A 131,231-nucleotide genomic window follows, 5' to 3' on the forward strand; every position below is an offset into this window, starting at 1 on the left:
TGCAGTTCTGAGGAAAGTCATAGGAGATGAAAGCTTTTCGCAAAACCAACCAGCCAGAAGCCCAAAGCAGATATTTGTGCAGTCTTTTCCTGCATCTTCTATGGCTGCCAACTCTGGGTTGAGAAATACCTGGAGATTTAGGGGGTGGAGCCTAGACAGAGCAGGGTTTGGAGATGGGAGGGCTTTTTTTGTAGAAAAGCCCAGCAGGAACCTATTTGCATATTAGGCCACACCCCCTGCCATCAAGCCAGCCAGAACTGTGTTTTTTTGCATTCCTTCTCTAAAGAAAGCCCTGGACCTTATCATGGTACAGTGCAACAGAGTCTACCCCACAAAGCAGCCATTTCCAAGGAAACTTATCTCCCTGTAGCCTGGAGATCAGCTGTAAAAGCAGAAGCTCTTCAGGCCCCACTTGGAGGTTGGCAACCCTAGCACTGTCTTCTAAGGGCCACACTTTTTCTGCAGCAGGAACTCCTTCGCATATTAGGCCACACCTACCTGATGTAGTCAATCCTCCTGGAGCTTACAGTAAGCCCTGTCCTAAGAGCCCTGTAAGCTCTTGGAGGATTGGCTACATCAGGGGTATGTGGCCTAATATGCAAATTAATTCCTGCTACAAAAAAAGCCCTGGCCACACTAGATGTGACACCATCCTTGAAGCTGCTACCATTCTGAAGTTATTTAAAAATAACCTTATAAGGGCCTGATCCTGATTGGGCTGGTGGCACAGTGGACTGAGGCCCTGAGGTCTCCCCCCACCATCTTATCAAGTGCCTATATGCCTGTGCACACACACACACACACCACAGCTGTTTTGGTACTTGAAAAGGCACTGGGGAGGGGACAAGAGAGCTGTGGTGGTGGAAAAGTGCCACCAAGTCACAGATGATTTATGGCAACCCATCAAGGGATTTTCAAGGGAAGAGACTAACAAACTAGTGTTTCATTGCCTGCTTCTGCATAGCAACCCTGGACCTTCTTGTTGGTCTCCCATCCAAATATTCACCAGGGTCCAGGGCCAGCCCTAGACTGTCTGGTGCCCTAGACAAGGCTAACTTCTGGCATCCCCCACCCACCCACACACTAATAACATCACTGAGTCACATAGGGGTCAACCAACTTGGTGTCCCCAAAAGACTGGCGACCTAGACAATTGTCTAGTTTGCCTAGTGGCAGGGCCAACCCTGCTTAGCTTCTGAAATCCAACCAGACTGGGCTAGCCTGGGCCATCCAGGTCATGGCGAGACAGCTGTACTTGTGGCCAGCGTTCCCTTCCCTCTAAGCTGAGTTAGTGTGAGGTAGCTCAGTTTTTTAGCCTCTGGCTCACACCTTCTTGTCTTAGTTCAGGAAGGATGAACCCAGAGATCAAGCTAATTTATGCAGTAGCCAAATCGCTTGCTCACCACTCACAAAGTAGAATTTTTGCTCACAAGACTGGCCCTGAGAGATACAACTACTCTGTAGAAAGTAGCTGGAGAGTTGTCTGTTGGGGACCGCTGATATTATGCAAATCCCTGATTCATTTTGACACTCCTCTTCCAGGGCCATCTGTACAAATAAGTCCCATCAAATAGATGTGCCTTCAACAAAAACATCCCAATAATAAAGTTTAAAGCTAAAGAATACACTCCTAAATCACAAAGATCAAGGCAGCTGACATCCGAGCCAACCTAAAGTCAACACAATTAATCTGCCTTATAAACAATTACATCCTAGCTACTAAAAAAAAGCCTTGTCAGACAATGGTACTCTGAATGTAAGAAGCATGCATGAATGACACAAAGTGCATGAAATTGGGTGTGATGGAATTAAAATTAACAACTTGGGAAATTCTTAAAAAAAAAAAATTCCAAGGGAAAAAAGAATGAACATGCACGAACAACTGCCGGCTCAGCATGCCACACCTCTTGACACCGATTTCCCATATCCCACCACCTGCTCTTCTTCCCTTTGATGAAATTACTTAATCATCCTTTTCTAGTTGTTCCGTCCTGTCACTCAACTGCAATGCTGTAATCCCAAACTGAGCTGACTGGGAGAACCAGTCTCATAGCTCCTGTCAGGGCCGGTGCTAGGCTTTCTGGTGCCCTAGGCGAATCACCCACTAGCACCCCCCATTATTAAAAAATATAGGGAAATTGAAGAGCTTGAAACTTTTCACATTTTTAATTTACTGATTTTCAATTTTTTAAAAAAAGTGTTATAAAAAAATTGTGAGAATAAGTGCTTGCTGGCCATGTTAGGAAGGAGGGTGGAAGGATAGGACGAGGTGGGAGACCGAGTCACACATCGGGGAGAGGGGGGTGGCTTGGCTTTGTTGAGGGCAGCTTGGTGATGGGAGAAGACAAGGTGACAGTGGTCAGGAGCAAGGGTCATGCATCAGGGAGGGGGCGCCCAGTGGTGCCCTAGGCCAGGTGGCACCCTAGGTGACTGCCTACTCCCACACACCGGCCCTGGCTCCTGCAACCAGGCCAGTTGTAAGGTTTTGCCCAGATACTATCATAAGACTCCCTGAGTTATGCAGAAGAAGCTTTATTAATAGATCAAGTAGCAACCATTATCAGCATGCAGATTGCGAGACTGTGTCTTGCTAGACTAAAGTGGATGAGCAGTCCCCCAATAATATACCCTCTGAAATAATGGCTCTCCTTTTCCCCACACCCACCAAAGTCATTTGAATTAATTAATACAAAAATCTTTTTTCAGGCCACTATGTTCTCTCTTGCCAAGGTCACAGCCAGGGTTGCCAGGTCCAATTCAAGAAATATCTGGGGACTTTGGGGGTGCAGCCAGGAGACTTTGCGGGTGGAGCCAGGCGACATTGGGATGGAGCCAGGAACAAGGTTGTGACAAGCATAACTGAACTCCAAAGGGCAAGGCTTTTTTTGTAGCAGGAACTCCCTTGCATATTAGGCCACACATCCCTGATGTAGCCAATCCTTCTGGAGCTTACAGTAGGCCCTGTATTAAGAGCCCTGTAAGCTCTTGGAGGATTGGCTACATCAGGGGTGTGTGGCTTAATATGCAAAGGAGTTCCTGCCACAAAAAGAGCCCTGCCAAAGCAAGTTCTGGTCATCACATTTAAAGGGGCCACACACCCTTTAAATGCCTTGCCTCCATTGGAAATAATGAAGGATGGGGCACCTTCTTTTGGGGCTCATAGCATTGGACCCTCTAGTCCAATCTTGTTTAAATTTGGAGGGTCTTTTGAGGTGAGGTACCAAATGCTATTCGGAAAGCTTGGTGCCTCTAACTCAAAAAACAGCCCCCCTCCCCAGAGCCCCAGATATCCATGAATCAATTCTCCATTGGAATTGATCTCCAGGGGAAATAATGGAGTACCCAGCAGACATTTCCCACCCCCCCTTGCTTTCTGATGACCCTGAAGTGGGGGGAGGGTCTCCAAACTGAGAGATCCCCTGCCCCCGCCTAGGGATTGGCAAGCCCACGTATTCTTCGCAGTTCAAGTTGGGCCATATCAGCGTTTCCCAGAGACCTGATTAGAGTTGTATCTCTGCTTTCCTCTTCAACCTGCAGGCCTGGAACATTCCACTACATAGACAGGGTACCAAATGCTCCAGAAATACAATGGATGTTAGTATTCATGAATATAGGGTTGCCAAGTCCAATTCAAGAAATATCTGGGGACTTTGGGGGTGGAGCCAGGAGACTTTGGGGGTGGGGCCAGGAGACATGGGGCGGAGCCAGGAGCAAGGGTGTGACAAGCATAATTGAACTCGAAGGGAGTTCTGGCCATCACATTTAAAGGGACAGCACACCTTTTAAAATGCCTTCCTTCCATAGAAAATAATGAAGGATAGGGGCACCTTCTTTTGGGGCTCATAGAATTGGACCCCCTGGTCCAATCCTTTTGAAACTTGGGAGGTATTTTGGGGAGAGGCACTAGATGCTATACTGAAAATTTGGTGCCTCTATCTCAAAAAACAGCCCCCCCCCCCAGAGCTCCCAATACCCGCAGATCAATTCCCATCATTCCCTATGGGAATCGTTCATGGAGGTGCATAATGGCTGTGGGGGAGGGGCTTCCCCCGCTGGCCAGCTGGCTGGGGGAGGGGGGAAGCCTGTAAAACCGGGGGATCCCCTGCTGGGACCTGGGGATTGGGAAGCCTACATGAATATGTTTATAATGATGATGCTGTTAAAGGGGAGAGGTGCTGCTTTGTATCTTTCTTTTGTTGTTGTATCTTTTGACATCTACCTATGTAGCCTGTAGTGTCAATAGGGTATAAATACTGCTGATCTTTTATTGTTTGGGGCTACCGGCTGACTGCTCAATTAGAGCCTCAAACAACAGTCAAAGAGATCTCTTTCTTTTGTATTGGTGTACACTGTGAATTGTTTTCTTTTTTATGTTATTACACTGAGTATCTTAGTTTTTATAGTCATAATAAACAGAGGTTTTGGAAACAGCCTAGAATTATAGAATCATAGAGTTGGAAGGGACCTCCAGGGTCATCTAGTTCAACCCCCTGCACAATGCAGGAAACTCACAAATACCTCCCCCTGAATTAACAGGATCTTCATTGCTTTCAGACGTCTCTGTCTCTTTCTTTTTGCCCAGTGAGGCCTTGGCTCCCTGCTGGTTACTGCTGCATCCCCACAGTTCCGCACCCCCCCCCCGCAACATTCTATCAAAAGGACAGGATGTTTTTCTCCAGACTAGTTGGCAACCCTAGATCCTGTCCTTGAAGCACTGATTTGCCATTCTGAAGCCTTTTTTAAAAAAAAAAATCTGTGATGTTGTGGTTTCTGTTGAAAGACTTGTGATCTTCCTTTTAAAACAGGGCAATGTTTTTGATTGAAAACTACAATGCGGTGATGTCAGGGTGTTCTCTCCCCCTCCCCGTTTGAAGTGGTGAAACTCCCAACTCTATGTAAAATAGGGGAAGAGGAGAATGATGTAAGCTGCTTTATGTCCCCATAGGGAGAAAGGCAGGTACAAAATGAAGGAAATAAATACCTGCCAATCTTGCCCAGTGCTGCCCATTTGTAATTCCCCCAGGGCTGTGAGGTCAAAAACACCATCACCCCTGGACAATTAACCATTTCACTACTATGACTGTACACATGGCATGATGTTTCAAGGAGATCAGGGGAAGAAGGAATGTATGAAATATTTGATAAAGTTAAAAACATGAACTTCAAACACACTTGAAATCCAGCTGTCACATTTCCAACACTAACGATTTGTCAGCATAGTAGGACATGGTTATATATGGAAATTCCCGTAGGCTATGGAATGAAAATTTTTTATTGGTTTTCCAGAAAGAAAGAGGGTATAGGGAAAGGCAAACAGAAAAATAGAATTATAATTAGCAATACCATAATAATCCAATCTGCATGATAATGAGTCATTAACATAAACTATGTGTCAGAACTGGTAACTTTCCTATCTGCTGTTAGCCTAAGTGACTCCATATTGTAACCAAATACTAACCCATGCAACCTTGCTCCAGCAACTAACAAACATTTCTGTGCATTTCAAACAAACTGTGATCACTGAAGGGTGACAGATAGCCTCTGGTCAACATCTGCAGGTGGCTCTTTAAAGCCAGCTCTCTCAGCAGGACTCCATCCTCCCTTACTGATAACAGACCCTGGGAAACAGACCGTTGTCTCCAGCCGTGTGAAAGATCGTTTTATTGTTGTCACCAGAACCGCATAAAGTGTATCCAATGCTAACTTTCGATATCAGTGTTATCCTGTACCTTCAGCTCTGTAGTTCCCAATAAACGCCTATACTTTGCAACAAGTCCTGGGCCTCGTTTGGAGTTCTTCCAGTTCTGACACTATGTTTCACATATTATAATTCATTATACACCATATCTTCTTAAACTGTATGACATATTACATAAATTGTAAGTTTTCCTCTCAATTATCTATCTGTCATTATTAATTTCTATCTCTTGTATTTCTAATATGATATGCTATAAGAGCTAAGAATAAAAAATAAAAAAATAAAAGTTCACACCATTAAGTCTTAAGTATCTAGCCACACATATAACTTTTCCCAATATTTCTTTGCTTCTTCCTTAGATTTCCCAGCCAGCAACTGAGATAAGTATTCCATCTCCACCATTTCCAAGATTTTTCCCAATCAAATCTGGTCTTGTAGGAATTTCCTGAAGTTTCCATTTCTGTGCAAGCAAAATTCTAGCTGCTGTAATAGTATGAGCCAATATTATTGTCTCTTTTGTATATTCGTTACAATATATATTCAATAAAATAGTTCTGGTTTAAATTGGATCTGAGTCTTCAAAATTCTCTGTAGAAGTACATGCACCATCTTCCAATAGTCTTTCACATGTCCACCACATATGTCCACCACATATGATAAAATGTGGTTTTTATTTTTATACACATTTTATACATTTCCAACACTTGTTTGACAGAGTACATTTTAGAAAGTTTCTGGGGAGTTACATACCATCCATAAAACAATTTATACAGATTTTCTTTGAGGGCTACTGACCTAGTTAGTTTAATATTAGATTTCCATAACGTCTCCCATTCTTTTAGCATAATATTACGGCCCATGTTTTTAGCCCACTGGACCATACAGTCCTTTAGAATCTCATCTTGCATCTTCATCTGCAGTAGGTATGAATATAGATTCGAAATCAGTTTCTCTTGAGGACCTAAGAAGATTTTATCAAATGGATATTGGTCCATATTAAACCCTATTGTCTTGTCTTTGATGTATCTAGATTCTATTTGTGTTCTCATCCACCAGTTCATTTTAATGTCAATGCCCTCTAATTCTTCCTTAGACTTCAAATGATTATCTTTTTTCAATAGATCTTCATATTTATAGTTCTGGTTTGGTTTTATGAGATTAGGCAGTAAACACTTCCACCGGAGACACCCATCTTGGAATTTTCTAATAAATTCTCGATTTTAACCATATCCATGTATGGTACAGAGATTTCCAAAGCCAAATGTTTAAAATAAGAGTGTCCATCTAGTCTTTGATACCGTAAGTACGCATGCCAACCCAAGGTAAGATCATGTCCCTCTAGTAATAACTGCCTTCTATCATTCAATAGTGTCCAGTCTCTCACCCAAGTCAGCACTGAGGATCTATAATACAGTTGCCAGTCTGGAAGGCCCAGACCAGCTCTTGTTTTAGTGTCTTGTAGTGTTTTTAATTTAATTAAAGGCTTTTTCTTATGCCAAATGTACTCAGAGACCATTTTATTCAAGTCTTGAAAAAATACAGTAGTTAAAAGCACCAGGATAGTTTGAAATAAAAAAGCAGTCTTGGCAGAATATTCATTTTTATCAAAGCTATTCTTCCCATTAATGATATGTTCACTTCTTGCCATTTTTCTAAGCCCTTTTTAATCTCTTTAAGCAGTTTGTCATAGTTGTCTGTCTTTAAATCGCTACATTTATTTAAAATGCATATGCCCAAGTATTTCACTTTTTTCTCATAAGAAAATCCTGATTTTTGTTGGAAGAGATCAATTTGTGCCGTTGTCATATTTTTTGCCAAAAATTTTGTTTTAACATAGTTTATCTTCAAACCTGCCCAGGAATCAAATTGATTAATCCTATTTTCAGAAACTCAATTGAATCTAATGGTTGTTCAAAAATAAAGACCACATCATCCACAAAGGTCCTCAGTTTGTATTGTTCACCCTTAATTAATGCCCTTTTGATAGTTGGATCTTCTCTTATTTGATTATTCAGTATTTCTAGGCACAAGATGAAAAGAAGTGGTGATAGCAGACAGCCTTGTCTTGTACTTTTCTGGCTATTAATTGATTTTGTTAATTCGCCATTCACCATCACTTTTGCCATTTGGGAGGAATATATTGATTGTATTGTCCTCAAAAAGTTCTCACCACATTCCATACCTTTCAGTTGTATCATAAATTGCCAACTCACGTTGTCAAAAGCCTTCTCTGCATCCAGATTAGTGCCAATTGCTTCTCTGGATGATTCTCATAATACTCCATTAAATTACATATTAACATTATCTAACATTATCTTTCATGTGTCTTCTAGGAAGAAATCCTGCTTGGTCTTGATGTATGATGACCAACAAGACTTTCTTTAAGCATTGCACCAGTATTGAGGCAAAAGTTCTCATAAGCTATGAAGCAGCCACACCTAGGAATGTGATGGGTCCTGCCTAAGCAAGGAAAATGTGCTGACTCTGGTCCTCACCCCATCTTCTTCTGTACCATAATTTCTAATAGCTGTCACATTCCAGGATCTTGGAATTGAAATTTGCCTGGGCAGAATTCCAAAAATGTCACCACCAATGTTCCCTCTAAGCTGCAGAGTCTTGTGAGCAAAAGTTCAACTTTGTAAGCTACTAGCATTAAAATTGTGAGCTACTGTCATTAAAGTTGTGAGCTACTACAAAAATTATTGTGCTCTTGGGTCATCCTTCCTGAGCGAAGACAAAAATGTGTGAGCTAGAGGCTAAAAATCTGTGAGCTAGCTCACGCTAACTAAGCTTAGAGGGAACACTGGTCACCATGCCTGAGCTCTCTTCTCCCACCATTCGTCTGATTCTGCATTGCCTTTTCATATTAGTGTCCACTTAGTCTTGCGCAAGGTAGATTCCAGAAAGGCATTACCACCACATTGATGACGTATATTATATCAGAGAACAAACAAGTGGATCACCCCAAGAGGGTACTGCTGATGTTATTAGGTCCTGCAGTAGCCTTGTCTGAGTATATAAAGTGGGCACCTAGGTTTCTGTTGCAGAGTTCCTGGGGGTTTGGAGTGGGGGTTTTCCATTGCTGTTGAGGAGAAACTGTTTTAGGATGGGAGCTGTCTGTAAGTGAGACCTTCTGTCAGTTTTACCAGGAAATATGTGCTAAATTTATTCTCCCTCTGGTCAGGAAGTTTTCAGACTGTTCTGACTCTGAGCTTTTAAGGAAGCTTCTCATGGGCATTAACGTGCAGACTACAGCTTCTTGCGCAAGGTTTTTTGCTGCTGCCTGTAAAGTTCATAATGTAATATGTAATATACTTCAGTTTCTTAAAATTACTCATCTTACTTGTAACTATCTATTTTAATTTGTTTTATATCCCATTTAACTGATGGACCACTTTTAAAATTCTAAGCAGTGTGTATAATGATCTGTGCTGGTCATAAACCATAAGAAATAAATAGAGTAGAATAAATAGAAATAAAAAATTGCAACAATTAGAATCAAGTCCTTGTGGGCATATAGATCTTAAAGTCACTGTTCTCCTACCAAAACAGACTTCAAAAAGGGGAGAATCCAAGACAAAAGTGCTGAATTAGAACTCATCAAGAGATTAAACATTATCTCTCCCCCTGACTCGAACAGAGGTTTAGGTTTCCTCGCTCACTATAGTTGTTAGTAGGTCAACACACAAGATCTCCTTTTTAGAGATGTTGTGGGTAGGGTTGCCAATTTTCAGTCGGGGGCAGGGGATCCCCTGATTTGGAGGCCCTCCCCCCACTTCAGGATTAGCAAAAAGCAGGAGGGGGGGAAATGTCTGCGGGGCACTTCATTAAACCCTGTGGAGACCAGTTCCCATAGGGTATAATAGAGAATTGATCTGTGGGTATCTGGGGCTCAGAGGTGGGACTGTTTTTTGAGGTAAATGCACCAAATTTTCAGCATAGCATCTGGTGCCTCTCCTCAAAACAACTCCCAAGTTTTAAAAATATTGGACCAGGGGGTCCAATTCTATGAGCCCCCAAAGAAGGTGCCTCTATCCATTATTTCCAAATGGAGGGAAGGCATTTAAAAAGTGTGCAGTCCCTTTAAATATGATGGCTAGAACTGGCTTTGGAGTTCCATCATGCTTATCACAATCTTGTTCCTGCCCCCCGCCCCCCATACTTCTTGAGCTGGACTTGGCAACCCTAGCTTTAGGTCTACTTTTGTTGTATCATACTGTAATCCTTCACAGTTAATTTTCTTATGCTTCCTTTCACACTTTCCCCTGCTACAACCCCTCCTCTTTCTCCCTCTCCATTTTGGTTATAAAAATTCCTCATAAAAAGATTCTCCACACCATACGCATCTGATGAAGTGAGCTCTGAAATCAACTTGCTTCATCTCGAATATGCCCCATGACTGTTGTTTCAGCAAGACCCACTGAAATGCTGCAAAGTGGGGACTGGGCTTTCACACAGTGAACCTGGGTTTGATTATAGGGCTGCTAGAAACCTGGAAGGAACAAATGTCATGTCTGTTTAATAGAGCCATAAAGCTTCGACACTGGCAGCTGAAACTTTTCATGTGTGCACATATGGCCAAGTGAGGCATGTTAGTATGAAAAGGGTGGAGAGGACACATAATGCATGAGATCTCTGTTCAAAGGCAAAGGAAAGGTGGCAACATACCAGGAAGATAAGTCAGTGGAACTTTCTGGAGGGCAAGCAAGAGAACACTTGCGAGAAAGAGGATGCAGTTTCTCCTGGAAACTGAGAAATGCTGAGGTGTGCTGTTTCAGTGTGTCGCAAGATGCTTTTCCTTTGTGTTGCTAGAATGTTTTTCTAACAATAACCCTTCGCCTTTTGGGGCAAAATCTTCACCTGTGCCCTTGATTCCTCCCCCACACTTGATTCCCGTCATCTTACTCCCCCACCATGCATCCAGCAAGGGCAAGGGGGTGGGCAGAATTAGTCGCTCAGATAAAGGCCACTGTAGAACATTAAAAGGACTGATAAATGCACCCACACAACCTGGCACAGGCTTGGCAGTTCCACCCATCTGGTGGCAGGGGATTCCCCAGGGAAATTGTTTCTTTCTTCGCACACCTACAGAGTAAATACTGCATTCCAGATTCCCACAGCTATCTAACACAGTATTAATTTTTTTCCCTAATGGCAAACTAGAATGATGTTTATAATGTATGTTACATGTTAAAAAGTAAATTAGGTGGACGGGAGCACCTCTGAGAAAGACATGTCCTTAACTCAGACTTGCAAGCAATAGAACAATTAACAGACATTTATTGCCTCATCCTCTCATTCTGACATGTTACTGTTTTATTGGTTTCCCACACAAATGCTATCCAGACCAAAAGTGCTTTCAATTTGTTAATTTTGTTTTGCAGTTGGATTCTAAATTTGTACCACTTTGCATTCTTAAACATTGCCCACCAGCTACAGTGAGCAGGTGGGCTTAACCACTGCCCACCTGCTCACTGTTCCCCATTCCATGGTCTGATGAAGTCTGCATGCATATGAAAACTTACATTCTGAATAAGACTTTGTTGGTCTTAAAGGTGCTACTGGACTCCTCCTACTTTGTTCTACTGCTTCAGACCAACATGGCTGCCCACCTGGATCTAACAATCATTCCATCGCTGGCTACTGCCCCCTGCTCTGGCCTGATATTTGAAATTACCCCAGGCCTGATCCTTCACAGCATGGGGCCCCTTTACCTGTCCCAGAGGCACCTCTAAAAAAACTTGCTTTGGGGAGAGCCAGATTTGAGTCCGGTAGCACCTTCAAGACCAACAAGATTTCCAGGGTTGAAGCTTCCAAGAGCCAAGCTCCCTGAATCGTCAGGTATCTGACTCTGTAAAGTCTACACCCAGAATTCTCTAAGGGCTTCTGGATTCAAATTTTGCTGCTTGACCAGAGACCACCATGGCTGCCCATCTGCAACTCGTCTGGGGAGCAAAAGGGCCAGGGTTTCATTCTATTGATACTGGAGGTCAGGAAACATTTATTCTGTACGGTCAGATTTAAATATACCATGACAGAAACCTAGGGAGGGAGCATTGGCCCCTATCCTTTGAAGTCCTTGTGTGTTATATTTTTATCCAGCTGTTCCCTACAAGAAGCTCAAGGTGACTTTGATTATTCTTCTTGTGAGGGATGCCAGACTCCAGGTGGGGCTTGGGGATCCCCAGAATTACACTCATCCCCAGACTACAGAGATCAGTTATCCTGGAGAAAAATGGATGCTTTGGACTCAAAGGCATTGTAGCCCACTGAAGTCCCTGTCCTCCCCAGGCCCCATCCCCAAATCTCCAGGAATTTCCCCACCTGGATCTGGCAGCTACCCCCTCATCCATTGGCAGCCGTCAACTCATGTCTGAGAAAGGAAGCTTAAACCCTGAAACTCTTGTTGGTCTCTAAGGCAGGGATGTCAAGCATGCGGCCTGGGGTCATATCCAGCCCCCACAGGATTCCTATCAATCCCACAAGCAACTGGCTGTCATTTGCTTCCTTCTCTTGCTTCCTTTGCATCTCAGCTTGCTTTGCCAGGCTCTCTCAATCACACAGGAAACACAGAGAAAGACAGCTTGTTTTGCCAGGCTCTCTCAATCACATAGGAAACACAGAGCAAGAAAGTTTGCTTTGCCAGGCTCTCTCACACAGAAAATACAGAGCAAGAAAGCTTGCTTTGCCAGGCTCACTTAGTTACCTCTGTAATCTAAGGTGCTCCTGGATTCAAATAGAATTCTTCTCTCCTCCTGTTCTCACAATAACTCTGCATGTGAGCAGTGCCTGATCAAAAAGCTCAAAAGGTCAAGGTATTTTTGAATATAGAAGCAAGTTGTGGTTTGTTTGGTTTTTTTTTTTAAAGAACATTCTACAGGGCAGACCACAGCAGAAGACAGCTTGTCGAAACACACTCTTTTGTTTTGCTACTGACAGCTACAGTCGCCAACTTGTAAACTGGCTCTCCAGCTGCCCTTCTGTTTTGATTTGCACGCAATTGCCAGGTGATGTCATTTACCTCCTGCCATGAAAAACCTCACCTGCCCATTCCTTTGTAAAAGGGACAGAGCTTCCCCCCCCCCCCGGCCAGCTGGCAGCCCCATGGAGCACAGAGTTATATGATTGTTTTTATGAATACTGTTTCTTTCATCCACCTGGGTCCCAGGCAGGCGAAAGGGGCAGTGCAGTGCCTCTATTTTGCTCCGAAGACCAGTTGCTAACTGGTACTGGTCCATGGCCCAGGGGTTGGGGACCCCTACTCTATGGCATTGTACCCTGCTGAGATCTCTCCCTTCCCCAAACACCAGCCTCCCCAGGCTCCACCCATGGTCGGCCATGCCACTAGGCAAACAAGGTGATTGTCTAGGGTGACAGCCTTCTGGGGGTGCCAGCCTTCTGGGGGTCCCCATGTAAATCAGGGATGTTATCAGTGCAGGAGGGGGGTGTCAGAAGTTAGTCAGATAGTCTGGGGCTGTCCCTGTCTCAACCACCAAATCAGCAAGAATTTTGCAGCCCACAGCTGGCAACTCAGCTGTTCAACGGCACCTGGAAGTTGCTGTTGTTCAGACTGAACAAGAGCCAGCAACTGCAGGCACAGCCCTGAGCAGTGCAGCAGAGGAGCTGTGGGAAGAGAAAGGTAGGATCACAGGGGTGGTGCCACACTAGCTACCATGGAGTAAAGGCCTCCTCTGGTGTAGACTCAGGAGCAGGGCTATTTTTCTGGAAAAACAGGTGCAAGAACTCTCAAGAGGGAAATGAAGGAGAAACAATGTCGCTTTCCACACAAGTTGGCACTTCAGCAATCGTTTGCAAGTGGATTTTCCTGTTTCACACTGAAACATCCAGTTGCAAATTACTGTTAAAGTGAATTGAAAGTGCATTATCCAATGTGCGTGTGGCGGAACCGGCCCGATTCTGCCTTCAGACCCGGTCCCGTCAGCTCCCTATTGAGTCGCCAACTCCTGGAGGGAGCTATTTCTCCTCCTGCCCCTTGGGCTCGCTGCCACCACCTGCTCAGTCCCGGGGTTCAGATTGAGAGGAACAGGACTCCCAATCCCCCTCTCCAGCTGTGAGGCCAGGCCTCAAGGTCCTCTGCCACCCTGTACTTGGGTTTCACAGAGACCTCAGCACTTCTTTGGGGCACCCCTGGAGGATTGGCACCTTATCCAACTGCATGCCTTCCCCCCTTCACCTGGGGCCCCCTTCTTAACACAGCGTGGTCTAAAGCGGTCTGGGGATCTATGTGGTACAGAGATTGACTGCCAGCATTTAAACAGAAAAATATATTTATTTAAAAAGAGAACGAGATAGGAAAAGAAAAACAAAACAAAAACAGTTGCGTTTAAAAAGTTAGCCCAGCACAGCACAAGCACAGCACACAGCCTGACAAACAAAATGTGTTATAAACGCGTCCTGCTGGCCCTGATCTAAACTTGCCCTGTCTTGTGAATTACTTACTTAGTCTGCCTGCCTGGGCCCTCCCAGGCAGGAGCCTCCATTGCTCACCACATGCTCGCTCGAGCCCCAGTTCAAATCTGCCTTCTCTTCCTGCCTAACACATGCAAGGAACAACAGCACTTCCTGCCTCTCTAGGAGATTTTCCCCCTAGCGTTGTTGGTTTGGCTCTGGAAGGGAGGGGGGGAGTGAGAGGAAGGCTACAAAGCCTGCTGAGGGATTTACTGATCCCTGCCAATGAAGCACCAACACTCTAAGATGGTGTTTCTCCACACGTCCCCCTCCTTAAATTCTGAACCGGAGGGGTTGCCTCCTACAGAGGTGACCCCGTAGCAGAATCCAATCAAACAAGGAGAAACCCATTAACCAAAATATTATACAAACATTCAGGTATTTCTCCAATAATACACAAAGTCCAGCACCCTAGGTGCCCATGTCCCTTCTGGACAACAAGTCGCATTGCTGCATTCAGAAGGAATGTCCAGTCTAAGATGTACTCCTCCATCTCCCAGGACCACCTCTGGAGTTTGGTGCTCTCCCTTCGTTGCTGCTGTTGCTGGGGTGAGTGGTCCATCAACGGAGGAAATTCCTGGCCCCACATATGAGGTTGGAAACTGCCCAGTTCCCACACAGTTGCCTCTTCTTTATCCCTCATTGGTGGAATGTTCCCTCTGTCCACTCTGTCCTCCCAGAAAACCACCTCTGGGGCTCCAAACAATTGCTGTCCCAGCTTCTTTTTGTCTCCTTCCTTCCTACCTCTATGCAACACCATGGACCTCGCAGAGACTGGCTGTGGTACATTCACCTGCACCACTTTAACTGCCTTTCCCATTTTCTCCATAGCCCCCACACAGGTAGCATCGTCTAGATCATCCACAATCATATGGGGTCCCTCCCATTCCACTTTCCGTTCACCAGAATGAAGGGGCAGGAAATCCATCACCCTATCCCCTGTCTCAGCTTCTGAGAACTCCACTTTCTGGTCCCTTGCCACCTCACACAGTGTTTCCAGCCTAGGGTCACTTTGAACCTCAGACAGGAACATTTCTGGCTCCCCCAGACTTCCTATCATCTGTTCCTTCAAGCCACCCCTAGTCCCACTGTTTCCAGAACACCCAGCCAACGTTTGATCTGGGTTCTCCGCCCCCTCAGTTGGTTTTTCAGTGTCAGCCAACTGAGCTCCTTCCTGCCTGGAAGACTCCACAGCATCCTGCTGCCCTTGCGGAAATTGGCACCCCTCTTCCCATTGGGCACACCCTCCTGCAGGGCTTGAGACAGGCTGGTCCTCCCCCTCCCTGGTTGGTGGTGAGGTGGCTTCCCTAAAGTTGCCTTCCTCCCCCCACCTTCCCCTGAGGGTTTGGCTTGGGTTCTCAGTCCCCTCGGTTGGTTTTTCAGCACTACCAAACTGACCCCCTTCTTGCCTGGAAGGTCCCACAGCTTCCCAGGACTCCTGTCTGCCCTGCTTCAAGACGACCTGTTTTGAGAGCGTCTCGGACGATCCCACTTCCTGATCCACAGCTACTTGGTGAACCGGTTCCAACCTAAGGCCGCTCCGGACCCCCTTCTGGAACCGCTCCCGTCCCCCCAAGCCTTCTGAAACCAGAACCACACTGTGATTTAGGAGGCAGCCTTTTTCTCCAGCAATAGTACTGGCAGTGTCTTCTGGGTCATTGGTACTCTAGGAGCCTCAAGACTTAACCCTGTAGGAGGGGTGCAGCATAAGGTTGCTGACCTTCAGGTGGGGCTTAAAAGATCACCCAGAATTTCAGCTGATCTCCAGTTAAGATTAGTTCCTCTGAAGAAAATGGCTGCTTGGGACAGTGGGCATTATGGTATTCTACCCCACTGAGTTTCCTTCACTGACCAAACCCTGCCCTCCCCAAATCTTCAGGAATTTCCCAACCTGAAGTTGGCAACTGTATGGCCTGAGGCAGCAGCTGAATGTCCCAAAGCAAGCCCCATACTAGGAGGAGGAGAAGAAGAAGAAATTGGATTTATACCCTGCCCTTCACTCTGGATCTCAGAGTCTCAGAGCAGCTTATCATCTCCTTTATCTTCCTCCCCCACAACAGACAGTGGGTGGAACTGTGAGAACTCTTCCGGAAGCTGTCCTTTCAAGAACAGCTCTGCAAGAGCTATGGCTAACCCAAGGCCATTCCAGCAGCTGCAAGTGGAAGAGTGGAGAATCAGACCCAATTAAGAACATAAGAGAAGCCATGTTGGATCAGGCCAATGGCCCATCCAGTCCAACACTCTGTGTCACACAGTGGCCAAAAAAACCCAGGTGCCATCAGGAGGTCCATCAGTGGGGCCAGGACACTAGAAGCCCTCACACTGTTGCCCCTCCCAAGCACCAAGAATACAGAGCATCACTTGCCCTAGACAGAGAGTTCCAAGAATACGCTGTGGCTAATAGCCACTGATGGACCTCTGCTTCATATGTTTATCCAGTCCCCTCTTGAAGCTATCTATACTTGTAGCTGCCACCACCTCCTGCAGCAGTGAATTCCGTGCTTGTAGCTGCCACCACCTCCTGTGGCAGTGAATTCTGTGCTTGTAGCTGCCACAACCTCCTGTGGCATTGAATTCCATGCTTGTAGCCACCACCACCTCCTGTAGCAGTGAATTCCATGTGTTAACCACCCTTTGGGTGAAGAAGTACGGTACTTCCTTTTATCTGTTCTAACCAAACTGCTCAGCAATTTCATTGAGTGCCCACAAGTTCTCATATTGTGAGAAAGGGAGAAAAGTACTTCTTTCTCTACCTTCTTCCAGATAAGAGTCTGTGCACCTAACCACTGCACAAGACTCTCTCTCTCTCTCTTGAAGCGGGCCTGGAATCTGTGTGGAGGTGATGATTAGGCTTACCAGTAAGCCTTCACTGCGCCTGCTGGCACCTCAAATGCCAACAGGAAACAGGGGAGAGAAATTGGGAAGTGGGCTGACATTCTGAAGTGACTTCTGGTAAAACCAGTAAGTGATGTCACAGACACTTTTTAAAAATCCTAGAGCATCCAGCAATGTCAGGATGCTGGTGTGCCAGGCCCCGCCCCCTTATTGCTCATCCTGGTGATGATTGGAGTCTTGGCCTCCTAGCTGAAATGGGATTAGGCTTTCTGGTGGGAGACTTACTATGGGATGAGGGTACTTCCGGTATGGCCAGATGTGATGACATTGCATCAGCACAGCTCCAATCACCCCCTTTCCTGCCCTGCATTATTCCCATGCCCTCCAGCTGTTCATCTTACAAGTTGCAAGTTGCCTGTTGTATGTACCTGAAGCAATTAAATTAGCTCTGAAATTCCTGTTGTTTGTTCATCTGTGGCAAAGCGGCAGGAAGATGGATGGCCCAGTGGTGCAGTGGCCCTTGGCTCTGGGGGAATTTCCATTGTTCAGAGAGGTACTAACCCAAGAGCACCTTGTGAACTGAACAGGGACTGCAACCAGGACTTCCCCCCAATCTAACATTTTAACCACTGCACCACACTGAGAGTTGTCGCTTTCTGAGTCATCCCTGGCCTATTACTCTGCGCTGCCCTTCTGAAACTTTGCTTGCTCTTTTCCCCCTTACAAATTCCATTCTCTTCGCTCTCTGTGGTTGCTATTCTCTATGTTTATCTCTATGATGCAGAGAGTGGGCCGATAGAGGGTCCTCTGCAGTGAGATTCCTGTGGCCATCTTGTGCAGTGTCCAAATAAGCGGATGCAGGACTGGAGCCTGTGTGATGTGATCTCTTCCCAAGAGGTTCAGTGTGCTGATGATCAGCACAAAGTCAATCAATCAATCAATCAATCAACCTTTAATGGCATGTAAAAACAGGTTAAAAGAACAATGGGTTGAAAAACAGAAAATAGGTTAAAATACTGGACATCAGGATTAAAGTACATTTACATAAGATCACAGTTAAATGGGACAACAAAACTGTTCCTTGTCTTGATGAATCATTTTGGCCCAGTACAGAAATAAGGCAGTGTTTACAGTTATGTCAGGAGTAACATCCTTCAAAAGAAACTGGACCTTATCTGGATCAGCCAGACCCATCTTATTTAAAAGAATAGGATCCAAAAATCGACCACGAATACTTAGATAAAAAGGACAATACAGGAGAATATGTGAAATGGTTTCAATAGATCCAGACTTACATGGACATAGTCTGGCCGGGTAGGGTATGTTGTGATATTTACCATATAGAACTGCTGATGGCATAACATCAAATCTTGCCAATGAAAAGGCCCTACGCTGTTGAGGACTTTGCAAAGAATAGAGATAGGAAGCCATTTGGCCAACATCAAACGAAAACCCTAGACTCACGGGAGAACAAGTTTTATTAGCGGCGCTGTGGAGATTTTGTAATTCAATATCCAGAATTCTGACTTTAATCATACGAAATGCCTCTGTTTGTGAGAGCATGGATAATGACTCTAAAGATAAACCAACAGTGCTAATCTTTTTCTCGATGGAGTCTAGCCAAATAGAGTAACTAGATTCTGAGAGCATTTGAAAGATAAGACTGGAAGGATCGAAGTTATAGTGTATTCGCAACCAATATTTAACAGTTAAGAGCCATGCCCGGGGGCAGAGGGCGACACGGAAGATGGTGGACGCTTGAAGAGGCAGCTCCCGGCTCACAGTCCCTTCTCGCTCCTCCTGCTCCCATTCCCAACTATTTCTTTCACCTGGCATGGGCAAACGAACTGCAAGGAACACCAAGGCAGCCAAGAAAACTCCTGCGAAAGCCACACCGAAGCAGCAGGTACTAAACTTTCTTCCAACGAGCCCCGGGCCCTTACCTCACTCTGAAATGGCTTCCAGCTCTTCCCCAGGCCCTGCTCAGGAAGAGGGCTCTTTATTAACAACCCAGACATTTCAAGCGGCGATTTCACGCTTGGAGGACTCAATAGGGGCCACAATGGGGGAGAAGATCAGCAAAGCTATTACCCCTTTACAATTAGAACTAAAAAAAATTAATGAAACGCTTTCAGCAGTCACTCAAACTGCAGACTCAGCGCTGGAAATGGCTACGGTGGCCCATGAGGCTGTACAAGCCCTGCAAAGCTCAGACCTATGGCTCCATGAGAAGGTGCTTTACCTGGATAACAGATTAAGGGCTGCTAACCTGAAATTTAGAGGCCTGCCAGAACAGGTGGAAGAGAACCAGGAGGTAAAAACCTTCATTGCCTCATGGCTTGCTTCAGCCCTCCACCTCCAAGATGGAGTCGCCCCTCTTATTGATTCTGCCTACCGTCTGGGGGCATTACAGCCCAAGTCAAAAGACTTTTCAAGAGACATACTTGCCACGGTTCCAGACTCCAGGACCAGAACCCTGATTTTACAGAGAGCCCGATCTGAAGAGGGTCTACTCTACAAGGGCAAAAAGATCCTGGTTCTAGCTGACCTTTCACCGGAAACCTTGCAGCATAGGAAAGAAATGAAGCCGATTCTAAACTCACTATTTGAACACAAAATACGCTTCCGCTGGGCTTCTCCTATCCAGATACTGGTTGTTCATCAGGGCCTTCGGCTAACAGCTTCTGATTTCACCTCCGGCTGTGATCTTCTTAAACAACTAAACATTGACTCTCCTTCATCTCCTGACTCAAGTGGGGCTACCTCATCTCGTTCAACCAACCCACCGTTTTCTTCCAAGCCAAGAAGACGACGCTGACTTCTCCATGGACGTTCAGTTCACCTCCTGCTACTTCCATCTCCTGCTACTGATCAGTTGTATTTGCACTACCCACGCCATCTTGTTCTGGTTCAAGGGAGCGGGGTTTTTTTTTCTTTCCTCCTATTATGTCACATTGTTAAGGGAACAGCCGGGATGTTCCTCCTTTTTGCTCCCTCCATATTAGATTGTATATTTCTTATATACTGAGTAAAGTTGCATTGTTTCCTGGTTGGAAACAATGAACAGTTTAGTAAGATTTATGTTGTTAATATTGTTGATTTGTTTTTTCAAGGGGAAAAGGTACCTTTTACTGGTGTTTATCTATGGCCTTTTTCAGACGGTGCTTTTTGACCAGCACTGGTATGTTTTGGTATACTCTGGCCATGGACCTCGAACTCAGTGGATTCCTTTAGCGGTGTTTGGGTTTTCGGAAATTTTTACATTTATATTGAAATGTGGTTTGTGTTTGTTCAATTTGGTTCAGACAAATATGGTTGCTGTTGTGAACCTAGATTTTGGCAGTCAGGTCACTAATCCTGGTACTTCCACCCCAATGTTCTCTCTTTGTTTATTCTGTGTTGTGAGAACAAGGGAAACCTGGCCATTGTTACCTGTTTCTTCTACTTTTTCCCATCATTGTTATACAGAGCCCCAGTCCGGGTTTTACAGGCGTTATATGGATCTTAACAATGTTTTTTTTTACTTTAATGTATCTAAATTATGTCTGACTTAAAGTTAATTTCTCTCAACTGCAGAGGCCTTAACAACATTATTAAAGCCAAGCGGCTTTCTTCTGCCTTGACCAAACTACAACCTGATCTTCTTTTCCTACAAGAAACCCATATTAAGTCGGCAAGCTCCACCATACTTCGATCTAAGTGGTTCCATACACAGTATGTAGCTCCTGGTTCTTCTAAATCACGTGGAGTCGCCATCCTACTTTCAAAAAATACCCGGTTTGTTTTGTCGGCTCAAGAAGTCGATCCCCAAGGACGCTATATCTTCATAAAAGGTACACTCAATGACTCTCCTTTCACTCTGGTTTCTCTATATGCTCCTAATTCCTCACAAATTACCTTTATAAAAGACACGCTCTCTAAACTTGCCCTTTTTCAAGAAGGGGCAGTCATTATAGGGGGGGACTTCAACCAAATCATAGACCCCAAGTGGGACAGATCATTTAAGCCATACTCTCCCCCGACTTCTTTCCCAGCACCTATGCAATCTGTCCTTCATAATTTTAACCTATGTGATGTTTGGAGACTGCATAACCCGGGGGTTAAGGACTACACCTACTTTTCGGCATTACACAATACCTTTACAAGGATTGATTATTTTCTTATTTCCCCCTCCTTATTGAACCAAGTTTCTCACACCGACATTGGCCTCAGGACACTTTCCGACCACGCTTGGTTGGAGTGCACACTGCATATTGGTTCTCAGGACAGGCCTTCATTCAATTGGACATTAAATAAATCACTCCTTCTGAACCAAGAATTTTGTACACAATTAGAGCAAGAGATCAATCTTTATTTCAAAAACAATTTGGATTGTGGGGTTTCCAAAGAAATTGTGTGGGATGCAATGAAAGCAGTTCTGCGAGGCAAGGGTATCTCCCTGCATTCGGCCTACAAAAAAAGAAAATTAGAACTGAAACAACTTATTTTAGACAATATTAAACACTTGGAACAAAAACACAAGCAAACTTGCTCTAATAAAGTTTACCAAAAACTTGTTCTCGAAAGACAGAAACTAGACTTATTGGAAACATCCAATATTCGAAAAAATCTACTATTCATGAAACAAAAATACTGGTATAACCATCCCCGTTCGTTGAAGCTACTTTCATGGAAACTCAGGAAAGAGCTGGGTGAGAGACAGATTAAATGTCTTAGAGACAACTCTGGCAAATTACACTCATCAAATAAAAAAATCTTGGACATCTTCCATCAGTTTTTCCAACAGCTATATACCTCGTCCAACCCTCCTTCCCACCTAATAGACCACTTTTTTCAAAACCAGAAGATCCTTACCCAACTCTCCCACGAACACCAAGCCTTTTTAGATTCTCCGATTTCTTCTCTTGAAGTCGCTGACGCCATTAAGGCCTCCAAAATCAATAAAACCCCAGGTAGAGATGGGCTACCTTCAGAATTTTATAAAAAATTCAATCTTTCCCTGGTACCTCACCTTACCACTGTTTGCAATCTTGTTCTGGACTCCGGCTGTATGCCTCCCTCCTGGTCCCAGGCGAAAATAGTTATGATTCCCAAAAAAGACAAAGACCCATTAAATGTTAAATCTTACCGCCCCATTTCTTTATTAAATAATGATTATAAAATATTTACTTCCATTTTGACTGCTAGATTGAACACAATCATAGGGCTCTATATTCACACCAATCAATCAGGTTTTATTCCAAATCGCGATATCACGGACAATACTAGACAAACAATTAACTTAATTCAATATTGCACTTTTCAGCCTTACGACTCCTGCATTCTTGCCTTAGATATAGAGAAGGCCTTCGATAGTGTAGAACCTCTCTTCCTTAAAAAAGTCTTACATCACATGGGTTTCGGACCTAGGTTCAGAACGGTTATAGATTCTTTGTATTCCTGTCCATCCGCGTTTATACAAATCAATGGTCAACAGTCCCCTTCACTTGTCCTGGAAAGAGGGACTCGTCAAGGGTGCCCCCTATCACCACTGCTATTCACCATTGTCATAGAGCCCTTTGCAAATTTGATACGGCTTTCTTCAGAGATTTCTGGCATCTCTGTCCAAAATTCTACTTTTAAAATAAGTTTATTTGCCGACGATATAGTCTTATATATTACAAATCCACTACAGTCTATTAAAGCCATCTCCTCTCTCCTGTCTGATTATAGCAAACTTTCAGGCCTTACAGTTAACCACTCGAAATCAATTCTCTACCCGATTAAAATTTCCGATACTTCTAAAAAAGACATAGTTGCAAACTACCCCTTTCATTGGGTCTCTGTTTCCTGGTCCTATTTGGGGCTGAAAATCCCCTTAAATATAGCTGGCCTATTAAAAACTAACTACACGGCCACGGCTTCTGAGATTACTAACACGCTAAAGCAATGGGATAAGTTGCAACTATCCTGGATGGAAAGAATCCATGTAATTAAATCCTTTATTTTTCCCAAGTTTTTATATCTTTTTCGGGCTCTTCCTATTGAGATCTCTCAGCCTGTCTTAAAATCCTGGCAACAAATACTGACCTCCTTTATCTGGAAATATAAAAAGCCTAGAATCAAAGTTTCAACTTTATGTCGATCAAGGCAAAAAGGTGGCCTAGCAGTTCCTGACATTGCAAAGTACTACAAAGCTACTATTTTATCCCAGATGACCAAAATATTGTACCAACATCCCCCGCCGCCATGGACGCCCATAGAGGAAGCTCACTTTACCCCACTGAAATACTACGAACTACTATGGCTCAAGAAAAATGAACGCCCACCGTGGCAATTCATAAACCCATTCCTCAGGGCGCTCTTGTCAGTATGGGATTCGGAGCATCATTTTCTGGCTCCAGGACTCTCTACTATCTCATCTTTTATAGGACAAAAACATTTCCTCCCCGCCCAATTACCCTTTTCTTTCAAGGTCTGGAGAGACTCCTCAAAAGTTTTTTTCTTTAATCTTCTTTCATCCTCTAAACAACTTCTACCCAAAAATGACCTAGACCAAATTTTGACTAAGCCAGCACCTTGGTTTGAATACTTTCAAATCAGGCACTTTCTTCAGGACCCTAAAGTGATCTCTTCATTTTCTCGCCCTTCATCTGACTACGAACATCTGGTTCTCCATTTTCACGAAGAAAGAACACCTAAAAGTCTCATTTCACGGCTGTATCGAATCCTATTGTCTAAACTCGAAGCAACCTTACCCTCTTACACTACTCAATGGCATAAAGACTGTGGCATCATCCTTTCTCCCGACCAATGGGACTCTATATGGGCTAGTGATGCCCTACAATCTACTATTATAAATATATCTCAACAAAACTTTAAATTGATAGCACGTTGGTACCTCACTCCTAACCAGTTCTCCCATATGACCCAGTTAGGTTCTTCAGACTGCTGGAGAAACTGTGGGCTCAAAGCCTCTTACTTTCACTGCTGGTGGGACTGCCCCAAAATCAGACCATTCTGGACCTCAATTTGTGCCCATCTCTCCTCCCTAACTGGGGTCTTGATCCCAGATGACCCAACAAGGATACTTCTCAATCATTGGTCTGATACCCGTCTTTCATCTTCTAAAAAATCCTTGATAGTTAAACTCCTGACAGCTGCTAAAACCACGATTGCGCTGTCCTGGAAAAACTCATTGAATTTGACACTTGACAACTGGCTACTTAAAGTCTGGGAACACATTGTAATGGATAAAATTCAGGCAGCCATAGACCACAAAGACCCATACCAAGCCTACGCTAAATATCTGGCAACTTGGCTTCCCATTCTAGAAAAGCTCGACACCGACCCATTTTATGCTAACTCTTATTCTAAAAACAAAATGTATAAGGATTTCCTTTTGCTATAAAATTCTTTTAACAAGTTAATTTCAAGTTATTTAAAGTGTATTATATCCCCCCTTTTCCTTTCCCTGTTTTTATTTTATTTTTAAATACTGTATTATAATAATTATAATTACTAGTACTTTCAGTTTGTATTTTGTTTTTAATGTTGTTCTTGTTCTGTATTTTGTCTATTAAGCTTACGAGGTTATTTCTGTTAATCTTGACGGTAAACTCCTTGCGTTATGGATTGTAAGCTACTTTTATGCTTCAATAAAATGTTTAAATGGAAAAAAAAAAGAGCCATGCCCTAGTTTCAAGTGGGACCTGCCCCGATTCTAGGCATAGGGCTGCATAAGGCACACAACATGGCATTCCCAAAATTCCCATAAATGTGCCAGAGGCCATTGGTAGGTCCAAAGACAGAGATTCCCTCAAGCAAAAAGCTGCTCAGTGTTTCCAAAGGTACAGATGTCAGATGACCCATGCCAGTGTAAACAAGTAATCAGCTACCCTTACAGTCCTCCATGAATTAGATCAATCATAAATCCTGTTTTCCCCCTTGGGCTCCAACTGGGAATGCCTTCAGCCCTTAACACACTTATTTGAAACTCATCCTTTTGCTAAGGTTGCCAACCTCCAGGTTGGACCTGGAGATCTCCCAGAATTACAACCTATCTCTCAGTCTGGACTAAAGATATCAGTTCCCCCAGAGGGAATGGCTGCTTTGAATTCTATGGCATCGTACCCTGAAGTCCATCCTCAAAACCCATCCTCCCCAGCTCCACCCCAAATCTCCAGGAATTTTTCAACCTGGAGTTGGCAACCCTGCTGTGCTAGTGCTCCATGCCTGTGCATTATTTATATTGCCCCCTAAGAATTAAAGGTAGGCTTCATCTTACCCACTCGCGTAGTGCCAACCGTGGCAGAAAGCCACCTGGAAATTCACACACACTCCATCCTTCAATGTACAAATTCAAACAGGAAAAAGAAAGGGGTTTAAATATGAAGGGGGATCAACAGTGTCTGCAAGACACAACCAAAAGACTTGATGAACCCGGATAGCAAAGATACCAATGCAAATGGCTGTTTGATCAAGTGGCTGCTCAACTAAGATGCCTATGCCAGCCCTGAAGAAATTGATGACTCCCTGGTGGCTGGAATCTGTGTTGTTTCAGCTGATGCAAGTTGAGCTGAAAAGAAGGAGTTAACACTCAAGAACAGGGAGTCACCAGCTTTGGGCACCTGATCTGCTGGCAACATGGGGAGGCTGAGATGAACTCCTGAGGGGAGGTTATGCTTGATTTTTTAACACAGCTGACTAGTACAAGTCAGACAAATGCAGAGACCTGAACCAGTTCATTAGGAAACTCTGATGGGGAAGTACCATGGAGAGACACCAGCATACCTTGGGGTGAGGCTGTTGCTAGGTTTCAGGGATTCCAATGGGGCTACGGTTGCCAACCTCAAGGTGAGGCCTGGAGTTCTCCTGGAATTACAAATGTTTTTCAGAAGACAGAGATCAGTTCCCCAAGAGAAAATGACAGCTTTGGAGGGCAAACTCAATGTACTGTAGATTTTGGGTGCTATCCCTCTCCAGATTCCCCATGGGAGAAGCGCCAGCTCCAAATCTTCAGGAATTTCCCAGGCTGTAGTAGGCAACCATAGGTGAAGCCCACAGCCAGTCCTCTCCTATCAGCATCCCCTGCCCCCACCCCCTTGCTTGTGAGACTTCTTGCCACTTGCTAGGGCTGCCAACCTCCAGGTGGTAGTCCTGGAGAGAACCATGTAACAAAGGCTACACTAATACACAATTGCAATGTTTTCCAAATTGCTGATTATTTCTGATTATAACAACAGTGCTAAAAGCACACAAAATACACACTAATAATCAGTACACATAAATATTACCACACATTACAATACCACAATAACCAATTCCAATAATGTGCTGGGATTCCAACCATGAAACGCAAATACAAATTCCGTCAGAGTAATTAAATAGTCCACAATCACTATTACTGTTAATAGGTACTCCAAGTTATTAAATTATGAAGGACTGAAGGATGACACGCTTCCTAGGTAACTTACGCATGTTTTGGTGACGTCCTTCATCTGATCACAATCACTCATGAATCTGGAACCAGTGCTCAAATAATTAACAAATGCAACTAGTCCGCCTGTTACTTCAATGGCATACAGGTTCTCCTGCGTAGGTTACCTTGGAGGCGTGTCATCCTTCAGTCCTTCATAATTTCATACATGAACAGGATTTACAGCACCGTGGGAGTAACTTGGAGTACCCATTAACCGTAATAGTGACTGTGGACTCTTTAATTACTTGGATGGAGTTTGCATTTGCATTTCATGATTGAAATCCCAGCATGTTATTGGAATTGGTTGATGTGCTATCTCAGGATTCCACCATCTTCTTCTCCTAGGGGGAAGCCAGCCTCCAGGTGGGACCTGGGAATCAGCTAGAGTACAGCTCATTTCCAGACTACAAAAATCAGTCATCCTGGAGAAAATGAATGCTTTAGAGCAGGGGTCCTCAAACTACGGCCCGCGGGCCAGATGTGGCCCACTGAGGACGTTTATGCGGCCCGCCGGGTTATGGCAAAATCAGACCGGAAGTGACGTTCGACCTAAACTCGTGTTAGCAACGCACACTTCCGGCACTGGGCTGAGGCGGCGGAGACAGAGTGTGAGGTGATACCGAGGTGAGGTGAGTTCCCAGGCCGGGGTGTGTGGTGTGGGGAAGGGAGAGAGATGCAGAAGACGGAGAACTGACGGCCCGCGGCCTTGTACAGTAACGGCAGTCCGGCCCTCCAACAGTCTGAGGGACAGTGAACTGGCCCCCTATTTAAAAAGTTTGAGGACCCCTGCTTTAGAGGGTGGATTCTATGGCATTGCACCCCACTGATGTCCCTGCCCTCCCAGGCTCCATCCCCAAATCTCCAGAAGTTTCCCAACCTGGATCTGACAACTCTAACCCCCATCCCCTGCTGGTGGCCGGGGGTGGGGGGACCTTGCAACCTATTCTCCTACAAGTGTGGATCAGGCCTGAAAGATGATTACACTTGCAAGAACAATCACTTGGCAGGCAATCACTTTTAACAGTTTCATTTGGGGAAGCACCATTGCTCAGTGGTAAAGCTTCTGCTTTGCATTCAGAAGGTCCCAGGTTCAATCCTCAACATCTCCAGTTTAAAAGGACTAGGAAGTAGGTAATGTGAAAGACCTCAGCCTGAGAACAGCTGCCAGTAAGAGTAGACAATACTGAACTTCATGGACTGATGGTCTGATTCCATAGAAGGCAGCTCCATGTATTCAATGCTGGGTAGGAGTCTAAGCCTTTGAACTAGGTCAGAACTTCTCTCTTGGTCCAGTACAAGTTGTACTGTACAACACACTCACCTATCAGCTAAAGCTTTAATCACAGATTAAAATTGTGCCTGAGATTATTTACAGAGATCAGGTAAACCCACAGAGTTCTGTCATCTATTTCCTCTCTGTACCAGGTTTGCTGAAAAAGGAACTTAAAAGGGAAAAAAAGAACTTCTTCTGTAGCCAGACCTATTTTGGAGCTCAAGGTAAAACTTCTAGCAACAAGAGCCACAGGCAAAGGAAGCAGACAGTGTTCTGCTAAAAACTGATGTAAGTACATCTCTTAAATCTGGCTCTTTGGCTGCACTGTGATGGGTTTTGAACTTGTTTATTTACATCTAGGCCTTTTTGGCTCTGACATGTTAGCAATGATAGAGAAATGTCTGTGTTCCAGATGGCCACATTGATGGAAAAAATAATATATCAAAGTTGGCCTTCTTTTCTAATGATGGTAGTGATGGAAGGTAAATAGATGGGGAATAGGCATAGGGAATAGGAAGGAAAATAGATGGGAGGGAGGTAGAAAGAAAGAAAGCAACTTTAACATCGAATGCATTGTCCAAACTGCTGGCTGGCTTGGCTTGGTGAAGTGATTTAAAGAGACAAATGCCTTCTCCAAGCTGGCCAACAGGGCAGTGGGAGCTTCAAGAGTCACACAATATGTGTGAAAAAGCCACATGTGGCTCCTGAGCCACTGTTTGGCCACCCGTTATATATTAACCTTATCAATTATAATCCTTCATAAAAGACCTCAGTTTTGAGCATTTGGTGTTATGCATATGTATCTAAATATAAGCAGATTGCTTAATCAAGTAAAAGCTCCCCTAAAAATTATGAATCAGTTGGTTAGTGCTGGGATGGGAGACCTTCAGCAAGTCCAGGGTCAAGACAGGCAATGGCAGTCAAAACCCTGAAGTGTTGCTGTAAGTTGCCTGCGACTCAACAGCATTTTCACCACCCTATATTTGAACCTGGGCTTGGCTCCTGACTGTGGGTCAGTAATCAGAGGATAGCAGAATCCTGTGATTTACTTGCATGGTATTTGCAGAAATAATGGGGGATAGGATAGATATAATATTTCAGCATCCTCAATAGCCCAGAGTAGCTGGTACACAGCAGGCTGGAGCTTGTTGGAGCTTGGAAACTAAGCTAAGTAGGATCTGCCTCTGGGAGACCACCAAGGAAGTTCAGGGTTGCTACACAGAGGCAGGCAATGGCAAACCTCCTCTGTTCATCTCCTGCCTTGAAACCCCATGAAGGGTTGCCATAGGGGAGGGACGGTGGCTCAGTGGTAGAGCATCTGCTTGGTAAGCAGAAGGCCACAGGTTCAATCCCTGGTATCTCCAACTAAAAAGGGTTCAGGCAAATAGGCATGAAAAACCTCAGCTTGAGACTCTGGAGACCAATGCCAGTCTGAGTAGACAATACTGACTTTGATGGACTGAGGGTCTGATTCAGTATAAGGCAGCTTCATAAGTTGGTTTCAAATTTTTGGTCTACCTCCTTTCATCTCTCACAGTGTTCTTTCCAATGGATTAAATCACCCATTCAAGTTTGATGTGTACACACAGCCAAAATAGACCATATGGCCCAGAGGTGATCATAAGCCCTACATCTTCCACCTCATTTAAACAACAACAAAAACACCACCAGCAAGTAAAAATCTAGCATTCCCAGCTAGGTTCCAGCTCAATGAACTCTTTACCATGTTTATTTTCATGGTGCTTTTTATGCAAGGATACCAAGTTACAACAATTCTATACTTTAGTAATTCTCAGTTAATGGAAAGCTATAACGGCATGTGATAGGATGTGCCAGAACTGCTGTGTACTAATTTTTTATTTGCTGGGAGTTTTAACATGGGGAACATTAAAAATGTGACTGCCCTCTCCTGCAGTCTGAAGTAGTGCTGTCCATTCCCTCTCCTCATTCTGCAGCCTCAGGCAGGCAGGAAAATGAGGTGGTAGAATGGCAGCTGATACCACTTCCAAATGCAAGTGGAGGATCTTGGTAAATCACATTTCAGAACATGCTCCCTGCCAACAGAAAGCCAGTGCAGCAAATTTACCCCTTGTTTTATTTCTTTTTTTATTTTATTCAGCTTATATCCCACCCTCCCCAAAAAGCAGGTTCAGGGCAGGTTACATCAGAAGCCAAACAGTTAAAAGCAAATTACAATTTCACTATGGAACAACAAAAAATACAGACAAAACTTAAAACCAGATTTAAAACTAGGCTTAAGAAACTCTGCCTCAACGGTGATAATGACTGATCAGTTCAAAAGTCCATTCAGATCCTAGTAGCTGGAATGAAGGGGGAGAGGCCTAACAGCAGGTGCCGTCCAGTGATGTGCTGGTTTTCCATTCACATGGCCACTATGTACACAAAGGAGTGTTCAGAGCCAGAATCCTCTGCTTATAGCCAAAATAACCCAATCTGTTCTGCCTCAGCATTCTCCCACCAGTCTGCTGATGAGAACTGGTGACTGAAGGACTGGTTTAAGAAGGGAGGGGGGTCAAGAAAGCATAGAAGTTCCAACCTCCAAGTGGTGACTGGAGGACTCCCAGAGTTACAACTGGTCTCCAGATGGCAGTTCCTCGGGAGAAAATGGCGGCTTTGAAGGGTGGACTCTGTGGTGTTATACCCCACTAAAGTCCTTCTCCTTCCCAAGCCCCAATGTCCCCAGACTCTGTTAGAAGTGAAGGACTGGTCACTGTCCTGTCTCAGCCTCCAGATTACATAGCAAGAGAGTCAGATAGCTAGTCAGTCAGACCTTGCTTCTTTTTTGTATTTACTGTTCTGCCACTGTCCCTTTGAAGCAGATGTGGTAGAACTATAGGCAAGACCGGGGCAGTTCTGTTCAGTGGCCTGAATTTGTTTGGGTTTTTTCCCATAAGACATTGCAGGAGGCTTCTTCAAGCCTGAGAACACACCCTGCACCCTGCTCGAAAAAGATTTGTTTACATTTATGAGTTCCAGTCTCAAAGTCAAAGCATCTAGATATGAAGACCTGAGACTCCAAGCTCTTGAGAGGGAGGGTATTTTAACCGAGAGATGCGATGACTCTGGTCAGAGTCTTCTGGTCAGAAAAGGGAAGGGTCTGGGTGTCGTCGGGACCATCTGATTTCTTGATTGACAGTAAGTGCTTTTTTGTAGAAAAAGCCCAGCAGGTACTCATTGGCATATGACAGCATGTTTGTTTCACACAGGGCTTTTTTGGTAGAAAAACCTCAGCAGGAACTCATTTATAGATTGGCTACACCCCCTGATGTCAAGCCAGCCAGAACTGCATTCCTGTGCGTTCCTGCTAAAAAAAAAACACCATTGAGTTAATCTGGATTTTAAAGGCATTTAACACCAGTGTTTGAGATGCTTGCTAAGGGCCTTCTTCCAACACTGTGGTTAGGTTTTGACAGAGCACTAGAATGCATTCCTAAATAGATAAGTGCTCTATTTGTCTTTTCCCTTCTTTAAGATAAATACTGAAAGTGTTTCCTCCTTGAAAATTTGTCCAGTCTGGTTTTCTTTCAATAAATCATTAAACCACAATTTAAGAAAGATATAGACAAGTTGGAACATGTCCAGAGGAGGGCAACGAAGATGGTGAGGGGTCTGGAGACCAGGTCCTACGAGGAAAAGTTGAAGGAGCTGGGCATGTTTAGCCTGGAGAGGAGATGACTGAGAGGTGAGATGATCACCATTTTCAAGTACTTGAAGGGCTATCATATGGTGCAGAGTTGTTTTCTGTTGACCAGAATAAATGGGCTGAAATTAAATTAAAAGGGTTTTTGGCTAAATATTAGGAAGAACTTCCCAACAGTGGAACAGGCTTCCTCAGGAGGTGGTGGGCTCTCCTTCCTTGGAGGTTTTTAAACAGTGGCTAGATGGGTCATCTGACAGCAATGCTGATCTTGTGAATTAGGCAGATCATGAGGAGGACAAGAAAGGTTGTATCAGTGCTTAGTTCTCATGGCCCCTTCTTACATGCTCACTGTTCACCAGTTTAGGATCAGGCAGCAATTTTTCTCCAAACCGGTTTTGCCAGGGATCCTAGAGAGTTTTTTTTTTCTTTTGCCATCTTCTGCGCTTGGACCAGGGGTCATTGGAGGGGTGTATAGAGGGGAAGTATTTTTGAATTTCCTGCATTGTGCAGGGAATTGGACTAGATGACCTTGGAGATCCCTTCCAACACTATGATTCTATTATATAGCTTTAATGCACTTGGCTAAACTAATTCTGGGAGCTGGACTAACTGGGAGCTGGACAAAAATTCCCAAGATGATTTACCGCTAGGAATGCCCCTGCCCAGAGCAGTAACCCTAACCAAGCATCTGCTCTGGATTCTGGGTGCCTCATTTTCCATATGGCCATACAAGTCCTGCCTACCTTCCAGGGCCATGAAAATTGCTGCAGATATGCAGGGCTTTTTTTTTTAGCAGAAACGCACAGGAACGCAGTTCCAGTTGGCTTGGTGTCAGGGTATGTGGCCTAATATGCAAATGAATTCTTGCTGGGCCTTTTCTATACAACAAGCCCTATGCAAAACAATGGTGATATCAGGGGGTGTGGCCTAATATACAAATGAGTTCCTGCTGGGCTTTTTCTACAAAAAATGCTCTGCAGATATGAAAGGCTGTGGTATTTTGAAACAGTTCTATAAATGTTAAGTGTTCTTATTATCCGCCTGCATAGACCAGCCCTCCTCCAGCTGTTCTTATTATACAGCTGTTGTCTAGTGGGATGTGCTGGCCTGCAACTTACCATACTCTCCTCCTTCACCCCGGCCACAATGTCCTCGACCCCTTGACCTTCCAGATGCCTTACCCTAACCCAGATTCCTCCGCAGAGACCCTGCGGTCAGACCAGGAAAAGCAGCCGGGCTTTGCAACACTGGCTAGTGAAGCCTTGGGGCTTCAACTGTTGTTGGGGTTGGCAGTTCTTCTCCCTCCCTGTTGGGGAAGGCGTGGCGCCTGTCCAGGACTGGAGGTCTGGGGACGGGGGTGGGGATCTGGGTTCCAGTTGTCTGCTGCGGAAGAGCGCCCACATTCTGAGGCCTGCTTGTGTGTCTCGAGTGGAGTCACATGAGGCCATCGTTAGGCATGCGAGGGGGGGGGGGCAATCCAGAGAGAGAGAGGGTTGGTGGGACTCTTGGGCTTCTCTGTGGCCTGAATGGGGAAAGCAAAATAAACCAGAAGAAAAGTCGGTGGCACCTTCGTGAAATTTCCGGAGGCCAAGGCTGGCGGGGGAAAGGAGGGGAAAGTTATTGGCTGGGTTAGAGCGGCCAAGACGCCTCCCGAGTCCCTTGACCAGAAGCCTTGGGTCGTTTGGGTCTGGAATGGGACCGAAGCCGATTTCCGGAGCCGTTCTGTACCATGAAGTCGGTTGCAATCATTTGGGGTAAAGGGCGAGGGAGGCCAAGAAGGTTGTTGGCGACCCTCCTGGCACTCGGCGGGAGAGGGGCTTGGGGTCAGAAGGGGAGCCGGTTGACCGCAGGAAAAAAGTGTGGGGAAAGTGCCTGGTTTTCTGGATAATCACAGCAGGTTCTTCTGCTGGATGCTACCCCAAAAGTATATACTAGAAGACTGCGGGGAGGAGGGGGAGAGAGAGGAGGAGGAAATCACTGTGCACGTACTCAGACACACCTTGGCCTTTACTAAACCCTGGCCAGTTGCGGCAGGTGCCCGGACTAAATTGTGTTAACTCTTAGCACAACAACAAAACCCCCCAAACTGTGGAGGGCTTCTGCGGCGGACGAGACGCCCACCACCCCGGGGTCCTTTCCCTCCCTTGGCGCTGCCCTCTCGCTGGAGGCTGGGGAGCCTGGGCTGCGCGCGCGCGTGCGTCAGGGATGGCCGGGCGGCCTGTCTGGGGGCCCGGAGCGGCCCGCTCCCAGGGGCTCAACCCCCGCTGGGCGATCCCGTGGCCCCTCCTCCACTCGCCGCAGCGCTTTCGATTTCGCAGCTCCACGCGGTTAAAACCGGGGCTGGAAGAGGGAGTTTGTGCCACACACCGCCTGCCCGCAACAGCATCGAGGCAGGCAGAAGTTGCCCTCCTGGCCTCCTTAAAAGGGGGGGAACAGAGACCCCGCCCCCAGCCCATGAAGGGGTCAGGATGACGGTCAGCCGGCCCCGATCCCAGTTGATTTGGCTGAGGTGAGTGAGTGGCGCCGGAGAGGGAGGCGCGGCTGACTTTGGTTGGGGAGGAAAGGCGCGGGGGGAGGGAGGAATGTCATATCCGAGGGTTGCCTTCCCGGACTATTTATTCCGGATTAGTTACGCCTGGATGGATCCCCGTTTGACTTTTCGAGGTCTGGCCACTGGAATGTCCCATCAGCATGACCGGTGAGGCACGCGTGTTACAGTGACCTCGTGCACTTTCTGGCATGTCTGTTTACTTGCGCAATCCCAGAGAGAGTTACACCTTTCTAGATCCATTGCAGTCAAATGGATTTTCCAAGGCTGTTGTGTTCAGAATTGCCTGTTTGGGTAAGGTGTGTGTGTCAGTATGGCTTCTCCGTCTCCGGAGTTCTCGGTGCCTTTTGAAACCTGCTTTGCACAACCTCAAACGAGGTTTTGCCTGCACCACATCCTGTGTGCCATCTGAAGACTCTACCAAGAAGATGCGTCCAGAGACAACTTTTCCTCCCCACCACTATCCTTTTTGTAGCCAACATCCAACTGGGTGAGAACTTCTTGGGGGACTTGGAAAGGGGATGTAAGATCCTTCGGCTCATGGCTGGGCTGGAGAAAAAAGGGGGCTGCTCCATGTGTGCTGCTGCTTGTGATTTTTCTGTGGACCAACCTGACTACCTACATTCAGCACCAGAGGTGGAAGAGATGCCAAGTTGGCCTGGTACCAAGGGAGACTGTTGGTTTAGCCACCCAGCCAAGCTGTCTGGTGCCTTCTTGAGCACAGAAGTGCTGAAACCACTGCATGTTCACCGCAGTGATTAGCTCTTGTGGTTCCCTCTTACATGCCCAGGGAAATCCAGGCTGTTTGCCACTTTGGGGTCAGGTAGCATTTTTTCTCCAGGCCAGTTTGGCCAGGGACCCTGGAGAGGTGATTTTTTTTTTTTACATCTTCTGGGCATGGAGCAGGGGTCGCCAGAGGGCGTGAGGGGAGGTGCTTGTGAATTTCCTGCATTATACAGGGGGTTGGACAAGATGACCATGGAGGTCCTGTTCCAAATCTATGATTCTGTGTGGCATTACTAAACAAGCTTCAGGATGCCCTAAGTCAAGGATAGCCAAACTGCGTCTTGGGAGCTACATGTGACTCTTTCACACATATTGTGTGGCTCTTGAAGGCCTCACTACCTGGTTGGCCGGCTTGGAGAAGGCATTCCTCTCTTTAAATCACTTCTCCAAGCCAAGTCAGCCAGCAGTTTGGAGAATGCATTTAAAGTGCTTTCTTTCCACCTCTCCTTCCCCCTCCCCTCCCCTCCCCTCCCCTCCCCTCCCCTCCTTCCTTCCTTCCTTCCTTCCTTCCTTCCTTCCTTCCTTCCTTCCTTCCTTCCTTCCTTCCTTCCTTCCTTCCTTCCTTCCTTCCTTCTCTCAGATATCTGACATTCATATGCCTTTCAGCTCTCAAACATCTGACACTTATTCAATATGGCTTTTATGTTAAGCAAATTTGGCCACCCCTGAAGTCCTGCCCTGGACCCTGGGAGATTGTCCCCTCCAGCATGCCAGCTGCTAGCCTGGTTCTAGCACAGAGCTCCGATGAGCAGTAGTTCTCCAGAAATCTCCAGTGGACCTTCCCAGCTCTGACAACAGTCCTTGTCACTAGAAAGGTCTGCTGGTAGAACGAGGGCCTCAGCCCTCAGGCACTTCAAAAGCTGCTCTGTGGAAACTCCCTGATTTGGGTGGAAAAGTGGCCTAGAAATGTCCTGAATTAAATAAATAAATTCTGAGCTCCATCTTCTCTGCTCTCGCTGCAACCGTGTCCGCAAACAGCGTTACTTTTCTATACAAGGAAACAGGCCTCGGATTCAGCAGGAGCTCACGGGAGCACAGCTCTTGGACCTTTCTGAGGGTTTCCCCTCCTTCTCCCCACCTTGTCCATTGAATAGTAGGCGCAGCTGCATAACAATCCCTGGATGAGCTTCACCACCTATTTTTCTACAAAGTGACCCCTGCAAGAAATATAATGCGATGGAACAGGATAGACAACATAAATATTTCAGGAAGGCATACATACTGTATGGGCAGACTTCTGTTATGTGTGGTTACTCAGATGTAGCACCTGCTGAGTTCAGTGGCACTCTCTCCCATGAAAGTGTTCCTAACAGGACTTTTTAAAAGCAGGAATGCACAAGAACACAGTTCTGGCTGGGTTGGTGTCAGGGGTGTGTGGCCTAATACGTAAATGAGTCCTGCTGGGCTTTTTCTATTAAAAAAAAAAAAAGCATCCTGTTGCCTGTGATAGCAGCCTTACAGAGTATGATGAGAGATATTGGTAAGTTCTGGATTCTTCCAGAGTTTAACTTACTGCTCCACTTGAATTAAAAGTATTATTATTTAGCACCATGATGCTTAACCAAGGCCTCTGCCCCAAGGTGTTTAAGGAACCAGTGTGGTATAACTGTAGACAACAGAAGATATCTCAGTTCAAATCCCTACTCTGTCATGAAATTTGGGTGTACTTGGGACCAGTCGTGTGTTGGTTCTCTCTCTCTCTCTCTCTCTCTCTCTCTCTCTCTCTCTCTCTCTGATTTCCTCCTCCTCCCTCACAGAAGAGATGAGAGACAGGGAGGTGCAGGGAGAAGTTCCAACCATTCCACCTTAAGGTCCTTTTAAAACAGGTGGAATAGGTTTTTTTCTGTTTTGGTTGAGAATTTGCAAACAGTTTCCAAGTCCCAATAACTTGTGACTTTTGTGTGCTTCAATGTTGGTGATTCTATCTTCATCTATTAATTTTTTTCTAAGAAATGCTCAGATATAACCCAAGATGAAGGATCAGCATTCAGCTGTGTCTCAAATTCTGGATATATATTTTAGCATCCATTTATGTTTTTTTTAAGAAGTTCATAAATATACCAGACAGTACTATTCTTTGCGCTAACCCAGCTCTACGCATGCTACAGTTCGGCTGTAAAATAACTTTAGGTTTCAGTAGAAAGTAAGACAGTAGCAACCACATGCATATTTACATGGGATTAAGCTATGCTGAATAAAGTAGGATTTCTCTTACATCAGGAGGGTTGCATGTATTTCCCTTTCCCACAACACTGAAGAGGCAAGTTCCTGGGGATAAAAATACCAAGGTAGGGGGGCAGGCCCATAGCTACAGGGGGGCCCAGGGGGACAAGCCTCTCCATTTGCATGGCCCCTCCATTGAAGGGCCTACAAGCAGCTCCCACCAAGCTCCGTGCTGTCCTCTGTCCAAGAGAAGCCATGCCAGTCTCCAAACTCTCTGTCTCCAAGCCATCCCTGTCTCCAAACCAGCATGCAGACAGGGCAGAAGGCAACTCTTAGAGATTGCAAGAATCCTATGGTAACCAATGACATGTGCTTCTTAAAAGTTTGTGATGTCATTTTGTGCCCCATGGCTCCCCCACCTAAAATTTTATCATCTCCCCCCCCCCCATCTAAAATTTTCCGGCTATGGGTCTGGAGAGGGGGGAATGATTTCAGCATTTTGAGTGATTTGAGCATTTTATCATGTAGCGAGTGCGTCTCTTAGGTTGATTTCAGACATGACCCTTGACGCCCATCTCCCATTCTTGATGTGTGCATGTTAAGAACCAATTGGCAATCAAAATGTGTTTGTATGAGGTTTCTGGATCATCCAGTGGCCATGCAGATGTCAGCTTTTCCCCCCTGTGTAAAAATAAAGCAGCTTTTGGCCTTTCATCCGCAAGATATTTCTGTCAGTTCTCTTGACTGAGTGCACTTTTGAAAATGTTGGCCTTGTTGATCCTGGGTCATAAATTTTAATGACTGGTGTTTGGAGAGCCACAGATATCTTCCAGTTCTGTTTCTATGCTCGGGAAAGGAAATTGGTCTTTCACTGTTCCTGACACAGTATTAATAATTTCATAGGTCCTTGTTTTGCTCACTGTAGTTTCTAAAGTAAAAGAGCTCAGATCTCTTCGGCAGGAAATATGCTTTTCCATCTATCATACATAGTTTTTCAGATGAGGTGCCTGGAAGTGTGGACAACATTCTCAAGGGGGCTGTCCAAAAGATTTATACAATTCTGCTATTATTCTTGTTCTGTTCTTTTAATTCCTTGCTCTCATTTAGACACTGCCTTTCTTCCTACGAATTTGGGACAGAGATCCCATTTTCTTCCTCACGACTACCCTGAGAGAGAGGCTAGGCAAAGATAGAACAGTCAGCCCAAAGTCACCCCATTGTCACCTGAACAGGGAATTGAACCCAGGTCTACTACAGGCGAACTTGAGCAATCTAACCACCACACAAATTGTCCCTCGGACTCTTAATTCCAGAGGGGCATAGTTTAGGGTTGATAACCTTCAGGTGAGCCCTAGAGTTTTCTTGGAATTATTAGACTACACAGATTGGTTCCCAAAGATCAACCACAGAGGCTAGCATTAATGAAAATCTTAGAGTTGCTACAGAGTTTGGATGCATGCAGCAGGAGGAGGAGATTGGATTTATACCCTGCCCTTCACTGGGAGTCTCACAGCAGCTTACAATCTCCTTCCCTTCCTCTCCCCACAACAGACACCTGTGAGGTAGAGCTCTGACAGAGAACAGCTCTGACAGACTTATGACTGACCCAAGGTCACTCCAGCAGCTGCATGTGAAGGAGTGGGGAATCACTACACCAAACTTAGAACTTCCTTTTCTTCTGCGGTATACCACAGAGATGAGGTGAAACTCATTGACAGTTATCTGTAAAGGCAATGAAAGTTACTGCCAACTGGGGACTGATAGGAGGATGAGACTGCTGTTAGCCAGCATCCTGTTATGGGTGTTCCAGTTTCTCCTCAGCACTAGGGTTGCCAGGTTCAATTCAAGAAATATCTGGAGACTTTGGAGGTGGAGCCAGGAGACTTTGAGGGTGGATACAGGAGCAAGATTGTGACAAGCATAACTGAACTCCAAAGGGAGTTCTGGCCATCACATTTAAAGGGACTGCACACCTTTTAAATGCCTCCCCCCATTGGAAATAATGAAAGATAGGGGCACCTTCTTTTGGGGCTCATAGAATTGGACCCCCTGGTCCAATTGTTTTGAAACTTGGAAGGTGTTTTAAGGAGAGGCACTGGATGCCACATTGCAAATTTGGTGCCTACCTCAAAAAAACAGCCCCCCAGATACCCTCAGATCAGTTCTCCATTATACCCTATGTCAGTTCTCCTTAGGGAATAATAGAGTCCCAGCAAATATCCCCCCTCCCACTTTCTGATTACCCTGAAGTGGAGGGAGGGCCTTCAAACTGGGGGAGCCCACCTGGGGATTGGCAACCCTACTCAGCACTGAGAAAAACCTGAACTATTTTGAAAGAGATTTTAAGTTGAGTGATACAAGACTGTAAATTTAAATTTAAAATTTGTATTTTGGTGGAAGTGGCCTCCCAGGAAGGAGCAGAGTTGACCCTTGACCTGGACATGAGAAACACCCTTCCGTTCCCAAACTCCATCCTCCAAGAATTTCCAAAGTCAAAGTTGGCAACCCTAGGGTAGCAGTCTGTGGCAACAAAATTGAACCAGGCTAGTGCTGTTTTAAAGACTTTATTCCAGTGCAAACATCCATAGACTACTAGAGGTATCTTTGTCATGTTTATGATGATCTGCTTTCAATCTTATGAATTGAAATGTATTGGTTTTAATGTTTAAATGTCAAGTATTTAATTGTTTTATACTTAAATTGTTAAATTGTTAATTGTTGGAAGCCGCCCTGAGCCACTTGTGGGAAGGGCGGGATACAAATCCCGAATAAATAAATAAAAAATAAATAAATCCCTTTCCTAATCCTAGTTTACCATGATTTTGCCTTTCCTCCCTTATCATAGCACAGAATTGTCTGTGGCTTCCAGATCTCTTTCCTGAGCTGTCTGAGCTGACTTAGGCCCCATCAACATCCATGTGAACTTTGGGCCTCTCATTCAAGGGGTCTGCGTTAGGGATGGCCACAAACTGGGAAAATGAGATTAGGATTATGGTTTGTTGTGTGTCCCATTCGCAAACTACAGACTGTCTCGAATTTTTAGCTGCCTCATGAACTGATTCAGTTCATGAGGTTCGTGACTGGGTGGAAGACATCACGCCACTGTGCTAGAGATACCAAACTCACAGGGGATCTCTGGCTCACTCTCCTCTACCTGCTTTCAGAGTTTGGTGAGGATTGTATTTATGGGGTCTGAGTTACAGTCCCCCAAAGAAGGTGACACCAGGAAAGTGCTTTCTGTCAGTGCCTGTAAAACAGAGGCTAGATGGCCATCTGACAGCAATGCAGATTCTGTGAATTTAGGCTGATCTTGAGAAGGAGAGCAGGAAGAGTTGCATCAGTGCTTAGTTCTCATAGTCCTTTCTTACTCACTTAGGGAAATGCTGATCACCACTTTGGGGTCAGAAAGTAATTTTCTCCAGGCAATTTTGACCAGGGATCCTAGAGGGGTTTTTTTTTTCATCTTCTGGGCATGGAGCAGGTGCCACTGGGGGTGCGTGGGGGAGATATTTGTGAGTTTCCAGCACTGTGCAGGGGGTTGGACTAGATGATCTTGGAGGTCACTTCCAACTCTGCTTCTGTTCCCCAGGAAGCACTTCTTTGGGGGGCTGTAACGTGGACCCCATATATCCAATCCTCATCAAAAATGGAGGACAGGTAGAAAAGAGCCAGAGTTTCCCTGTGAGTTTAGTGTCTCTAACTTGCCCAGGATCCTTCTATACACTCCTGAACCCGCACCTGTCAAAATGACAACTGACATGCAGTCATTTTGACAGATCCAGGTGGGCAGCCATGTTGATCTGAAGCAATAGAACAAAGTTGGAGTCCAGTAGCACCATTAAGACCAACAATGTGAATAAAACTTTGTTGGTCTTAAACGTGCTACTGGACTCCAACTCCATTTTGACAGACGCAGATTCAGGAGGTTCAGAATCCATTCTATATGCAGGACCCATTCTATACACTCCTGAACCTGCACCTGTCAAAATGACTGGGGTTCAGGAGAGTATAGAATGGATTCTGTGCAAGGCAGCAAAACCAAACATGGAGAGCATATAGAGGAACATCTGGGGCAAGGGTGCTGTGAGTTTAGTTTCTCTATTTGCATAGGATCCATTCTATACACTCCTGAACCTGCTTCTGTCAAAATTACCATGTTCAGGAGGGTATTATTCAAGGGATCCTGTGCAATCTAGAGACATCAAAGTCACAGGGGACCTCTCCTGGATGCTCCTCTGCATGCACTCCAGTTTGTTGATTTGACTTTCTGTAAACGTTCTAATTGAACAGAGACAGTCTGCCGGGGAATGTCTCCACTCACAAACTGGCATGAACTTCCACGAACAACTTGGAAGTTTGTGGAAAGTTCATGCCAGATGACCTGCCACAAACTTGACTTGATGAAGTACAGACCACCCAAAATTCATCATGAACTCTAGTTTGTGAGCCAGTTCATTCTCATCTCTAGCCTGCATTGGCTAACAATAACTTTCACGAGCCGTTCTGTTGCCCAGCTGGCTCAGTGATTTCAGGCCCACCCGAAATCTTAAACTAAATATGTTCTGAGAACTGTTGTAAACCCTTAATTGCTTTTCCCCTCACCTCTGAATCTGCTCCACCTTGCAGATATCAATGAATATTAATGCTCCTTTTTTAAAACAAGAAAGAAAAAAAGCAAAGACTTAAGGTTCACATGCTACACAGTTTAGTAATATTGCATGGCCATCAAATGCAGCTTCAAAGATAAAAAGGTGTAATCATTCCAGTAATGAGTGAGGCCTTTGACTCAATAGCAACCACAGCCAGTGCAAATGGCTTGATAAGATGTGTACAAATGGACAAATTCCATTATCTGGATCGAAAAACAAGTCACTAAGCAGATTATGGTATTGTTTGACAATCTGACAGCCAGGTTTCAACCCCCAGGTTTTCATTTGTGTCTTATATCATTATGAACCTGGTTCAGTTGTACATATGTTATCTGCATTACCAGATTCAAGTACAAATATTGAACATAAAGCTGATTGGTTACAAGGATTGTGTGTCGGTGGCAGAACACACAAAAGGCATCTGTTCTGGTCACCTCCAGTTAAAAGGCTCTTGAGTAATGGGCAGTGGGAGAGACCTTTCTCTGTAGGAGGTTGCAGCCCCCAAGTGAACAACTTTATGACAGAGACCCAAACTTTTTTGAGACTGTGGACATGTTTGGAATTCTGACACAATGTGGTGGGCACAATTGCAAAATGGCTGCCACAGGAGGTCCTGACACAATGTCAGGAAGTAGGTTGCCAGCTCCCCTCTCTGGCCACCAGCAGGGGATGGGGAGGTTAGGGTTGCCATGTCCAGGATGGGAAACTCCTGGAGATTTGGGGATGTAGCCTGGGGAGGACAGGAACCTTGGTGGGGTACTCTGCCACAGAGTCCACCCTCCAAGGCATCCATTTTCTCCAAGGGAACTGATCTCTGTAGTCTCAAGATCAGCTGTAATTCTGGGGGATCCCCGGGTCCCACCTGGAGGCTGGCATCTCAATCAGGAAGTGAGGTTATGATTAACTGTAAGAGTCACTCTTCTACATCTCATGCAGAAGCTCCACTTCATAAGATAACTTTTTAAACAAACATATTGTTTGCAAGTACTTTCATGCATACGCACAGCCAACTTTCTAGCACACCGTGAGGATCCTTGTGCTGTGGTGACAGCTACTTCCAAAGTGGTTTTTATTATTAAAAAAAAAATCTGAACAGCAAATCTTCATCGGCCACCAGAAGCCCTGTTGGGAAAAGGGCCCAACTAGCCGCACCTACTTTCTAAAATGCCACACATGGTCTATTTTACACTGCAAATTCCCTTGGGAATGGGAACTTGCCTAATTTCCTGATATAATTCTGATACAAGGCTCTTAATTAAGTAGTAATTCTTAGCAATGATTATAAAGATTTCATGTTTGTGTAGTACTTTTAGCATTTGAAGGGCTTTCCATGCTTTTTCTTGTCAAAATTCGTATGATAGCCCAGTTACAACAACAACAACAACCTTTATTGGCATAACAGCATAGATGTGCACAATCAGCAAGGGAGAAAACATATATTACCCCAACATTTGAAACATTCCTCTCCTCTTAAAAGCACAGCACAGATATTTATCCACAGTCTCAATAATCTCAGGGTTATGAGAGGACAATAGGAAGAGAGTCTTACCACCATCAGATTGTCCCTCATAATTTCGAAGAAGAGGATCTAAGTACATGGCACGAATATCACAGTAAAATGTGCAATGCACATGTTCAGTACTTTCCACAACCACAATGAACATGTTCAGTACTTTCCACAACCACAAAACCTGTTGGAATATGGAAATTTCTTAAACCTCCCATACAGCACAGCAGAAGGAAGGACATTAAAGCGGGCTAACATGAAGGCTTTACGAAGGTTGGGGGAAGTCAAGCAAGAAAGATATGTTGCCAAGGTTCTACTGGAGGAGATCCCCCACCTCAAAGTGGAACATCTGCCAGAGGAAAGGCCTCTGAGTTCTTGCATTTCAATATCTACGAGCCATTTAATAAGAGCAAATGCAGTCCTCTCAGGGAGGGAGACATAAATCATCAAACTGAACCCAGTTATGGAGATTTTTTTTTTTCTATATTGAGTAACCATGCAGATAATTGGGGTTCAGATAGCATGCATGCAATGAGACTATTGGGGCTACTCCTAAAATGTAAACATAACCAGAATTTAAATGTACTTAATTATAATCCAGGCTTTTGTCTCTAGAGTCTTATAAGCATTACTCATCTAACTTGAATAAGGGGGTGGATCTTGTGGAAAAAAGAGGGTTCAATCTCTGAGTAGTAAAAATGTTTAAATGAATAGTTTTACCTGATGTCATGTCTAAAAAATTATATTTTAGGTTATTTGGTAATTATCCCACTAAGGAATAACATCCCTAAAGTGACCATGCAGGCCAAAAAACTCCCCACACAATACAGAATGCGACTAAGAAAACTGGGGAACTAGAAATCAACAATAAATAATAAATGTATTACTCCTCAAAATATTTATATAAAGAAGTACACAGTGGTTTTCTGTGTTAATGAAGGAAACCAGAGCATATTGGTGCCAGCTTTTGAGTGAAGGTTTTGGCAAAGTCCATAAGTGATAAGAAATTCATTGTTGTTTTAAAATCTTTTGAGGGATTTGCCATTCATTTACGATGAGATTTTTGTCCATTGTTAAAAGTCCCACATTTTGAGGTTTTTTAAATAAATCCTTTGAATGGAAGGGACTTCTACAAAAATCCATAACTATATTAATTAGGATTTTGCAGTGGCTAATAGAAGGGCAATTGGCTCTCCTCTGAACTGACCTGAGAAACTTTGTTAGTGTCCAAGTAAAACAGTCTGGGTGCAGAGAAATAAGACTATTCTTTTATTTCCTTGAAGTGGACCAGAAACCATCTCAAGTGTTTGTGGATTTTCAAGTGGAGGTTAGCCAAATACCCATCTCAACAAAGAAACATAATACTAGATGTGGAGGAGAAGGAAGATGAGAAAGAAGAAAAGGATGAGGCATTTTTCAGCTACCTCTCTGAGTATCCTCCATGCTCCCAGTAGGGGTCAGTCACCAGAGGTTGCTATGACTTCCAGGTAGAATACACACATACATGCACATTAAAAATACCAAAAAATAAGAGTCTGGTTTATACCATGCCCTTCACTCAGTGTGGCTTATAGTCTCCTTCCCTTCCTCTCTCCACAACAAACAGCCTGTCAGGTAGGTGGGGATGAGAGAGCTCTGAGAGAACTGTGACCAGCCCAAGGTCACCCAGCTGGCTGCATTTGGAGGAGCGGAGGAATCAAACCTGGTTCTCCGGATTAGAGTCCCCCCACTCTTAACCACTACACCAAACTGAAGAAATTGATGACTTGGTAAACTCCCTGGGTGACTTGGGACCAGTCACTCTCAGCCTAACCAACAAATCTATTGTCCATGAATCCCCCCTTCCCATATTTGGGAGAATAAAGTCATCCTGAATATTACTGCATTCTTTGAAGTCTATGCAGTTCCCCCCAGTTTTGTTTCATCCACAAACTCTAGTCAACTGATACCCTTTTGATCTAGTCACTTGTCTAAAAGAAGATTGGACTCCCCTGCTTGACTTTAACCTCTCAACATGTATGTGGTTTTGCAGCCAGTTGTGTGTCCACTTCAGGGCTTTTTTGTAGCAGGAACTCCTTTGCATATTAGGCCATATACCCCTGATGCAGCCAATCCTCCAAGAGCTTACCGTAGACCCTGTACTAAGAGCCCTGTAAGCTCTTGGAGGATTGGCTACATTGGGGAGGGGGGGTGGCCTAATACGCAAAGGAGTTCCTGCTACAAAAAAAGCCCTGGTCCCCTTAAAGGTTGCACCTCTTATTCCAGGTGGCTTCTAAAGCTGTGAGGCATTAGAAAAATCTTGCCAAAATCAAGCTGTGTTGCATACACTGTGTTATCGTTAGCTACCATGTGGAAGAAGGATATCAAGTTGATCGGAGCAGGAAATGGTTGGGAGTCAGGACTCCCAAGGTGAAATTTTGTCATTTGCAATGAGTGGGAGTGTAATGTACTGGGAGACGAGACGTGGTGAAGGCATAGGTCTTTATTGGCTGGTACATCACAAGAAGAACGAGGAACACGCGGCCGGGTCCGCTAATATATACATGCATCCCGGAACATCCCCTTCGCTGGCCAGCCCAATCCTGGCCAGTTAAACTTCCCGCCCTTGGTCAGGATTGGCGGTGGCTTTTCCCGCGCTGCGCACGGCGACCCGAGGGTGGCTCGGGTCGCGCGGCGCTTGCGCTGAGTCCGATACACTACACTCCTCCCCTCCTAGTTTAAACTACATAGTCCTGTAGGTACGCTGGCGTCCTGCGTTCCCGTGTTGATCTCCTCGGGGTTGCCGTTGGTGTGGGGCCCGATCCCAACGTGGGTGGCGCCGTTTCTGGCTGTTGCCGGCCCGGGTCGGGAGCTGGCTCCGGTTCTGGTCCCGCGGCTGCGGGGGCCTCGTACGGGGGTAGCTCCTGTATTGGCGGGGCCCCTTCTGGCGGTTCCGTTGCTGGCGGTTCCCTACTCTCTGCCTCTTCTGCCTCCTCGGGTAGGGTGCGGCGGCGCAGCTGGTCGATGTGCCGTCTCAGCACCTGGCCTCCGGCGGTGGTTACCTCGTATGACCGGGAGCCTGTCACCCTCAGAACCCTTCCCGCCAACCACTCGGGGCCGCTTGCGAAGTTTTTCGCATACACTGGGTCGCCCGGAAAGAATCCTCTAACTGCTTCCCGGACCTCGGGGGACCCGCGGACATCCGGCGCCCGGTCCGGGTGTAGCCTATCTAGACGAGTGGTCAGTTTCCTCCCCATGAGCAGTTCTGCGGGGCTGAAACCGGTTACAGGGTTTGGGGTGATCCTGTTGTGGAACAGGAATGCTGAGAGGCGGTGGTCCCAATCCCCCTGTACTATACGGCCAAGGGCCTCTTTGGTGGTCCGCACCATGCGCTCCGCCTGGCCGTTGGTGGCTGGATGGAATGGGGCGGACCTTATGTGCCTTATGAGGTACCGGTCGGTGAACTCCCGGAATTCCCGGGAGGTGAATGCCGTGCCGTTGTCCGTCACCAGGGTGTCAGGGATCCCGTGTGTGCAGAGGACCCTCCTGAGCGCCCTGACTGCTGCTGCGGTGGAGGTCGAGGCCACCGGGATTACCTCTAGCCATTTTGTATATGCGTCCACAAGTATAAAGAAGATCTGGCCCTGATACGGCCCCGCGAAATCCACATGGAGGCGGGACCACGGCCGCCCGTTCGACTCCCACCTGTGGACCGGGGCGGACGGCGGATTGGGTCTGGACTCCTGGCATGGTTGGCACCTTCTTACCCACCCCTCTATTTCCTCATCCATGCCCGGCCACCACACGTAGCTCCGGGCCAGGGCTTTCATTCTCACGATGCCCGGGTGGGTCTCGTGGAGATCCTCTAATACCTGTCTGCGCAGGGGGGGGGCACCACCACCCGGCTCCCCCAGAGTATGCACCCCTTGTGTGTCGATAGCTCGTCCTTCCTGGACGCGAACGGCCGGAATGCTTCTTCCACCTTGCCCGAGGGCCACCCCCTTCCCACCCAGTCCCTGACTCGTGCGAGGATGCGGTCTCTCCCAGTCGCCCGAGCCACCTCGTCCGCGTGCAGTGGGCGCTCGGGGAGCGACTCAATGAGCATCACCCCGTGTGCCGGGGCGGGATCTGGGTCCGTTGTGGGTAGCGGCAGGCGGCTGAGGGCATCTGCGTGACCCATTGCTTTACCGGGGCGGTGTATCAGTGCGTAAGTGTATGAATTCAGGAACTGGTTCCACCTTAAAACCCTCTGAGACAGAATCTGGGGGGTCTGACGATCGGGGGCTAGGAGGCCGAGGAGCGGCTTGTGGTCAGTGGCGATGGTGAAACGCCTACCGTAGAGGTAGTCGTTGAACTTATGCACCCCCGCCACGATCGCCAGGGCCTCCTTATCGATCTGGGCGTAGTTCCGCTCGGCAGGGGACAGAGTCCGGGAGTAGTAAGCGATCGGCGCCTCTCTCCCGTCCGGGAGTTGGTGCCCTAAGACCGCTCCTACTCCGTAGGGGGAGGCGTCGCAAGCCAGGATCAGGGGTAGGTTTTCATCGTAGTGATGAAGTACCGCGTTAGAGACCAAGAGGTCTTTCACTGCCTGGAACGCCGCGGCTTGGCGTTTGCCCCAGACCCACGGGGCCTGTTTATCTAACAAGCGGTGCAACGGTTCCGCCACGGCGGCTTTGTGTGGCAGGAATGCATGATAAAAGTTCAATAATCCTAAAAAACTCTGTAGTTCTGCCTTGCATTTGGGGGCAGGGGCCTGGACTATGGCCCTGGTCTTGTCCGCCGTCGGATGAATTCCAGCCGCGTCCACGGCGAACCCCAGGAACTCCACTCGCGGAACACCCAACAAACATTTCTCCTTTTTGACTCTCAGCCCCGCCGCTTGGAACCGTCTGAGGACCTCTCGCAGGCGGCAGCTGAACTCTTCTTCGGTGGGGGCGGCGATTAAAACGTCGTCAAAGAAGGGTTGAACTCCGGGGATCCCTTTCAAGAGAGAGTCCATTATGCTCTGGAATATCCCCGGAGCTACACTGACCCCGAACTGCAGCCGTTTAACCCTGAACGCGCCCCTGTGGGTCACGATCGTCTGCGCCTCCGCTGTCTTAGCGTCGACCGGCAGTTGCTGGTATGCTTGTGCTAAGTCCAGCTTTCCAAAAACCCTCGCCCCGGCTAGTGCTGCTAGGACGTGGCTAACCACCGGTACTGGGTAGGGGTTGTCTTGCAGCGCCTTATTGATCGTGCACTTGTAGTCAGCGCAGATCCTAACCTCCCCGTTGGGTTTGACTGGCGTTACTATGGGGGTCTCCCATTCCGCATACGTTACAGGTTCTAGGACGCCCTGGGCTGTTAGGCGGTCCAGTTCTGCCTCTATTTTAGGCTTAAGGGCGAACGGGACGCGCCTCGCTTTAAGCCTTATGGGCCTGACCATTGGGTCTATCGGTAAGGTGATGGGCGGACCCTTGTAGCTCCCCAAGGACCCGTCGAAGACCTCGGGGAACTCCCGGCAGACCCCGTCGAAATTGCTGGCCTGCACGTGGTCCACCCCCACCAGCTGGATCCCCAGTGGATTGAACCACGCCAACCCGAGGAGTGTGGTCAGTTGGCGCTTGACCACTAGGATGTCTAGGGGCCCCCTAAAACCCCCTCTTTCTACATGCACCCGGGCCCACCCCACGATGTGTACTGGGTTCTTCTGAAAGTCCCTCAGTACGAAGTCCGCTGGCCGCGTTTGGATGCGGCGGCGGGGACATAGTTTCTTGAGGGTTTCCTCCGAAATGATAGAGATGGAGGAACCCGAGTCCACTTCCATGATGCAGGGGGCGCCCTCGATTAGGACCGACATTTTGACCTTGTCTGGGGCCGAGAGGGGCAAGTTCAATACCTGCAGACTGGTGGATGCCGTCGTGTGTGTGTCCAGGGAGTCGTGATGCGCTGACGGTTGGCGGCGGCTGTTCTTGGCCCGGCAAGCCCGGGCGATGTGGCCGGTCTTTCCGCAGCTGCGGCAGTCCAGGTTGCGGTACGGGCAGTCCCGTCGCTCGTGGGGGTCGCCGCAGCTGGCGCACCTGGAACCGGTGGTGGCGGTGGCCCTCTCCGTCGCTCGTTGTCTCGCTGGGGCCCGTGTGTCCGTTCTCTGAGGCCGCCGGAGCTGAAACGCTTCTTCCTCTGCTCGGTCTTCCAGCTCCGTTTCTCCTTGGTGGACTGCTTCGCCGCGTGGCTGGCCGAACGCCTTGGTGGCCCTCTCGAACGCCGTCGCCTCGTTGAAGGCTTGTTGTAGCGTGAGCTCCTCCTTAGTGAAGAGCTTCTGCTGCAGTCGTTCGTCTCGGAGGCCCCAGACGAAACGGTCCCTCAGGGCTTCGTCCCTTTTGTCAAAATTGCAGTTCCCGGCGATCTGCCGAAGGGCCGCCAGGTAGACTGCCGCTGTCTCCCCCGACTTTTGGTCCCTCTTGTGGAAGAGGAATCGGCGGGCGACGATGGACGGTTGGGGCGAAAAGTGGCCCGTGAGGAGTCTCACGACTTCCCGGTAGGTCCTCTCGGTCAGCTTAGCTGGAGCGGAGAGGCCTCGGGCGATCTCGAAAGTTTCTTCTCCACAGACGCTCAGCAGGACGTCTCTCTTCCTGTCGTCATCTTCGATCAGGTTCGCCCGCAGGTAGCACTCGACCCTTTCTGTGTAGGTCTCCCATCTCTCGGGGTGCTCCGGGTTGAATTCCGCAAGATGGCCCGTCGTTACCGTAGAGTTCGCCATGGTGGCGGCGGGCTGTGCGATCCTGCGGTCTCACGCCTTCCTCGTCTCCGGCCCGGTCAGGTTCCCCTCGGGGCGGCCGGACCTATCTCGATCCCATCCTCGTCGCCAGTGTAATGTACTGGGAGACGAGACGTGGTGAAGGCATAGGTCTTTATTGGCTGGTACATCACAAGAAGAACGAGGAACACGCGGCCGGGTCCGCTAATATATACATGCATCCCGGAACATCCCCTTCGCTGGCCAGCCCAATCCTGGCCAGTTAAACTTCCCGCCCTTGGTCAGGATTGGCGGTGGCTTTTCCCGCGCTGCGCACGGCGACCCGAGGGTGGCTCGGGTCGCGCGGCGCTTGCGCTGAGTCCGATACACTACAGGGAGATTGCAGGTGAGAATGAGAAACTTCATTCTTGGACAGAAATCACAGGTACCACTTCAAAGACTTTTGAACTTCTCACCTGCTTTTGCTGTACACATGAGAGCTAGGCTGAAACAGAAAAGACTGGGGTTTAAATCCCCATGTGGCAACAAAGCTTGTGGTGTGACCTTGGACCAGTCACCTTTTCGTAGCCTATCTGCAGTCATTCTGAGGGCAAAAAATGAGGAAAAGAAGATCCCAGAGCTACTGGAGAAAAGGATACAATTTAAAATATAGCAAACAAAGGCACTTTTAAAATATGATTGTCTGGACTTTCCTATGAAGTCATGCAGGAAATTGGCATTACAACTGCATTCCAACTTTTCTTGCAATGTTGGCAACAGGTGAAAAGATCCAATTATATCTGAAATTCAGTCTTTTAGATCACCCAATATTTTCCCCACTGAGTTATATTTGTTTGGGAATATCCCTTTCCCCAAAATACTTTTCCTCTCCCTTTCTTGTATGTATGTTTTTGCTTTTGTCAGCAACCAGGAAATGACTTGTTTTGGCTACGACAGCACATTGGATAGGTATATATTTTTCCTTTTTGCTTAGAAAAATTGCCTCTGAATTCTGCTACAACCATCAGTAGGCTGGCTTCCTTTCTGATGAGAAGCTCTCTGGGAGAAGGGTAATGTGTGAATGGTGATGCAAATCTTTAATGATAATTGAGGTATTTTTTTCAATGCACCTATGATTTCAGCCTTTAGCTACAAAGGATTTCAGGGGTTTGAGGATGGTGTGGTTGGTGTTAATGAGGGTGAGGGGGAAGGGGGCTATGGACAGTGGTACAGGGGTGGCTTGTATCAGCTTGCAAGAGCCGATGGTTAAATTTTCAGGAATTTTGCAAGCTAGTTGGAAACTCATCAGGAGCTGTAAGATGCCCCCTTATTGCAGTCAGTAGTGCTGAAGTTGAAAGAGGTTTCAGTTTAATGAATATAATTTGTGCAAGGGTGAGAAATGGATCTTTTTCGTGGTCTCTGTGCATCACACCAATGGGAGAGGCACCGGCGCCGACCCTGATCGGTAAACTTCAAAAGCTGCGGATTTCCATGCCTCCGTCCAAGCGCGCATGCGCAGACACCCCCCCCCCCCCACTGCGCATGCTCGCCAGGACGGGAGCGGACATCCCGCCAGTTCTCTTCTGACCGCCGCGCTGATCGGTTGATCTTTTCGCTACGGTCGGTGAACTTCGTTGGACTTTGTCTAAATTCTTAGTGTAGTTAGTGTTAGCTGTTAGTAGTTTAGTTTAGTATAGTTAGTGTTCGTTCTGTCCGTCCAGAGCGTGGGGTGAGTTTTCCCGCCCTTCGGGGCGTTTCCCCCCCCGCGCTCTCGGGCCTTCCACCCGTTTTTCCTAACCCTCGCATGGAAAAGCGGTGGAGTTTCTTCCATCGCTGTTCGAGGTGCGGAAGCAAGATCGCGCTGCCGGACGGCCATTCGCTGTGCTTGCTGTGCCTGGGAGAGCAGCACAAGCCGGACTCTTGTGACCATTGCGCCAAGTTCTCAAGGCAGACAAAGAAGAACAGGGCGGTGCGGCTGGCGGCAGCGCTTATGGAGAAAGCACTATCACCACGTGCGCTCTCCACCGATCAAGGGCAACCTTCGGCTGAACTGTCGACACCGGAATCGGTCAACGCCAAAAAAGGTCCCTCTGACGCCGATCGCTCCCGAAAGCGCTCGGCATCTGCATCTGAGTCCTCGGTGCTGGCAAAGAAGCACAAGGAGGACAAGGGGTCACATGCGGAGAAGGCAAAAAAGCAGAAGAAGGCCGATAAGCCGAAGCATAAGTCCGCTTCGCAATCTTCACCGGCATCGTTGTCTGCACCTTTGACACCGGTCGTCCCGCCTCTGAAGCTATTCGCCTCACCCGTTCGTAGGTTGAGCCCACCGCCGCTTACCTCGATGTCGACTCAGCTGGTCATCTCCGACTCTGACTCCGAGATTGATTCAGCACAACGTGTTGGTATCGGTAGAAGCCCATCGGGTCAGCTTACGCCGGGGCAAGGGACTCCACGTTCTCGTAGCCCTGCTCAGGATCGACGTCGGGACTCGCACCGGGATCGATCGTCAAGCAGTCGCTCTCCTCGATACCAGAAGAGGGACCCTTCTCCTCTTCAGCCAGTGTCGCAGATTCCTTGGGATCAGTGGCAATGGCAATACCTATATGGTGCCTACCCGATGCAACCACCATTTCCCTGGTTGCCGCCGCGACAGATGGACTGGGATCAGGCTTCTGAGACCTCCTATCGGTCCCGGATGTCGTGTAGGACCCCTCAACGTGCGCCTTCTGCCACGGTATCGAAGCTGCCCGAGGTCGAGCATCCGGATCGGCATCGAGAGCCAGAGCGGCGTGCCTCCCCGGAGAAGCCAAAGACGACACCGACGGTTCGGACGTCACCGCCTCGGCGTCAGCCGTCTGAGCAGTCGGAATCGCCTGAAGTATCCCCCAGGTCCTTGAGGGAGTCGTCGCCTGAAGAACAAGGGGCTTCCTCTACGGGTGAACCATCTCCACCGGAAAAAATCACGGAGGATCATCCCATCTCCCCGTCCAAAGACCTCAAGTCCTATGGGGACCTGATTAAAAGGATGGCGCAGGCACTGTCTTTACCAACTGTTCAGCCGCAGCCTGTGGTCACGGACAGTGTCTTTGATATTGTCCAAAGAGACACTTCGACGGCGGTTGCCCTGCCCATCACCAATGTGATGCTTCACACGGCAAAGTCGTCCTGGGACAAGCCTGCGTCCACGCCGGTGTCATCGCGCCGGCTGGACCACATGTACCGTCTGCAGGAAAACACCACAGAGTTCCTATATACGCACCCTAAGCCTAACTCGGTTGTGGTATCGTCCTCGTCCAAGGTGAAGAAAATGCATTTGACTCCCCCTGATAAGGAAGGTCGGAAGCTGGACGCTATGGGACGCCGGTTGTACTCCACTGGGTCACTTGGGGTGAAAATTGCGAACTATTCTGCATGCATGGGCAGGTATCAATATACCTTGTGGGACCAGATCTCGCCCATCTTGAACACTCTGCCAGAACAGAGCAAGTCGGCTCTCAAGAAGTTGCAGAAGGAGAGGATGGCCCTTGCGAAGCAGCAGCTGAATTCTGCAAAGCATTCAGGTGATGCTTGTGCCAAGACTCTCACTACGACTATATCGCTACGCAGACACTCCTGGCTACGCTGCACCGCCCTGAAACCTGATACGCAGGCGTATATTGAAGATCTCCCGTTCGATGGCACAGGTCTCTTTAGTGCGACCACAGACTCGGTCCTTCAGGAGATGGACAAGAGTATAAAGACATCTAAAAACCTGGGGGTCTCCACCTCTCGTCCTCAGGCGAAGCGGCAGTGGCCGCGACAGTGGCAGAAGAAGCCTTATGCCAAGTCTCCTGAGCGGCAGTGGCGCCCGAAGTCAGCAACCACCTTTTCAAGGCCGCAGTATCAGCCCAAGCAGAAGTACTCACCTTCCTCTGCTCAGGCGTCTAGGCAGAAAGGGGCAAAGCAGCAAAAACAGGGCCTTTGACTCCCCTTCACCTTCTCGTCCCCATGGGGACACGGACTCTATTCGCCTATCCCATTTCCTCCCAGCCTGGTCCCGTATAATTTCAGACCAGTGGGTCTTATCTGTGATCCAATGGGGGTACGAGATAGAGTTTTTCCAACATCCTCCAACCCCGACGTTCGCCTACACTGCACCCTCCCCTCCTCTTCAGGAAGAGGTTCAGTCCCTCCTCCTCAAGCAGGCCATCGAGGAAGTCCCGAAGGATCAACGCGGCCGTGGGTTCTACTCCCGCTATTTTGCTGTCCCGAAGAAGGACGGAGGCCTGCGCCCGATTATGGACCTTCGGGGTCTCAACGAGTTCATCCGCTACAACAAATTTCGAATGACCTCCCTGCTGTGCATTCTCCCGCTGCTGGATCACGGGGAATGGATGGCCACTTTAGACCTGAAAGATGCTTACTTTTATGTTTCCATTCACCCCCGACACCGCAAGTTCCTGCGCTTCACGATTGGCAACGCCCACTTCCAGTACAGGGCTTTGCCCTTTGGTCTTTCGACGGCCCCGAGAGTGTTTACGAAAACGATGGTCATCATAGTCGCCCACCTAAGGCTCCAAGGGATCTCCCTATTCCCGTACATAGACGACTGGCTGATAGTGGCGGGGTCAAGGAAGGCTCTGCTTCAGCACATCGACATCACTCTCGCTCTGTTGTCAGACCTGGGGCTCCAGGTCAACTGGAAGAAGTCGCACCTCCAACCGTCCCAGAGAGTGCAGTTCATCAGTGCGGTGCTGGACACTGTAGCATGCAAGGCATTCCTCCCAGTGGATCAAGTGGAGGCCATTGTTCAGGCAGTTCGATCCCTACGTCGCAATCCGTCAGTTCCTGTGCGCCGGATCCAGCGCCTGCTGGGGCTCATGGCAGCCACCACTTCGGTCGTGCAGAATGCGAGGCGTCGCATGCGACCGCTCCAGTTGTGGTTCCTCCAGGAGTTTCGCTGCAATTTCGACTCTCCAGAACCGTGCCTGACTGTTCCTCCAGAAGTGTTGGCGGATCTCGAGTGGTGGGGGCAGGACCACAACTTGACAGAAGGGGCGCCCTTCCACAGACAACAGCCGTCCATGACGATCACGACAGATGCGTCCCTTTGGGGATGGGGGGCGCATGCGTTGGGCCTGTGCGTCGGGGATCGGTGGCCGGCCCATCAGGCTCTTCGGCACATCAACTACTTGGAACTGCTGGCCATTTTTCACGCTGTCCGGTCATTCCAGACGCTCATCAAGGGTCAAGCGGTGGCAGTCCTCATGGACAATATGACGGCCATGGCCTACATAAGGGGGCACAGTGTCCCGCAGACTTTGCCGGCTGGCAATGACGATTTGGGAAGCCTGCATAGCCCTAGAGATATCGCTGCTTGCAACTCACCTCCCAGGTGTTCAGAACACCCGGGCAGACTTTCTCAGCAGGGGGGGAGCGTCGCTCCACGAATGGGAGCTCAACTGGACGTTCCTAGAACCCGTGTTTCGCCTGTGGGGAGCGCCCACGCTGGACGTCTTTGTGACCCAGGACAACAGAAAATGCGAGTCGTTCTGCATCAGGGGCAGTGCAGATCCGATGTCCCTCGGGGACGGACTCCTGGTCCCATGGACACACCACGAGGTGCATCTCTTTCCCCCCCTGCCACTGATCACCAGGGTGGTGCAGAAGCACCTGAGGGAGAAGCTGGTGGGCATCTTGGTGACGCCATGGTGGCCGAGGCAGCAATGGTTCCCGGTGGTGTTGCGTCTTGCCCGCGGGACATTCCACCACTTCCCGCAGGTTCCGGATCTGCTGCTGTCGCACCAGGGGCGGGTGGTGCACCACGATGTGCCCCACCTGAAGTTAACGGCCTGGCATCTGGACGCTCGCAGCTATCAGAGAGAGCTCGGTTCGTGATTTTGAGCAGCAGGAAGCCTTCGACCCGACGCTCATACGCCTACAAGTGGTTGAAGTTTGTTCAGTTCTCTACGAGCAGGGGGCTGGAGCCGCGGGCGGTGGGCCTCTCTGCAGTCTTTGACTTCTTGCTGTCCCTGTTGGACCGGGGTTTGGCGGCCTCCTCGGTGAGGGTGTACTTGGCGGCAATCTCGAGTGAGCACGGGCAGATTGATGGGCATTTGGTCTTCGCCCATCCAGAGACTAAGAGGTTCCTCAAGGGAGTTGCTCGTCTGTATCCATCGGTGTGGGTGCCCACGCCATCCTGGGACTTGCCTTTGGTACTCAAGGCACTTATGGGAAAGCCATTTGAGCCTATGGCTACCTGTTCGCACCAGCTGTTGGCATGGAAGACAGCGTTCCTGGTTGCAGTCACGTCGGCGAGGTGAGTGGGCGAGCTGATGGCGCTGAGGTGTGACAAGCCTTACCTTTGCTTCTCTTCTGAAGGGGTGGTGCTCCGCCCAGACATCACGTTCCTACCCAAGGTGGTCTCCGTGTTTCACCTGAATACCGAGATCTCCTTACCTGCGTTCTTCCCGAGTCCTTCGACGGAGGTCGAACGGTGACTTCATGCCCTAGATGTGAAAAGAGCGTTGGCATTCTACCTACACTGAACGAAGCCTTTCAGACGGGATTCCCGGCTCTTCGTATCTCATGTGGCGCCTTCTCTGGGTCGGAGGATCTCTTCCCAGAGATTATCTAAATGGATTACTGGCACTATTAGACTGTGCTATCTTCTCCGTAAGACGCCGCTTCCTGGGCCAGTGTGGGCCCACTCTACATGAGCAGTGGCAACCTCAGCAGCGTTCATGAAAGGTGTTCCGCTGCAGGACATTTGCAAGGCTGCCACCTGGGCGTTGGCGCATACCTTCATGTCGCACTATGCGCTTGATATGAGGCGGCGTCAGGACTCGGCGGTGGGCCGTGCTGTACTACAGTCTGTCTCTTGCTGATGGACCGTTGCGCCCTCCTCCAGGTATGTCCTTGCTTGCTAGTCTCCCATTGGTGTGATGCACAGAGACCACGAAGAAGATAAACAGGTTTCCTACCTGTAACTGATGATCTTCGAGTGGTCATCTGTGCAGTCACACTACCCGCCCTCCTTCCCCTCCGCTGCCGGTCCATCCTATGTGGGCTAACGCAGCGGTCAGAAGGAACTGGCGGGATGTCCGCTCCCGTCCTGGCGAGCATGCGCAGTGGGGGGGGTCTGCGCATGCGCGCTTGAATGGAGGTGCGGAAATCCGCAGCTTTTGCAGTTTACCGATCAGGGTCGGTGCCGGCGCCTCTCCCATTGGTGTGACTGAACAGATGACCACTCGAAGATCATCAGTTACAGGTAGGAAACCTGTTTTTTACATACCAGGCTTAATGCAAATGAGGAAAGAGTTAGCTGATCGGGATGCAACTCCATTTATCAAATCATGGTTGAACTGCAATCAGGTTGGCTTTGGATACAGGAATTTGGCAAAAATCAACAACAGTGTTTTATGAGAATCAATTGGCTACATGGAATTTGCAGTAAAATATTGTATATATTATTATTTGCAAATTGTGCTGCTCATCTTTATAGCAGTAAAACTTTTAATAAAGTTATGTGCATACATATATGTGTGTATGTGCATATATGTGTGTGTGTGTATATATATACATATGTGTGTAGGTAGGTAGATGATAGATAGATAGACAGGCACAGACAGACAACATTTTTTTCAGAGAGCCATTTGTTAAAATTTGCCAGCAGACCATTGGTTACTTCTGAGTTTCAAAGGTCTACAGCACTTTGGGCTGCTAACTTCCAGGTGGGACTTGGAGATCTCCTGGAATTACAGCTGACCTGCAGACTGCAGGAATTGGTTCCCCTGAAGAAAATGGTGTCTTTGGAGGGCAGATTCTGTGACATCACATCTCAACTGAACTTCCTCCCCTCTTAAACCCTGCCTTTCCTGGGCTCCATCCCCAAGTCTCCTGTAATGTACTGAGTGACGAGACTTGTTGAAGGCAACATGCTTTATTAGCGAGTACATCACAAGGCAAAGCAACGCGGGCCAGGTCCCGATTATATACATACCCCGGAACAACCCTCAGTCTGGCCACAGATCTTGATTGGCGGAGCATATTAACGGAGCTACATCCGGGGACCAGTGGGCTTCCACTGGTCACCTTAGTAGCATCCGCTGTGTTGTAACTTCAGGACTGAAATGCAAGACACAACATCGCCAATATTTCTCAGACCAGACTTGGCAACCCTAGCAGCACCCTAGAGCCACTTTGTTGTAGTGGTTAAGTGCACAGACTCTTATCTGGGAAAACCAGGTTTGATTTCCCACTCCTCCACATGCACTTGCTGGCGTGTCCTTAAGTCAGCCACAGTTTTCTCAGAGCTGTTCTCTCAAGAGCAATTCTTGGAGAGTTCTCTCATCCCCACTTACCTCACAGGGTGTCTGTTTTGGGGATGGGAAAAGAAAGGAGATTGTAAGCCACTCTAAGACTCTGAGTGAAGGGTGGGGTATAAATCCAATCTCCTCCTCATGACCATGCCTCTGTTTCTTGGTTCTCTAAGTTGGTTTTGTGTTTTCCCTGCAGCTCCCCCTCTTTCTAGAGGGGTAATCCTCAGCATGCTGGCCACCTACCAAGTTGGGAGGAGATGAGTCGCTATCATGGAATCCCAGATGCTTCTGTGGTAAGTCAGAAGGAATTGGCTGAGTCAGGGAAGGAGCATCCCTTCTTCTGGCTTACGATTGTCAAGTCCATCCAAACTGGCTCCAAAAGAGAAAGAGAATGTAGAGGTGAAGAAGTGTTTCCCTTTGAAGCCAGCAGGGGGAAACTTCGGAATAGTTCACCCACCCACAGTGTGCAAAGTACATCACCTTCATTTTTTCCCCTCAGAAAGGAGAGTGATATTCAGCAATGTCCTGTGAAGATATCTCAGAATTCCTTTTTTGAAGAGGAAGCAACAGTTTGGTGTAGTGGTTAAAGAGCGGCGGACTCTAATCTGGAGAACCAGGTTTGATTCCCCACTCCTTCACATGAAGCCAGCTGGGTGACCTTGGGTCAGTAATGCTGGGGAGGGTACCGGTTCTGATGATCCAGATCCTTCTTTTTTTTTTTTAATATGTATATTTTTATTATTAATACATTATCCGTTTCTCTACATGGTTTCTGATATCCATTTTACATTTACCACCAACCCACCCCCCTTAGTCTATACATCCTTTTCTTCTTCCAGCCAGGGACAAAGGACTCGAAGCTTCCACTGAATGTCCACTCTCCTTTCTTCCTTCGCCCATTTCAGATACGTCAGCCACTTTTCTTTAATTCTTTATCTTCTTTCTTCCCATGATTCTTCTTGCAACATTATAGCGGCTATATCTGACTGGACAAAATCAAAGAGATAGTTATGCCAAGTACTTTCCTTCCATTTACTTTTATCCTTCCATCCTGCCGCTATTACCGCTTTACCCGCTGATATCATTGCTTTTAGTAAATGTTGGTTGTTCTTCCCTATTTTTTCATTCCCTAATAAACTCATCTGCATTAGTTCAAAGTTAATTCTCGGCTCTACCTGAAAGAATTTCTTTATCATTCCCACTACCATATCCCATAGTTTCTTGGCCTCAGGACACTCCCACCACATGTGGGAATACCATCCCTTTTCTTTCTTACAGTGCCAACACTTAGGGCTCAACCCAGGAAACATATTGGCTAAAGCAGCCGGAGTTCTATACCATTTAGTGAAAAATTTCAATTCCATTTCTCTAACCTTATGTATCTTAACTTTTTTTAAACCTTCCATTATCTTCTCCCCTGTTCGTTTCGTTATTTGGCCTTCTAAACTCCATGACCGTTGAAGGTAGCTTATTGCTCCTTCGTTACCTAAATTCATGCTTCTATATAGGATGCCTACTAATCCTTTTTTTGTTTTACCCATTAATTTATAAAACTTTTCCATAGGTTCTTCTTCATTTAAGTTACTCTTCTCCACTTCCTTCTTAACTTTAGTATACAATCCTGTAGCCTTAAGCCAGTATTGTATTCCTACGACTTCTTGAAATTCATGTAATGGTTTTAACTTATCTAGTATTAACAAATCTTCTACCCTTCTAAATCCTTTAGCCTTAAGTAGTTCGCTCCACCTATGCTCCTTGTCTCCTTCCATCAACATTTCTAATGGCGTCCATCTAGATACCCGATTCAGCCATTTCGGTTGCCATTTCTTCCAAACATTTAGCCCATTTTTCCTTGGTCCCACGTTTAAATTAAGTTCCTTCGCCCCCATGTTCGTAAAGATGCCATGTTTTCCTACCCCATTATTAGCTTCATTCTCAAACCTTATCCATTTCTGGTCCCCTTCCTTCTCTATTTCTAATAATGCTTTAAGCTGAAATGCTTCATAATAATTGACTATATCTGGGACTCCCCATCCAAGTTCTGATTTATGATTGTATGCCAATTTTTTCGGAAATCTAAGTTTCCTACTACCAAATATCCATTCCCTTATTTTAGTGTTCCAGTTAGTCATTTTTTGCTTATCTAACTCCAATGGTATCGTTTGAAAAAGGTACGACAACCTTGGCATCCAAAACATCGATACACTCTTTATTCTAGTGGTCAGGCTCATCGTCCTTTTCCCCCACTGCTGCATATCCCTCTCTATTTTCTCCCAGATTTTATTATAATTTCCCTCCACTATCCTGTTAATATTTTTATAAATTTCTATCCCTAGATATTTAAATTTCTTAACTCCCATTCCCATATTAGTTATCCTATTAATCTCTTTCCTTTCTTCCAAACCAACATTAAAGTACATTATTTCAGACTTTCCCATATTTATTCTTAAACCTGATACTGCTTCAAAATCTTCTAAAATAATTTTCGTTTCCCTAATGGCTTCTTTCGGGTTAGATATTGTCATGATTATGTCATCTGCAAATAAATTGATTTTTATTTCCTCCTTTCCTATTCTACAGCCTTCTATTCTCCCTGAATTCCTAATCCTTTCTGCTAGTTGCTCTATTGCCAATATAAACAGGGATGGGGAAAGTGGACACCCCTGCCTCACACCTCTCTCAATTGGGAGCTGATCCGTATGTTCGTTGTTTACTCTTACCACTGCTGACCCCTCCCTATAGACCTCTTGAATGGCTTTAAGAATAGTGGCCCAATCCCACACTTCTTCATTATGGACCATAAGAATTCATGGGACAGCGTATCAAATGCCTTGTATACATCTAATTTAAGTAAAGCAAGTTGCCCAGGACGTTTATGGTACAATACATTAAATATATTCCTTATAGGATGTGCAATACTCCTATTCTTTACAAAGCCATATTGATCCTCTTTTATTATATGAGGTAATATGTTCCTTAACCTATTTGCTAAAACTTTAGCGAAAATTTTGTAGTCCTGGTTAAGTAAACTTATTGGTCTATATGAACCCACTTCCCGAGGATTCTTCTGGGGTTTTAATATTACGGTTATTTCAGCCATTCTCCAAGAGTCGGGAGCTTTCCCTCCCTTCAATATAGCATTAAACACTTGTTGTAATTCGGGGATCAGTAACTCCTTCATCTCCTTATAAAAATCCACAGTAAAGCCGTCAGGCCCTGGGGATTTACCCACTTTTAAATTGTTCACAACTTCCTCTATTTCTTGAACTGTTATTTCCTTCTCCAAACTCTATCTGTATCTCCCAACACTTCTCCACTTTCTTCAATATGTTCTGTTATATCCCTCCTAGCGTATAACTCTTTGTAGAATTCTTGAAACACTTGCCTAATTTCTCTCGGGTTCTGCGTGACCTTTCCTTGTGTCTTAATACTTTCCACCTTTTGCTTTTCTTTCCTAGTCTTGAGATAATTAGCCAGTCTCCTAATGGAGTTTATTGAATCTCTTTGAAACTCATTTCTTACCATGGTTTGTTTTTTCCATAATGCCCTCGAATCCATAAAGTCCAATTGTTTCCTAATTTCATCGATCTTTTTTTTCCTATCAGGGCAGAATCTAATACCTTGACTGCTCTGCAGTGCGCCTAATTCCTGGAGTTTCTGTGTCTTGTTAGCATACCATTCTTTTTTTATTTCTTTCTCCTTCATCATACAATGACCTCTTAACACTGCTTTTGCTGCTTCCCACAAGATATTTGTGGCCACTGTTCCCTTATTTTCTCTAAAATATTGTTTTACTTGATTTTCCATATATTGTCTATTTTCTTTTTTTAATAAGACCATACTGTTAAATCTCCAAGTCCTTCTAATTTGTTCGTTTTTTATCACCAGTTCTATAGTTAGTGGAGCATGATCTGAGATCCATATTGGATGGGTTGTTACTTTCCTCACCTCCCAATTATTTGATTTTTTAAGAAATATATAATCTATACAAGAAGCTGTCTTGTGTCTACTTGATAAATGTGTCGGCTTTGGAACCAAGCCTAAGGCCTCATGCGCTTCTACCAAATTCCTTTTCCACCTAGCCTCCTTCTCCTTGGTCATATCTATGTTAAAGTCTCCTGCTATAATAACTTCTCCCTCTGAGAATTTCTGAACTTTTTGCATAACTTTATTCAAAAATCTCCTCTGTCCTGTATTTGGGACATATATATTTATAAGCGTTATTACTCTATTTTGAAACCTACCTTTGATAAACAAATATCTCCCTTCCCTATCACTAATGAGATCTAGTATCCTAATATCGATCCTTGTGTGTACTAAAATTGCTATTCCTCTCGTCTTAGTTCTACTTCTTGCTTCAGCCAATACTTTCCATCCTGGGTGTTTAATCAGCGGTTTAATATCATCCTTTGCCTTATGTGTTTCCTGTAAATACACGATATCTATATTGTGTTGTTTTGCCATTCTTGTTAATCTATATCTTTTCAGGTCTGAACTTAGTCCGTTGACATTCAGTGAGAGCATTTTCAAAGTTTTAGCCATAATCATTCACCTCCTTTCCCTTCCCTGGCTGGATAACAAAGTCTGTTCTGCCTCTCCCCTTTCTCCCTTCCCCCCTCCCACACCCTTTCCCCCCACTCTTCCCCATCATCCCCCCTCCCCTCTTCTGGTAAAGGGCTCGCTTTTGGGTTGATCTCTCCACCCTCCCTATACCTTTAGGTGGGCACACCTCCCCCCCCTCCTGGATCTTTTATTATTTCCTTCCTTCACTTAAGACCGTGATATTCCCTCCCTCTTATTTGTGGGGTACTTCCCTTTTTTTTTTTGAAGTTCCTCCTTTTCCTTGAACGTCTTATAGTCTCGTCCTCTGTCGTTTCTCCTGACGTGTAGAAGGCCCCTCCTCTGGTTCGTCGACATTAAGCTCTTCCTCTGGTTGAGTTCCTGTTTCTCCTGGGTCCAGACCCAACTTCTCCAAGAGTTTCCTTGCTTCAGCTGGGTTCCTTGCTGTGAGTCTTTTGCCTTCTTTGTAGATCACAATAGTGGCTGGGTAAGCCCATGTAAACAATATCTTGTTCTGAAAGAGTTTATCTGCAAATGGCTTCATTTGTCTTTTTTCTTCCAGTGTTTCACTGCAAAAGTCTTGTCTCACATATACCCTTTTCCCTTTAAATTCCAGTGCCCTCTTCTTCTTCAAAGCCAAAAAGACTTGCTGCTGCACTTTTTCTCTTGTGAATTTGACTATTACTGGTCTCGGAGATCCTCCTGACCTTCTAGATCTAAGCCTATGGACTCTCTCGACCTGGTCAGCATTAATCATAACACCTGTTTGCTGTTCTGAGAGCCAATTTATTATCCCGTCTTCCAAATGTCGTGAGTCAATGTCTTCTGAAATACCATGAATGATAAGGTTTGCCCTTCTTGCTCTGTCGGAGAGGCTTTTAATCTGCCCCTTTAAATAAACTATTTCCTTCTGATTTGTTGACGCTGCCTTATCAGCTTTGTTGGCCAGCTGCCTAATATCTTGCAGATCCTTGTTTATCCGGCTAACTTCATTTTTAATTTCAGCAACAGTCTCCTCTATTTTGTTCTGAGAATGCATCATTAAAGCTTGAAACTGTGCTATCTGTTCGGAAAGCTGTTTCACTGTAGTGGCAGCCATTTTAACGGTGCTAATCACTGCCTCCGGTTCTTATCTGTTTTCCAAAATACTCCCTTTTTCTCAGTGCTAGCTGTCTTCTGAGCACACCTTTAACTTCTTTGACTCTCTAGCTTCACTGCCAAATATTATGACCCCAAAACTTCAATATTTACTTATCTTTCGGTCCTAATCTCTTTTCTTGTTCGGAGAGGGGCGAGCCGAGGCTGCTACTCTTCAGAGCGTGCGCATTCCACCACCCTGATGATCCAGATCCTTCTTTAGTTAGTAGAGTGCACAAGGCTTTAACACAGTAGTGCTTGTATTATACCTGATCATGTGGTTGCAAAGTTACCGAGTTACACAGAGCCACTTCTCAAGTTGAAACAAAATAATATCTATTCCCCCCCCCCCCCCCCCCCCAGAAATACATGATAGTGCAGGGTTGGGAGCGTGGCATGCTCAGCTGAGAGGAAGACGTGTTTTGTTTGAGCTCCCGGTTGAATGCTAAAGGGAATTAAGTATTCCTTCTTCTGGTGATAAAAATAACAAAGCCTTGAAGACCTTAATATAAGCTGGTGATATTTGTGAAGTGGGAGTCTGGAAGTTGGCTAGAGGATAAAGTTAAAACTAATTGGTGCTGAGAGAAACGGCAATGGCGACCTCGGACTCAGAAGCTGAAAGTGAAGATAAGGTAATGAAACCGAAAGACTTTCAATTAGAAGTTAAAAAAGCGGTGGAAGCTGCCAAATATAGCATTATTAAGGCAGTTACTAAGATAGTGGATGAAAAAATAACTAATTTAGCAGATGCCGTTGAAGCCATGGCAGAGACTGTGAATAGTGCATGGGAAATGGCGCAGCTAAATGAGAAGGAAATTAACTTGTTGCAAAAACAGTCCAGACAGTTGAAAAAGCAAAATAAATACTTTAAAGATAAACTGATGGACTTGGAAAATCGGGCCAGAAGGTCAAATTTGCGGTTGAAAAATATTCCAGAAACGGAGGACTTGGATAATGTGATTGAATGGATGGCTAAAATGCTCCCGGACTTAGGAATTTCAAGGGAAGTTTTTGATCGTATTCATCGAGTTGGGAAGCATACAGCTGAGTGGAGGTGGCCAAGAGATGTGGTAATGTGCTTTGGTAAATATATATTAAAGGAGCAGGTGCTTAAAGGCATGAAGGCCTTGGATAGGCATGATAAGTTACTGTATAATGATAAAAAAGTGTTGGTTTTTGAAGATTTATCACAGGAAACAATTAACAGGAAGAAAAAGTTAAGAGTGTTTACCAAGGTGCTGCAAGATAAAGGAATGAAATACAGCTGGAGAATGGCACCCTTTGCTCTGAAAATGGTGCATGAAGGAGTAGAGTTGTTTGCAGAAGATCAGAAGCAGATGGAGGAGCTATTTAAACGTGTGGGACTGCAGCTGCCTAAGGATTACAAGCAATTCCCTGACTTGGAGTCAGAAGGGGAAAATAGTTTGGAAGAGGAAATGGGGAACACTCAGAAACAGAAGAAGAAGAAAAAGAAGGATGAAAAAAAGACTTGGGACTTCAGGGAAAGGACTAAGACTAAAAAATGATTAATGATTAAGGAAAGATGGACTAAGGAAGAAGGAAAGAAGATAAAAGGACCGGAATAGCTCAACATGAACAGGTTTTTTGTTGTTGTTGTTGTTGCTCTTTTTGAGTTTACAGTGTGGGAGAGTTGTCTTTTTCTCCCCCCCCCCATATGGATGTCAGTGGTAGTTGGATGTCTGATGTGTTTGGTGGTATGAATGGGAAGAAGAGGGGTATATGGTGGCTGATTGGGATGATGTTGGTATGTTTGGATGGTGTGATTGGGGTGTGGTTGGATGATTGGGATCTAAGGGGTGAATGGGTGGATTATGAATGGAGTAAGAAGGTGTGTGAATGCATATTGGGAAGAATTCTTTATACAAGAGATATGCCACGAGCATTGGCATATTGCATTTCTCTTGGATGGGTAGAATCGGTAATGGAGTGTAGGTGGTGGGTAGATAAGCAACATCAGGTGGGGTTGGTTAAGGGTTGTTGGGGTTTAGAATTCCAGGCTGGTAGAGAGCAGAAGAGATATGGGGATGAGCTATGGTTAGGTATAATATGACAAAAAATGTTAATGTTATATGTACAACTCTTAATGTTAGAGGGCTAGGAAATCCAGTGAAACGGGCAAGAGTTGGGAGATATATTCAAGAATTAAAAGCAGATGTGGTGTTTTTGCAGGAGGTATATAATGGGGGGGAAAGAGAGATGAATTTTCCTGGATTTGGGAAAGGTAAGAAATTTATTGCTCCAGGCTCCTCGAAGAGCAGAGGGGTGGGAATAGTATTTAATTCCAAAATAGATTTTGTTGAAGATAAAGTAATGAGAGATAAGGATGGAAGGTTTATTTTTGTACAGGGTCATTTGGAGGGAGAGCCGGTGGCTTTAGCTTCTCTGTACCTCCCTAATGTGCATCAGTTGAATGTATTGTACAGATATTTGCAGAAATTTGAAAAGTTTTCGCCCTATACTAAAATAATAGGGGGGGATTTTAATATTGATTTGCAAGGGAAAGGCAATGTTAAAAAAAGAAAGGCAGAGAAATTTAAAAGAGTGTGCGGGAAATTTGGTCTGCTAGAATTATGGATGGAAATGTTTCCTAATGATGATGTGTATTCTTTTTACTCTGCCGTTCATGGAACTTATTCAAGATTGGATGGAATCTTAGTCTCTCAAGAAATGAGGAATTGGGTAAAAGATATGGAGATTGGAATGATTAAGATTACTGATCATGCCCCTGTTTCAGCCTTTTTGCAAATAGGTCATTGTAACAGATCTTATGATTGGAAGTTTAACCCATGGTTAGTGGCCGATGAAGTAAGTAAGTGTAATATTAAAAATGCAATGGAAAGATATTTTGAGGAGAATAGGAAATCAGATACTTCATTAACAATAATATGGGAAGCAATGAAAGCCACTATTAGAGGGGTGTGTATACAGAATTTGGTGAGATTGAAGAAAGGTAAAGATAGGAAGATTAAAGATGTGGAAGAAGAAGTTAGAGTATTGGAGGAGAAATTTAGGAAATCTAAGAAGAAGGAGGATAAAGAACAAGTAGTTAGGAAAAGGGAAGAATTGAATCTATTGGATGTTAATAGGACTACGTTAAAATTATGGTATAATAGACAGAAGTATTATGAGTTCGAAGGGAAAGGAGGAAGAATTTTAGCAAATAAAATTAAGAATTTTCAGGTAAGGAAAAATATTAAGGCAATCAGGAATGATACAGGGTTTTTGGAAACTGAACCTAAAATGATACTGGAGAATTTTATAGAATTTTATAATAAATTGTATGCAAACAAAGGGATTGAAAATGATGATATAGAAAAATTCTGTGAGGGGTTGGAATTTTTAGAATTAAGGGAAGATAGTAGGAAAGAATTAGATAAGGATATAACGGAAGAAGAAGTTAAAATGGCTATAGATTCTATGAATATGCAATCTGCACCTGGACTGGACGGTTTTAATGCGGTATTTTATAAGCATTTTAAGGATATATTGGTGCCTCATGTGACTGAATTGTTCCAAGGAATTTTGGATGGATCTCCTACACCGCCTACGTGGTTGGAGTCGAGATTGGTGTTAATTCCGAAACCTGGGAAAGATCAGACTCTAAGGGATTCATATAGGCCAATTTCTATCACCAATATGGATTATCGAATATTTGCCAAGGTTATGGCAATGAGACTTAAAAAATGTATAACACAATTGATTGGGAAAGATCAATTTGGGTTTATGCCTCAAAAGTATTTAGTAGAGGCAGTTAGGAAGGTGATGGGTATGGTTTATTTAGCTAAAAATAAGGATTTGCCGCTTACGCTTTTGGCGTTGGATATTTATAAGGCCTTTGATTCTGTGGATTGGACGTACATGAAGATTATATTTCAAAAGTATAGGTTTGGGGAGCAATTTCAAAATGTGATTGAGGCAATATATTCTAAATCCAAGGCGTTGATAGGAGTTGGTGGATCAGTAGAAGGATATGTTCAGGTAATGAGTGGTACGAAGCAGGGATGCCCTTTATCCCCTATGTTATTTATTTTAGCATTGGAACCGTTAGTGAATAAATTAAAAAAGGACAAAAGAATTATAGGCTTTGAAGTTCCAGGGAAAGGGAAAATAGATGGGAATCTCTTAACAATGTATGCAGATGACATGATGGTGACAATTAAGGATGTGGAGCCTGCAGTGGCACCCTTAAAAAAAGATATTACAGGAATTTGAGGAAGTGTCAGGGTTAAAAGTGAATTTTTCAAAATCTTCAATGATGTGTGTTAATGTAAAACCAGGGTTACAATTAGCAGTTTCAAAAATCTTGGGTATTCCCATAGCAAATAAAATGGTGAAATATCTAGGGGTAAATATTCCTAGGAATATTAAAAAAATATTTGAGTATAATTATAAAAGAATCTGGAGTGGAATTCAAGTTAAAATGAGAGACTGGAGGAAGAGGAAAGAATCAATTAGTACTAGGAATGCTATGGTTAAAATGTTTCTAGTTCCCAGGTTGACTTATTTATTTTATGTATTGCCTTGGCATATACCAGAACATGTACTGAAGAGGTGGCAAGGAGATATAGATAGATTTGTTTTTGCTTCAAAGAAACCAAGGACAGCTAGTAGGTATAGATATTATGGTATTAAAGATGGGGGATGGGGGATTCCCAATATAATTTACTATTATGACGCATATCAATTAAGGCACTTAATGACTTGGTTGGAGGGAGAGTTAGGAGAAGAGCTGAATGGGATAGAAAAGGAAAATTTAGAGGTAGTAGGAGGAAAGGAAAGTTTATTTGATAGAACGAAAAGGAAGAAGAAGATAGGTGATAAATTATCAACCTTTATGGGGCCCAGTAGGGTATGGGAGAAGTGGAAAAAAGAACTCGCTCCGGAGATATCATCTATTACTAAAATGTGGTATTATGATAAATTTGCTCCATTAAGAGGATCGCTGTCAAAGGAAGTAGGAGATAAACTGAAGAGGATTACGATTCGAGAATTGAAAGAGGTTTGGGGTACTGATGGGGTGAAGAAAGAGGAGTATAATATTTTGAATAATATTAATTGGTTGTTAAAAAGTCAAATCTCCTCATTGTTGAAGGAGGAAGAAATTAAAAATATTGGTAAAAGAATTAATACTCCCTTTGAAAAATTGGTGAAAGAGTATGGAGAAGATAAATCAAAAATAGTTTCAAAATTGTATAAGATTTTATTAGGTACAGGGAAATCCCCGAGAGAATTTTTGAAGGAATATTGGGAAACAGATATTGAAGATAAAATTTTAGATGAAGATTGGGAGAGGATTTTTAGATTACCTCCCTTTGTTACAATATCTAGGTTAATGCAGGAGCAGGGATTGAAGATGATACAGAAATGGTATTATACACCCATTAAGATGTATTATATTTCTAAATCGGAGTAAAAATTGTTGGAGGAAATGTGGAGAAATTGGAACTTTCAGTCACATGTGGTGGGATTGTCCCTTAGTGAAAAAATTCTGGGTTCAGGTTGGCATAGAGATGACAAAGATTATGGGAAGGAAAATAAGTATATCTAAAGCAATGGCAATTATTAATTTGGATGGTGTGGGATTAGGATCAAAAGAGGATAGTAAATGGATTAATTTGATGTTAGTAGCAGCAAGACAAGTGATAGCAAGGAATTGGAAAGAAGCTGAGGAACTGACAATTAATCACTGGAGGGATAAAATGAATAATATAATAATATTGGAGTATTTAACTATGAAGATACGAAGAATGAATGGATTAAAGGTTAGGGAACAAGAGGAGGGCTGGTTTAGAAAGATGGTGAGGTATCTGGAAAAGTTTAAACAATTTAAGACGTTTGGTTGGTTAATAAGGAAATGAATGGATAAGAAGTTTAAATAGAGGGAAGGAGTTTTATTTGGATGAAATGTTTATAATTATAAATATATGGAATATTATAATGTATCTATGGTCTGGGACTCTCACAGAGGTGTAGTGGTGTTGGAATATATAACAATAAAATTTTAAAAATTAAAAAAAAATGATAGTGCAGGGTCAAGAGACAGAGAGAGTTCCTATGCTATCTGACTAACGGATGGGAGTGGATGCAGAGAGAAGCATCCAGGACCAGCCCTGCCACTAGACAAATTGGGCAGTCCCCATGTGACTGGTGATATTATCAGTGCGGGGTGGGGGGTGCCAGACGTTAGCCTTGCCTGGGATGCCAGAGAGTCTAGGGCCAGCCCTGCCAGGACCCGCATCTTGTGTGCATGGAAGAAGAGAGAGAGAAGACAGAAGGAAGTTGCTTTTCCCTAAAGAGTGTTGGTCTGCACTTCAAAGGAAGACTGTAACAGTAGAGAGTAAACAGGAAGATGCTTAGTGTGTTGCCTATCTGTCTGCAGTCTCTGTGGTCACTTGCTTCTGGAGGTCTGAGGCACAGGGACAGCATACTAGGCACTTCCAACAGATCACAGTTCTTTCAGAGCTCTCTCAGCCCCACCTATCTCACAGGGTACCTGTTGTGGGGAGAGGAAGGGAAGGCGATTGCAAGCTGCTCCGAGACTCCTTCAGGTGGTGAAAAGTGGGGTATAAAAACCAACTCTTCTTCTTCTCTATGTGGGAATTGTAGAGGCAATCTGGGAAAAGGTGGGGCTGGTCTTTCTCTGATAACATTCTGTATGATGGAGCTATTGGAATTACTTGTTATGTAGAGGGAGAGGGGAGGGCTGGGACTCAGCGGCAGCAGACCATGTCCTTTGCCTTGAGTAAGTCCCAGCTCCTATTCCTGGCATCTCCAACTGAAAGGTGTATATCAAATATTTGTACACTGAGTCTTCACAGCTAAGAGGCAGTTCCTCTAATTCTATTTGTGTATAAGTATGTGTGTGTATAAGCTGAGTCTTCACAGCTAAGAAGCAGCTCCCCTCTAATTTTGTACACACACACACACATATATATTAGCTGTGAATCAGACAGTTCCTTGTCCTTCTGTGTTTACCTCAGGCCTAACTTCCCAACCCCAATCATCCCCACTGTCCCTTCCCCCTTCAGTTATTCAGAAAATCAGCCAATGCTGTTTTGCAGTTGGGAGAAAGGTTATGTCAGGGTATGATGTGCTGTTGTATCTCCTGCTGAGGATAAACCAAGTTTGTGTCTAATTGGTCAAAGCCAGGAGAGACTAGGAAGTGAAAACAGCCCTCAAGTGAGTCAAAGTGTGCTACAAACAAGGCTTCTGAGCTTAGTGGGGCTGCCTATAGGCATGAGCTCACCCACTGCATCGTCCCCCAAACTGGAAGCAATGCAAGAGGAGACAGTTGATGAGCTGCCCCAAACTGCCATGGCTGATGAGGGCTCTGAGCCAAGCAGTCCCTGAGAGCTCTGGCAGAGTTGCTGGGATTTGGATCTGTTGGCTCCTGGCCACCAGTGATCCTATAGGGCAGTGGCCCACTGGGAAATTTCCCTGTAAGTTAAATGGCCAGTCCACCCTTGATCAAAGCTAACTGACTCACAGGGATTTGCACTGGACACTTGCATTGGATGCTTTTGCTGTGAATTTGCAGCAGATCTCAGCCGATGAGATTTGAGTCATTAGCAACTTAAAGAAACCTGCCTGTGTCCTCCTCTTAGGTCTCCCTCCTGCTGTTCTTGTGTTTCACACACTCAGGACTGGGCAAAAACTGCACCTTCTCACATGAGCCTCTTCCTACAACTGGTGCTTCAAAGATCATTGAACTGGTGAGTGTATTCCACCCCCCACCGCCATGAAATAGATGCTCATGGTGCTTCCTCTCAGGTTTTACAATAAATTTCTATAGCCAAGATTAGCTTGATCTTGTCAGAGCTCAGAAGCTAAGCAGAGCCGTCCCTAGATAGTCTGTCCCGATTGCCAGCACACAGCAGCAGTTTCTAGGTATCAGAATCTGTGAAGCACTCCCAGGCCTAGGCGTCAAAATACAGTGTCAAAGTTCAGGCACAGCTCAGGCAACGCTCATAGCTTAAGATCCAATCCAAGAACAAGATTTCTGTGGTACAGGCAAAGGTCAGAAACAGAGAAATCTATCCAGAACAGGGTTTCCCAAATTTTTTCCCCCGTGACCCGATTATTTTTACACTGCTCCTTCCTGGCCCACTAAAATTTGGGGGTGGAGCCTGGAGACCTTGGGGGTGGAGCCAGGAGACAGGAAATGATGTCTTCCCACTTGACAGGGATACTGCAAAGGCAGGCAATCTGCCTCCCCCCCCCTCCATTTAAACATCTCCCCATGCCTGCAGGGAGAGGGCAAAGGCAGACAATCTGCCTCCCCCTCCCCATTTAAACACCCCAGGCCACCGGGGGTGTTTAAATGGGGAGGGAAGCCCAGGAACTGCCTTTGCCCTCTCTCCGCCTGGCTGGGAGAGGGCAAAGGCAGGCAATCGGCCTCCCCCTCCCATTTAAACCTGCCGGTGTGCTTAAATGGGGGGAAGCCCCTCCCTTTGCATCTCCCCACTTTGTGAGGGACTGCAAAGGCATGCAATTTGCCTCCGCCCGCATTTCAACACCCCTTCAGGTGCTTAAATGTGGAGGGGAGCCCGGGAGCTGCCTTTGCCGTCTCCCCATGTTGGTATTAAGAGGTCCATGACCTGGGGCTGGGTCACGACCCAGCAAATGGGAAAAGCTGATCCAGAATACAGCCAGCAAAGTCAAGTAACTAACAGACAAGTTGCTGTGGTCTGCACAGCTACTCCCTTCTCTGCTGTTTTTAAGCCCTGTGCTCCTAAGCCCTTGTAGCTCATCATGCACCTGCCAGCTGTCTCAGTCCTGTTCCCGCAAGCACTCATCCTCATTGTGGAAGCTGGGCTGGTGCTGTGCTGCTAGACAAGCACTGTGCCTTCTGGCTTGAAGGTCTCTCCTAATCTTCTTGTGATGGCATTCCTGAAGCTCTGATGATGAAGGGGGCAGGGCTGGCCCTACCACTAGGCAAATTAGGCGATTGCCTAGGGCGCTGGCCTTCTGGGAGTACTGAATTGGGTACCCCCCCCATGTGACTTGGTGATGATATCAGTGCGGGAGTGGGGGCAGCACCAGGAGTTAGCCTTGCCTACAGTGCCAGACAGTCTAGGGGCGGCCCTGGAAGGGGGTGAACTGACTGGCAACTGGCTCTCTGTTGCCAGCCCGGGGTTGGGAAGCTGAGGGGCAAGTGGACTGGTTCCTGGCTGAGAATCTATATTTGGCCCCTCAGAGACTGCCTCTTCCTGCAGTACCTCTGCCACCATCTGTGAGCTTGGGCCAGGTATGCTGACTCCCTGGAGTTTTTTTGTAGTAGGAACTCCTTTGCATATTAGGCTACACACCCTCGATGTAGCCAGTCTTCCAAGAGCTTACAGTAGGCCCTGTAAGAAGAGCCCTGTAAGCTCTTGGAGGATTGGCTACATCAGAGGTGTATGGCCTAATATGCAAAGGAGCTCCTGCTACAAAAAAAGCCCTGCTGACTCCCCTTTCCTCACAGGAGTCCTCTGCATCCTGTTGCTCTGCTGAGCTTGGCTGATCCACAATCCTCCCTGAACTGGGAGGAGAGACAGCATTAAAATGTTTTAAATAAATAATGTTTAATGCTGCTTTTGTTGGGGTGTCTGGCCCTTTTCTGTTTTGCCTAGTTTTGGCTACACAGCAGCTTGTAAGAACCATTGTTTTCATAGGAATAAAACAAAGACTGACTTGTAAGATGAACCTTCAGACTCTGTGCTTCAAAATGTAAATACACACTTACTCAGGCTTTTCCGGCTTTTCACCGCTCCCTCTACCTACATCCAATCCATGCCTCTTTCTCTCTTTCTGTCTCTCCTCAGAAAAAACTCCTGCTCTTGGATTACCCAGTGTCCTTGCCATCTAACCTGAAAACAGTAAGTTATTAAAAACACTCTGCTAATGAATGAAATGCAAAAAAAAAAAAGATTTCTGGTGTTATTGAAAGAGGCATCATTCTTGGTGTGCCAGGTCACTTGTTGTGCACCTATGCTCTAGGTCTTCATTGCCACTTGATGAGGCAGTGGGAGCAAAAATCAGAGGTGGGGAGAACGGCCTTGTGAGATGTGCTAGGAATTTCTGAAATCTCTGTGGTTTTTACAATAGGGATTTGGGGAATTCCTAGAGTACTGCACAGTGTTGTGGCAACACTTCCTGTATGCAAGTGGAAGTGGCATCATGGCCTCAGCAATGCCTGTTTGTAGAATCTCCATCTCCCAGGTCTCCCGTTGTTTGCTAGTGGAGGTCTGGCAATGCTACATAATTCAGATATAAAAGGAAAATGTAGCTTGTTGCTATCTGAACAGAGTGGGGGGATCTCTGTGTTCACGTGCCTGCCTGTGCCCTATTCACGCCTCATGTATGCCCAGCCGATAAATGGTTTCCACTTCTTCAATAAACCCTAGTTTATTATTACATCCAAACTCCAAAACGTGGTTTGAATTCTTTTTCCCCCTACCTTCCAGGAATACCACTGTCTGGAATTCTGGTTTGTACTGAAAAGTGCAGAGCTGTTGATTTTGGTTTGGATGTCATGTTCAGCTGAGGTTTCTGCAGAAGTGGAGGTTATCTGTTTACTGGGACATAAGGCAGAGAGGGGAGGAAAGAGTGAATAAAGGGGGAAGATTCTCCAGGCTCCTTCATCACTAATTTTCTTACAGCAGCAAAAATGTAACCCAGGCTGCAGTTCATCCCCATTAGGGCCAACCAATCAGTACTCTGCTTGGGAACTGACTGAGGAGGCAGCTTGATAATGGTCTCAATGCCAGCCAATCAGCACTCCCCATTATACCTGAGAACATGAAGAGCTGGTTTTATACCCTTCCCTTCACTACCTGAAGGAGTCTCAGAGTGGCTTACAACCATCTTCCCTTCCTCTCCCCACAACAGACACCCTGTGAGGTAGGTGGGGCTGAGAGAGTTCTGAGAGAACTGTGACTGACCCAAGGTCACCCAGCTGGCTGCATGTAGAGGAACAGTGGGAATCAAACCCAGTTCTCCAGATTAGAGTCTGCCGCTCATAACCACCACACCAAGCTGGCTCTGTAAAACTGTGTTCTGTTTTAATTAAGGTTGGTTTGTGAAACCACCATTCCACTTGCACATGATTTCTCAAATCCTGACAAATGCTGGTTTCGTCACTTTCCCTCTGTCAGCATGGAAGGGAAATGCCAGGGAACAGACCAACCAGAATTGAACCAGGGTTAAGCCAGGATCTCTGCACACACTCACTGCATGAAGGCAAAGTTAAGATTAACTGTGCTTAATAAACTGTCTTTGAACCATAGTTTCAGATCCTGGTATGGTGAACGCATTGCTCATAGCAGAATTTTTTTTCATTTAGTAGCCAACTAAATTTTCCAGGGTAAAAAGCTTTCCTGATCAAAGCTCTCTTATGGATATCTAGTTATCAGTTGAAGAGACCTTTGAGTCATGAAAGCTTATGCCACAAGACAGGAGCACTTTACTTCTAAAATGCTACCAGACTCAGATTTTGTTCTGCTGCTACAGACTAACAGGTTTGCCCCCTGAAATGAACCATAGTGGAGTAAGCTGCATTCTGACAATCATACAGGCAGGGACTCAGTGGAAGAGCATCTGCACTGCATATAGAAGGCCCTTCACTATTCCTTGGGGTAGTGAAGGGTGGGGTATAAATCCAGTCTCCTCCTCCTCCTTTTCCTTTTTCTCTTCCTCCTCCTCCTCTTTTTCCTTTTTCTCCTCCTTCTTTTCATCCTCGCCCTTCTCCTCTTCCTCCTTCTCTTCGTCCTTCTCCTTCTCTTCCTTCTTCCCCTTCTTCTCCTCCTCCTCCTCCTCCTCCTCTCCAGGTAAAAGATTGTGAGTAGTAGGCGATGGTGGGAAAGATCACTAAGACTGAGACCCTGGAGAGCAGCTATCAGTTAGAGTTGGCAGTACTGACCTTGATGGACCAAAGATCTGATTCCGAATAAGGTGACTCCATACATCGTTCAGCCATAATTAAATTAATTAAACCATCATTTCCTTGTGATATGTGAAGTGAGCCTATGTTCACCCAAGGTGGAAATGTAGAGACTGTGGCTGCAGTTTGACAGCACTTTCCGCCAGTAAGATGTGACCACTCAAGCTATACATATATCAGTTCTGACCCCCTTGGCAAAATATGAAGCATTCTAGGCATTCTGTGGTGACCTGTACCACTCCACCTCCTGGTTTATAAGGCACATAACATTGTTTTCGTCCTACCCAGGGCTTTATTTGTAGAAACAGCCCAGCAGGAACTAATCTGCGTATTAGGCCACACATCCCCGATGTCACCATTGTTCCACACAGGACTTTTTTAGTAGAAAAAGCCCAGCAGTGACTCATCTGCATCCCCCTGATGCCACACCCCCTGATGCCAAGCCAGCCAGATCTGCGTTCCTGCTCAAAAAAAGCCCTGTTCCTACCTACCTATTTCTCTCTTAACATTCTCCCCTCCGCCACCTTATTTTGCCTAGGATGAATATTGTGTTGAACTCTGGCAACTTCATATCGCCTTCAAGGAGCTGAACCGCATGCAGCAGGTGGCTGGATCTGAACTGCGTGAAAAGATCGCAGAGTTTAGGGAGCTGAATTTACAGGGGTTGTTTGACAACTGTACACTAGAAGTAAGTTATGAATTCATATTTAAAAGAGATTCCTGCTGTCCTCAGTACTGATTGTGATCTCTCCTGCTCTGAAAAATCAGGGCAGATAGCAGTAATTTTTAGATGTATATGTGTGTGAGCCTTAAGAAGCAAATATAACATTTAGACCTGAATAAAATATATTAACCCTCCAGCCACTAAACCTGAACCATGTTAGTCCAACTGCCTGAAGGTATAATTCCTCTAAAAGCTCCAAAGGCACAGAAATTATTACCACAAAGGGACACTTTTGCGCCATAACATATGTTGTGGCAGCAAATACTAACCCAGTGCTTAGTTTTCTGCATATTTCCAAAGAACTCAGTTGTCATATAAGCCATGAATCAAATCAACGCAATCTTGGCAGAGGACTTTAAAATAGTATGCACAGAGCATAGAAAATGCTGCATACCAAAGGGGTGGCCTGGTTAGTCTGCCACATTTGAAATAACAGAGGAATCTTGTGGCATCTTGTGCCACTGAAAGGATTGTGAAGTGAGGGAGAGATAGGCATGGAAGTACACCAGATGGTCTGTATCCTCTGTACGCACAGCATCATTCTTTGCCCAGTGGGTGAGGGCTAATATAGGTGCACTGTACTCTTATTCTAGAGGACTTCTCCAGCTACATAAGGGAAGCAAATATCTTGTTGGGAGGTGGCATGGGCAGGAATGGGGAGGGTCACCACTATTTTCTCACAGCGATAGAAAACCTGGAGTGGTATACTAGTTAGCCTGTTAGATTAGGACAGGGGAGTCCTGGCTTCTGACAGATTTGATCATGACTCCTTTGTTTTCCTTTTTTATGTCCCACAGAGTGATTGCGTTGAATTTGAGAAGTCAAACATCTCCGTGTTCATGGATTCCATTCACTCAAACTTTGAGGCAATGACAACCAAGATTACCACTTCTTTAAACTTCAGTAATTGCACCCGTATTTTGTGCCAGTCAGGTGAGATTGAGTGGAAGGGTAGCATACAGATGCCTGTTGGCTGAATGGTCACTGTGGTGGGCATAATTACACCCCCTGCTGAGCTGGTTCTACCAAGGACAATTTGACTGCCCATCTGCATTTTAGAATTCTTAGGAAGAGGACAGAGAAGAAATTCTCCTTGCCAGCTTTTTCTGCTACTATTTTTACCAAGCTTTGATTTAAAACAAATGACAAAAGGCATCAGATTAAACAAAAAGTATCCTCTTTTCTTAAAAAAAACATTTCTTCCCCCCCCCTTAAAAAATAAACATCTAATTTGCAACAAAGATAAACATCTATTTACATGCCAGTTATCTTCTATCCATGGCAAATATAACCTAGTGCAGGGGGTCCCCAAGGTGGTGCCCGTGGGTGCCGTGATACCCCTCAACGTCTTTTCTCATACCTGCCAAATATTTTTCAAAAGTGGGTGGGGCCAGATGAGGCTTTTGTCTAGGAGGTCTTCAGATTGGCTGTGCAAATCTTTTAATCTTTGGCAAGAGCTGCCACCACAGCACAAGGATCTCCACTGTGTGACTGAAAGTAAACTGCAGCAGCCATTTTGTGGCTGGTTCTGCCTCATGCAGCAGCCATTTTGTGGTTCTACTCACCATGCTGTAAGAAATCCAAGGGTGCCCACATTCCTGGCTTAATGGCTGAGTTACAGATCAGAAAGTTCACAGTTTGTATCTTGTATCTTCCACAAACACTTCCATACTAGGTTGGATTGTACCAGCTTCTCCATTCAATCTTTTCTGATTCCCTTCCACACTGTAGCCACAGTCCCATGTCACTTTTGTTCGCATGAGTTCCACAATCCCCACTGTGGCCTTTTCTATGATCAAAGGACACCTGCCTCCTCCTTCCTTTGTTAGTGGAAAAGCTAGTGGGATGTCACATATGTATATAAAACCACTTGGATTGCTGGAGGGTCGGCTACAGCCTTGTCCCCATGTTATTTTTCTCACTCTACATTATTAGACTCAAGGAGCAACTGTTTGCCTCATTAAAGAAATATACAAGTACCGATGGCTACTTGTAAGTAACTCTTCATGGAGAGTTTAGGGTCAAGAGAATGGCATGGTGGGGTGGGGGGAGCGTGTCTGAGCATACCAGAGTCCCAAATCAGGCATGTTGGCTTCTGGGAATTAAGTTCACAGCAGGGAACCCTGTTAGAAGCAGGGCCCTAGACTGTCTGGCACCTTGGCAAGGCTAAGTTCGGGTGCCCCCCCCACACACACACTGATAACGTCGCCGAATTACATGGGGGGCACCCAATTTGATGCCTCCAGGAGACAGGCGCCCCTAGCAATCACCCAGTTTGCCTAGTGGCATGGCCAGCCCTGGTCAGAAGTCCTTATCACAGCCAGGCCTCAGATTCTGAACCTTTCTGAGAGTACCGCCGCCTCCTTCTGAGAGTTCCACCTCCTTGTCCATTGAATAGTATGTGCAGCTGCATAACAATCCCTGGATGAGCTCCACCACCTGTTTTTCTACAAAGTGATTGCTGGTCACAGCCACAAGGATTTGTAACATGTGACTCAATCTTGATACTTCCTATTCACTAGGAGCTATTGAGGGTTCAGGGGACTGCAGTGTACCTGATCTTAATAATTGCATTCTGTCGAGTTGCAGCCAGAGCCGGTCCTAGACTATCTGGCACCCTAGGCAAGGCTAACTTCTGGTGCTCCCCCTCACACGGATAATGTCACTGAGTCCCATGGGGGTGCCCAGTTTGGCACTCCCAGAAGGCCAGCACCCTAGGCAATCGCCTAGTAGCAGGGCCAGCCCTGGTTGCAGCTAACTTATTTCAACCCCAGGACTCCTAGGCCTTTCAAGTCAAGAGATGAGAAGAGGTGGTTTGCCATTGCCTGCCTCTGTGTTGCGACCCTGGACTTCCTTGGTGGTCTCCCATCCAAGTAGTAACCAGAGCCGACCCTGCTTACTTTCCAAGATCTGATGATGTTGGGGTAGTCAGGGTTATTCAGGCTCCTTCCTGATCTTAGCAGTCTCATCCCCTTGATACAGACTGCTGAAGCAGAAAGGATAAATGGCTGCCTTCATTTAGTGGGCCTCTGGGTGGGGTAAAATTTGAACTTGGAATTTCCAAGCTTTCCTGAAAGCCACTGTTCTATGCCCCCACCTCCACCCATTCAGTCAATGGTGGCTTATTTGTCTGTTAATCATTTCAATGTTGCCCACTGCTTGTTCTTACTACCGGAAGGCGCTATGTCTCTCCCCCTCCTCTGATCAGTTGCTCCTTTTTATTACAGGTTCTCTTCGCACTCCATATCCCGGTTACTCTCCACAACTGCTGAAAGACATGCAGGCATCCAAATCAGCCATTCGGAGACATCACTACTGGCTTCTGATTCTGCTTCCCCTGCTGCTCTGTCTTTTCTGCATTGTGAAGTTTTCAGGCAGGGTCCCATTCCAGCCATCGCTGGTGAGTTTGACGTGAAAGAAGTCCATCTCCAAAAAGAGAGTGAGAACTAGAAGAAAGGAAGCAAAGGGCAAAACAAAATTAATGACGAAGGAGCTGTGGAGCACCTTCTCAAAGTGGAAAGGCCTTTTTACTTTATGGCAGAGGTGTCAAACTTGTTTGTTATGAGGGCCAGATCTGACATAATAGTTGCTTTGTAGGGCTGGGCCATGTCCGCCCTAAAATGTAATGCCAGGTACTGGAGATATAAACTTTATAAATGACACAGGCAAACCCAATTAATGATGTTGTTTTATCGTTATCTAACTGCAAACAACAGCAATCAGTTCCTAGGAGTGAAAGCAATTGGCTTAGTGGGGAATCCACAAAATCCCCAATAAATGTATTTAATCATATGCAAGACTAAGTTTCTCGCAGAGCTTTTTTTGTAGCAGGAACTCCTTTGCATATTAGGCCACACCTCCCTGGTGTAGCCAGTCCTCCTGGAGCTTACAGTAGGCCCTGTACTAAGAGCCCTATAAGCTCTAGGAGGATTGGCTACACCAGGGGTATATGGCCTAATATGCAAAGGAGTTCCTGCTACAAAAAAAGCCCTGGTTTTTCCCAAGGGATACAGTACCCACCCCCTAGCCATTTCCTTTCATTTCTTGACAGCTCTGACCAAATACACCTTGCAATGTGCCCCCGCGTGCCCACTCCCACCCCCAAGCAGCCTCCTGCCTTCCCTCTCTCACACCAATTGCTTGTAGGTCAGATAATAGCCAGGGCCACACTTTTGCCACCTCTGCTTTAGGGAGTAAAGGTGATACAAAATGAGACATAGTTATCAAAAACTAGGCAGGGTGTGGAGAAAGTAAACAGAAATACAAGAATTCTGGGTTTCCCAAGGAAGCTGGTGAGCTGTAGCAGGAGGGGCTGGCGGCAAAGGGAAGGACATCCTCGTATAGTGCAAAAATAACATATCAAGTTAGCTGCCGTAGGATTCAGGGATGGCTTCTGGCTTGGTGGTGGAAAGTGAAGTCCAGTTGCTGAGTACCAGCCAGGGCTGACCCTGCTTAGCTTCTGAAGTCTGACAAGATCAGGCAAGTCTGGGCCTTCCAGGTCAGGGCCAGAATCCATTAGGTTCTAATGAAAAAAAAAACCCACTTTTTTTTGTTGCAAAACTGGTTCTTCTTTGTTTTGCCTTCCTCTTTTAAAACCATCAGAGCTAGCAGGCATCACTACTATATCTTGTGACAGTGAGTTCCACAGGTGAATTATTGCCCAGGTGGACGAGGTGCACTATCAAGTCACAACCAACTTATGGTGGCCCCGTAGGGTTGTCAAGACAAGACTGAACAGAGGTGGTTTGCCACTGCCTGCCTATACTTAGTAGCCCCTTGGTTACTAAGTGGACCCAGCTTAGATGCTTCCTTGGTGGTCCCGCATCCAAATTCTGACCTGGGTCAACCCTGTTTCGCTTCCAAGATCTGACCAGAGGGCTAGCCTGGGTCATCTCTGCATTGGGCAAAGACATATTTCCTTGTGTCTGTCCAAAGTCCCTGCTGCTCACGGGCATTCTGGGTGAGAGATGGCAGCACTAGGGCAGCTGGAAGCAGCCCTGCTGGTGTGTTTTTAAGGTCGCATGCCCAGTCTTTTTAGCGCTGTAGCTATTTTACTTATTACAGTATTAGGGGTTTGCAAGTTCAGGGCTAGTCCTGCCACCTAGGTGATTGCCTAGGGTGCCAGTCCTCTGGGGGCACCAAATTTGGGGGCCCCCCATGTGACTCGGTGGTGTTATCAGTGCAAGGTGGGGGCAGAAGTTAGCCTTGCCTAGGGTGTCAGACAGTCTAGGGCTGGCCCTGTCAAGCTTCGATGGTAAGCTGTCTTGAGAACAAACATTGGCTGAGAGTGCAAACTATAAAGGGGTTAACGTAAATAGTCAGGAAGCTCCCACAGAGATCCAAAGTCCTGTTTCTGCTGCATAGATTCAGGTGGGTAGCCTTGTTGGTCTGAAGCAACAGAACAAAGTTTGATTTCAGTGGCACTTTTAAGAAGAACTGCAGATTTATACCCCGCCCTTCTCTCTGAATCAGAGACTCAGAGCGGTTTACAATCTCCTATATCTTCTCCCCCCCACAACAGACACCCTGTGAGGTGGGTGGGACTGAAAGAGCTCTCACAGAAGCTGCCCTTTCAAGAACTGCTCTTAAGAGAGCTATGGCTGACCCAAGGCCATGCTAGCAGCTGCAAGTGGAGGAGTGGGGAATCAAACCTGGCTCTCCCAGATAAGAGTCTGCACACTTAACCACTACACCAAACAACTACACCACTACACCAACAATGTTTAAATCTGGATATAAGCTTTTAGTGTGCATACACATGAAAGCTTATACCCAGAATTAAACTTTATTGGTTTTAAAGGTGCCACTGGAATCAAATTTGGTTCTATATTTGCAACATAGTTAGTGCTCCAGCTTGGCTTTGGTTCCACAACCCTTATTCTACCTTGTCTGTCTTTTGCAGCTTCAAGAATGAGGAAATTGAAAGGATGACATTGTCCCAAAGCAAAAAGGAGACATCGTTCTTTCGCTTATGCACCATCAACAATGAGACGCTTTCACTTTCCTCCCTGTGGGATTCCATTTACAGGCTTCAAAACTAGGGGACATCACCGAATTTCGTGAATACGCCATTTTGACTCAAAACTCCCAGCTTCTGACATGAGTTTTCCACACTTGGGACAAATCTGCAGTTGTTTTTGTTTTTTCCACTGACCATGCAAATGAAACTTTTCATTTCTCCCCATCCAAACTCATGCCTTTTTTCCATCTGGGTGTGCCAAATGGTGTAAAAATGGAGTAAACTGTAAGAAAAAAAACAATGTTAACAATGCCATATAAGCTGAAACAAAGGGGAGACCCCCAGTAACAAACACAGAAAAAAACAAAACAGCCTTACAATGACAATGTACCTGAACAAAAAAAGAAATGGATAAAAAGGTTGTACATTTCTGCTGAGGAGAAGCTGGACTCTATGGAATATATACGATGGAGACACGATTGCTTCAGTACCACATTGTGTCAGAGGATGGTGCTGTGTCACAATTTTTATACTGACAGTGACATATTTTTTAAAAATATATATATTTTTATTTTGTATAAATAAAAACAATGTTTAGGAGCTATGTGAATCTATCATTTGAGCAGCAGTATACACAAAGGACTTCCTGGGTTTATCTGCTCTCACCTCACTGGAACAGTTTCTTCTGGCATAAACTCCACTTAGACAAAAATCTTCCCACAGATCTGCTTTTGGTTGGGATAAAAGCCTCCAGACCACTTTTGGCAGGATGATTGAGCTAGCTTGACCTGAGAGGGCATCTAAGCTGGGTCCACTATCTGGTACACACTATAGGAACTGGTGTGGGATAGTGGTTGTGTTTAGCCCTGGGAAGACTGGAGTTCAAATCCTGACTTGGCCAGGAAGCATTCAGTTGGATCCAACTCAATTTTCTGCTGGGGGAAAAAAGGTCCCCTCTGACCACCAAAAAACGCCAGGAGAGGGCCATGCCTGTTTGGCATGCAGAAGGTCCCAGGTTCAATCCCTGGCATCTCCAACTAAAAGGTGATGTGAAATACTTCAGGCTTGGACATTGGAGAGCTGCCAGTCTGAGTAGACAATAATGACTTGGATGAATCCAGTGGTCTGATTCAATAGAAGGCAGCTTTGTGTGCTATGCTGGGCCTCATCAGACCTGTGCTACAGCAGAGGGGAGGGATTGGGCAAGGCTGAGAGGGAAAGCTGGCTGGATCCAACCCAATCTCTCTTGGCCCAGCCTATCTGTTACTGTGAAGACAAAAGAGGGAAGGGAGAACCATCTATGCCACCCTGAGCTCTATGGGTGGGATAAAAATGAGATGGATAATCACTTCAGAACTCGACTTCTTCATTCTGATGCATTTGAAGATGAGGCCTTAAGACCAAACCAGACATGACAAGGGTCCATATGTATTTTTATTCCCACATCTGCTTATTCCCACATAAAGAGGGGTACAGAAAACAGCATGCAGGTGAGGGTTGCCCGCCATTGCTCCCTCCCTCTTCTTCCCTCACCATCCTCCATAGCTTTAAGATGCCTCAAACAATAATGTATAAGAAGCTAAGGATAGTGCCAGGTTTACCTGTCCTTACCTACCCCCTCTTTCTATTTTTAAAAGCTAAATTCCATCACTTTGCATGTGAATGGGTAGAGATGTATATTCATCCCTTTGTCATGTCTCATTTGGTTCTTTGTTGCCTTCCCTATGAGCCTTTTCCAATCTGTGAAAGGACTCTGTAGCTCCAAAGCTTACCCACTCTCCCCTCAATTGAGCATACCAGTTCTACATCTATTAATAAATTCTGGGGCCAACATAGGATTATCTTGCCTATCGGGAATGACTGTCATGCCAGAAGGAATTAACTGCACCTGGGATTTTAGTGTTTGTTTGTTTGTTTTAACAAATGGGTTTAGGATTTAGATCAAGATACAACAGAAGACATGGGTGATTTGTAGGCTAGTCTCCCAAGACAGATGGCAGGCTCTGGAAGCCATCCCTGAGTCTTCATTGTAAAACGGCAGAAGGACCAAGTGTCTCTCTCACATCTTCCGTGAACCAAGCCGGTACCCACTTCGACTCACCACCTCCCCCCAACTCCCCCTCCTCCTGTTTTTGGCCTCTGATTAAACAGAGCCGTCTGCTCAGTCCCAGTTAGGGGTATTATCCTCATGTTCATTTCTTCTGTATATGTCACTCCTCTGCTCCTTTCTCTGGTCTGTAATCTTTCTTGACCACCTCCTCCTCCCCGCCCCCCCATACTTGGACTTTGACGTCGTCGAGTGACGGGGGTACTAAGCTGCGACCGGTTCCCCTTTTGCCACTGGCCTTCAGATTCCCCTTCACCTTCCACCAAGACAGATCGCCCCCCCCTCCACAGCTGAGGTAAGGAGCAAGAGGGTGGGGAGGAAAGAATCAGCAGGGAGGGGTGTAAAGAGACAAGGGTGCGATGCTGTGTAGAATAAATCTTGTATGGTCCTTATTGCCCTTTGTGATGGGGCAAAGAGGAGGTTATCAGGATGTTCCCCTCTAGGGGGCACTGTCTCCCTTACAAGATACCAAGGAGAGAACTGGGCATGGGTGTCCTTTAGAGGCCCTGGTACCCAGGGCATATGGTTGTTGGGGGAGGGAAAACCAGGGAATAAGATATGGAATTGTAATTATACATTTTTTTATTAAGTGACCCTGCTTCTGTGTTTTACCATCTGTGTGACAAATTTAACCAGGTGATGTTTTGCTTAATTTTTGCTTGTCGAAGGGCTGTGTGGTGAATACTCAAAAGCAGTGTGATTTGTTTTTTTAAAAACTGACCAACCAACCTAGAGGCAGAGAAATCCTAAAAACTGGTATGATAGAGCAGGAAATGGGAACCTTTTCTTTCTGATATATGCTTTGTTTGTATGTTTTCTGACTCAGATACAGCTATATTGGAGGGAGGAAGCAGGAAGATCTAACGCACTCTTGTGTCTAGGGGCTGCTTTGTGTGTAATATTTTTCAGTACGTTGTGACAATAGTGTTGTTTTCAAAGGGTAGGTGACCAAAATCAGATGAAATGGCATCTTTCTATTGGGCCAGTGTAGGTTGACGCAAGATCATGTAGGCTTTTGAATCTCCCAAGGTGCTTTGTCAGATTCCTAGATGAAGGCTCCTGTGAAAAAAATGAAAGCTGGCATACCTTTGCACCTGCCTAAAAGAGAACAGAGCAAAATATTGTATTCACTCTCTGTCTTCAATCTGAAGATTTACGGAGGGAAAGGAAGAATTGGGAAAGTGACGTTTGTGGATTTCTCCTCTAGGGGGTGCTATCTCTCAGTTTGCTCAAGGAATAGAATCCTCTTTCTTACCTGCTTTGATCCAAAACGAAATTCATCTTTAAAAAAAAAAACTTACCTTGGCTCAGCTGTTCTGCCAGTGCGAGACAAGGCAGAGGGCTATTTCTCCTATTAAGTGCACTTGGGATAATGCACTATGTGTGATCCTTTTGGTGTGTGCAAAACACCATTTTATCTGAAAAGGGCAATATGCACACTTTCCAGCCATGGTACGTGCTGCCTGAAACCTGGACTTTGATCATCTGTACATAGTGAAGCTGCAAGATACACATGTGACCCTCTTCAGATGAAATTGCAGTCATGTAAGCAACAGGATTGTGTATAGAATAACTCCCACAAAGGGCTGGTGGGAGGTGGGGTAGGGGGAGGGTTGCCAGATCCAGGTTTAGAAACTCCTGGAGGCTTAGGGATGGAGCCTGAGAAGGGCAGGGACCTCAGTGGGGTGCAATGCCGCAGAGTCCACCCTCCAAAGCATCCATCTCTTTTGCCCACCCGGGTTCTGGGCAGATGAAAGAGGTGGCATGGCTTCGCTCTGAAGCTTCCTTCCCTTGCAGGGGAAGCAGCCTTGGAGCAAGGCCACACTGCCTCTTCCATCTGCCTGGCCCTAGGCTGGCAGAAAGGGCAGCGTGGCAACGACCTTCCCCTACCCCTCATTTAAAGACCCCCTGCCTGTGGGAGGGGGAGGCAGATCTGCCATAACCAACCTCCAAAAATGCAATAACACAAGACTTTTGGGAAATTGTAACTTAACTGTGTGCAAAGAATTAAAATCTTGCCATGCTCTGATAAAGTGGTTGAAAGCTGGTCAAAGTACTACCTCATTGCTGTGGGGTGCTGTGTACGTAATACATTTGGAATAGAAATCAGTCAGAAACACTATGGAGTCTCCTTAGGAGCAACTGGACTGAGGATTCCTTTGAATGTGGAAGGACTTAGTATTGTCTACGTGGGACTGTTTATCGTGAACTTTCAAAGACGATGTCCTTACTTTGTTTTTCACTTTAGGGGTTCTGTATATCAGGATATATCTATAAGATGGTTTGTCTGAGAGTGTTTTGAATATTACAGAAGTTTGCTTTGTAAATTAGTATAGTTGCCTTATTGCTTCTTTGGAGGCTGGTTATCACAGAACCTTAGGGTTTTCTTGTCACTCTCTGTTGTGATTCTCTGTTTGTTGCACAGCCTAGTGGAAAGGCAGTGGAAGCAGCCCCAGGCCACCCCTCCATTTACAGACCCGCATTTGGGGGAGGGGAGGCAGGGGCACAGGCCTGGCGTGGTAAAAACCCCAGCACTGCCTCCTCACCAGTCCCTGGAAAAATTGGTTTCCAGGAAACCAGTCTCTGGTACCCAAAAGGTTGGGAACTGCTGGTCTAGAACCATGTTGCTCCAGAGCTTCGCAAGGTCAGCCCTTGGCCAGGGCTACAACACATTACAAAATGCCCAGGGCTACCATGTGTTGCCTTTTGGAAGTATCTCAAAGAAAAGCCTTTCCTCCCAACAACACCTGATCCCTGAAGAAGCAGAGGACTGAACCTGGGCCCTTCCACATGCAAAGCACATGCTCTTACACTGAGCGATCTAGCAGGCTTTCTTTTTATGCCCCTGCGCAGGGCTTTTTTTTAGCAGGAACACACAGTTCCAGCTGGCTTGGCAGCAGGGGTGTGGCTTAATATGCAAATGAGTTCCTGATGGGCTTTTTCCTACAGAAGAAGCCCTGTGTGAAACAATGTTGATGTAAGTGTGTGGCCTAATATGCAAATGAGTTCCTGTTAGGCATTTTTTTGCACACGCACATGCACTCACACAAAGAGGTTATGGTTGCCCACTGAAGATTAGGGTTGCCAATCCCCAGTTGGAGACAGGGAATCCCTTGGTTTGGAGGCCCTCCCCCACTTCAGAGTCATCAGAAAGCAGGGGAGGAGAGGAAAGTATCTGCTGGGCACTCCATTATTCCCTATGGAGACCAATTCCCATAGGGTATAATAGAGAATTGAACTGTAGGTATCTGGGGCTCTGGAGGAGATGGGGGGTTTTTAGATAGAGATATCTAATTTTCAGCATCGCATCTGGTGCCTCTCCTCAAAACACTCTCCAAATTTCAAAAAGGTTGGACCAGGGGATCCAATTCTATGAGCCTCCCAAAAAGGTGCCCCTTTCCTTATTTCCAACGGGGGGAAGGCATTTAAAAGGCCTTTAAATGTGATGGCCAGAACTCTCTTTGGAGTTCAATCATGCTTATCACAACCTTGCTCCTGGCTCCACCCCCAAAGTCCCCAGATATTTCTTGAATTGAACCTGGCAACCCTATTGGAAGATGCCCTGGTCAAGGGCCTTCCAGGTCTCAGTATCAGCACAGCACTATGTTTAGTTGCTGGTACAGATCATTTTTGGTTCTTTCCTCTATTTGGTACACCAAATTTGCCTGATATCCTTATGAGAAATTTTGTTCTAGAAAGGGATAGCCCAGTGAATGGAAAGGAAAATGTCACATATATGACTACTGTAAACGTGTACATATCAATAACTAACAACAAAAACCCACTGAAGTCCTGGTTTGGATAGCCCAGTCTTGTCAGATCTCAGAAGCGAAGTAGGGTCAACCCAGGCAAGTACTTGAACAGGAGACCTCCTTGGAATACCAGGATTGGGAGGTAGAGGAAGGCAGGCTATCAGGCCACTTCTCTGAATGTCCTTCACAGTCCAGTAGGAGTCACCAAAAGTTGCCATGACCCCCCTCCAGCATGGGTACGCACATGCACACAGCCAGGGGTGGAATTTTAGCAGGAGCTCCTTTGCATATTAGGCCACACACCCCTGATGTAGCTAATTCACCAAGATCTTACAGGGCTCTTAGTACAGGGCCTACTGTAAGCAGGAGGACAGGCTACATCAGGGGCGGGGGGGGGGGGGGGTGCGTGACCTAATATACAAAGGAGTTCCTGTCACAAAAAAAAGCCCTGGTGGCAGCTGCTGCTGTGCAGATCTTGCCTTGTCAGAATTCCAAATGTGCCTGCAAGCTGAAAAAGGTTGGGGACTTAGGGTTTCCAGGTCTTACCTGGCTGCCAGTGGGGGAATTTTATGCACAATGTGATGACATCACCCAGAAGTGATGCCATCTCACCAGGCATGACATGCAGGGGATGCTCTAGCACTTGGGTAAAAACTCTATGACACCACAGAGTTTTTTAGCCAAATGTTAGACTGTCCCTCTGTGATGATGTCACTTCCAGGTGATGTCACCACGCGGGGCAATGATGGAGCTCTTCGTGGGGCGAGGCTCCCCCTCTAGCCATCTCTGTGCTGGCTGGTTGGAGGCCCTAAAATTGGGGGAACTCCAGCCAGGGCAGGGGAATGGGAACCCTATAGGGGCTTCTGTTTTAACTAATTCACGGTTACTTGAGAAAGTTTATCCTAGACACAAACACAATTTGGAAGGGTGACTGTTGCTTCTTTGCTTTGTTGCCTGTCAGTCAGTTCTAAGCATGATTCAGCTCCCACTTGAAAGACGTGGCCTCCGCCCTGAGCCGCTACCTAAGCCAGGACTTTCTCAAAGAGAAACTCAAACATGACACACATCAAATTATTAAGAGGTTTGGGGGGGGGAGGAGAATGGAGGGGAGACAAGCCCTTCTCAAAGTGCCCTGACTGTAAGACCACCTATGCAGAGACCCCTTCCTTTCACTGAGCCCCTCTATACATTCCATCCACATCTTCTTTTCTCTCCTGCAATTTTTGACAAGGGGCAGAAGAGGAACAGGATTTTCTGAGGAAAACTAGGGAAAGATCTGTGGTTTCTGAGGAGCTCATATTTGCGCTGTGAGAATCCTGAGCTTGAGGGGAGGCCAATGTTCACCTCAGGGTTACAAATGTGGCTGCTAACTGCTCTCTATTCTCCTAAATTGTCAACTGTAACTTTATGAGTAGTTTTTTGGGCCAGGGCCAGTTCCAGGTTTTGATGGGCCCTGGGCAGAGAGTGCTCAGGGCTCCTCTCCCTTCCTATGCCCCACCACTACATCCCCTGCTCACACTTTCCTTCCTTCCATGGGTCAGCCAGGGCTCAGCGATAGGGAGGTATCCCCCACGTACCCCCTCAGCACCTGCAGCCTGCTCCCCCTGCCCATTCATTACCCCTCCCACAGTTGCCTGCACATCCTTTCCTCAATGCCACTGGGAGGTGTGTGCAGCTGAGAGGGCTTTTGCTGTGACCATCACCATCAGCACACCCTGGCAGTGCTGGGCAACCCAGGTAGCCAGGAGCTTGAGAGGTGGAGCACTTGCAAACAAGTGGAGTAGGGAAGGGCACACGGGCAGATGGCAAAGGAGATGTGGAGCAATGGCAGTGCACCTCGGTCAATGCCCCACCTCAGAGTATGCTGACACCAGCCCAGAAATGGACCCAGCAAGACTGTGTTATACCTGTTAATAGATTATATGCTATTTTTCTGAACTAACTTACTCCTCTAGGAGAGCCAGATAGTGGTGTGGTGTAGTGGTGTAGTGGTTGTGTGTGGACTCTTATCTGGGAGAACCAGGTTTGATTCCTCACTCCTCTACATGCAACTTCTGGAGGGATCTTGGGTCAGTCATAAGTCTCTCAGTGCCTTTCTCTCAAAAGCAGTTCTCAAAAGAGCTCCCTCAGCCCCACCAACCAAACAAGGTGCCTGTTTGTGGGGAGGAGAGGGGAAAGGAGATTGTAAGCCGCCCAGAGACTCCTTTGAACAGTGAAGTGTGGGGTATAAATCCAATCTCTCTTCTTCTTCTTCTTCCTCCTCTTCCTCCTCCCCTGAGTATAAATAAAAGTTAGTACTCTTTTTCTGTTTCCCTCACAGATTTACTCAGAAGCTACTTGGGCTAAATCTGTCAAGTGGAGGGCTGGGATAAAGAACACACTGGTCATACTTTTCATCACACTACATCTGTTTTAAACATCATTTTTAAGACACCAACCTTCCCATATTTAGATTAACAAGTGGCAGGCCCTTTAAGAAACTATTTATTCCACAGGCTGCCAATAACTGACCTCATTTATCATTAATATGCAGAGCACTTTGAATTTTTAAAATATACTAAATATTATTTTTATTGTTATTTGGGGGGGAAGTATCTGGAACAAAGGATGTGAAGTTGGATCCTGCCAGCTTTTCCACTCAGCCGACTTGAATGGACAAAATCCAGGTGGCTAAGGGGCTGCAGCGAAAACTCAGGTGAGAGCAACTTTAACCACCAGTAAGGTGCAACCCATGGTTACCAAGCAGTCTTGCATCCCAGCACCTCCAGTATCAGCAGTGAAGAACAGGGCTTGTCTTTCTTCCAAATATAATTTTCCCCCATTTTTTCCTCTCCTCAAGCCAAAACCAAGAGACTCTGGGACTGGCCTCAGAAATGACCAACCATGTGGAGGTTATCATGGCAGATGGCCCTCCCAGCATTAGCCTGGAAGAGTTACCAAAACCTTGCCTGGATAAGTACTGTGGCTGGCTGATGAGAAATGCGCTGCTCACCCTGACTATACTCGGTAAGGCACAGTGCAACTTGCACACAAAATGGCGTCCTCCCCTCCATATTCTGCCTCACTTTCCTTTACAGCCTTCTAGGCAGAGATCGTACCCCTTCTATGGTTTGTATAGCATGTTGTCAATGTGAGCAAATGATAACAGGTCATGAGATAGTTGCGCAGACTGTTAGTGAGGCAACTGGCAGTGGTAACCCATGACTGAAATCTAGGCCCACAGGTCAGCTGCTTCTACTAATCAAATTATGTCCATAGCTATTCTCCTCACTATTAGTGCTTCCTGTTCCCTCGAGAAAGAAAACCTAAAATATACAAGTTATAGCCATATCCCTGCCTCATCCCTGCAGTCTGTGCAATTTATCCCAAATCAGCAATTTTGCCATTTTGGGATTTCAGCATTGGCAGCTGCAAGGAGGAGGAAGAGAGAGGATCCCATTAGCTTGTGGCCTTGTGTATTTATTAATTCATTCCCTGCTTCTCTCCATAGAGAGAAACCCAAAGTGGCCTATAATAGCATTATCCCCTCTTCCATTTTATGCCACAACAACCACTCTGTGGTTTGCTATTTCTCAGGTGGTATGGGCAAGCTCCTGCCCCTGGGATATAGATTCTGTTGGGCCTCAGAGCAAGCAGAGGGAAGCAACGTCATGCAATAATGTGTACCATTGTGATGCCATTTCTGGTATCCAGAAATAACACAACAACATTCTAGGAATTTGTACATCTCTATGGGGTTTTTTTTTTTTTTAAACCACATAGAGCACAGTGAATTCCTAGAGCATCATGACATCGCTTCTGGTACAAACCAGATGAGACGTTATGAGATCCACAATCATCATGTGACAATGTTTTCTGCCCCACAATGGCTTCCCCTGGTTGCCAGCAATGAGCAAGTAGGTTAGGTTGAGAGAATGAGTGACCCAAGGTCATTCATCAAGTTTCTGTGGTGGAGCAGGGATCTGGGTCTCCCAGATCCTATTCCAACAATCTAACCACTATATCATTTTGGGTCTCATTTGATCCATCAGCCAGTGTAGTTGCTGATCTGCTGTTCCACAGAACATGGAGTGAGCAACTCCCAAACACAGTTTTCTCCCCCTCACACTCAAATTTCTCCCCACACTTTAATCTCCTGCCCTGTGGTACAACAACGCACCCAGTTAGATAGGTCAAGTAGGATTGGTCACATAACTAATTTGCATGTGGTCTCAGTTAGTCAAGTTTATCAAATCTATCTGGAAATTTTATCACAGCCAGAACAAGACATTGCACTAAGTTGAAATTCAGCAAACTTTCAGAATACCACTTTGGTATCTTAAAACATTTTCAGGTTTCTGCTTTCAAGATTTGACTTTTAAGGATACTTCAAATAAATCTTATTGATGAACTGAAGGCGAAAACAATCTATGTCAGCTTGCCAAACACAATCCTTTTTACTCCTACATTAAATCCATCCACTGGCTAAAAGGTCATATTAGAATAATGTAAATCTGAAAATTGCAAACGAAGCTGGATGTAGGGGTGCCAGCTCAGGGTTGGGAAATTCCTGGAGATCTGAGGGTGAGGGGAGGGACTTCCACTGAGTATAATTTCTTTTTCACTGTAATTGACTGTGAGATTGTTGGGGGTTTTGGTAGAGAGGGTGAGAGATGCATCTCAGAAGGCAGATTAAGTTTAGATAGGGGTGTTTTTTTTTAGAAAAAGCCCAGCAGGGACTCATTTACAAATTAGGCCACACCCCCTGATGCCACCATTGTTTCACACAGGTCTTTTTTGCAGAAAAAGCTCAGCAGGAACTCATTTGCATATTAGGCCACACCCCTGACACCAAGCCAGCTGGAACTTCGTTCCTGTGTGTTCCTGCTCAAAAAAAGCCCTGAGTTGAAGTGGATTGCACTGCAAAAAGTTTGAGAATCACTGAATTTACTGGTTTATAGGAGAGGGTTTATTTTAGCCACCTTGTTATTCATAGCCAACCACTCCTTCTTGAATACAGTATTAAAGCTACAGGAAACATTCTCCCCTTTTGTGATTCTATGTCACAGAGTTGTTGTTATGAATATTAAATGAAAGTGGGGAGAACAGAGATGTACCCATTGAGGAGAAAAGTGGAGTATAAAGACCTGAATAAATAAAAATTACAGACTCTCAACTGCTCTCTAGGCAATGAGCATGCTCAGTCCTCACTGGGCCGGTGGGGCAGTCTTCTTTCATTAAAATGTATAAAGACATATTTTGATACATCTCTAGGGACCCTGAACCCTGATCTTGTCTGGAGGTGAATCAATTTTGCTCCCTTGTGATAAGAATTCAAGTATAACATTGACTAACACAGGGAACAAGCTTTGGGGCATGAGGAGTCATACATGCAAGAGAAATTATTTACCAATTCACCTGCAATACACAAGTGTTTCCCTGTCTTGGATTCTACAGGACTTCAGGGGCTTCAGCACTCCAGTTTCTCCAGATACCAGCCTCCTGCTATGACTATGTGCAGACTTAATACCCTGACTTGGATAGCCCAGGCTAGCCTGATCTCATCAGATCTCAGAAGCTAAACAGGGTTTGACCCTGACTAGTATTTGGCTTGGAAACCACCAAGGAATACCAGGGTTGTGATGCAGAAGCAGACAATGGCAAACCACCTCTGAGCATCTCTTGCCTTGAAAACCCTACAGGATCGCCATAAATCAGCCATGACTCAATGGCAAACAAAGAACAGCAATGGCTGAAAATAACTATCATAATACTACTAATAATGATCATGTGCTATTTACTTGAAAAGGTATAGATAGACTGACTGTGCACTTCTAAAAACTGTCTTCTCCACCATTTTGCTTTTGGTTCTGTCCCATAAGCCCCTTTCTCTTCTTCCTTGCAGGAAACAGACAGTTCAGTTAAAATTAACTATGCTGTTTCAAGCCAGACTCTCCCCAGAGAGGTCACTGGAAGCCAAGAACCCAGCCATGTTGCAGGGCAGTGGTTTGTGTGTGGGCGTGGGAGTCAGGCTGCTACACACATGGCTGGTTGCCCAGAACTGGAGATTAGATTAGGGGTTGTCGAGGGTTACTGCTCAGTCTTGTTTTAAAAAAGAGAAAGAAGCTCTCTCGGAAGGAAGGAAGGAAGGGAGGGAGGGAGGGAGGGAGGGAGGGAGGAAGAAATTACAGCAATTCTCCAGACTCTGGAGATTAGTTACCCTGGAGAAAATGGTTGCTTTGGAGGGTGGAATCTGTGGCATTATGCTCTGCTGATCTCCCTCTTGTCCTCAAACCCCACCCTCTTCAGGCTTCACCCCCAAATCTCCAGGAATTTCTCAACCTAGAGTTGACAACTCTACACAGAACTCAAAACTTTTGACTGCAGTTGGCCCCCACACCATATAGTTCTCTTTCTCTCAGTAGTTTATATATATTCCACATCCCTCCAATCCCCCAGTGACTGGCAAACCAGGAGACGGATGGGGGGAAGGGCCAGGATTTCATTAGTCTCTTATTGTTCCTCTGACGTCATTGCCTGGGAGAAAGAAAATTAAACATGGTCTAATCCCTCCCAACTGCTGTAGCTTCCCCACGGCCCTGCCTTGTGTCCACTGCCAGATCCTAATCAGCTTGAACAAGAGGGTCCAAAGAATCTATTCACGTGCTGGGAAAGGACAGATAGGATTAGGGGGTCACCTCTTGAGTTGCTGTAATAAGAGCAGCAACTCAAAACAGGAACCAAGGTGTTTTATGAATGGTTGTGGGGAGGGCAGTAATTTTGGGGATACCCTAGTCAGGAGAGAGTCATCAAATAGTTCTAGGTGAATATTAGTTATATTTGAGAATTGAAATCAGGTTACCCAAAAAAAATTTTTTAAGTATTAATATTAAGAAGAATGAAGATGTTTGAATGAAAACAGATCAAGGAGAAGGCTAGCCTGTTCCCCATCTTGTGCCCCCAATTGAAACTGAGGCATACACCCCTGCCACTGGGTTCTAATGTTAAAAAGGACATCTTATATAGATATACAAGATGTACAGCATATCTTAATTCAAGACCAGTAACACCTTAAAGGGCCAATAAAATTTTTGGAGTATAAGCTTTCAGAAGTCATATCTCCTGAAGGGAATTCCCACTCAATCCCCATATATCCCCATAAGGATGAGTGGAGAAGGGGCTTCAGCTTTCCCAACCATGTCTTTCCCCCAAACTACAACAGTCCAAGGGATGCAATACTGGCAAACCCTTGTGAATCCCAATGAACATGTTGGTGGTAGAAAGTGCTACCAAGTTCAGTTGACGTATGGTGACTCCATAAGGCAAGAGATGTCCAAAGTTGGTTTGCCATTTCCTTCCTCTGCATCTTCCTGGAAGTCCATGGACTTTTTTGGTAATCTCCCATCCAAATACTAAGTAGAGCCAATCCTGCTTAGCTCCAAGATCTGATGAGATCAGGCTAGCCTGGGCCATTCAGGGTAGGGCAGGGCAGGGCAGGAAAAATATTATTTGTCCTAGACAGTGGTGGACTGGGTCTAAAAATACTACTTGCCAGGGGACATAGGGGGGGTATGAGGCTATCATTTAATTTGTATAAGAAATAAAATTTAAAAAAAATACATAAGTGGAAAAAGGCACAATTAAAATTTTTGTGAAATAAATGTATATATATTTTAGTACTTACAGTGTACATATATTGTACATATTACTGGCAGTATACAGTAGATACTAAATGTAAATGCAGATTACATTTTCTCCCGGGGAGCTGATCTCTGCCAGCTGGAGATCAGTTGTAAAAGAGGGAGATCCCCAGGCCCCACCTGGAGGCTGGCAACCCTAAATACAATGTAAATTTTGGCTGCAATACATAATACTGGGACTTCTATTACATTTTCAAGCTACTAAAAGCATCATTAACATTTTTAACATATTGTCTAATGTTTAAGGGGGCCCACTTCATCAGGGGCCTTCCAGGGCCACCTGCCGTTGGGCAAACTGACATCCTGGCCCGTCCACCACTGGTCCTAGAATCAGATTTTTGAAAACCTGAGTTTCTAACATCTACATGCTTCTGGCTCACACTGTTGTGGAGGACAGAAGACACACCCTAGAATAGTGTTCAGGCCATGGAGGGAGCATCTAGATGATTTTGGCTCCCCTCCCTTCAGGTAATCCCCTGGTGCCCCACCTAGGGCTTCAAATTCACACCCCATTGCTCAAAATTCCCCACATGGGGCATCCCTAAAGTTCAGAATAAAAACAACTATATTTGCTTAAATTCTCTTATTTGCACAACTGATTCTGAATACATGTTTTGGTTTCCTTTGTAAAGAATTGGGGGATGTCCTTGCAAAATATGAACATAATTTTAATAAAGGGATCTTATGTCAGTTAATGCAAGAGGCATCAGGGGAGGGTTGCTCTTCTTGACCCCCTGCCCCCCCAAGGATGTTCTGTCTCTGCATCTTGCTCCAGTTGTGTATAGCCATGCCTGTTCTGGACCTTTTCCCAGTGGGGATTCAGGGGCATGAACCCCTGAGGCCTGGCTGCTCTCCAAGTAGGACATGACCTCTTTGCACTGATCCCATACTGGAAAGTTTGCACACTGAGTGAGTCATTTTGGTTAGTCTCTATCAAAGGTATTATATGGCTTTTCTTTAAGAATTGCTCTTTGGACCAGCATGGCTAGGCTGCCTGGAATCTTTTTACATTATTATTATTAGCAGATTTATTGGGGCATAATGGCAATACCTCACAAAGTAGAATTTTTGCCTACAAGACTCCACAGCTTAGAGGGAGAATTTATAACAGTGACCTTTGATACAAGAAAAGGAGTATTCCAAACCTCTCTTTGGATCTGTGAAATGTGGGAGAGACAAAGACATACATATTGGGTAGCAGATATTTGTATCCAGGGCTTTTTTTCTGGGGGAACGCAGCAGAACAGAGTTCTGGAACCTCTCAAAAAAAATTTCCAGAACTTCTAAAAAAAATGTTTAAAAGTTCATGACAGGCACACCCATGTGTTTCTCCTTCATTTCCCTCTTGAAAATTCCAGCACATCTTTTTCCAGAAAAAAAGCCCTGCTTGTATCAATAGTGGCTTCCTCTCCCACCTCAACTGCACCTTCAGATGACTTTTACTCTTTTTCCTCCCTCTTCTTTTAGGGGTGATTTTGGGCTCTGTGTTTGGCTGTCTCTTGAGGTTGCTCCCGCCACTGGATAGTGACCTGCTTATGTTGATTTCTTTTCCTGGTGACATCCTCATGAGGATGTTGAAAATGCTGATCTTGCCCCTCGTGATCTCCAGCCTAATTTCCGGTGAGAGCAAGCTGAGAGCAGCAGAGCACTGTTTTTTAAACTGATAATTTTGTATGGCCCGCAAATGACGTTATAAATATTCAAATGGCCCTTGGCAGAAAAAAGGTTCCCCACCCCTGCTCTAAGGTAAATACCACAAAGATTGGGGGACTTCCTAGAGCAGGGGTATTGAACTCATTTGTTATGAGGGCCGGATCTTGACCTTGTCGGGCCAGCCCATGTGTGTCATAAAATGTAATGCCAGGTAGGGGAGATATAAACTTTATAAAGGACACAGACAAACACACACACTCAGCCTAATCCACCTCACTGGCTTGTTGAGCCTCAGCCAACAGAAGGAAAAGAGGCTTGGCCCAGTAGCTCTGCTGTGCAATTGAGAGAGCCTGGTAAAGCTAGCTCTCCTTCCCCCACTTCCTCCCCAAGGGAGGAGCTTTGTTCTGTAGCTCCTGTGTGATTGAGCAAGCCTGGCAAAGCAAGTTGTGATGCAGATGGAAGCAAGAGAGGGAGAGGGAAGCAGATGACAGCCAGTTGCTCAGGGGCCTGATAGGAACCTTCCGGGGGCCTAATTCAGCCCCCAGGCTACATGTTTGACACCCCTGACCTAGAGTGTCATTCTACATGGTGATGTCTCCCTCACCATTTTTGACAGGTGAAGACCTGTTATATTGAGAAAATATTAGAAATTCCTTAAGTCTCTAGTAAATACTGTAAAGATTGGGGGAATTCCTAGAGCACCACTTGACATGGTGACATCTCCCTCCCCATTTTTGTTCCCACTGCCTCATCGAGCAGGGATTAATGACACAACTATGGGGATAGAAGGTTGTCCACCATAACAGTCAGACTGGCCACCCTACTTTGTGCTCTGCTTGTGAACTTTCTGCAGCCATCTGGCTAGACAGTGCTGGAAACAGGATGGTGGGTTTTATAAAGCATTAGTTTGATGAACAAAAGAACAAATTTTCTTATGAACAAAAATAATGGAGAAGGGAAGGGGTGGGAGTTAGGCAAAGCCTCTTTATCTGTTTTACCTCTATACTGCTATCACTCTTTTTGTTGACAGGTCTGGCTGGCCTAGATGCCAAATCCAGTGGCCGCATGGGCACTCGTGCCATGGTCTATTATATATCAACCACAGTCATGGCAGCTGTATTGGGGGTAATTCTCGTCTTGTCCATCCACCCTGGCAACCCAAAACTCAGGAAAACACCCATAGTGATGACCAAAAATGAAGAAGTCTCCAGTCTGGATGCTTTTCTGGACTTGATCCGAAATTTATTCCCTGAAAATCTAGTGCAGGCCTGTTTCCAGCAGGTAACACAACTCCATGGGTATCATGTGGGCCAGGGAGAGCTTAGCAATGGAGACTCTCTTGCCATAACTGTCTTCTACCCTCCCTTTTCTTTTGGGCCTAGATCCAAACTGTCTCCACAAAGGTCTCTGTACCGCCAGTGGTTGTGCGCAAGGAAAACATTAGCCAAATAGTCCGCACCAACGGTTCAGTGCTCAACGCTACCATCACGGAAGTGAACGTGGGCCCCAGCACTGTGACACAGAAGCAATTGGAATTCAAGGCTGGAATGAATGTTTTGGGTGAGCCTTAAGATAACTTGGTGATTCCTGACAGAAAGTAAACAGGTTGGCACAGGTAGGGAGACAGTTTCTGGCCTGTGTGGAAATCTGCTGTGGTCGAATGACTCCTCTAGTGCAATCCTAAACACATTTTCCTGGGAATAAGCCCTGCTGACTTGACCTGATTTTGAGTGGGCCTGTTTAGGATCACTCTCACTTATGACTGCCAACCTCCAGATGGTGGCTGGAGATCTCCTGGGATTACAACTGATCTCCAAGCAGCAGAGATCAGTTCATCTGGAGAAAATGGCCACTCTGGAAGACGGATTCTATGGCATTATACCCCACTGAAGTCCCCCCTTCCCCAAACCCTGCCTTCCTCAGGCTCAACCCCCCAAATCTCCAGGGGTTTCCTAACCTGGAGCTGGCAACCCTACTCTAACTATGCAGCAAATGACACCACATAAAGCCATTATAGTAACATTTTTCTGTGTCTTTTCCACTTAGGGATGCTGTTAGACTTGGGAGAGGGTGAGAGAAGTTATAGAACATAACTATTAACATGCCAGTTCAACAGTTTATTTCCTGTCTTTGTAACTGTCTTCTGTTTAGTAGCACACATTCCTGGGAATACTGTGGAAAAAATTGTTTCAAGGCAATTACATGAAACCACATTCCCAATATATAAAAGATTTTAAGGACTTTTTAAAAATGTTATTTCTCCAGACTCATTTTATTATTATTTTTAAGTAGGGAGTGGTTTCAAGAGTATAGCCAGGTTGGTCTACTGTAGAATAGCTTGATTCAAGTCTAGTAGCAACCGGATTTTGGGAGCCTAAATTTTCAAGAGTCAGAGCTCCCTTTCTCAGATATGACGTCACGTATCTGATTTAAGTGGGGGAATTATCCTTCAAGCTCAAGTTTTAAAATCAAAGTGATCTGAGATTTGAATTTTGAAAATTCACCCAATTACTAGAGACTTTTGTTTCACTTCAGCTTCTAGGATGGACAGAATAAAGAGTTATGTCTGAGAGGAGCTATGGCTCAGTAACAGAGCAGCTCTCTCCAGTTCTGCTTTCTCCCCTCATCCTAACAGGTCTGATTGGCTTCTTCATCGCCTTTGGGATCTGCATGGGAAAGATGGGGGAACAGGCAAAGCCCGTGGCCGATTTCTTCAATATTCTCAATGAGATCATCATGAAGCTGGTCTCTATGATCATGTGGTGAGTCTCCTGACCTGATGGAACTCTCTGCCAGATGACATCAGGGCCCTGAGGGCCCTTATGCAATTCTGCAGAGCCTTGAAGGCAGAGATGTTCCGACAGGCTTTTAGTTGAGGGCAGCAATGGTTGATTATCTGGCTGGCACCTTCCTTTTCCTATTCCTTCCCAGATGCTTTACAAGTTTTCTTCCCCCTCCCCCTGGTAGTCCAGGATATAGAAAAAAACCTTTAGGGTGCCATCTGAATGTCATGTATTTTATAATTTTAACTAAGTTATACATTGTTTTAATTATATACTATTATATGTCAGTGTATGCTGCACACTGCCCAAAGCCTGGCATGGGCTGTGATGGGTGATGATGATGATGATATGCAGCCCAAAGAGCAAAGTACCAGGGCTAAAGCTTGCCAAGATCTTCTCAGAGTTAGACCGTAGAGAAAAAGGCTAGAATGGTACACATCCTGAACTTCTTGACAGAAGGAAAATCTTATATTGACCACAATTCTGTCTGGATGCAAGAAGGAATGACCCCACCCCTTTTTATCTCTGATATTCATCAATTCCTTTGCAGTGGAAAACGATTTCAGTTTTAGATCAGAAATGCCAGCAAGGAACAGTAATAGTGGGGTGTTGTTGTTGTTTTTCATATCTAAGCATATTTTGTGATGACCAGTTTTCCCAAGGAATGGTGTGAGGGGCATTTTACAGGATTAGTTTCTCTTGAAGGAGAGAAAGTGTTGGAGACTTGAGATGTCTTTTGTAATAACTGCCTCTTTCCAAAGGTACCAGTTGAGCAGAAGGAAGCAGGTAGACATCCAAAGAACGCTCATGTCCAAAGGCACATCAGTCCCCCACAAGCAAAAGAAAATGTATTAGCTCCTCATACCACCACCTGCAAACTCTCAGCTCTGTCTCCATTACTGATTACATTTCAATTGCCAAATTATTCCTCTCTTGCCACCAGTTTTGTAGAATCTCAGCCTCTGTGCCAGCACAATAGGGAGTCGTATTCAATGCTTAGTGCCACCAGAAGTCATTCAACAAACATCTTCTATCCATTAGAAAAAGACCTTCTAATTAGGCCTTACCATCTTAGCCTGTACTGGTTAGCCTGGCAGGCATCCTTCCAGAATCTCCTGCAAGAATCCTCAGTGACTTACCTCATCTTGGGCCTTTATATGCCCTGTGCTTCCTGATCTCAAGAAACCTTCAGCGAGCTTTGCTGGAGATCAAGGACTTCTCTTTTGTAATGCCCCCCTTTGGCTGTAGATTCCCAGGTACTCACTCAGGCACCCGTTCTCAGGTCCATTCAGAAGAGACAAGCTGGCTCATTTATTTGCAAGGAGACAACTCCCACAGCCAACAACATACAAAACTGGAAAATGAAACAAAAGGTCCATCGTGACCCAATAGGACCAAACTAAATCACACAGATATATGAGGAAGAAAAGACTATTCCATTCCATACATGTATGCAGGGCTTTTTCTGAGCAGGAACACACAGAAACGCAGTTCCAGCTGGCTTTGTTTCAGGGTGTGTGTGTCAAGATCGACTAATAATGACTTAAGACTGGGGAATCATGGCCTAAGCAATAGGCCCTGTTAAAATCATAATGGATCCACTGCTGCTAATGTTTTACCTTAGTTGCTTCCCTTCCCCCCTTTTCTTATTTTGAATTGCAACTGGTGTGAAGGAACTAGTCGGCGCCTTCTCAGGGCCTTAGGTGGGAGGAAGCCTTGCATAACAATTCAAGGGCATTTGCTAGCTATCGCCTGAGAAAGTATCTAGTAGTTATGTGTGAATGTTTCCTCCTGTAAACCCCCCTTCATATGAATGTTTTTGAAGTGTATCTTAAAACCCATGTATCAATGTATTGGTTTCATTCTTAGCAAGCTAGAGGCTTGCGCCAGAGTACCGGTTATCAATAAATGTAGTCTTAGTACCAACTTTGGCTCATTCTTGAATCCGTCGACTTGACAGTGTGGCCTAATATGCAAATGAATGTCTGCTGGGCTTTTTCTACAAAATGCCCTATGTGGAACAATGGTGCCATCAGGGGGTGTGGCCTAATACGCAGATGAGTTCCTGCTGGGCTTTTTCAACCAAAAAAGCCCTGCGTGTGTGTGTGTGTATCTATATCTATATATACAAAATAAATATACCACATCCTTCATCAGAATGCTGGTGTTTCTTCATGACTTCCAGCACTGTGGTTGTGGCCTTCCTTCTGCAGCTGAGATCACAGCTTTCTTGAGAGCTTGCTGCCCATGTCCTGTCTAGCTTTCTTCTTTGTTCTCCCCACCATGAAGAGAAGCAAGGTTATGTTCTGTTCAATACTCCCTCTAAGCTGTGGAGTCTTGTGAGCAAAAATTCTACTTCATGAGCTACTGGCATTAAAGTTGTGAGCTATTGCATAAATCAGCTTGCATGGGGGCTATTTTTTCTGAGCTAAGACAAAAATGTGTGAGCCAGAGGCTAAAAAACTGAGCTAGCTCACACTAACTCAACCTACAGGAAACATTTGTCCTGTCTGCCATCATTTCCAGTTTGGGGACATTTGTTCTCTGGTGGCTACATGGTATTCAGCCTCTATCCTCACTGCTGATGTTCCACACACTTGTTCAAGAAAGAGGTCATCTGCTCACTTGGCAGCTACACACACTATTTGAAATGTTTGTCCCTTGCCCTTCCTTCCCCTAGGTACTCACCATTCGGCATTGCTTCACTGATCTGCGGCAAGATTGCAGCTATCAAGGACCTGGAGACAGTGGCCCGACAGCTGGGCATGTACATGGTGACTGTCATTGTGGGCTTGGTCATCCACGGTGCTCTGGTGCTGCCGCTCATCTTTTTTGTCATCACCCGTCAGAACCCCTTCATCTTCTACGCGGGAATCTTCCAGGCCTGGATCACTGCCCTTGGCACTGCTTCCAGGTACGGACAACTTTATTGTATTTTTCACTGGGCATGGTTGACATGGCAGTATTGGAGGTAAGGGCAAAACTGAGCTGACAAGCTCATAGACCTTATTTAGCTCACAAATGGGGTCCCTCTTTTTGGCAATTTTGGAGAATTCTATAAATTGGAGGAAAACATTAGCCACTATTTACCAGCAGTAGTTAATGTGCCTTCTGCTGCTCCTGAGCACCATTTCCCCCTCTAATGTTTTAAATAGAAGGTCACTAGAGTTAAAACAGAAAATATCTATCTTGCTTCTTTGCCTGTCTTTTTTTCTCTGCTAGGGTTAATGGCAGCTCTGGGGTGGGGGGTGTCATACAAACAGTGCCTGTGCTTATATAAAATAAGAAAACCTTCCTCAAGACAAAGAGTTGGTGCAATGGTTAGTGGAAAGTGGAAATGCTGCACAAAGAAATACCTATCAGGGGGATCCTGTTCAATGAGAACGTAGGACAACTCTTCTGGTTGGGCTAAGTCCTTGTCAGGCACATACCTGCTGAGTCATTCTTTCCCTCCTCCAGGGCTCATTTTGTAGCAGGAGCTCCTTTGCATATTAGGCCACACCTCCATGATATAGCCAATCCTCAAAGAGAAGAAGAAGAAGAAGAAGAAGAAGAAGAAGAAGAAGAAGAAGAAGAAGAAGAAGAAGAAGAAGAAGAAGAAGAAGAAGAAGAAGATGATGATGATATTGGATTTATATCCCGCCCTCCACTCCAAAGAGTCTCAGAGCGGCTCACAATCTCCTTTACCTTTCTCCCCCACAACAGACACCCTGTGAGGTGGGTGGGGCTGGAGAGGGCTCTCACAGCAGCTGTCCTTTCAAGGACAACCTCTGCCAGAGCTACGGCTGACCCAAGGCCATTCCAGCAGGTGCAAGTGGAGGAGTGGGGAATCAAACCCGGTTCTCCCAGATAAGAGTCCGCACACTTAACCACTACACCAAACTGGCTCTATTACAGAGCTTACAGTAGCTCTGTAATAGAAACCCTGTAAGCTGTTGGAGGATTGGCTACATCAGGGGGTGTTGCCTAATATGCAAAGGAGCTCCTGCTAGAAAATGAGCCCTGCCCTCCTCCATTCCCCCTCTTCCTCCCACAGCATTGTGGAACTGAAACTGACTCAAAAGAGGTGCCAGACAATATAAAAAGAGAATGACCTTCCCACCCACCCACCCCCGAATGCAGCTAATTCTTTTGGAATGGTATTAAAGTGACTTACAAAGACTGTATTAAAGAACCAGGTGATTTAATAACACCCTCCCCTTTTTTTTCCTCCCTGCTCCTGCCACATCACTCAAGTGCTGGTACGCTGCCTGTCACATTCCGCTGCCTTGAAGAGAACCTGAAAATCGACAAGCGAGTGACGCGCTTTGTGCTGCCCATTGGCGCAACTATCAACATGGATGGCACTGCCCTCTATGAGGCTGTGGCTGCCATCTTTATTGCCCAGATGAATAGTGTAATCTTAGACAGTGGACAGATTGCGACAGTCAGGTGAGACCTTGAATTTCTAGGAAAGCCCCTTTACCTGGAGTCAGATATAGTGAACCCCAGTGAAGGATAAAAGCCCCTAATAACATTTTTTCTCTCTCAATTCTTGCAGCCTGACAGCCACATTGGCCAGTGTTGGGGCAGCCAGTATACCCAGTGCAGGGTTAGTCACCATGTTGCTAATCCTGACTGCTGTGGGGCTTCCTACTCAGGATATCAGTCTCCTTATTGCCGTCGACTGGCTACTGTGAGTGTCACCAAGGACAGGAATAAAAAAGCCTGGTCTGGGAAGAGGGAGGTGGGATTTGGGCAGAATGTGATGGTTTTTTCCACCATATGTGTTTATTTGTCTGTTTTGTCCCTCTTTTTCTAATCTTTCTTCATATAAATGTCTAAGCAGTTGGCATCAGTATTCCCCCTAAGCTGAGTTAGTGTGAGCTAGCTCACAGATTTTTAGCCTCCAGCTCTTTTTTTTTTGTCTTAGCTCTGGAAGGATGACCCCAGAACACAATAATTTATGCAGTAGCTCACAACTTTACTGCCAGTAGCTCAAAAAGCAGAATTTTTGCTCACAAGGCTCTACAGCTTAAAGGAAACATAAGTTGGCATAGTTTTTCAAGAAATAGGGGAATTTCAGTAATGAAACAGCATGATCATAGAGTGCCCAATTTAAAAGTTTACTAAAGTGAATTTTAAAAAATAGCTTCCTGAAGACAGCTAAAGATGGACATTGATGGAATTTTTTGAAGAGAGAATGCTTCACCGAAGGGGCTACCACTGAAAAGATCCTTTTTTGTATCTGTGTTAATTGCACTTACTGTAAAAGTGCTATGGGATAGGGCCACCTCTAGGGGCTTGAATGGAGAGGAAGAAGAGATAATGAAAGTTTCATTTTGTTAATTAAATATGGATTCAGGTGTCTTTTCTGGTAGCTGTTTAGAAATACATGGCAGCCCACTTATTTATTTCCTGCTTTTCTACTCCATGCCAAGATATCATGCAATGGTTACGAGTGCACCCATGTATTTGTTAATATGGCTTCCGTGTCTGTCTGTCCATCTGTCCGTCCATCCATCCACGTACTGAATGTCTTACAAGACCTACAGGATAGGAATGGTTATATATCTATCAGTTTTCACTACCAGAATTTAAATATTTTCTTTCGTGTGCTGAAAGATAAGTGGTTGGACCTAGCCAGCTTCTTTGCTCAGTCTTTACCGACTCCTTTCTTAGTACATCTCCCATTCCACAAGGTTTTTGCACATGCATAGCCTTTTTAGGTGGTCAGAGTAGACCCCTTCCTTCCTTTTTGACTTGCAGAAAAGCAGGTTGGGTTTCACCTATCAGATAGAATCCTACCAGCATTTCTACTGGAGAATGACTGGAAGGCCCCCTTTTGGCCACTGAGAAGGCTATGCCAAGGAGGATTCTGGGATATTCAAGTATAAAAGCCATGGGGAACAGGGGTTGCAGTGAGGAGGGGAACTGCGCAAGATCAAATGGGAAAGCTGGTGGGATTCAATCCAAAGATTTTTATCTATAAAATAACCAGACTTTTTGTGGAGGTGCATCAGGTTGACAGGGAAAGTAAAAACACTGCTGTTAGAACCAATCTGAAGTCATGTTGTGAATAACCATTAACTAGAACACAAAGAGAAAAGAACTTAAGACCCACATTAGCACACATTTCTAAAGGCATGTTGACATTATTTAAATTCTCTGTATCTCACCACTTGAAAATAACACACATGTGTAGAACGATCTCACTGAAAAGTATTCATCTGAGGAGACATCTGTGTTGTTTTGATTGCAATGGATTGTTCACACATCCAAGTTTCAGCCTAACAAAATTCCCTGTTTCTAGGGGTCTGTCAAAATTCACTAGGGGCACGAATTGCAACCACAAAGACAAATGATTAAGCTGCAGTGGGGGAGAGGGAGTTGGGGGGTTTTTACCACATAATTTTTACTGCATTCCCATTTTCCTCTTCTCCTTCAAAGGGACCGCATGAGGACCTCCATCAACGTGGTGGGTGACTCCTTTGGTGCTGGCATAATCTATCACCTCTCACGGAAAGAGTTGGCCATCCTTGATGCCCGGTCTGAGGGTCACGAGCCGGACTCTACTGCCCTCAAACTGCAGGCTGTGGGCAATCACCAGGGCCCACTGGAAGGTTCAATTGGCTCAGGGTATACAGCCCTGCCCAGCCAGGAGGAGGAGGAGGAAGAAGAAGAGGTGAGGAAGCATAATCTTATGATGAATTACCAAAACATCTAGGACACACTCACAACTGCTGAGCTAGGGATGCCAGCCTGGAGATTTGATTGGCTTACAGATTTTTTTAAAATGTTACTTCAGCAGCAGCTGCCACCACCGCACAATGATCTTCATTGTGTGACTGAAAGTAAGCTGTGGCAGCCATTTCATGGCTGGCTCCACCTCCTGCAGCAGCCATTTTGTGACAGTGCCCACTGTGCTGTGTCAGAATTCCAAAGGTGTCTGCAGGCTCAAAAATGTTGAGAACTCCTGCTCTAGAGAGTTGCCAACTCTCTTCCTGTAAGAGCCTGTGTCAAGGGAAGTCTTTGGAATCCTTCTTTGCCCACCAGGGGATTTACAGATGGGACTTTAGACACAACCCAACATAAGTAAATTTAATTTTGGGCTGTATCAACAGAAGTATAGTGTCCAGATCACGTGATATGATGGTATTACTTTACTCTGCTCTGGTAAGACCTCACCTGGAGTACTCACCTGAAGTACTGTTTTGGGCACCACATTTTAAGAAGGATATAGACAAGCTGGAACGGGTCCAAAAGAGGGCGACGAAGATGGTGAGGGGTCAGGAGACCAAGTTCTATGAGGAAAGGTTGAAGGAGTTGGGGATGTTTAGCCTGGAGAGGAGGCGGCTGAGAGGTGATATGATCACCATCTTCAGGTACTTGAAGGGCTGTCATAGAGGATGGTATGGAATTGTTTTCTGTGGCCCCAGAAGGTAGGACCAGAACCAATGAGTTGAAATTAAATCAGAAGAATTTCCAGCTCAACATTAGGAAGAACTTCCTGACCATTAGAGCAATTCCTCAGTGGAACAGGCTTCCTCGGGAGGTGGTGGGCTCTCCTTCCTTGGAGGTTTTTAAACAGAGGCTAGATGGCCATCTGACAGCAATGAAAATCCTGTGAATTTTGGGGGAGGTGTTTGTGAGTTTCCTGCATTGTGCAGGGGGTTGGACTAAATGACCCTAGAGGTCCCTTCCAACTCTATGATTCTGTGATTCTAAGCCTTGGTGATAATGCCCTCCCCCCATTTCTCCTTCTAGCCACCAGAGAAAATAGATGCAGCATCACAATACAGTGAGAAAGATGAAGGGGGACCTGCAGATGATGAAGAGAATGAAGAGAAGGAATAAATACTTTTCCTGCCTGAGTTCCGCCCTGCTAGCTGCTGCTGGCCTCAGCAAGACAGAGGGGTGGGAGAAAACATACTGATTTATTATCTTTGTTCAATTGGCATACACCCAGAGAGTGCAGCCCTTAAGCAATGGGTGAAATAGTGCGAACATCTCCTCTTCCCCAGGGATGCCTCTGCTCACTGCCTTTTATGTGTATGTGTGAGAGAGAAAAGTGCATTTGGGGGCGACATACCTTTCATATGGTAGAGGGGTGTCTCTCTTTCACCAGTCTCTCTTACGCCCTCAGAAAGTTATTCAGGTTATCACTGAGGATCTCAAACACAGGATGCCATCTCATCATCTTGGGGCGGGGGGGGGGGGGGGAGGAATGATCCTTGCTTTGTTTTTTTAAAAAATGATGTCTGCCATTATTGCTACAGAGCACAGTTGTTCAATTGTCTGGCACTTAACCCAGTCTAAACACCAGCTGATCATAGGCCTCTGCTTCTTCTTTAGAGGGAGACACCTAAGTATCAGCACAGTGTGTGGGGGTGGGGCTGTTAATCTTTGTGTACAGGTAAGGCTTTCTTTTGCATATCAGGCCACACTCCCTGACATCAAGCCAGCAGGAACTCTATCTGCATTCCTGTGTGTTCCTGCTGGAAAGAAAAAGCCCAGTGTACAGGATGCAGTCACCTGGGAAAGTGACACTATAAAAACAGCAGTCCAGGGAATTGAAGAGGAGCTAAAGTCTCCCAGCCATTTGGAAGGCTGCAAGAGCCATCCTCAGGCCAAGCTGTCTTTTTGTCCATCAGAACAAACTTTTGAGTCCAGCAGTGCCTTTAAGACCAACAAAGTTTTATTTGATTTATTTATTCATTCAAGGTATAAGTGGTTGAGCATACACAAAAGCTTATACCTAGAATGAGATCTTGTTGGTCTTAAAGGTGCCCCTTCACTCAAACTTTGTTCTCCCACTTCAGACCAATATGGTGACCCCACCTGAATCTATCTTTTTGCCTGTCAGTCATCAAAAGTTCTCACCAAGGCTGCATTTAGAGGCAGGCAAGCCAGGTGATTGCCTGGGACAGTCCATTTATGGGGTGAGGGACTTGGGGAAGGGAACTCTCACAAGATATATTCCCAAACTGAACAAAGGGGAAGGGTCTGGACCATTTTGGTCCAGCTGGCTCAGGTCTCCCCACCTCCAACATTCCTTTTATATGCTGCCTTCAGCCTTTTCAGATTGGAACCCTCCTTTAAGCCCAGCTGCCTACATGACACCCCCCTTCTATTTTTTACAAACTGTACCTGCTTTTGTCTTCCCTCTCCTTTCCCATCTCTCTCCATGCTACCCCCATCTTTCTCTTTTGTTTTTTGGGGGGAGGGGAGAAACCTGGATGGATTCAGTCAGTTTTTCCACTGATGAAAAAGGGAGAACAGTTATGCTGGGGCTCCTGAGATCTCCATGGATACAAGTCATGTGGGATGGGGGCTGTAGGAAGGAGGGGAAGACAGAGGGAGAAAGTTGGCTGGATCCACCCCAGTATTTGTGCCTGGCTTGCAACCCACTCCAGGTTAGCTTATGATCCAAATTTGGGTCCCAGCCCACCAGCTGAAGGACAACGATCTAACCAACAGATCATAGTTACTTCTTTTATCGGGCACCCCTCCTCCTATTTTCCAGATCCCAGCACAGGGGTGGCAAAACTGTGGCTTGGGAGCCACATGTGGCTCTTTCACATATATTGTGTGGCTCTCAAAGCCCCACCACCACCCTGTCAGCTGGCTGGAGAAGGCATTTTTCTCTTTAAATCACTTATCCAAACCAAGCCAGCAAACATTTTGGATAGTGCATTTAAACTTAAATTTGCTTTCTTTCCACCTCTCCCTCCCTTCTCCATCTATTTTCCTTCCATCCATCCCTCCTTCCTTGTAGCTCTCAAACATCTGACGTTTATTCTATGTGGCTCTTTCATTAAGCAAGTTTGGCCACCCCTGTTCTAGCATATTTAACTGGTTTATTGAATCTATAAACTTGTACCCCTCTGTCCATTCATTCAGTCTCTGTCTCCATCCAGGTGCTCCTTTTTATCAATCCATCCAGCGTGTCATCTGCAGAGACAAACCATGAACTCCCACCATGCAGGGAGGCAGGCCTTGACTTCCCCCCTCTCTTATCAGTAATATGGAGATAATGTTTCTGGTCAATATTTCAGGGTGATTGTAAGCAATATGGAACAAAATGTATATGAAATGCTTCGAGCACTTTGTAAAAAAAAAAAGTATTATATAAATACTAAGTATTATTATTAAATTCCAGCAATCCATTTGTCTGCACAAAGCCATCCAGTTTTAGCATCTCAGAACAGAACTCTGGTGGGATCCCCTCTAATCCAGACTCATCTGGTCCCACAACAGGATTCTTTATGGATACAGTCGTATCACAGACAGGTGTCTATTCAATCTTCTCTTCAATCCTTCCAGGAGACTACTCTCCATATCCTCCCTGGGCCCTGCGTTACATTTCCAAAACTGCTGTTACAGTTCAGACATGTGTACATCTTTGCAGTGCTTTCAGGCATTCATTCCCCTTGCAAATCTGATTTCCAGACTGGCCAACAGCCCCTAAGTACACCTCCTATTTGGGGGGGAAACTCTAAATATTCTGTGAGTGGCCTGCTGTATTATTTTGGTCTATGGGTGACTTCAAACCTGAGTGCCTCTTACTTAGCCTGTTTTGCTGCATAGCTAATTGGGATTTAATTAAGGACTTTTGCTAATTCCAGGCAGATCAAAAACCCAGCTCAAAAGTCTTGCCAGCAGCTGATGCAAGACCTTAGATCTGAGCGGTGTTCCCTCTAAGCTGAGTTAGCATGAGCTAACTCACAGATTTTTGGCCTCCAGCTCACATATTTTTGCCTTAGCTCAGGAAAAATGGCCCCAGAGCACAATAATTTATGCAGTAGCTCATAATTTTAATGCCATTCGTTCACAACTTTAATGCCAGTAGCTCACAAAGTAGAATTTTTGCTCACAAGACTGCAGCTTAGAGGGAACATTGGATCTGAGCTATCCAGCAGCCCAGACCTAGTAAAGTTATTCTGGTGAGTTTGCAAACAAGGCCCTGCTCTTAAACCCTGCGGTGGTGCGAAGTGCCATCACATGGAAGCTGGTTTATGGAGACCCCAGAGCTAAACCTCAACAATTCCAAAGCATTTTGCCAGCATCCCTGGATTTCTGCCTATCAGCCAGGAGCCTGCCTTCAGTTGCTATGTAAAGTTACTTTAGTGATCATCCACAAGCAATAGGCAAGCAATCCACACCTCTTGGGCTTCCTCGCTTTTCGTGCTGGGAATGACTACCCCTGCCACCTTTGCAGAGAATATGAACGCTGCTGAATTTGACAAAAGTCAATCAAGCTACCCATTTTTGTCTACCTTCTCAATCCATTTACTACCCCTAACTACTTCTTTATTTTAGGGAGATCTCTCTTTCCTCCTAACTGAATTGACCATTGCTGAAACAGTGGCAGGAGGGTTTGCAGGAGGAGACTACGGTAGTCATTCCAAAGCAATGCTATGGGAAATGCAGTCTTGACACCTCCCCATCTCCTGACATTCCATCTGTACATCTCACTACAACAAGGAAGTCCTTCCCCGGGCTTGTTCAGGGAAGGATCAAAAACAGCTTCCTGCACATTTGAGCAAAGGCCATATTTACCCCAAATGTAAGGTGATCTCCCTTTAACAAACTTATACACAGATCTTTTCTAAAAAGTGCTGGATGTCACTGTAAAAAAGGTAAAGGTAGTCCCCTGTGCAAGGACCAGTCGTTTCCGACTCGGGTGATGTTGCTTTCACAACGTTTTCACGGCAGACTTTTTGCGGGGTGGTTCGCCATCTACACTTTCATCTACAGTCATCTACACTCCCCGCCCCCCCCCCCCAGCAAGCTGGATGCCACTGTAACTCATATGTAAATGTAAGGCAGCCCCTCCCACTTTCCTTGAGAAGAAAAAAACCGGTTGCCCTTCCTTTCAGGTCAACAGGGTTATGAAGCTAAGACGCTTGCCTGGGGCTGAGTGATCCAGCAGCTCAGCGTTTCCCATCCTAGCTGCTCTCCAAGGTTTTGAAGCACCTTCGTTGCTTGGCCCCTGCTAGAAGGGATCCTTTAACTGGCCAGGCCAGGCCATGGACTTCCTGCCAATTGTGGGCCGTGCTCAATGGTATAGGCCGGAGCACCCCGAAAATGGCTCGCCTGGGGAAAGGAGGGAGAGATCCAGAGTCGGACTGCAGAGACGTGGGGGGGGGGGGAGGGGGGAAGCGACTCCGTCTGTCGGGCTTAAGCAGCAGAAAGCCAGGAATTTAATCAATGTCTGGGGAGAGGCAGGAGGGCAATGACGCAAAAGGCCGCTTCCCCAGGATGGATTCAAGCCGTCGTCGGCGTAATCCTGCTGCACAGCGGCTGGTGACCGGTGATCCCAGCGGCGAGGCCGAGCCGGATTGCATGTGAGGCTCCCCGGGGGCGCATTATGCAATTCGTGCAAGCAAAGGCGAAGCCCTTGCAAAGCGTTCCTTTCGCCAGCGATGAACGAGGAGAACGTTTAGCATGGCCTGAACTCTCCCTCCCTCCCTCCTCGCCGCAAGGGCGTCCAGCCTCCAGCGGTTTCTTCTTCTGGACTCGCCCCCTGGGGCGGCTTGAACGGCATCTGCGACCCCACATCGCCATCTGCTGCTAGTTCGGGACATGACATGCACTCTTAGCGGATCGCAATTTTACTTCTGGACAGGATCGATTTCAAACCTAACAACCCACCCCCGCATTTTGCAATTTATGCTAACGCTGCTGTCATGTCTCTGTGTGTTCCTACTCAGTCATGCACACCGGTATCCTTTCTGTGCATCCACTCAAAGGCATGATCTACCCTTCCCTCAGTCTGAACAGATGAACCCAGAGATCTGAGCGTTCTTTAAGCAGACAATGAGACACATTTAACCATAATTTTATTAAATATGAAGCCTAGAGCGGTATTCGATCCTGAACCATGGTCTCCAAAGTAGCCAGGGATCCTATTCATATTTATCTGGAAGGAAGATGGTTCAGGTAGTAGCCGGATCCAGGTTGACTCAGCCTTCCATCCTTCTGAGGTTGGTAAAATGAGCACCCAGCTTGCTGGGGGGAAAGTGTAGATGACTGGGGAAGGCAATGGCAAACCACCCCATAAAAAAAGTCTACTGTGAAAACATTGTGATACAACGTCACCCCAGAGTCGGAAACGACTGGTGCTTGCACAGGGGACTACTTTTACCTTTTTAAACATGTACAAGTGGTGATGGTGGAAAATGCCATCAAGTCACAGCTGACTCATGGTGACCCTGTAGGGCTTTCAAAGCAAGAGACGTTCAGAGGTCGTTTGCCATTGCTTGCCTCACATCATGACCCTGGTATTCCTTGGAGGTCTCCCATCCAAATACTAGCCAGGGCTGACACTGCTTAGACTCTAGGATCTGAGAAGATGGGCTAGCCTAGGCTATCCAGGTCAGTTCAAATGTGTATAGGAGAACAGCTGGCACCCCCTAAAGGGGAGAAGATTAAAACAGGAAGAACTTGATCCAGACCAGTGGGTTTTCAAACTATGCAGGATGCCTCAGACAGAGGGGTGGCTCTCCCCAACAGGACAGGCTAGACAGCTGCCGGAGGAAGGGGGGGGGGAGGAAATATAAAGGCATCCCTGAGCCTGCTTCAGCGAGGAGGGCGGGATACAAATTAAAGTTTATTATTATTATTATTATTATTATTATTATTATTATTATTATTATACGCAGGGGTGGCCCACGGTAGCTCTCCAGATGTTTTTTGCCTACAACTCCCATCAGCCCCAGCCATTGGCCATGCTGGCTGGGGCTGATGGGAGTTGTAGGCAAAAAACATCTGGAGAGCTACCATTGGCCACCCCTGCACTATAGCAACTATTTCCATGAACTGGGCACAAGCTACGACTCCTCCTCAGTCAAGTGCCCCTTTACTCCTCTCTTTGTCTAAGACAGCAAAGAAGTTTTTAAAAGGACTCAGCTTTGCTCAAAGAGTACATCGGGATTTCCTCCAAACAAAGACTGGTATTTACAGAGAAGCCACCTGATAATCTTTGCATCATATCAGTACTGATCTTCCCTGAAGTGGACAATATGGAGGAAACGTGGGCATGTTCTGGTTGCCAAGGCAACAACTAGGCCCAGAACCAGGCCTAGCCAGCACCTGCTGAAAGCAGGGACAGTACTTCCCAAACTGGCCCAGACTGCTTTGCAAAGCACAGGGACGCCATAGCTGATTTGTACAGTGTTGCAATTATGGCAGGGGTGGGGAAGAAGAGAAGGTGAGGGTACCTTTAATAAAATAGATCAGTTTAATAAATCAGTTGCCAGTTCTCAATGGGAAATTCTTTGTGATTTGGGGCTGAAGCCTGGGGAAAGGAGGGGTCTCACTAGGATATAACACCATAGAGTTCACCCTTGAAAGCAGCCATTTTCTCCAGGGGAACTGATCTGTGTTGTCTGGAGATCAGTTTCAATTCCAGGAGTTCTCTAGGCCCCACCTGGAAGCTGGCAAGTTTATGGTCCCCTTAGCCTATGGAAAAGATCCACTGCAAAAAGTTGGAGGCCTGCATGAGACTGCAAGTGAAGCACTTATGCAGTAGAAATTTTAGCAAACAAACTGTTGCGGGGGAGGAAATTTCATTGAGATTTCATTGAGGAGATTTCATTGAAACCTACTGCTCTGGAGAGTCCAAATTGGGGTGGGGAAAAGGGATTTGCACCCAGCCCAGACTTCTGGAGAGAATGGGAGCCTCACATGAAGTTCCTGGTATGTAGGTTGGCCGGGGACAGACATTCTAGCCTCAGTGAGGATGGCTTGGCATCCGGTGTGACCTCTGAAGTTTCCAGCTTCCCTGAGGACTTTTCAAGTGCAGAGGTAGGCTGTTTCAGAGTGGGGATGGAGAGGGTCTGGATTGGTTTGGGATAGGTTTGGGAAGGCGTGGGGTAGACATAACCATCCGTCTCGTAGAAGAACCAGTCATAATCTTTTGGGTTGTCCAGGAAGAGAGCTGGGAAGAAAATGAGGATTTAATTTAAAAAAAAATCCTCTTTCTACCAAGGTTCCCCATTTGGCTTTGGTTGCATATCTTTAGTGCTATATATTCTGTGTTGATTCCTTTGGAATAGCCACATACACTTTCAGGATGCACAAACGAGATAATCTGAACGGGCTACCTCTTAATTCCCTCTGATCCCACTTTATAAAGATGTAATCTCATCATGGCATCGCAACACAGAGAAGAATGCTTGTGTTACCCTCAAGCATGCAGTGGAAGTCTGGCGTGGGAGGAAGGATCCACATGAAGATTCAGAGGTGTGTTGACTCTAGCGATAGAGGGTCTATTTTGCTATCTTGCCTAATAGCTGTCAACCTCTTCTCCACAACTTTAGTTGTTGTTCTAAAACCCATCTAAGTTACAGGCAATCACCACTTCTTGTAGTAGTGAATTCTCTATATTAATTATGCATTGTGAGAAGAAGTTATTCTGTCCATCTGATCTGAACCTTCTGCTGATTCATTTCAGTGGGTAAGCTGAAATCCCACCCATTATTTGGCAAAAAGCCCCTCCCCAACTTAGATTGCCTTAAAGGTAACCGGCTGGCCTCTCTGCCTACCAGGCCAACTCCTTTCCTAGATTACATTCGGGTTACTACCTGGCTGGAAGCATCAGTATCAGATGGAAGATTAACTTCCAAAAAAATCTCCACCCTTTTGCTATGGGGCATGATGCACATACACACACTCACTTCCCCACTTCCCTCCTCTATTCAGGCCATCTAGGTAAGGTTGCTAACCTCCAGGTGATAGCTGGAGATCTTTTGGGATTATAACTGATCTCCAGGTGACAGAGATTGGTTCACCTGGAGAAAATGGCCTCTTTGGAAGGTGGACTCAATGGCATTATACTCCATTGGTGTCCCTCCCTTCTTGGGCTCCAACCCGCCCCCCCAGCAAATCTCCAGGTATTTCCCAGCCCAGAGCTGGCAATCCTACCTCTAGGGCATACTTCCCACCCCAAAAGCCCAACAGATCCCACTTACCAGGATCGTCAAATCCATCATCATACAGCCGATGGTGAGAAAAAGGCTCCTTCTTGGCCCCACGGCTGTAGGTGCAATAGATGCCGATAAAAAGACACAGCAGCAGACCACAGCCCCCCAGGAAGAGCCCCATTGCATGGCTGCCTGTCCCTTGGGGTTCCCCCATTGGCAGCCGGCCTGTAAAGGAAAAAAGAAAGCTGTTGGATGGAGAGAGAACTCCACAAGAACCCCATAAGTTCTGGTTCCTGGTGTCCATTTGCTACTATCTGCTAGGCCCAAATCACTCAGGGTCACCTCCACTGGGAGCTTCCGCAAGACATCACACCCATGAGTTGGATTAAAAGAAAGCCTCACTTGATCCAGCTCAAAGGTGCAGCTGTAGCTGGAGTGTCCATCAATGTTCCCTCTAAGCTGTGGAGTCTTGTGAGCAAAAATTCCACTTTGTGAGCTATTGACTTTAAAGTTGTGAGCTACTGCATAAATTTGTTTGCTCTGGGGCCATTTTTCCTGAGCTAAGACAAAAATCAGTGAGCTGGAAGCTAAAAAACTATGAGCTAAGTCACACTAGCTTAACTTAGAGGGAACATTAGATGGTCCATATGGATGCTCTGGTGGTAGAATGTGCCATCAAGTCACAGCTGACTTACAGTGACCCTGTAGGGTTTTCAAGGCAGGAGCCATTCAGAGGTGGTCTGCCATTGCCTGCCTCCATGTCAGGTCTCCCACCCAAATATTAGCCAGGGCTGACCCAGCTTCGCTTCTGAGATCTGCAGGTCAATCAAGGCTGTATGGACGTTCTATCTGCAACCAACAGGCCTGGGAGCAAAAGGGAGCTTGAGCTGAATTCCCTTCTGTCCATTGGGGGGCCCTTTATAGGGATTTTTTTCCTATCCCTAGCTGAGCCATGCAGTGCAGCTCAGTTGGAAAGGAGACAGGGCGGTTGCTGGGCAGCCAGAAGGTAAAGTCTAATCTCAGTCATACGGAAAATGAGAAGTCAGGGGATGGCAGCAGCAGTAGGCAAGATGGGGCATATAGAACCTGTTCCTGCCCACTTCCACTTTGTTTGATGTTGCTTTTACACCTCGGATACATTTTGGTGCTCCTGTGTGGAAGCAGGCCAAGTCTCTAGCCCAGGGGTGGCCAAACTGTGCCTTGGGAGCCACATGTGGCTCTTTCACACATACTATGTGGCTCTCAAAGCCTCCACTACCCTGCTGGCCAGCTTGGAGAAGGCATTTGTCTCTTTATATAACTTCTCCAAGCTTGGAAGCTTGGATAATGCATTTAAAGTTGTTTTCTTTTCACCTCTCCCTCCCTCCCCCAGCTATTTTCTTCCTTCCTTCCTTCCAGATCTCAGACATCTGACATTTATTCTATGTGGCTTTGGCCACCCCTGCTCAAGCCCAACTAAAGCCTGATGTGCCTCCCTTATGCTTGTCCAATAATTGGGTAAAAAAACAAGCCCCTTCCCATCTTTCATCAGTCCCAGATTTTCAAATGCACCTGGTTCATGGAACCCCAATGCTGCTTCCAAGAAAACTCAGAAAATATGACTTTCTGCTAAACTGACTCACCTTTCGGTTCCATCAGCACGATCTCCACTTCACCTGCTGCAGCCACCCACTGCTGGCTTGCTCCAGAATCGTGTCTCTCAGTGTCAGGGGGAAACTTGAAGGGAGCCCGGCCTGTCTTCCCCTGGAACAGCCTGGCCCTTAGTGTTTGCTTGGGGGAGAATACAGGTTGGATCTGGTTTTGCTGTGGCAGGGAAGGATCAGGTGGAGATGTGGTGTCAGGCCCAGGAGCAAGGAGTGTCTCAGGAGCCGGTGTGGATTCAGGGGATGATTGCAGGGTGTTGGGCCAGGTGGTTGGGAATGAGGACTGGGAGGCGCTTGCAACTGCATCCTCTATAGCATAGCTTGTCCTGAAGATCAGCAAGACGCAAACAAGAAGGTGGTATCGATTCATTTTTAGACAGGCACACCAGGGAATTCCTGCAGAGGACAACAAAATAAATTCAAACACCACACAGTCAAGAAATGGCATCCCAGCAGAAACACAGAAAGAGGCCTTTTGCTCAGAGTCTGAGTCCATTCATTCATCATGTATTGTTCTAGGCTAGCGCCTTTGCGAGGGAGGGGTTGGGGACTGGGTCCTTTTCAAACACTGCTTCTGCATGTACCAAACCCTGCGTACAATCACCTTGTTGTCTGTGTTGTGACAGAGAGAGATCCAGGATTCCTTAATCCATAGTCCGGGAGGCCCTGAGCTCAGAGAAAAAAAATCCTTTCTCTAGGAATGGAACTATAAACATTGCAGGTTACCAGCTGAGAAGACATGAGTTTCCTTTATGGAAAGAAATAGGCAGGAACATTTGCCCACCTGGCAAGAAGAGGCTAAACACATGGTTATTTGGAAATAGTGAGTGGAGCAAACAAAAAAAAGTTTGGGATGTGCACCTTAATTTGATTGGGGGGGAGTACAATGTGGGAATCCACTTCCTGGTTCATGAGAGGTTAAAGTTTAACCCTCCTTGCTTTTTGTAGAAAAAGCTCAGCAGGAATTCATTTGCATATTAGGCCACACCCCCTGATGCCAAGCCAGCTGGAACCGCGTTCCTGTGTGTTCCTGCTCCCAAAAAAAGCCATGGGTTAAAAAATCTGGACACTCTGTCAAAAGCATGCAAGCCAGTGAATAGAGAAAGAAAATGGAGTGAAGTCTGTCTTGTCTTGACTAGCCTTTATTTTTCAACATTCCATTGGACTTGCATCCATTCCAGGGAAGGGAATGTGAAGGTGACAGTAGTGAATGCATAATCAAGTTTTATGTTTTTGTTCTTTTCTTCGTCTGTATAACCCCAGGCCTCAGATTCAGCAGGAGCTCACAGGAGCACAGCTCTCGAACCTTTCTGAGGGTTCCCCCTCCTCCCCCCTACCTTGTCCGTTGAATAGTAGGTGCAGCTGTATAACAATCCCTGAATGAGCTCCACCACCTATTTTTCTACAAAGTGACGCCTGTATAACCCTGTAATGTTTTGATATAACTTTCCAGTGCCTTGGGCTCTACTGAATTGAGAATGCATTTTCAGTGAATAAAAGATTTCAGACTTCAATCAACAGTTTCACCTAATCTTCTGATTGCTCGTTCTGCTTATGGACCAGAAACTGCAGATTAGGCTACAGGTGGTTAGCTGACCATGTGTGTGTTTACACACATGCACACACGCAAATGCGCGTAGCCCTACCCATACCTTAGGCTGTGGCTAGAGAAAGGGCACAACCTGAGAGATGGCATGCTACCCTGTACATCAAGAAGGGAGTGACCAAGTGGGGTAAGCCCTCTCCCTCCCACAAAGAGATTCTCTCTGCCTCTTGGACAAGGTCATCAGGTGGTGAGTGGAGGAGGGGAATGGCTCTTTTACAGTCTGAACAAGGGCAGCAGGAACGTTTTGCGCACCTGTGCAGCTTTAGTACGCAAGAACTAGCATGCAAGATTTTTTTTAGTATTCTGGTTTGCACACACCGAAGTTGTCTCTCTCTCTCTCTCTCTTGGCTTGACTTCGCGAACGAAGATTTAAGAAGGGTGCAGTAGTCCACGTCTGCTGCAGGCTCGCTGATGGCTGACAAGACCAATGCGGGACAGGCAGATCCGGCCACAGTGGCTGCAGGGAAAAGTCTGATTTGGGGTTGGTGCTGTAGCAGTGCGATTCTTCCTCAGTCTCCTTTTGTCCTCAAGACCAGCTATGCGTGCGTTCTCAAAGGAAGAGACAGCCTGGTGGATGGTGTGCCTCCATGCCTTGCGATCTGAGGCTAGGTCAGACCACTGGTGATGGTTGATGTGACAGGTGCCAAGGGATTTCTTCAAGGAGTCCTTGTACCTCTTCTTTGGTGCCCCTCTATTTCAATGGCCGGTGGAAAGTTCGCCATACAGAGCAATCTTGGGAAGCCAGTGGTTTTCCATCCTAGAAATATGCCCTGCCCAGCGCAGCTGCGTCTTCAACAGAAGTGCTTCAATGCTTGTAACCTCCACCCTCTTGAGAACTTCAGTGTTGGTCACAAAGTCACTCCAGTGGATGTTGAGGATGGTGCGAAGGCAGCGCTCAAGGAGTCGCAGGTGATGACGGTATAAAACCCACGATTCGGAGCCTTAGATGAGAGTTGTCATCACAACTGCTTTGTAAACATTGATCTTTGTGCCTTTTTTCAGGTGATTGTTGCTCCACACTCTTTTGTGCAGTCGGCCAAAGGCACGGTTTGCCTTTGCCAGCCTGTTGTCGATCTCCTTGTCAATCTTGGCATCTGAGGAGATGATGCACCCCAGGTAGCTGAACTGCTGGACTGTCTTCAGTACTGATTCACCCACAGTGATGCAGGGAGGGTGATAATCTTCCTGGGGTGCAGGCTGGTGGAGAACTTCTGTCTTCTTCAGACTAACTTCTAGGCCGAATAGCTTGGCAGCCTTTGCAAAGCAGGACGTCATATGCTCCAGAGCTGATACCGAGTGGGAGACGAGTGCAGCATCATCAGCAAATAGTAGCTCTCGGATGAGTTTTTCCATTGTCTTGGAGTGAGCCTTTAGTCGCCTCAGGTTGAACAGGCTGCCATCGGTGCGATAGCGGATGTAGACACCATCGTCATCATCTAGATCTACTGCGGCTCTTTGAAGCATCATGCTAAAGAAGATCATAAAGAGAGTTGGCGCGAGAACGCAGCCTTGCTTTACACCTGTGCCTATTGGGAAGGGCTCCGAGAGGTCGTTGCAGTGTCTGACTTGGCCTAGCTGGTCTTCATGTAGCTGGATGATCATGCTGAGGAACCTCGGGGGACATCCTAAACGTTCCAAGATTTGCCACAGGCCTTTCCTGCTAACGGTATCGAAAGCTTTGGTAAGGTCGACAAAAGTCACATATAGACCCTTGTTCTGTTCCCTGCATTTCTCTTGGAGCTGCCTGAGAACAAATACCATGTCAGTGGTGCTCCTGTTAGCTCTGAAGCCGCACTGACTCTCTGGGAGGAGTTCTTCTGCAATGGTGGGCACCAGTCTGTTCAGGAGTATTCTGGCAAGGATTTTGTCTGCGATGGAGAGCAGAGTTATCCCCCGGTAGTTGGAGCAGTCTGACTTTTCTCCTTTGTTCTTGTATAGAGTGATGATGATTGCATCGCGAAAGTCCTGTGGTAGTTTGCCTTGTTCCCAGCAGGTGACAAGTACTTTGTGAAGTGTGCTATGTAGCACTGTGCCCCCATGGTTCCAGATCTCTGGTGGGATTCCATCAACTCCCGCTGCCTTGCCACTTTTCAGTTGCTTGATGGCTTTAACAGTCTCTTCTAGGGTGGGGATCTCATCCAACTCTGTTTTCACTGGTTGAAGTGGGGTGAGGTGGATTGCTGAATCTTGAACTATGCGATTGGCACTGAAGAGAACCTGAAAATACTCCGACCACCAGTTCAGTATGGATGCCTTGTCTGTGAGGAGCACTTGGCCGTCTGCACTACGCAAGGGACTCTGAGCCTGATATGATGGGCCATATACTGCCTTCAGGGCTTTGTAGAACCTTCTTAAATCACCAGTGTCTGCACACAGCTGGGTTCTCTCTGCAAGCGTGGTCCACCACTCGTTCTGAATGTCTCGAAGCTTGCGCTGGAGGTTGCTACATGCAGCGCGAAAGGTTGCTTTTTTCCCGGGACAGGAGGGCTGAGCAAGATGTGCTTGGTAGGCAGATCTCTTTTTCGCCAGTAATTCTTGGATCTCTTGATTGTTCTCGTCAAACCAGTCCTTGTTTTTCCTTGTGGAGAACCCGAGGACTTCTTCAGAGGTCAACAGGATGGTAGTTTTTAGGTGTTCCCAGCGTGCTTCTGGAGAAGGGTCTGTGGGGCAACTGGGGTCCTCAATTCTTGACTGGAGTTTTGCCTGGAAGGCAGCTTTAACTTCAGCTGACTGAAGGCTGCCAACCTGAAGCTTCCTTCGAAGGATACCTCCTCTCCTGGGTGTGGGTTTAAAGTGAAGACAGAGATTGCAGCGTACAAGACGATGATCCGTATGACATTCCACACTGGGCATTACTCGGGTGTGTAAGACATCTTGAAGGTCTCTCTGGCGCACCAGAATGTAGTCGATAAGGTGCCAGTGCTTGGACCGTGGGTGCATCCAGGTTGTCTTCAGGCTGTTCTTCTGCTGAAAGATAGTGTTGGTGATGGTGAGCTGGTGCTCCGTGCAGAATTCTAGTAGGAGGCGCCCGTTATCATTGCAGTTGCCAATGCCGTGTTTGCCAAGTACTCCTTTCCAGGCTTCCGAGTCTTTACCTACTCTGGCATTGAAGTCGCCAAGGATGATCACCTTGTCCTCTGTAGGGGTCTTCCGTACGAGGTTGCGTAGATCAGCATAGAACTTGTTCTTTTCTGCAGGATCTGCTTGAAGAGTTGGGGCATACACACTGAAGAGTGTTGCATGCTGCTTGTTTTGAAGTGGGAGGCGCATGGACATGATGCGATCTGAGTGACCTGTTGGCAGGTTTTTGAGTTTGGAGGCAATGGAGTTCCTGACCATGAAGCCAACGCCAGAAAGGCGGCTCTCAGCCTTTGACTTACCCGAGCAGTAGAGGGTATAGCCAGCACCATGTTCTTGAAGACTACCTTCCTCAGGGAAACGGACCTCACTGAGAGCTGCTATGTCAATATTCAACCTGAGAAGTTCGTGGGCAACTAGAGCAGAGCGTCGTTCAGGGCGACCACTGTCTACTGCGTCAAGCATGGTTCTGATGTTCCAACATGCAAGCTTTAGTCTTTGCACACTTTGTGAGGCAGGTGCATGCCTTTTCTTTGTTGTTATTTTTTGACCGCAAGTAAGGATGCCCGTTGACCGCGGCTAGCCAACTGGGGTGGGGGAGACGAGCTTTGTTTAGGCCACCTTTTCTAGGCCCCTCTCCATGTGGAGCAAGCAGTGCTGTCCCTAGATAAGGCTGCTTGGTCATTCAGGGTGCTGCCGAAAGATGCTTTCGTCTCCGGGTCAGCATCAGGCGACCAATACCCTGAACCACCTACATGCAGGATCGGGACTGCGGCTTCCAGTGGCATCTTCCACCTGCTGTTTCGCCGCTTGCCCATCGCTGCAGGACTTGGTGTGTTGTGGGTTGTGGATGTGGATATGCCCTTCAGGCCTGTGCAGAGGAATTTTTAGGTGAGGCACAGTGTGCGCGGTACTGGCTCCACCCTTTCACCTTGGGGTCATCTGCCATGGCCCAGTAAGCCGGGACGCCGGCAGCGAGTCCTCCAGGTGGTAGGTGTTACATTAATGAGCTCTATCTGCCCGGGTTTGATGTTAGAGTTTTCCTTCTCTTGGCTGACGAGGTTGGTGAGCCCAGCCTGCCCATCCGGTTATACCGCCGGACATTCGGTCGCACCATGACATGGCAAACTCTGTGAGAAACGGGGGGGACCAGCGAGAAGGTGTTGCCACGGATGCAGTAATGCAGGAGAGGCCATTGCAGTGACCATCTGCCAGGCATAGCCTTTGGCGCGAGCCGAAGGACGAGAGCTAAAGGGCTCTTGGCCTGTGGCTCTTCGCCTAGGGGCTCCCTAAGGAGCAGGAACCCAGATCCCTGGCTTCCTTGTTCTCCAAATAAGGTAAGTTCCCAATAAGGTAAGTTGAGGTAAGGTAAGTTGACCCGCCAGAAGGGGAGCCACTTAAACAGCATTTAAAGAGGACTGTATATTTTAATATATATATATATATATATATATATATATATATATATATATATATATATATATATATATATACAATGAAGATAGAATGCCAGCAGGGGGTTGGGGGCTTTCCAGTGTTTTGCACTGAGTGTCACATGTATGACTATCTGCCCAAAGGACAGAAGTCTTGGGTGTGTGCTCGATGCAAGGAGCTCCTGGTCCTCAGGGAACGAGTTCGTACCCTTGAGGCCGAGGTGACTGCCCTGGAGAAGCAGAGACGGTCAGTTAGGCACTTGGGGAAGACTCTCGGGGGCGTACTAGATGAGCCCCGCTCTGAACGTAGCAGCCCCGTTGCTGCCAGAGAGCGTGAGGGTCGAGAGGGAACAGGGCACCGTTCTGAGGATAAGGGGAATGCGCCCTCAGAAGGGACCTCTTCTTCGGTTGGTGAGCGGGAATCCTTTCGCGCCAAGGAACCATCCCTGAGCAGGGGGAGAGGGGGGGTATTGGTAGTTGGTGATTCGATCATTAGGCAAGTAGACAGCCGGGTGGCGAAACCGCGTACTGACCGTATGGTGACTTGCCTGCCTGGTGCGAAGGTAGCGGACATTACGCGTGTAGTAGATAGACTGATAGACAGTGCTGGGGAGGAGCCTGTGGTCGTGGTGCATGTTGGCACCAACGATGTGGGGAAATGCAGTCGTGAGGTCCTGGAGGAAAAATTTAGGCTGCTAGGCAGGAGACTTAAGGCCAGGACCTCCAAGGTAGCCTTCTCGGAAGTGCTACCTGTTCCACGTGCAGGGCAGGAGAGACAGGCACAAATTAGAAGTCTCAATGTGTGGATGAGACGATGGTGTAAGGAGGAAGGGTTTAAGTTTGTTAGGCACTGGGATGCTTTCTGGAACAAGCGGGAGCTGTACAAAAGAGACGGTCTCCACTTGTCCCCAGATGGAACCAGGCTGCTGGCGCTTAAAATCAAAAAGGTGGCAGAGCAGTTTTTAAACTAAATCTTGGGGGAAAGCCGACAGGAGATGAAATGTCTCTGGTTCGGGAGGACTCTTCTCAAAGAGATGAAGGGTTAGCTACTATTTTTCTACCGGGTAACGGACCGGAGTTGTCCACTGTGAAGGTGACAAACAATATGGACTGTCTGCCAGTGTCTCGAGGCGGCAGGAGGAAGGTGGCGGGCCTAGCTCGCCTGGGAAATTATAGATGTTTGTATGCAAATGCTAGAAGTGTTCAAAGTAAAATTGGTGAATTGGAATGTTTAGTGTTGGGAGAAAACATAGACATTGTGGGAATTTCAGAAACTTGGTGGAATGAGGAGAATCAGTGGGACACGGTGATTCCTGGATATAAGCTATATCGGAAGGATAGGGAGGGAAGGGTTGGAGGTGGGGTGGCTCTGTATGTCAGAGAGGATATACGGTCCAGTAAGGCTGAGATCAGAGAATTAGATTCACTTTTAGAAATGCTTTGGGTTGAAATAGAGGGCCCAAAAGGAAATTTAACTATGGGAGTTTGTTATCGCCCACCAAATCAAAGGAGAGAGGACGATTATAATATGATGGAAGGCTTAAAGATAGCGGCTAAACGTAAAAACTGTGTTGTAATAGGTGATTTTAACTACCCGCAGATTGATTGGGTCAATATGTGTTCTGGTCGAGAGAAAGAGATTGAGTTTCTTGATGCTCTCAATGACTGTGCTATGGAGCAGATGGTCTCAGAACCTACCAGGGGTGGGGCGATCCTGGATTTGGTCCTAAGTAATGCCCAAGACTTGGTGAGAGATGTAAAAGTGATTGCGCCGCTTGGGAGCAGTGACCATAATGTTATTGATTTCACCGTTTGTATAAATAGGGAGTTGTCCAAAAAGACCACCACAACCACGTTTAACTTTAAAAGGGGTAAATACACTGAGATGAGGAGGCATGTGAGGAAGAAACTGAAAGGAAAGGTACATATGGTCAAAACCCTTGGGGAAGCTTGGACGCTATTTAAAACTATAATCCTAGAAGCTCAGATAAAATACATACCACAAGTTAGGAAAGGCACAAACAGGCATAAGAAAAGGCCTGCGTGGTTAACAAACAAAGTAATGGAAGCTGTAAAAGGTAAGAAGGACTCCTTTAAGCGGTGGAAAACCAGTCCAAGTGAGATTAGTAAAAGGGAACACAGGCTGTGGCAAATCAAATACAAGACTGTGATCAGGCAGGCAAAAAGGGACTATGAGGAGCATATTGCAAAAAACATAAAGACCAACAATAAAACTTTCTTCAAATATATTAGAAGTAGGAAACCAGCCAGGGAGGCAGTGGGGCCCTTGGATGACCATGGGGTAAAAGGATTACTGAAGGAGGATAGGGAAATGGCTGAAAAGCTAAATGAATTTTTTGCCTCCGTCTTCACTGTAGAAGACGAGAACTTTTTGCCCGCCCCAGAACCACTAATTTTGGAAGGGGTGTTGAAAGACCTGAGTCAGATTGAGGTGACAAATGAGGAGGTCCTACAACTGATAGACAAATTAAAAACTAATAAGTCACCGGGTCCGGATGGCATACATCCGAGAGTTCTGAAGGAACTCAAAGTTGAACTTGTGGATCTTCTAACAAAAATCTGTAATCTTTCATTGAAATCTGCCTCCATTCCTGAGGACTGGAAGGTAGCAAATGTCACCCCCATCTTTAAAAAAGGTTCCAGAGGAGATCCGGGAAATTACAGGCCAGTCAGTCTGACTTCAATACCGGGAAAGTTGGTAGAAACCATTATCAAGGACAGAATGAGTAGGCACATTGATGAACACGGGTTATTGAGGAAGACTCAGCATGGGTTCTGCAAGGGAAGATCTTGCCTCACTAACCTGTTGCATTTCTTTGAGGGGGTGAACAAACATGTGGACAAAGGAGACCCGATAGATGTTGTTTACCTTGACTTCCAGAAAGCTTTTGATAAAGTTCCTCATCAAAGGCTCCTTAGAAAGCTTGAGAATCATGGAGTAAAAGGACAGGTCCTCTTGTGGATCAAAAACTGGCTGAGTAATAGGAAGCAGAGAGTGAGTATAAATGGGCAGTCTTCGCAGTGGAGGACGGTAAGCAGTGGGGTGCCACAGGGCTCGGTACTGGGTCCCATGCTCTTTAACTTGTTCATAAATGATTTAGAGTTGGGAGTGAGCAGTGAAGTGGCCAAGTTTGCGGATGACACTAAATTGTTCAGGGTGGTGAGAACCAGAGAGGATTGTGAGGAACTCCAAAGGGATCTGTTGAGGCTGGGTGAGTGGGCGTCAACGTGGCAGATGCGGTTCAATGTGGCCAAGTGCAAAGTAATGCACATTGGGGCTAAGAATCCCAGCTACAAATACAAGTTGATGGGGTGTGAACTGGCAGAGACTGATCAAGAGAGAGATCTTGGGGTCATGATAGATAACTCACTGAAAGTGTCAAGACAGTGTGCGTTTGCAATAAAAAAGGCCAATGCCATGCTGGGAATTATTAGGAAGGGAATTGAAAACAAATCAGCCAGTATCATAATGCCCCTGTATAAATCGATGGTGCGGTCTCATTTGGAGTACTGTGTGCAGTTCTGGTCGCCGCACCTCAAAAAGGATATTATAGCTTTAGAGAAGGTGCAGAGAAGGGCAACTAGAATGATTAAAGGGCTGGAACACCTTCCCTATGAAGAAAGGTTGAAACGCTTAGGGCTCTTTAGCTTGGAGAAACGTCGACTGAGGGGTGACATGATAGAGGTTTACAAGATAATGCATGGAATGGAGAAAGTAGAGAAAGAAGTACTTTTCTCCCTTTCTCACAATACAAGAACTCGTGGGCATTCGATGAAATTGCTGAGCAGACAGGTTAAGACGGATAAAAGGAAGTACTTCTTCACCCAAAGGGTGATTAACATGTGGAATTCACTGCCACAGGAGGTGGTGGCAGCCACAAGTATAGCCACCTTCAAGAGGGGTTTAGATAAAAATATGGAGCACAAGTCCATCAGTGGCTATTAGCCACAGTGTATGTGTGTATATAACATTTTTTGCCACTGTGTGACACAGAGTGTTGGACTTAATGGGCCGTTGGCCTGATCCAACATGGCTTCTCTTATGTTCTTATGTTCTTAATGACCACACGGCGTTCACTACACCGGGAAGGAGAGGCTATGTATTGCGCATACACTTTCCCTGGGGGGGGGGCAGGATACCCAAGAGGGAGCCCACCCCTCCCCCCCACACCGAAGTTGTATGTGCATGCAAAATGCATACATTGTTCATGTTCAGGCAGCTTTGCAACCAGGCATACCAGAATCACAGATAGTATGTGCTTCCAATATGTGCAACTGCTGGGCTTCTGCTATCCAGACCTTACAGACTAGGAAGTAAAAAATGGACTTCGAAAGCACCACACTCCTAGTCTTCATTTTCTCATCCCCCAGCAGCTGCACATTCTCTCTCTCTCACACACACACAGAGCAGCCACAATAAACAGTTGGAACCCCACACTTTTGAGATCATACTGGAGCAATTTACTCACAGAATGTTGAATGTAACCATCTACTGTATATTCAACCAAGTCCTTCAGACTAACACAGGAAAACCAAAGGTTCTCTTTATTCTCAAATGACCCAGAATTGTGCTTGGTGTAAAATGTGGTTCAAGTGTCAGCTGTAGATGATTGCCTTCCATCTCCAATGTACATGTGTTTAACACAAGCATGACACATGCATAGAACTCTTACAAGAAGTCATTGGATGTGAGGGCTACCTGAGGGGCCAAGGTTTCCACCTGCCCTAGGAGGAGGAGAAGAGGGAGAGCTGGTTTTTATACCCTGCTTTTCTCTCCCTGAAGAAGTCTCAAAGCGGCTTACAATCTTCTTTCCCTTCCCCTCCCCATGACAGACACTCTGTGAGGTAAGGTGGGGCTGAGAGAGCTTTGAGAGAACTGGGACTGACTCAAGGTCATCCAGCAGGCTTCTTGTGGAGGAGGAAGAGGGACTCAAACCTGGTTCTCCAGATTAGAGCCCACCACACCACACTGGCTCTCAAGCCCAAGGCCTGCCAACCCCAGTCCCGTATGTGCACTAGCAGCAAATCCCCTGGTTTTTACAGAGACTGTTCCGATACTTGGGAAAAATTCAGGAGAGTAATTTGGCAAAGGTGCCATTATTTTTGCCTGCACTGAAAGTGGGGTTAGCAACCTGCTGATGGGACCTGAAATTCTCTGGCAAAACTGACCCTCAGGCTTCAGAGATTAGTGCTCAGAATTGTCAGCTCTGGGTCTGGAAATACCTGGAGATTTGGGGATTGGAGCCTGGAGAAGGTGGGGTTTGGTGAGAGGAGACACCTCAGCAGGGTATAATGCTGTTGAGCAGGAGTCCCCAACCCCTGGACCAGTAGGTTCATGGCCTGTTAGCAACCAGGCCGTGGAGTGAGGCAGAGACACCACACCACCCCTTTTGCCCACCCATATCCCAGGCAGATGAAAGAGGCAGCGCAGCCTCACTCCAAAGCCCCACCTCTTTCATTTGCCCAGGTCCCGAGTGGGTGGAAGGGGTAGTGCAGCAGTGACCTTTGCCTATCCCTCATTTGAAGACCTCCATGGGGGGCAGATATGGACAGCAAAACCCCCAGCACCTCCACCCCCACTGGTCCATGGAAAAAATGTCATCCACAAAACTGGCTCCTGGTGTCAAAAAGGTTGGGGGGCACTGCTGTAGAGTCTACCTTCCATTGCAGTCATTTTCTTCAGAGGACTTGGTCACCTGGAGATCAGTTGGAAGAGCAGGAGATGGCTGGCAACTCCATTAGTGCTCCTGGAAGAAACATCAGCATGGGGTGATGAGCTATTTAGCACCACAGCCATGCTGAGGACACTCCCCTCCCAAGATGCCACCCTCCCCGTGCACCACTCCCAGTCTTCCAGGAATTCCCCAAAGCAGAGTTGGCATGCAACCCTACTTGCATGCCATTTTTATTTCAGCAGACTTTGAGCCAGGGGGTGGTAGTTAGTCAAGCAGTCTGGTCTGGGCTTTTTATTCCTGGTGTAGGTAGGTACCACTTAGATTTTAGAAGAAGAAGATGAAGATGTTGGATTTATATCCTGCCCTATACTCTGAATCTCAGAGCAGTCACAATCTCCTCTACCTTCCCCCCCGCAACAGACACCCTGTGAGGTAGGTGGGGCTGAGAGAGCTTTTTACAGCAGCTGCCCTTTCAAGGACAACTCCTACAAGAGCTATGGTTGACCCCAGGCCATTCCAGCAGGTGCAAGTGGAGGAGAGGAGAATCAATCCCGGTTCTCCCAGTTAAGAGTCCATGCACTTAACCACTAAACCAAAGGATTTTGCTCATGCCTTGAATGACAGAAAACAACACACACGTATTAAAAAAATAAGGCACCTGTGGATGAGCTCTCGCATTCAGAACAGAACAGATTCTGAAGCTATACCCTGGGTAAAGTTAAGCCCCACCTTTAAAAATAGACCTGGTTATCAAATGTTTCCTTGCTCAGGCCTCTAGGCCACAGCCCTAGACACAAAATGACTCCTGCGTGCCAACAAATCCCCACTGGGGAAATCCCTGTTTACAGTTTCCAGCATGTCTATTGTTGTGAAATGGCAACTGCACTTCTAAGCTGCCTTCACAAAGCCAAGACAAGGCTCTTACGCTTTCTCGTTCTTTATCTTTTTGTGGAGGGGGGAGAGGTTTTCAGAAGGGGGGGGCATTACAAAACAAACCTGATAAATACATATCTTCAAAGGGATTAACATGTCTTTCCTCAAGCACTAATGTTTTTCAAACCTATAATGGCTAATAATTAAAACAACAAGTTTGTGGAAGGATGGACTTCTCAAACCAATTAAACAGGTCAGCTAAATAAGAGCACCCATGCTGAGAAGCAGTCTACCTCCAATACTCAGAACTGTATAGGAACAAAACAACTTCAGCAGCTAGTAAGAACCAAGCAGCCCAGGATTGATTCCCCAGAAAAAGACCACAAAGTAATCGGGGGGGGGGGGGGGGAACCCCCTGAAAGGCAGCAGCACAGTAACTTTTTAAAAATTAGGTCTAATAACAAACAAACACCAAGAGGCTTGTACGTTTCCATGTTCCCCAAAGGTCTTCACTCTACTGAACATCCAACCTGACAATGAGAGAGCAATGAGAATGTGTTGGAAGGAAGTGAAGGACTTTGTGCTGTTTCTTGGCCTTAAACTTTAGAGGGAAGCTATAGAGCAGGGGTGGCCGACGGTAGCTCTCCAGATGTTTT

The 131,231-nt window shown here is 46.2% G+C and overlaps 3 protein-coding genes across 3 annotated transcripts; 2 read left to right on the forward strand and 1 right to left on the reverse strand.

Moving 5' to 3' along the window:
• The first annotated feature begins 33,842 nt into the window (after positions 1 to 33,842).
• Positions 33,843 to 82,968, forward strand: FLT3LG (fms related receptor tyrosine kinase 3 ligand). Its single transcript, XM_060256234.1, has 8 exons — positions 33,843 to 33,905; positions 58,240 to 58,336; positions 71,366 to 71,473; positions 73,565 to 73,618; positions 76,220 to 76,369; positions 77,203 to 77,338; positions 79,633 to 79,805; positions 82,308 to 82,968. The coding sequence occupies exons 2-8, from the start codon at positions 58,301 to 58,303 to the stop codon at positions 82,317 to 82,319; spliced, it is 669 nt and encodes a 222-aa protein (XP_060112217.1). The 5' UTR covers positions 33,843 to 33,905; positions 58,240 to 58,300; the 3' UTR covers positions 82,320 to 82,968.
• Positions 82,969 to 90,912: 7,944 nt separating this feature from the next.
• LOC132583342 (excitatory amino acid transporter 2-like) lies at positions 90,913 to 108,174 on the forward strand. The gene is made up of 11 exons (XM_060255005.1): positions 90,913 to 90,918; positions 91,063 to 91,229; positions 97,370 to 97,522; positions 98,586 to 98,836; positions 98,938 to 99,115; positions 100,191 to 100,317; positions 103,019 to 103,252; positions 104,575 to 104,769; positions 104,879 to 105,013; positions 106,768 to 107,002; positions 108,085 to 108,174. The coding sequence occupies exons 2-11, from the start codon at positions 91,097 to 91,099 to the stop codon at positions 108,172 to 108,174; spliced, it is 1,731 nt and encodes a 576-aa protein (XP_060110988.1). The 5' UTR covers positions 90,913 to 90,918; positions 91,063 to 91,096.
• Positions 108,175 to 114,954: 6,780 nt separating this feature from the next.
• GFY (golgi associated olfactory signaling regulator) lies at positions 114,955 to 118,174 on the reverse strand. The gene is made up of 3 exons (XM_060256230.1): positions 117,869 to 118,174; positions 116,295 to 116,471; positions 114,955 to 115,261 (listed from the first exon to the last, which is right to left on the reverse strand). The coding sequence occupies exons 1-3, from the start codon at positions 117,879 to 117,881 to the stop codon at positions 115,005 to 115,007; spliced, it is 447 nt and encodes a 148-aa protein (XP_060112213.1). The 5' UTR covers positions 117,882 to 118,174; the 3' UTR covers positions 114,955 to 115,004.
• Positions 118,175 to 131,231: the final 13,057 nt, after the last annotated feature.

The sequence above is a fragment of the Heteronotia binoei genome, chromosome 15, assembly GCF_032191835.1.
Source record: "Heteronotia binoei isolate CCM8104 ecotype False Entrance Well chromosome 15, APGP_CSIRO_Hbin_v1, whole genome shotgun sequence".
Lineage (NCBI taxonomy): Eukaryota > Metazoa > Chordata > Lepidosauria > Squamata > Gekkonidae > Heteronotia > Heteronotia binoei.

Excerpts from the sequence above, each read along its gene's own strand:
- GFY (XM_060256230.1), bottom strand. Across the intron at positions 115,262-116,294 it reads TGATGGATTTGACGATCCTG|CTCTCTTCCTGGACAACCCA; the intron begins GTAAGTGGGATC and ends TTTTCTTCCCAG.
- LOC132583342 (XM_060255005.1), top strand. The coding sequence starts at position 91,097 with ATGACCAACCATGTGGAGGTTATCATGGCAGATGGCCCTCCCAGCATT. Across the intron at positions 104,770-104,878 it reads GGACAGATTGCGACAGTCAG|CCTGACAGCCACATTGGCCA; the intron begins GTGAGACCTTGA and ends CAATTCTTGCAG. Across the intron at positions 107,003-108,084 it reads AGGAGGAGGAAGAAGAAGAG|CCACCAGAGAAAATAGATGC; the intron begins GTGAGGAAGCAT and ends TTCTCCTTCTAG.
- FLT3LG (XM_060256234.1), top strand. The coding sequence starts at position 58,301 with ATGAGTCGCTATCATGGAATCCCAGATGCTTCTGTG. Across the intron at positions 73,619-76,219 it reads TGCCATCTAACCTGAAAACA|GATGAATATTGTGTTGAACT; the intron begins GTAAGTTATTAA and ends TATTTTGCCTAG. Across the intron at positions 77,339-79,632 it reads CCGTATTTTGTGCCAGTCAG|GTTCTCTTCGCACTCCATAT; the intron begins GTGAGATTGAGT and ends TTTTTATTACAG.